The sequence below is a fragment of the Lissotriton vulgaris genome, chromosome 6 (assembly GCF_964263255.1).
Source record: "Lissotriton vulgaris chromosome 6, aLisVul1.2, whole genome shotgun sequence".
Classification (NCBI taxonomy): Eukaryota; Metazoa; Chordata; class Amphibia; order Caudata; family Salamandridae; genus Lissotriton; species Lissotriton vulgaris.
The window spans coordinates 1,904,087,514-1,904,199,462 of record NC_141694.1 but is presented as its reverse complement, the minus strand read 5'-3'; the positions used below and the strand labels follow the sequence as shown (position 1 = coordinate 1,904,199,462).

At 47.5% G+C, this 111,949-nt stretch overlaps 1 protein-coding gene across 2 annotated transcripts; it reads left to right on the top strand.

The window, feature by feature from the left end:
- The first annotated feature begins 1,960 nt into the window (after positions 1-1,960).
- LOC147709862 (uncharacterized) lies at positions 1,961-59,952 on the top strand. 2 transcript variants are annotated; one of them, XM_086928317.1, is made up of 2 exons: positions 1,961-2,070; positions 57,533-59,952. In XM_086928317.1, the coding sequence occupies exon 2, from the start codon at positions 57,959-57,961 to the stop codon at positions 59,270-59,272; it is 1,314 nt and encodes a 437-aa protein (XP_086784443.1). In that variant the 5' UTR covers positions 1,961-2,070; positions 57,533-57,958; the 3' UTR covers positions 59,273-59,952. The 2 variants fall into 2 exon arrangements, with proteins under 2 accessions (XP_086784443.1, XP_086784444.1); XM_086928318.1 differs by lacking the exon at positions 1,961-2,070 and adding an exon at positions 55,507-55,589.
- Positions 59,953-111,949: the final 51,997 nt, after the last annotated feature.

The window sequence follows — 111,949 nt, the reverse complement described above, 5'->3', positions numbered from 1 at the left end:
CACAGCTTTACCTCTGTACCGCCCCACTTGCTCCCCACATCACCCTCTGCCCACCCTGAGGTCACACACAGCTTTACCTCTGCACATTCCCTACTGATCCCCAGATCACCCTCTGCCCCTCTCCACCCTGAGGTCCCACACAGCTTTACCTCTGCACTGCCCCATCTGCTCCCCAGATCACCCTCTGCCCCTCGAGATCCCACACAGCTTTACCTCTGTACTGCCCCACTTTCTCCCCAGATCACCCTCTGCCCACCCTGAGGTCACACACAGCTTTACTTCTGCACCTTCCCTACTGATCCCCAGATCACCCTCTGCCCCTCTCCACCCTGAGGTCCCACACAGCTTTACCTCTACACCGCACCTCCTGCTCCCCGGATCACCCTCTGCCCCTCTCCACCCTGAGGTCCCACACAGCTTTACCTCTACACCGCACCTCCTGCTCCCCAGATCACCCTCTGCCCCTCTCCACCCTGAGGTCACACACAGCTTTACCTCTACACCGCACCTCCTGCTCCCCAGATCACCCTCTGCCCTCTCCACCCTGAGGTCACACACAGCTTTACCTCTGCACCGCCCCCACCTGTCCCCTGATCACCCTCTGCCCACCCTGAGGTCACACACAGCTTTACCTCTGCACCGCCCCCTCCTGCTCCCCAGATCACCCTCTGCCCCTCTCCACCCTGAGGTCCCACACAGCTTTACATCTGCACCGCCCCATCTGCTCCCCAGATCACCCTCTGCCCCTCGAGGTCCCACAAAGCTTTACTTCTGTACCGCCCCACTTGCTCCCCAGATCACCCTCTGCCCACCCTGAGGTCACACACAGCTTTACCTCTGCACCGCCCCCTCCTGCTCCCCAGATCACCCTCTGCCCCTCTCCACCCTGAGGTCACAGAGCTTTACCTCTACACCGCCCCCACCTGCTCCCGAGATCACCCTCTGCACCCTGAGGTCACACACAGCTTTACCTCTGCACCGCATCTCCTGCTCCCCAGATCACCCTCTGCCCCTCTCCACCCTGAGGTCACACACAGCTTTACCTCTACACCGCACCTCCTGCTCCCCAGATCACCCTCTGCCCCTCTCCACCCCGAGGTCGCACACAGCTTTACCTCTGCACCGCCCCTCCTGCTCCCCAGATCACCCTCTGCCCCCATCCACCCTGAGGTCACACACAGCTTTACCTCTGCACCGCCCCTCCTGCTCCCCAGATTACCCTCCGCCCCCCTCCACCCTGGGGTCACGCACAGCTTTACCTCTGCACCGCCCCACCTGCTCCCCAGATCACCCTCTGCACCCTGAGGTCACACACAGCTTTACCTTTGCACCACCCCTCCTGCTCCCCAGATCACCCTCTGCACCCTGAGGTCACACACAGCTTTACCTCTGCACCGCCCCCTCCTGCTCCCCAGATCACCCTCTGCCCCTCTTCACCCTGAGGTCACAGACAGCTTCACCTCTGCCCCCTCCCCCCTCTTACTCCCCCCCCCCCCCCCAGGGGGCCCCATAGAATCCTTCCCTCTGCCCCCTCAGCCCCCCCCTCCCCCCGGGTGTCCAGTGACTCCCCTCAGCCTGGCTCTGGTTCAGCCCTCACTGGTGCTCGTCAAATCCCATAAACACAAACAGTGATGACGCTTCACTCTCTCCTGCACCGGGGATCCTGCTCTGTCCGTAGCAAACCCGGGGTCAGGGGTCAAGATAATACAGGGGTCGCACTGCGCATGCGCAGACCCGGCAGGCCAATGGTAATGTATACACTGGTCCCTCTACGCATGCGCAGATCCCTTAATGTCAGTCTGGATCCAAATAGTAGCTGAAGATTTGCGCATGCGCAGCTGTAAACACTCTTTCTTTTAAAGCTTGTAACCCGAGTTTAGCGCATGCGCAGCTATAGACTCACACCTCCATTGCGCTCACTTCCTCAGAAGTCTGTAGCATTCACAACTTCCGGAAGTGACGTCTCGTGTCCCTGTTGCCGCAGTCAGGAAGTGTTCCTTGCAGACAGTTCAGCTGCAGCCCCGGGGGCGCCTCGAAGCAGAGGCTTCAACTCCAGGCGCTGTGAGGCTGGTGAGTCAGAGGGGAGGGGAGGGGGTGAGAGGCCTGGAGAGACAGAGGGGAGGGGGTGTGGGGTGAGAGGCCTGGAGAGACAGAGGGGAGGGAGGGAGGGGGTGAGAGGCCTGGAGAGACAGAGGGGAGGGAGGGGGGTGAGAGGCCTGGAGAGACAGAGGGGAGGGGGGTGGGGTGAGAGGCCTGGAGAGACAGAGGGGAGGGGGGGTGAGAGGCCTGGAGAGACAGAGGGGAGGGGGGGGTGAGAGGCCTGGTGAGACAGAGGGGGGTGAGAGGCCTGGAGAGACAGAGGGGAGGGAGGGGGGTGAGAGGCCTGGAGAGACAGAGGGGAGGGAGGGGGGTGAGAGGCCTGGAGAGACAGAGGGGAGGGGAGGGGGGTGAGAGGCCTGGAGACACAGAGGGAAGGGGAGGGGGTGAGAGGCCTGGAGAGACAGAGGGGAGGGAGGGGGTGAGAGGCCTGGAGAGACAGAGGGGAGGGGGGGGGTGAGAGGCCTGGAGAGACAGAGGGGAGGGTGGGGGTGAGAGGCCTGGAGAGACAGAGGGGAGGGGGGGGGGTGAGAGGCCTGGAGAGACAGAGGGGAGGGAGGGGGGTGAGAGGCCTGGAGAGACAGAGGGGAGGGAGGGGGGTGAGAGGCCTGGAGAGACAGAGGGGAGGGAGGGGGTGAGAGGCCTGGAGAGACAGAGGGGAGGGGGGGGGGGTGAGAGGCCTGGAGAGACAGAGGGGAGGGGGGGGTGAGAGGCCTGGAGAGACAGAGGGGAGGGGGGGGTGAGAGGCCTGGTGAGACAGAGGGGAGGGGAGGGGGGTGAGAGGCCTGGAGAGACAGAGGGGGGTGAGAGGCCTGGAGAGACAGAGGGGAGGGAGGGGGGTGAGAGGCCTGGTGAGTCAGAATGGAGGGGAGGGGGTGAGAGGCCTGGTGAGTCAGAGGGGAGGGAGGGTAGTGAGAGGCCTGGAGACACAGAGGGAAGGGGAGGGGGTGAGAGGCCTGGAGAGACAGAGGGGAGGGAGGGGGTGAGAGGCCTGGAGAGACAGAGGGGAGGGGGGGGTGAGAGGCCTGGAGAGACAGAGGGGAGGGTGGGGGTGAGAGGCCTGGAGAGACAGAGGGGAGGGGGGGGTGAGAGGCCTGGAGAGACAGAGGGGAGGGAGGGGGGTGAGAGGCCTGGAGAGACAGAGGGGAGGGAGGGGGGTGAGAGGCCTGGAGAGACAGAGGGGAGGGAGGGGGGTGAGAGGCCTGGAGAGACAGAGGGGAGGGAGGGGGTGAGAGGCCTGGAGAGACAGAGGGGAGGGGGGGGGGGTGAGAGGCCTGGAGAGACAGAGGGGAGGGGGGGGTGAGAGGCCTGGTGAGACAGAGGGGAGGGGAGGGGGTGAGAGGCCTGGAGAGACAGAGGGGGGTGAGAGGCCTGGAGAGACAGAGGGGAGGGAGGGGGGTGAGAGGCCTGGAGAGACAGAGGGGAGGGAGGGGGGGTGAGAGGCCTGGAGAGACAGAGGGGAGGGGAGGGGGGTGAGAGGCCTGGAGACACAGAGGGAAGGGGAGGGGGTGAGAGGCCTGGAGAGACAGAGGGGAGGGAGGGGGTGAGAGGCCTGGAGAGACAGAGGGGAGGGGGGGGGGTGAGAGGCCTGGAGAGACAGAGGGGAGGGAGGGGGTGAGAGGCCTGGAGAGACAGAGGGGAGGGGGGGGGGGTGAGAGGCCTGGAGAGACAGAGGGGAGGGAGGGGGGTGAGAGGCCTGGAGAGACAGAGGGGAGGGAGGGGGGTGAGAGGCCTGGAGAGACAGAGGGGAGGGAGGGGGTGAGAGGCCTGGAGAGACAGAGGGGAGGGAGGGGAGTGAGAGGCCTGGAGAGACAGAGGGGTGGGGAGGGGGGTGAGAGGCCTGGAGAGACAGAGGGGAGGGAGGGGGGTGAGAGGCCTGGAGAGACAGAGGGGAGGGAGGGGGGTGAGAGGCCTGGAGAGACAGAGGGGAGGGAGGGGGTGAGAGGCCTGGTGAGTCAGAGGGGAGGGAGGGGGGTGAGAGGCCTGGAGAGACAGAGGGGAGGGAGGGGGTGAGAGGCCTGGAGAGACAGAGGGGAGGGAGGGGGTGAGAGGCCTGGTGAGACAGAGGGGAGGTGTTGGACAGGCCACATGAAGGGCCACTCTCCCCCGGCTTGACCAGGCCCGAGCCCGGTCACACCAGCACCACACACCACCATTGCACGTCCTCCGTCCCCTCAGGGACCCCTGCCCTCGAGCATGTCGACCTCGTGGGCCCGATCCACTGCCGGCCCACGCGCCCAGCCCGGGCCGCCATCTTGGACACTTCACCACGTGGCCGCCTGGCCCCCGGCCAACCTCAACCCTGGGCCTGGCCAGGCCTCAGACATCCCGGCACCACCATCCACCCAGGAGGTGAGCGGGCCACTTGGCAAGTCAATGGGAGAAGGAGGTGTCGATGGCTCTCCCCCACCAAGTGCCGCTCGCCCATCGCCTCCCCGGGCGCTGGCTCCACCCCCCTGCTGGGTGTCTGGACTCCCTCATCCCGGACCCCCCGACCTCCAAGTGCGAGGGTCCGGACATCAAAGCACACCAGCCCTATAACTGGGGCAGCTCCAGAGCAGGAAGGCAGTTGTATCTTGGAGTCGAGAGACGTAAAGAGGAACTCATCCTGGACGGACTACTGGCGCTGCCATAGCTCTGTCCTGTGCACCATCGTCCTGCCTGTTGGCGCTGCCACAGCCGTCGTAACCTTCATCCTTCATCGTCGTCGGGATCTGCTGGCGTGGCCGCGGACCGTTGTAACCGTCATCTTTCACCGGGACCTGCAGGCTCCGCCGCGGACCGTCGTCCTTCCTTCATCCATCTCGGGACCTGCTTGGCTCCTCCACGGCCCGATCATCAAGAACACCGAGCTCGAGGATTGAGAGCTATTCTGAACTCACTGGTAACTAAGACTGTCCCGCTACCCCTTTTCCTCAACCAAAGACTCGAATCGAGGGGACCCCTGAGTCCAGACCTCCTTGTATCATACCAACATAACCTAAGAATTGCATATAAAGTCTCGTTAACCTTCAATCTTGTGTGGTGTTCGTCTGTGGGGGGGAAGTTACTTGTCTGTACAGTCGTTGGAGACGGCTCTCCCTGGAGACCTCTCCCCGTAATCTCGGCCGACCCTCCCGGTCCGTCTAACATTGGTGGCCAGCGGCGCGATCCGAATCACCGCATAACGTACAGAGAGTAGCTCACCCCACGACGAAATCACAATGACAACTAAAGAAAGCGGATCAACGGAGAAGTTCCAAATGGAAAAACTAGAGGAATACAGCCATCGTGAACTAAAGCAGTTCTGCATCGAACTAGGTATCGCTACCACCGGACTAAGCACCAAGGACGATTTTAAGCATGCCCTAGAATCTTGGGCAGAGACCGGGGATACCGAAGCCCCTGAGCAAAGCACCGCGAAAAAAACCAACACGGCCCCTGAAGGGCAAAGAACCGGTCTCTCGCAAGACGAAATCCAAGAAAGAGAAAAAACCCGACTACACGAGCTAGAAATGGCCCGACTCAAGATGGACGTAGAACTCAAGTTGGCCGAACAAAAAATAAACTTAGAGCACCTACGTCTCCGAGAAGAAAGAGAGGAGAAACAGAGACAAAGGGAGCTCGAGGAAAAGAAACTAGCGTACGAGCACGAACGGAACCTAGCCGAGATCAACCTGCGCAAGCAGAATAAAGAGTTAGGGGTGCCCGAGAGACCACACACCCCAGGGACCACGGAGAAAAAAGTACACATCCCCAAGGATGTTGTCCGAGAATATTTTCGAGAGGACGACATCCAGCAATGGTTTAAGGCCTATGAAATCGCTATGACTGCGCACCGGATCGATAGAAACGATTGGGGAGCCGGCCTATGGGGCAGATTCCTCAATGAGGGCCGCGATACCCTGTTACAGCTCCCAGACCACCAGATGACCTCCTACGACCATATGAAAGCGGCCCTCCTCACCCGCTATGGCCTCACGCCCGAGATGTACCGTCAGAGGTTCCGAGACTGCACACGCATCCCGGGTACAACTTGGGTGGACTATGTAACGTACTTTAGCCGAGCTTTCGAAGGCTGGATCAAAGGGAACAACGTCACGACCTACGAGCAGCTGTTCAATCTGATGGTATGGGAGCATCTGTCCAACAATTGCTTCATTGAACTACGCCAACACCTCCTCGACAGCAAGTTAACCGATCCCCGGCAGCTCGCAGCCGAAGCTGACCGGTGGGAGATCACCAGAGTGGGCCGGAATGGGTCCTACGAGCAGAACAGGAACAACAATGGTCACCACCGACCCAGAGGAGGAGGAGGGGGCCAAGGACGAGGAAGAGACAACACTCCGGCCGCCCCCGTTACCAGCACCACCCCCCCGGCCAACCGGGGCAACACCCCGGCGCGACCGGGGTACAGAGCAAATGTCACGTGTCACCGATGCCAACGAGTTGGCCACTATGCAAACGACCCAAGCTGCCCGCAGTATCAGAGTTCAAAACCCCGCCATGTGGCCGCCGCAGCACTAGGGGAAGAACAGATCTCCGAGGAACAAGAAACAGACGAGCAAGAGTATCAAGAGTGGGAGCCAGCCGCCATGACTCTCGCGTGCTTAGGGGGAAGAGACATGGTCCCGCGGGTCCCCCTACCCGCTAACACCCAGAAGTACAGCCAGTGGGTGAGCATCAATGGACAACGGGCCGAAGCCCTTCGGGACACCGGAGCCAGTGTGACAGCCGTCCGCTGTCACCTGGTGGCCCCAGAACAATATCTACCGAACATTCTCTGCCCTGTGCGATCAGCCGACAACTCGGAAAGTCTGTGTCGGATGGCCTGCGTCCCTTTTGAGTGGGGAGGGGTCTCCGGCATGTTGAAGGTGACGGTCCGAGACGACGCCCCCGTGGATTGCCTCCTCGGTAATGACCTGGAGAGCTCCCCGTGGGCAGCTGTGGAGCGAAAAGAACACTTGGGGATGTTGGGCGTCCCGGACTGGGCGTGCGTCACCACCCGGTCCATGGCCGCCCGTGCCAACCATCACCCGGAAGAACCAGAATGGCCGGCGCCACCGCCTCCGGTCGCCCCAGCCGAAATCCCCGACCATGACACCCCCCTCGAACCGGCTCAACCTTCCGACCTCGCTAACCTTGACCAGTGGGCCCAAGAGGGGGGACCCACACAAGAACAGTTTCGCCAGGAACAGAAGACCTGTCCCTCCCTTGAGGGACTCCGCCAACAAGCGCTCGCCCAAAGCGCAGGGGATACCTCCGGAACTCATTGGGTCTACTGGGACAATGATCTGTTGTACAGCGAGCAACGAATCGCCGAGCTGGGGGCCAACCGAGTACTAGTAGTGCCCCTCTGCTTTAGAGACTTCCTGTTAAACCTGGCCCACGATGTCCCCCTGGCAGGGCACCTAGGACAAGATAAAACCTACAGTCGCCTAGTGACCCACTTCTTCTGGCCCAAAATGAGGAACGATGTGCACCAGCATTGCCGATCTTGCCCCACGTGCCAAGCCAGTGGGAAGAGCGGCCGCAAACTAAAGGCCCCCTTGCAACCTTTTCCAGTAGTCACGACCCCATTTGAGAGGGTCGGAATAGACATTGTGGGACCTCTGGACCCGCGTACGAAACAAGGCCACCGCATCGAGCGCAAGGGTCCTGCCACCTATCTGATCGATATGGAGTCCTCCCGGAACCCCCTCCGAGTCCTCCACACCAACAGACTGAAACCCCACTTTGCACGAACAGAACTCAGCCTACTGATGGCCACAGACAATGGGGTTGAAGACGACTCCGAGCCTCTCCCTGACCTCCTACGGACCCAGGAGCAAGACGGCTCCGTGGATGGGGTCCGACTCTCGGAGACCCTCACCAGAGAACAACGCCAAGAGTGCCAAGCCCTCCTGTCACGGTTCGCCAGTCTGTTCTCCCTCACCCCAGGTGTCACTTCCTGGTGTGTGCACGATGTGGACACCGGAGACAGCCCTCCTATCCGCCACCGGGCCTACCGCGTACCTGATCGGGTACGGGCCTGCATCCAGGCGGAAGTGGCTAAGATGCTCACGCTCGGGGTCATCGAGCCCTCAGACAGTCCATGGGCCAGCCCGGTCGTACTGGTCCCCAAAGCAGCCGCCCCCGGAACCACACCAGAACTCCGGTTCTGCGTCGACTACCGGGGCCTGAATGAAGTCACCAGAACGGACGCACATCCCATCCCCCGGGCGGATGAACTGGTCGACCGAATGGGAGCTGCCCGCTACCTTAGCATCTTCGACCTGACAGCAGGTTATTGGCAGATCGGCTTCACACCCCGAGCACAAGAACGTTCTGCCTTCTCCACCCCCGATGGCCATTACCATTTTACGGTCATGCCCTTCGGCATGAAGAATGCCCCAGCGACTTTCCAACGGCTCGTCAATCAGGTCCTGGCGGGGCTCGAAGGGTTCTGCGCCGCCTACCTAGACGACATCGCTGTGTACAGCCACCATTGGACCGAGCACCTCCATCACCTCCGAGCAGTGCTGCAAGCCCTTCAGCGAGCTGGCCTCACGATCAAGGCCAGCAAGTGTCAAATTGGACAAAGGTCTGTGACCTACCTCGGACACCAGGTGGGAAGCGGCCTAGTAGCCCCTCTACAGCTGAAAATTGCTGCCATCCAGGACTGGCAGCCCCCTATCACCCAAACCGAGGTACGAGCTTTCCTGGGCCTCACGGGCTATTACCGAAGGTTCGTGAAAGACTATGGTACCATAGTGGGGCCTCTCACCGAACTCACGTCAAAAAATCAGCCCAAGAAGGTGAACTGGACCCCAGAGTGTCAAGCGGCATTCGAACAGTTGAAGGCCGCCATGTGTTCCGCTCCTGTGCTCCAGGCCCCAGACTACAGCCGGGAGTTCGTCGTCCAGACGGACGCCTCCGACCAGGGCATTGGGGCGGTCCTGTCCCAAGTGAACACCGAGGGCCTTGATCAACCGGTGGCCTTCATCAGCCGGAGACTCCTACCACGGGAGCAACGCTGGAGCACCATAGAGAGGGAAGCCTTCGCTGTGGTATGGGCCCTCAAGAAGCTCCGGCCCTACCTTTTCGGCACCCACTTTCGGGTGCAGACCGACCACCGACCCCTGCAGTGGCTGATGCACATGCGGGGGGAAAACCCCAAGTTGCTACGCTGGTCCATATCCTTGCAGGGTATGGACTTCACAATCGAACACCGGCCTGGGTCCGACCACGCCAACGCGGATGGCCTGTCCCGGTTTTTCCGCCTCGACGAAGAGAGTCCCCAAGAGGATGGGTAACTCTCCCCGCCTTCAGCTGGGGGGGACGCATGTTGGACAGGCCACATGAATGCCACTCTCCCCCGGCTTGACCAGGCCCGAGCCCGGTCACACCAGCACCACACACCACCATTGCACGTCCTCCGTCCCCTCAGGGACCCCTGCCCTCGAGCATGTCGACCTCGTGGGCCCGATCCACTGCCGGCCCACGCGCCCAGCCCGGGCCGCCATCTTGGACACTTCACCACGTGGCCGCCTGGCCCCCGGCCAACCTCAACCCTGGGCCTGGCCAGGCCTCAGACATCCCGGCACCACCATCCACCCAGGAGGTGAGCGGGCCACTTGGCAAGTCAATGGGAGAAGGAGGTGTCGATGGCTCTCCCCCACCAAGTGCCGCTCGCCCATCGCCTCCCCGGGCGCTGGCTCCACCCCCCTGCTGGGTGTCTGGACTCCCTCATCCCGGACCCCCCGACCTCCAAGTGCGAGGGTCCGGACATCAAAGCACACCAGCCCTATAACTGGGGCAGCTCCAGAGCAGGAAGGCAGTTGTATCTTGGAGTCGAGAGACGTAAAGAGGAACTCATCCTGGACGGACTACTGGCGCTGCCATAGCTCTGTCCTGTGCACCATCGTCCTGCCTGTTGGCGCTGCCACAGCCGTCGTAACCTTCATCCTTCATCGTCGTCGGGATCTGCTGGCGTGGCCGCGGACCGTTGTAACCGTCATCTTTCACCGGGACCTGCAGGCTCCGCCGCGGACCGTCGTCCTTCCTTCATCCATCTCGGGACCTGCTTGGCTCCTCCACGGCCCGATCATCAAGAACACCGAGCTCGAGGATTGAGAGCTATTCTGAACTCACTGGTAACTAAGACTGTCCCGCTACCCCTTTTCCTCAACCAAAGACTCGAATCGAGGGGACCCCTGAGTCCAGACCTCCTTGTATCATACCAACGTAACCTAAGAATTGCATATAAAGTCTCGTTAACCTTCAATCTTGTGTGGTGTTCGTCTGTGGGGGGGAAGTTACTTGTCTGTACAGTCGTTGGAGACGGCTCTCCCTGGAGACCTCTCCCCGTAATCTCGGCCGACCCTCCCGGTCCGTCTAACAGGAGGGGAGGGGGTGAGAGGCCTGGAGAGACAGAGGGGAGGGAGGGGGTGAGAGGCCTGGAGAGACAGAGGGGAGGGAGGGGGGTGAGAGGCCTGGAGAGACAGAGGGGAGGGAGGGGGTGAGAGGCCTGGAGAGACAGGGGGAGGGGGGGTGAGAGGCCTGGTGAGTCAGAGGGGAGGCCAGGGGGGTGAGAGGCATGGAGAGACAGAGGGAAGGGGGGGTGAGAGGCCTGGTGAGTCAGAGGGGAGGGGAAGGGGTGAGAGGCCTGGAGAGACAGAGGGGAGGGAGGGGGGTGAGAGGCCTGGAGAGACAGAGGGGAGGGAGGGGGGTGAGAGGCCTGGAGAGACAGAGGGGAGGGGGGTGGGGTGAGAGGCCTGGAGAGACAGAGGGGAGGGGGGGGGTGAGAGGCCTGGAGAGACAGAGGGGAGGGGAGGGGGTGAGAGGCCTGGAGAGACAGAGGGGAGAGGAGGGGTGAGGGGCCTGGAGAGACAGAGGGGAGGAGAGGGGGGTGAGAGGCCTGGAGAGACAGAGGGGAGGGGGGTGAGAGGCCTGGAGAGACAGAGGGGAGGGAGGGGGTGAGAGGCCTGGAGAGACAGAGGGGAGGGAGGGGGGTGAGAGGCCTGGAGAGACAGAGGGGAAGGGGGTGGGGTGAGAGGCCTGGAGAGACAGAGGGGAGGGAGGGGGTGAGAGGCCTGGAGAGACAGAGGGGAGGGAGGGGGGTGAGAGGCCTGGAGAGACAGAGGGGAAGGGGGTGGGGTGAGAGGCCTGGAGAGACAGAGGGGTGGGGAGGGGGGTGAGAGGCCTGGAGAGACAGAGGGGAGGGAGGGGGGTGAGAGGCCTGGAGAGACAGAGGGGAGGGAGGGGGGTGAGAGGCCTGGAGAGACAGAGGGGAGGGAGGGGGTGAGAGGCCTGGTGAGTCAGAGGGGAGGGAGGGGGGTGAGAGGCCTGGAGAGACAGAGGGGAGGGAGGGGGTGAGAGGCCTGGAGAGACAGAGGGAAGGGAGGGGGTGAGAGGCCTGGTGAGACAGAGGGGAGGGGAGGGGGTGAGAGGCCTGGAGAGACAGAGGGGAGGGAGGGGGTGAGAGGCCTGGAGAGACAGGGGGAGGGGGGGTGAGAGGCCTGGTGAGTCAGAGGGGAGGCCAGGGGGGTGAGAGGCATGGAGAGACAGAGGGGAGGGGGGGTGAGAGGCCTGGTGAGTCAGAGGGGAGGGGAAGGGGTGAGAGGCCTGGAGAGACAGAGGGGAGGGAGGGGGGTGAGAGGCCTGGAGAGACAGAGGGGAGGGAGGGGGGTGAGAGGCCTGGAGAGACAGAGGGGAGGGGGGTGGGGTGAGAGGCCTGGAGAGACAGAGGGGAGGGGGGGGGGTGAGAGGCCTGGAGAGACAGAGGGGATGGGAGGGGGTGAGAGGCCTGGAGAGACAGAGGGGAGAGGAGGGGTGAGGGGCCTGGAGAGACAGAGGGGAGGAGAGGGGGGTGAGAGGCCTGGAGAGACAGAGGGGAGGGAGGGGGGTGAGAGGCCTGGAGAGACAGAGGGGAAGGGGGTGGGGTGAGAGGCCTGGAGAGACAGAGGGGAGGGAGGGGGTGAGAGGCCTGGAGAGACAGAATGGAGGGGAGGGGGTGAGAGGCCTGGTGAGTCAGAGGGGAGGGAGGGTAGTGAGAGGCCTGGAGAGACAGAGGGGAGGGGGGTGGGGTGAGAGGCCTGGAGAGACAGAGGGGAGGGGGGGTGAGAGGCCTGGAGAGACAGAGGGGAGGGGGTGGGCGAGAGGCCTGGTGAGTCAGAGGGGAGGCCAGGGGGGATGAGAGGCCTGGTGAGTCAGAGGGGAGGCCAGGGGGGTGAGAGGCCTGGAGAGACAGAGGGGAGGGAGGGGGTGAGAGGCCTGGAGAGACAGAGGGGAGGGAGGGGGGTGAGAGGCCTGGAGAGACAGAGGGGAGGGAGGGGGGTGAGAGGCCTGGAGAGACAGAGGGGAGGGAGGGGGTGAGAGGCCTGGAGAGACAGGGGGGAGGGGGGGTGAGAGGCCTGGTGAGTCAGAGGGGAGGCCAGGGGGGTGAGAGGCATGGAGAGACAGAGGGGAGGGGGGTGGGGTGAGAGGCCTGGAGAGACAGAGGGGAGGGGGGTGGGGTGAGAGGCCTGGAGAGACAGAGGGGAGGGGGGGGGTGAGAGGCCTGGAGAGACAGAGGGGAGGGGAGGGATGAGAGGCCTGGAGAGACAGAGGGGAGAGGAGGGGTGAGGGGCCTGGAGAGACAGAGGGGAGTAGAGGGGGGTGAGAGGCCTGGAGAGACAGAGGGGAGGGAGGGGGGTGAGAGGCCTGGAGAGACAGAGGGGAAGGGGTGGGGTGAGAGGCCTGGAGAGACAGAGGGGAGGGGGGGTGAGAGGCCTGGAGAGACAGGGGGGAGGGGGGGTGAGAGGCCTGGAGAGACAGAGGGGAGGGGGGTGAGAGGCCTGGTGAGTCAGAGGGGAGGGGAGGGGGTGAGAGGCCTGGAGAGACAGAGGGGAGGGGGGGGTGAGAGGCCTGGAGAGACAGAGGGGAGGGGGGGTGAGAGGCCTGGTGAGTCAGAGGGGAGGGGGTGAGAGGCCTGGTGAGTCAGAGGGGGGGGAGGGAGGGGGGTGAGAGGCCTGGAGAGACAGAGGGGAGGATGGTGGGGTGAGAGGCCTGGAGAGACAGGGGGGAGGGGGGGAGAGGCCTGGTGAGTCAGAGGGGAGGCCAGGGGGGTGAGAGGCATGGAGAGACAGAGGGGAGGGGGGGTGAGAGGCCTGGTGAGTCAGAGGGGAGGCCAGGGGGGGTGAGAGGCCTGGTGAGTCAGAGGGGAGGCCAGGGGGTGAGAGGCCTGGAGAGACAGAGGGGAGGGAGGGGGCGAGAGGCCTGGAGAGACAGAGGGGAGGGAGGGGGTGAGAGGCCTAGAGAGCCAGAGGGGAGGGAGGGGGGCGAGAGGCCTGGAGAGACAGAGGGGAGGGAGGGGGTGAGAGGCCTGGAGAGACAGAGCGGAGGGGAGGGGGTGAGAGGCCTGGAGAGTCAGAGGGGAGGGAGGGGGGTGAGAGGCCTGGAGAGACAGAGGGGAGGGAGGGGGTGAGAGGCCTGGTGAGACAGAGGGGACGGAGGGGGGTGAGAGGCCTGGAGAGACAGAGGGGAGGGGAGGGAGGGGGTTAGAAGCCTGGAGAGACAGATGGGAGGGAGGGTGTGAGAGGCCTGGTGAGACAGAGGGGAGGGAGGGGGGTGAGAGGCCTGGAGAGACAGAGGGGAGGGAGGGGGGTGAGAGGCCTGGAGGGTCAGAGGGAAGGTGGGTGAGAGGCCTGGAGAGTCAGGGGGAGAGAGGGGGGAGAGGCCTGGAGAGACAGAGGGGAGGGGGGGGTGAGAGGCCTGGAGAGACAGAGGGGAGGGAGGGGGATGAGAGGCCTGGTGAGTCAGAGGTGAGGCCTGGGGGGTGAGAGGCCTGGTGAGTCGGAAGGGAGGGAGGGGGGTGAGAGGCCTGGTGAGTCAGAGGGGAGGTCAGGGGGTGAGAGGCCTGGAGAGACAGAGGGGAGGGGGGGTGGGGTGAGAGGCCTGGAGAGGCAGAGGGGGGGGGGGGTGGGGTGAGAGGCCTGGTGAGTCAGAGGGAGGTGAGAGGCCTGGTGAGTCAGAGGGGAGGGGAGGTGAGGGAGAGGGCGCCCCCCGCTGTAGAGAGGCGGAGCTCATTCAACCGGCAGTGTTCACTCCTCCTCCAGCCGCGCAGAGGGTCTCAGGGCCTCTCTCCAGCGCCAGAACCCCTGACCGATTTATGGGCCAAGATACACCGAAGGGAACTCATCAGTCTTAATACCGGCGAGGGCCCTCATCCCAAACTGAAGCTGGATAGAACCAACTGTGGACCCACCCGGGGCAATCAATATCTGTGGACTCACGACCCGAAGTCTAAGCACAAAACATTCAAGCAGGGATAGGGGGGGCATTAAACCTCCCAACACAAAGGACAACAAGCCCCCCAGAACACTAAGTGTTCCCTACCTGCTGTCACAATGCAGGATTCCGCTAATAAAACCCCCACATCCTTAAACTGCATCTTAGTCGATACCAGACCGATGGCCAAACACAAACATGACTTGGAGTGTTTGATTCTAGCAGGACATCCAGACCTGGTTCTTCTTACGGAAACGTGGGCCCCTGATGCCGATGAGCCAGACTAGAATGCTGCAGCACCGGCAGGCTATTTGCTGCCAATCGTGATAGGGTAGTAGCAAAGGGGAGCTGGGGGTGGATAGCGTTAATCCATAGATCCTGTTATTCGGTGAGAATCATGTCAGAACCAACTATGGGTGCTGAGGCAATCTAATTCAGTATTAAAAATAAGAACCATGAACTTTTCCCAGGATTACTTATCTATCCCTACGGACTTATTTGGAATCATGCTTAGACACTGTTTACTCCACAGTGTTAGGTTATTCTAACTTTCATTTCGAAGCCAAGAATAATCTTGATACGCTACATCTGCAGATAGCCTAGCTAGTTTTCGGCTGAAGCAGATTGTCACAGAGCCTACAGACCAAGCAGCCCACACGCTAGATGCTATCTTCGCCAACAATGAATATATTGAAGTAAAGACTGTTCGGCCATTACATTGGACAGACCACTCCGCAGTTCACTTTGTGTTGTTAGAATTGCTCCAACTAACAGTGGTCATAGGAACATACCAGTGCTGGTTAAAACACACTCCTGGAAATCTGTACATCAGGGCTTTAAATGGGATGAAAAAACTGGGGGGGTCTCTCCAAGGGGCGTGGCCAGTGTAATTAGGGGCGCAGCTTTAAATCACTTACACAAAAAATCTGTGCTTAGCATAGTATGCTGCCCGACTTGTATTTTGCTGTTTCTGTCATTGCATCCAGATATTTGATACAAGTAACATCATACCTACATTAAGTAAGGGATATTGGCTTTGTCAATGGTTATTACTTGCAGAAGATAAATAAGCTGCAACTATGACTTGTATATAATATTGACAAAGCTTCCAATTAAATCCCTGGTGACCCTACCACAATGTTACTGTTCCTGAGTTTCAGAAAGAGAAGGGAAATCCAGAAACAAAATGACTCTTAAAGGATTTCCCTTCCCCCACAATGCTCACCTGGCATAACGTCATGCTGTAACTTCTCCACTAGTGAGAAGTGAGTAGTGTGAGCAGAGCATATCCATGTGCCTGCTGTTTCGAAACAGGTCTCTATCAGGCTTTGTTTCGCACCCTTGCACTTTTTTCCGGACTGCAGTGACAGCAAACAGCTGTCACTGCAGTCTGGGAAAAAAACGTACTGCGTGTGTCAGGGCTCAAAACAGAGCCCGATAGAGACCCGTTTCGAGGGCCCCTGAAAAAAACTGCCGGTGCTCAGACCCCTTTAGACCCGGCCCACTTAAAGCCCTGCTGTACATCATCATCAAATTTCTTTATTTCGGCAATACATGCCATAAAAGACAGACATACAGTCATAAAAACAGCATATGTAAATAGTTTAAAACATTAAAAAAACAATATTCATTTTAACTATCGAGGATCTAAAAGACAGGGATTGTCAAACAGTCCATTGTGTTACAAACATCAATTATTTAGATCTTCATAAAGTGCATATGCATTAACAGTTCCGAGTGGCATTCAGTGCTTCCCTGCGTTTTAACCAAACCGCCACCAAATATTTAGCAACGGCAAAAACAACTACAGATGACAAATCTGTTTTTAGTATGCGTAAGGCTTGCATACAATGTGTGATTCGCATGTTTTTGCATAAGGGGACCAGCCAATACCTTCTCGCTCTCCTATGTGCCGGACAGAAAAACATGATATGTACTTCACTCTCGGTGTCACATCTGGAATTGGGGCAATTTTTCACATTAGTTGGACGCCAGTTATATGTGAAAGTTCCAATTAGCAGTGTGCCATACCTCCACTGCAAATACAACTTTCTTGTAAAGGGCGGGAAGATAACATCTAAGACGGTTTCAAAATGATAAAAATCCTTCACCTTAAGAAAAGAATCAGTTAAAGTGCCATTATGGGTACTGGATATCGAGAGTGTTAATCTGCTTTCATAAAAAGGTTTAGACAGACTTTTACGTGAGGTTCTCGAGCAAGCAGTTTCAGGTTTGTACCACATATCAGAGAGGCCCAACTTGACAAATTCATCTTTAATATAAACTAACCAGGGAATTTTCCCTATATTAGTTATATTTAAAATCTCTAACAGTTCCTGTCTGTAAGCAGAAAGCTCCGGTGTACTCCATAACCTCCTCCAAAACATTAGAGGCTTCAAGCCCACAACCTCATCAATCGGTCTGAGACCCATGTCCAATCTAATGGGTAACAGAGGGGAACTATTAGGGAGCATCAACAGTTGCCTTAACAATTTATTTTCTGTGACAACAATCGTCGTACAGCAGGCATGCCCCCAGAGCTCACCCCCATAAGTTACAGCCCCACTCACTCTTTTTGTGTAAATCTCCACTACAGGTCGAATAGGTTTTATTGTGGAGGTATTAGAGAGTTTTAGGATGCCCCCTATAAGCTGAGTTTGCCTGAGATGGGACTTTATTTGGTGGGGGGTCCACGTCCTGTTTTCATTGAGGGTTATCCCTAGATATTCAAAAGTGTGCACTCTTTCCAGCCTTATTGTTCTAATACACGGGTTAGATCTAGTCCGTGTGGGGGGATTGAGAATCATGAATTTGGTTTTCGTTGCATTGATTTCAAAGCCCCTATCCTCACTAAATTCCACAAAGCCATCCAAAACCCTCTGCATTCCCATTGGGGATTTTGAAAGCAGCAGGGTGTCGTCGGCGAACATTATCGCCGGCACCCTGCTCCCGAAGAGATTAGGCGTGACGGTGTAGTTTATCCCATTTAGGTGGGAAAGTACCCCGTTGACATAGAGGCTGAACAGGGTGGGTGCAAGCACACAGCCCTGTCTCCCCCCCTTCCCAACGGGGAATTTTGCTGAAAGGTGGCCGTTTCTTCCACACCTGACCCGTGCGTAGTTGTTCTGGTGTAGGCATATTAGGATGTGCAACAAATGATCTGGAACCCCCAATTCAGCAAGAACAACCCAAAGCTTGTGTCTTGGGACCAGGTCGAAAGCTGCTCGTAGGTCTACGAACACAGTATAGAGACTACCTCCCTCAGAATTAACCGACTTCCAAAATAACATATGCAACCGGAGTATCTATTGACGGGAAGCCAGTGGAGATCTTTCAGATGACAGGAAATGTGAGCTTGACGGGGGATGTCCAGTATGAGTCTGGCTGATGCGTTTTGGATGCGTTGGAGTTTTTTCTGTAGTTTGACTGTAGTTCCGGCGTAGAGGGTGTTTCCATAATCCAGTCGGCTAGTGACTAGTGCATGGGTGACCGTCTTTCTTGTTTCGGTGGGGATCCAGCAGTAGATTTTTTTGAGCATGCGTAGGATGTTGAAGCATGATGATGAGACGGCGTTGACTTGTCTGGTCATCGATAGGGAGATGTCTAGGATGAAGCCCAGGTTACGTTCGTGATCTGTAGGTATGGGTGCTGTGCCCAGGGCCGATGGCCACCATGAGTCGTCCCATGCTGAGGGGAATGATCCTCTGATGAGGACTTCCGTTTTGTCCGAGTTTAGTTTTAAACGGCTGTTCTTCATCATTTCAGCTACTTCTTTCATTCCTTCTTGTAGATTGGTTTTGGCGGTGTTTGGGTCTTTGGTGAGGGAGAGGATCAGCTGGGTGTCGTCAGCGTAGGAGATGATGTTGAGGTTGTGTTGTCGCGCGATGGATGCGAGGGGACTCATGTACACGTTGAAGAAGGTGGGACTGAGTGATGATCCTTGTGGTACGCTGCAGATGACTTCGGTTGCCTCTGATTTGAATGGGGGGAGGCGGACTCTCTGGGTTCTTCCGGCGAGGAACGAGATGATCCAGTCCAATGCTTTGACTTGTATTCCGATGTTGTTGAGGCGTTGTATGAGGGTGTTATGACAGACTGTGTCGAAGGCGGTGGAGAGGTCAAGTAGGATGAGGGCAACTGTTTCTCCGTTGTCCAGTAGCTTTCGGATGTCGTCTGTAGCAGCGATGAGGGCGGTTTCTATGCTGTGTTTGGCTCGGACTGTGAGGGGTCAAGTGAATTGTTGGATTCAAGGAAGGAGGCGAGCTGACTATTGACGGCCTTCTTGATGACTTTGGCCGGGAAGGGGAGGAGTGAGATGGGGTGGTAGTTTTTAAGTTCAGAGGGGTCCGCTGAGGGTTTCTTCAGAAGGACGCTGAGTTTGGCATGTTTCCAGCTTTCTGGAAGGTGGCAGAGTTGAAGGAGCAGTTGATGACATCGCAAAGATGGGGTGCGATGATAGAGTCTGCTTTGTTGAAAATGTGGTGGGGACATGGGTCGGTTGGTGATCCTGAGTGGATGGAGTTCATCAGGCGGATGGTGTCTTCATTCGTGATTGGGTTCCAGGCGCAAAGGTTGTGAGAGCGCTGTTTTGGTTCGGAGATGGGTGGAGTGGGTTGTTCTTCGGACAGGTTTCCAAAGCTGTTATGAATGTCGGCGATTTTGTTGTGGAAGAAAGAGGATAGGGAGTCGCATAGGTCTTGGGAGGGAATGATGTCGTTGGGTCGGCGGTGGGGTTGGTAAATTCTCTGACGATGTTGAATAATTCTTTGCTGTTGTGTGTGTGGTTGTCGAGTCGATCCTTGAATGCTGGTAATAATGCTAATAATAAATGCTAATAATGCTAATAATAAAGACAACACCCTAAAGAAAACGAAAATTAAAGCCCCCTGGTACACGCCTGACCTGACAGCCGCACACCTACTCTGCAGGAAAGCGGAACGTAAATGGCGTAGAACCTACGACAATGACGATCGTAACAACTACATTCTACAGAGGAAAAATTATCTCTCAACCATTAAATCAGCAAAAAGAACCTACTATGTAAACGCCATTAAAGAGGCTAGCCAAAAACAAAAAACCCTCTTTTCCATAGTAAAATCTTTCACCAAACCAAAAGCTCTTCAGCCAGAAATCCCCCCTTCCCAAGAGCTGTGTGACAAGATTTCCGACTACTTTGAGGAAAAAATCAGCTCTATCCATAAAAACTTCCCCCCTCCCCCTCCTGTGTACTCAATCTTGGATCTAGACCAATCTCGCCCGATTGCAAACAGTCTCAAACACTTTACCCCGGTGACCCTGACTCAGACCAGAGAAGCGATCCTTTCATGCAAATCTGGCTCCCCTTCTGACCCTTGTCCCCACAAGATCCTCCACACCATCATTGATGAAATCAACCCCATCATTAATGAAATAGTCAACCTCTCCCTCAAAACTGGCTCTGTTCCCCTCTCTTGGAAAAAGGGTGTGGTTAAACCTCTTATGAAAAAGGCAAACAAACCCCCCTCTGATTTGACTAACCTCCGTCCCATCACCCTGCTACCTGTGCTGGGCAAAATAACAGAACAGTTAGTCCACAAGGAGCTCAAGTCCTTTCTTGATACCCACAACCTACTTCACCCCCAGCAATCCGGTTTCCGGTCTAAACATTCTACCGAAACCGCCCTGATCGAACTGACCGATACCATCAAAATCCTCCAAGATCAAAGGAAGAAGGCCATTCTGATCCTTCTTGACCTCACTGCAGCATTCGATACTATTTCCCACTCCATTCTGCTTAACAGACTTATGGACATCGGCGTTACAAACTCGGCCCTAGCCTGGATCAGTTCCTTCCTCAGCGACAGGTTTCAAACTGTCTCACTGGGCCCTTTCCAATCGAAAGAGAAAAAGATCTTCTGTGGAGTTCCCCAGGGCTCCATTCTAAGTCCCCTCCTTTTCAATATATATCTCATCCCTCTGCTTACCCTTATAGAATCGTTCGGCATAACCGTCACGTCTTATGCAGACGATACTCAGCTTGTCATCCCTCTCGACGACAATTCCAACACGGCCGAACTCAATCTTAAGCGCTGCCTCACAGCGGTCTTTCAATGGATGGACGCCAACCACCTCCGCTGCAACTCGAATAAAACCGAGATCTTGCCCATTGGAAAGAATGCATCTTTCTGCCCCGCCCTGTGGTGGCCTGATAATTCTGCTGCCCCACCTCAGAAAGTTTCATCGGCCAGAAACCTCGGAGTTATCTTTGATTCCGATCTCTCTTTCGATACCCACGTCGCGACCGTTGCAGGTAAATGCTTCGGCATTATAAAGTCCTTGAGAAAGTTCTTTGACTTCCTCCCGCTCGACTCCAGAAAGACCATTGCGGTAGCCCTTATACTCTCTCGAGTGGACTACTGTAACGGCCTTCTGGCAGGGACCAAAAAGTCCACCCGATTGAAACTTCAAAGTGTCCTGCACACTGCTGCGCGTCTTGTCCTTAAACTCCCACGCAAATCCTCTATCACCACTGCTCTTAAATCCTTACATTGGCTCCCCTTGCACAAGAGAATACTCTTTAAAATTCTCACTGTAGCCTTCCGAGCCTTCAACAAATCCGGCCCATCCTACTTGTCGAGACGCTTCCCCCACTACACCCCGGGCCGCACTCTCAGATCCTCACAAGAAAACCTCATGACCCCCTCCAAATTCAACCTGAAGTCTAAAGGTGGAAAAACACTCAGTACCCTGGCTATTAGAGCCTGGAACAGCATGCCAAGGCATCTCAGACTTCAGACGCATGAGAAGCCGTTTAGGAAGCACCTCAAAACGTGGATTTTTAATCTCTCTGATGACTGGACTAAAGCAGCCATTTAGCCCCCCACTACCTTCCCTGTGATCTGGTCCCAGGTTTTACAGCGCCAAGATGTTCCCTTCGGAGCGAACGTCTGCGCTCTAGAAATACCTATCCAAATATCCAAATTTCTTGGTGGATCGGATCAGTTGGTGGTGTTTGCGGGTGGCGTTCTTGAAGGTGGTCAGGTTGTTAGTGGTTGGGTTTTTTCTCCAGGTTTTCTCGAGGGTACGACATAATTTCTTGGATTTCTTAAGGTCATCGTTGAACCAAGGGGCCTTTTTGCTACCTTGTTTGATCTGGTGGTTTTTCAAGGGTGCTAATTTGTTAGCGCTGTGGGTGATCCATTGTGTGAGTTTGGTGGCAGCTTGGTTTGGGTCCGATGATATAGCGGGGGGTTTTGGTTAAGCGATGTGAGGAGTTGGTCGGTGGTGATTTTGTTAATGTTAATGTTATATGAGCTTGTATAGCGCAACAGCTGCCCCAGCCAAGGGGCGTCCCGGCGCTTACTGTAAGAGGAGTGGACAGGAGGTGGGATCAGGAGAAGGAAGGGAGACTAGCAGAAGAGGTGAGTTTTTATCGCTTTCCTAAAGGACTGCAGGTCCTGTATCCCTCTGATAGGGTCAGGGAGGTCATTCCAAAGCTGTGCGGCCAGGTACTTGAAGGAGCGGCCGCCCATCCTGGATAATTTGATACGAGGTACTGTTGCTAGATTTTGACCTTCTGAGCGTAAAGTACGTCGAGGGACGTAGTTAGACAGGAGGGAGCTGAGCATGGGTGGGGAAGCCATTTTTAGAATTTTAAATGCTAGGCACAGTGTTTTGAAATGAATTTGTTTCTCCATTGGGAGCCAGTGGAGTTTAGTGAGAGTACTGGTTACAGACGCGTGGCGGGGGGTGCCTACCAGTGCCCTGGCGGCACCGTTCTGTACTCGTTGGAGTCTAGCTTTTTCAGCTACGTTAGTCCCTAGGAGAAGGGAGTTGGCATAATCCAATCTGGAGAGGATGGCTGCCTGTACTATCGTCTGACAGGTTTGGTTGTCGAAGAATCCAAGGATGGGTCTGAGATTTCTTAGAATACCGAAGCAGGTAGCTGCCACTTTTTTTTGTGCTGAGTAAATTTAAGGGCGGAGTCTACACAGACTCCCAGGTTTTTTACACAGTCCTTGGGATCCGGTGGCTGTCCTAGATCTGCTGGCCACCAGTTGTCCCCCCAAGCTATAGTGTTTTTTCCTACCACCAACACCTCGGTTTTACCGGCGTTGAGCTGAAGGTAGTTCGCTGTCATCCATTCTGTGATGTCCACGAGGGTGCGTTGGAATTTTTGGGTACTAGGTCCACTTTCATCGTTTAGTGCCACCACCAGCTGAGTGTCGTCAGCGTAGGATACGAGCGATAATCCGTGTCTTCTGGCCACCTCAGCCAGGGGCTGAACATACACATTGAACAGGGTGGGGCTAAGAGCAGAGCCCTGGGGTACGCCCTGTTCAATGGGGCATTCCCTTGAGAGATGGGGGGGGGTGGAGACTCGGAAGGACCGGCCCGAGAGGAAGTCTCTGAACCATTCAAGGGCTAACCCTGTTACCCTGACCTCTTTTAGCCTGATCAGCAGAACCTCGTGTGACACTGTGTCGAAGGCAGCACTGAGATCTAGAAGAATCAGTGCTGCCGTTCCACCAGAGTCTAAAATGGTGCGGAGGTGTTCAGTCACACTTAGTAGGGCTGTCTCAGTGCTGTGGCCAGGCCGGAAGCCATGTTGAGACCAGTCTAAGATGTTATTGGATGTCAGATGATTGGTCAGGATGTTGTTTACATGGGCTTCTGCTACCTTGGCTGGCCAAGGGAGGAGGGATATTGGTCTAAAGTTTTCGGGTTTATTGGGGTCAAGTGTAGGCTTCTTGATGATAGGTGATATCTGGACCTGTTTCCACTTGGAGGGGATTATGCCAGTGGAGAAGGATTTGTTGATGATCCCTCGCAGAGGGCCTAGAACGATTTCATCTGCTTCTCGAAAGGTTTCAGGTTTGAGAGGGTCTGCTGGAGAGCCGGACTTGCTTTAGTTGCAGATTTTAGAAAAGTCTTCTTGGCTAAGGGCCGGAATACTAGCGAGGTTGGGTTTGTTAAGATCATCAGAAGGGGTAAGTTCTGGGGTAGGGGGAAAGGTGCTGTACATTTTCCGGATTTTTTCTAAGAAATAAGAGGCCAGATTGTCGCATAGCGTAGGTGAGGAGTTTAGGTTATCCGTTGTTTTTTTGGTGCTCAGTTCTTTAAGAATTTTAAAGACGGTTTTTGATGCGTTATGGCTATTTTTGATCTCCGTGGCGTAGTAGGTTGCCCTGGTCTTGCATATACTACGATGGTAGATTTTTTGGGATTTTGTGTATAGAATCTTAAGGGGGGGTCATAGTTTTTCCTCCAGCATCTTTCAGCTTTTTTGCATTCCATTTTTAGTGCTGCAAGTTCTTTGTTATACCAGGGACTGGATTCATGGGTACGTGCTTTGATCCATTTAGTGGGGATCAAGGTATCCAGGGCTTGGCTGATCCAATTGCAGAACTGGTCGTATCCATGATCAGGGTTTTCACTAGGTTGGGGAGGACACGTAGTGAGGAGACCGTGGAAGTCCTCAAGACGGAGCTTCCTCCAGGGTCTTTTCCGGACCTGCTGGGAGGGTACATTGAGCAGGATGTTTTTACAGGGAATTGACATGGATACTAGATAATGATCAGTCCAGGTCATGGGGATGGGCATTTCGACCCGTGCATTGGTGATGTTCGAAAAGATGGGGTCCAGGAGGTGACCACCTGTATGAGTGGGGCCCTTTATGAGTTGGTCTAATTGTAGAGCCTCCAGGTCAGCTAATAGAGTGTTAATTTTAGAGTCTCCCGTCTGATCAAAATGAATGTTCAGATCTCCAATTATAGTTTCTTCGAGGAATAGGTTGTGGTGGGATGTGGGTCGTGGTCTTTTTGTAGCTGAATTGAACGCAGCTGTGGTCCGTCCAATGGAGAGCTGGGGTGTGGTCGAAGGAGATGTGTTTGCTGGAGGTGAAGATAGGGTCGAGCGTGTGTCCGGCAAGGTGGGTGGGGGTGTCAACAAGTTGTTTGAGTCCGAGATTGGCCAGGTTGTCTATAAGGGTGGTGGTGTTGTTGTCGTTATTCTTTTCAAGGTGGAAGTTGAGGTCTCCCAGTAAAATGTAGTTCTCGGAAGTGAGGGCATGTGGGCTGATGAAGTCAGTGATGTCTTCATTAAATTGTGTGCGGGTTCCTGGTGGTCTGTAGATGAGGGTGCCTCTAAGTGTGGTCCTGGGGTCGGTGTGGATCTGGAAGTGAAGGTGTTTGGCGGTCGCGAGGTTATCGTCGGAGCTGGTCGTGATTCGGATGGTGTTCTTACTGGCGATGGCGATGCCTCCTCCTGTTTGGTTGGTGCGGTCTTTTCGGATGATCTTGTAAGCGTCCAGGATGGCTTTGGCAATGACGGGCGCTGATGATGCGTTCATCCAGGTTTCTGTAAGGAAGGCGACGTCTGGTGATGTGGTGTCGAGTAGGTCCCAGAGTTCAGTGGCGTGTTTGTGGACCGAGCGGGTGTTCAGCAGGATGCACTTCAGGTGGGTAGGGTCGGAGCTGTGTTTGGAGGTGGACGATTTGGTGTGGGTCCTGATGCAGGCGAACTTGCATGAGTGGCATGCGAATGGTCCGTGGGTGTGTCCTGGGGAAGCTACGCAGCATTGTGGGGTGCGTCCGGGGTTAAACCTTCACACCTGATCTGCTAAAATCTTTTGCAGAAGGCATGAGGGTAGTCTCAAGATGGATGGCTGAGAACTGGCTACAATGCAATGTGGGAAAAACAGAGGTCTTGCTGTTTGGAGAGGCGGTGACTCTGTGGTCCGATGAATGGTGGCCGGTAGAACTGGGCCCAGTTCCCATTCCAAAGCAGACTGTGAAAAACTTGGGAGTACTATTTGACCAGGCGCTGACATTTAAACATCACGTCAACCAAGTCGCCGGCACATGTTTCAGGGCTATTGGTCTGCTGAAAAGGATGTTCCCCTATCTACCCGACAACCATAGGAAGACACTAGTCCAGGCACTAGTGATCAGTAGATTGGACTACTGCAATGGCCTTCTTTTGTCAACTAATGAAGGCCAAATGAACAAACTGCAAGTAGTCCAAAATACGGCAGCGAGGTTAGTCCTTAATGCTCCATCTAGGACTCCCTCCGACCCTTACTGGTGCAACTCCACTGGCTGCCAGTGCGGCAACGCACTAAGTTTAAAATTCTGTGCACCATTCATAAATGCCTGATAGGCAAGGGCCCCAAATATCTTACAACTGCCTTTTTACCCTATGCTCCAGCCCGCTCTCTACGGTCCAGTAATCTTCACCTACTACAGGTCCCTAAAATAAAACGGTCCCGTCAGGGAGGGCATGCTCTGGCACACACTGGACCCGCTCTCTGGAATTCTCTTCCCCCTACATTAAAAAGTATTACAAACCATTTAGCTTTCCGCAAAACTCTTAAAACTTACCTCTTCACCAGTGGCTAGTCTTCCCCCGGCCTTGGTTACTACTGGAAAGACCTGGTACACCTGTAATTTTCCTTCAAATAGCAAAAGCGCGGAGATACCCCTCCAGGGGTCTATTCAGGCGCTATAGAAGCACATAAAATAAAAATAAATAAAAATAGTGTGCCCGATATGTAATTTCGGCCTGGAGCATGCCAGTGACTCGACGCCCTCCCGGAATAAATGCGGGGGGAGTCAGTCTACCATGTTCAGGGGGCTGAAGCGATTACCGGTCAAGCAGGGGCCCAGGGGATTGATGTGGACCTTCCCTAGCCCAGTCTCAGTTCTCCATCCCCTGGAACCCACCCTCGTTCAACCGTCCTCCAGCTCCTCATTGGCAGTCTGGGGGACAGACCGGTAGAAAAAAGTCAGAGGGAAGGACTGGATAGTAGTATCAAGGGCTGGGTAAGGCCAAGAACATATGTGCCTAACTGTTCTTGGGTCACGGAAGTTAACCAAAACACAATCCCCCTTGATACTTTTGACTGAAGTACCTATCCAGTGTATCCTTCGGACCATCAAAATCTTACTAAAACATTGGGATGGCAGTGGCCTATTCCTATTCAGCCAGCTAGTAACTTTGTTTTTTAGTGATTGATAGGATTCCCGCCCCGGGTCCTCCAACACAGGTACCCCTGTTAATACAACAAAGGGGCTTGATTCTGGAGGTAGATTCATTACCAACTTATTGTGCTTTTGGCCAGTCGGACTTGTCTTACTCTGAACCACTGGTGTACAGATAGTGTCTTTTTCTGTCCCGGTAGCCCCTGCTTCTGAACATCTCAGTGCAGTGGTACTAGTTTTACTAGGTGACATTTGTACTATGTGTCCCACACTTCCTAGGGCATTAGTAGTATCAGCATGAGACCCCCTCTGAGCTTTCTTGGCACCCTGGTCTCCCTCCCTCAACATCAGTTTGACCCTATCCATGCCTTCTCCAACTCGGCTAGTGGCCTTTTCAATACTAGACAGCCTTAACTCTATCTGGGCTAGTCTGGCTACAAGGGGGTCTATCAAGGCTTTACATATCGTACTTAATTTAGTATACATTGGATCTTCCTCTTGGGTAAAAGAATTATCACTATTCAAATCAACCATACTGGGTGTAGGGGTTCTATCTCTAGGGGGATCTAAACTGCCCGCGTTTTTAGCAACCTTGGCCTTTTTGCCACCTAATTAGTGATCAGTAGGTTTCCTTTTAGGTATGGCCCCCTCTCGCTGCCCCTTGGATTGTTATCATTTCAAGCCTCCTGGATTACCTCTGCTGGGACAGTGCTAACAGTAGGTGCAGGGTTGTGTTCCAAGATACTTTGATCGTTGCTATTGCTACACTGCAAAGGAGTCTGCCCCAGTGCAACAAAACAAACTGATCATAGCGCTGAGGGAGGAGCCTCCAATCGACCAATTTTGACAATTGGCTGAGCCAGGAGGCAAACGGATTGGCACCAGAAACTACTAAGCTCTCAAGAAGTAGGCAAGTATCGTCCCCTTGGTATTCAGCTGAGCTTAAACACATTAAAATTAAATGCAGGCATAAGGAACACATCTGGAGATAAAAATACAGTATGGCACATAGGAAAGACTACTGTCTAGCTTTAGAGGAATATAAGACTGATCTAAAACAGCCTATTTTACATCCAAAATTCAGGAGGCCTTAAATACTTTGAAGGAGTTATTTAAAACGGTAACGGCTCTGTCAAGATGCCCGAGAGCTGCTGTATTTGCACCCGACCAATACTTTGTAAACAACCTGGCTGTGTTTTTCAAAACAAGTCCAGAACGTCTATAATGAACTCATAAATACAGAAGAAGTAGATGGGAGGATCCACCAGGTGAGACACACAGACAATGAACCCCAAGGTAGTCTAGCTCAATTCTCCATATTAGAAGAAGGAAAGGTAGAAGATCTACTGCTTCAAACTAAATCTGGGTCTCCGCTTGACCCCTGTCCCCGACACATTTTACATTTGGCATCAGGTGAGATCAGTGTATCCCTGACCCCCACGAGCTCTGGGATTATTCTATCTGACTGGAAAATGGCCTGCATAAGACCTATTTTGAAAAAGCCTACGCTTGATTCCTTAGAGACAAAAAACTATCGCCCGATCTCCTCTCTTCCTTTGCCCTCCAAGGACCCGGAGAAAGCCATGAACTTAGAACTAATGGCTTATTTAGATCAAAACAACAGCCTTGATTCCGCCCAGCATGGCTTCAGATCTCGGCACTCTACAGAGTCAGCCCTGATCTTGGGGACATAAGAGATCCGCAAGTCAATGGACGGGGTGGGATTGCTTGACCTCACTGCAGCCTTCGATACCGTAAACCATGAGGTATTAGTACGAAGGCTGCAGGATGTTGTATCAGCGGCAAAGCCCTCGCCCTATTATTATTCCTGTCATCTAGGGAACAATTAATCTAAAACTGGTGTTGGGTCTATTAGATTCTATTTTAGGTGGCTGCACTCTATCACCTTTTTGGGCTAAAGTAAATGTAGAAAAAATACAATCCACCTTTTGTTGGAAAAAAGAAGCCAATTTTTATCACAATTCAGGACTACTTAAGCTCATAGGGGCTGGTGCGGCAACTTTAGTAATAGTTTTAAAGAGTTCTTTGAAATTGGACTTAGCTTGAGAAATTTGTCTGTAAAGATCTTCTTTTTTAGGTCGAGCAGACCTAACCCTCAATGCGTGAGCATTGAGGTGTCTGCTTCAGACCTATTGTGGCCCGTTAGTGAGAATGCTGGAAAAAGGTACACCAATCTGTTACGAGCTCGCAGTTTTCACCGCAGGAGCGCGCGTCTGATCCGCGCATGCGCAGAGTCCCCGCGCATGCGCAGAGTAACTCACAGCCCTTGCACAGACGCAGGCAGGCAGCCCCCACCCCTCTGCATGTATGCACACACAGGCGAGCGCATGCACACGCAGGCACACAGACACTCGCTCACACACACACACACACACACACCCCCCTCCCCCACAGTCACACGCACGCACACAAAGCCCGCCCGCCCGCACTCGCGCGCGCACATGCTTTCCCCCGCCTCCCCCCTCCCCCGCTCAGCAACCCACTCACCGGCTTCCTTCGTGCGGCGGCTCTCCTCAGTTGCAGGGCCCGGCAGCAGGACTCTTCTTCCCTCCTTCGGCACCGGGGCGCAGGGTAGGCTCCTGCCTGCTCCGGTGCTCCAAACACGGCGGCTCCGTCCAATCGCGGCTCTTCCGTGGGAGGCGGGGTAGGCTCCCGCCCTCCTACTTCCTGTTTCCTGTTGTCACGCCGGCCTGCCTGACTTCCTGGTCGCAGGCCGGCAGAGTGACGGAAGGCGGTGACTTGCGGTATTTATTTACCGTACTGGATGCAGGGTTGTCTGAGAAATGTTGCCTCAAAGCACGTCTTGTTTAATCTATAGGAGTGTATATATAGTAAAATGACGGCCACAGTGGACATGTATGGGTTTGATTTTAAGCGAAGTACGTGAAGGGGAATTTACGTTGACCATGTCAATGCCTTAGTGCTAAAATAAATTGCGGCGGGAATGTTCAAATGTGCTTTATTTTTTCCTGCCTGTAATGTTTTACATCTCAGCTATGCAAACAGATAATCTTTCCATCTTTTCTCTATACTTCTCCCTTCTAGTCTTTTCTCTCCGATGTTTACCTATGCCCTCTTCACCATCCTTTGTCTACCGTGTCTCCTCACTCCTTTTTGCTGCATTTTGTGATGTTACTTGCTGGTTTGCTGCTGTTCTCCTGTTACGTGCATTTCTTGAGGCGCTGTTTTTCCCTTGTTAAATGTGTTTCTCCAGACTAGGGTTTCTCGGTTTGCTTATTTAGTGCTCTGACATCCCCTTGGGTAGAGTAGCACTATAAAAATGTTTAAAAAACGTAGAAATCTAGCCACAATGTGTAGTTGGAGCGAGATGTAGTCTTTACATGGTTGTTTATGGAACCAGCAGGTGTGTTTGTGTGAACAGCATGGCTAGAGTGACAGTGAGTGCAGAGTGAGTGCAGTGACAGTGAGTGCAGTGACAGTGAGTGCAGAGTGACAGTGAGTGCAGAGTGACAGTGAGTGCAGAGTGACAGTGAGTGCAGAGTGACAGTGCGTGCAGAGTGACAGTGCGTGCAGAGTGACAGTGCGTGCAGAGTGACAGTGCGTGCAGAGTGACAGTGCGTGCAGAGTGCGTGCAGAGTGACAGTAAGTGCAGAGTGCGTGCAGAGTGACAGTGAGTGCACAGTGAGTGCAGAGTGAGTGCAGTGACAGTGAGTGCAGAGTGACAGTGAGTGCAGAGTGACAGTGAGTGCAGAGTGACAGTGAGTGCAGAGTGACAGTGCGTGCAGAGTGACAGTGCGTGCAGAGTGACAGTGCGTGCAGAGTGACAGTGCGTGCAGAGTGACAGTGCGTGCAGAGTGACAGTGCGTGCAGAGTGACAGTGCGTGCAGAGTGACAGTGCGTGCAGAGTGACAGTGAGTGCAGAGTGACAGTGCGTGCAGAGTGACAGTGCGTGCAGAGTGACAGTGCGTGCAGAGTGACAGTGCGTGCAGAGTGACAGTGCGTGCAGAGTGACAGTGCGTGCAGAGTGACAGTGCGTGCAGAGTGACAGTGCGTGCAGAGTGACAGTGAGTGCAGAGTGACAGTGAGTGCAGAGTGACAGTGAGTGCAGAGTGACAGTGAGTGCAGAGTGCGTGCAGAAACAGTGAGTGCGGAGTCAGAGTGAGTGCAGAGTGACAGTGAATACAGAGTGAGTGCAGTGACAGTGCGTGCAGAGTGACAGTGCGTGCAGAGTGACAGTGCGTGCAGAGTGACAGTAAGTGCAGAGTGACAGTGCGTGCAGAGTGACAGTGCGTGCAGAGTGACAGTGCGTGCAGAGTGACAGTGCGTGCAGAGTGACAGTGCGTGCAGAGTGACAGTGCGTGCAGAGTGACAGTGCGTGCAGAGTGACAGTGCGTGCAGAGTGACAGTGCGTGCAGAGTGACAGTGAGTGCAGTGACAGTGCGTGCAAAGTGACAGTGAGTGCAGAGTGCGTGCAGAGTGACAGTGAGTGCAGAGTGCGTGCATAGTGACAGTGAGTGCAGAGTGCGTGCATAGTGACAGTGAGTGCAGAGTGCGTGCATAGTGACAGTGAGTGCAGAATGAGTGCAGAGTGACAGTGAGTGCAGAATGACAGTGAGTGCAGAATGACAGTGAGTGCAGAGTGACAGTGAGTGCAGAGTGCGTGCAGAAACAGTTAGTGCAGAGTGCGTGCAGAGTGACAGTGAGTGCAGGGTGAGTGCAGAGTGCAGAGTGAGTGCAGAGTGACAGTGAGTGCAGAGTGCGTGCAGAGTGACAGTGCGTGCAGAGTGACAGTGCGTGCAGAGTGACAGTGCGTGCAGAGTGACAGTGAGTGCAGAGTGCGTGCAGAGTGACAGTGAGTGCAGAGTGCGTGCAGAGTGACAGTGCGTGCAGAGTGACAGTGCGTGCAGAGTGACAGTGCGTGCAGAGTGACAGTGCGTGCAGAGTGCCAGTGCGTGCAGAGTGCCAGTGCGTGCAGAGTGACAGTGCGTGCAGAGTGACAGTGAGTGCAGAGTGACAGTGAGTGCAGAGTGACAGTGAGTACAGTCACTCAGCACCACCACATTATCACTCAGAACCACCACAGCACAAATATGTTCTCTCAATGTTTCAAGCTTTATTACAAATGTCACAAAAAGATGTTCATATTTCACTTCTGTTCTTGGATTTCGTTACAATAAAATACACTGAACATAATCTTCACAAAAGTTATTTACAAAAGTTTAAGCTATTGCCATTATAAATTACAATCACTTTTATTAAGTATTAAAAAAAATTAAAAGCCATTGTTATTTGTAATATCAATACATCTAAGTCACGTAAATACAAATGTTGCATTACAAATGCTATAGGTGTCACATTTGCGAAAGTTATAACTATTGGCATTGTAAATGACAAAGCTATTAATTTAGCTATTTTTAAAACCAACACATAAATGAACATTTGGTGAATTTCCATTAAAATATTTGACTTTTTTACTAAGATATTATTATACTTTTTTTATGCAAAGAAAATTTAGATACTGCATAAATAAGTTTAATAAAAGATATTTTATATGTAGCTTTTTATGTAAAAACATAACTATAGCATAAAGCAAAAAACAATTGCCATTTACAATGCTAATAGCTCAAACTTAAATAATGTGAGACCTATTGCATTGCAAATGCTTGTTGTTTCCAGCAATAGTTCCTTGTAGATTCTGAGACGGTGCATATAAATTTCTCTATCCTTGTTTTTATACCCTTTCCTCCATGCCCGTTCTAATCTTTTACAGGTTGTTTCGGGTTTTTTAAATCATCTGAGTACCAGGGGTCTGAGGGTTGGGCCCTTCAGGGGTCCAATGTTGAACCGGAACTAATTTATTGCGTGCTGCGTCTATCCAATCTGTATAGGCCGACGTAGCCTCGTCCACCCGAGAGGGGAGAGGGCGCAAGGTTCTCTTCAGTGCTCCTTCTAATGCTAAACAATCTGCATTTTTCCAGGCTCTTTTTGCAATCTTCCTTATGGGTTCAGGTCTGGGTTGAAGGCCTTTTGAATCCTTCAGGTCAAATAAAATGGCACTGTGATCGGACCACGACAATGGGAGTACCACAGTTCGGGTCAGATTTGGATTATTAGAAACTGTCAGCATATTGCAGGCCTGTATTTTATATGGATAGTTCAGTGGGTTAATGCGCCTCCTGCACAGAGTCGGCTGCATATTACAGGACTGTATTTTATACGGATAGCTCAGTGTGCTAATGCGCCTCCTGCAGAGAGTCTGTTAGCATATTACAGGACTGTATTTTATACGGATAGCTCGGTGGGTTAATGCGCCTCCTACAGAGAGTCTGCCAACATATTACAGGACTGTATTTTAAACGGATAGCTCAGTGGGTTAATGCGCCTCCTGCCTAGAGTCTGCAGCATATTACAGGACTTTATTTTATATGGATAGCTCAGTGGGTAATGCTCCTCCTGCAGAGAGTCCCAAAGCATATTACAGGACTGTATTTTATATGGATAGCTCAGTGGGTTAATGCGCCTCCTGCAGAGAGTCTGACAGCATATTACAGGACTGTATTTTATATGGATATTTCAGTGGTTTAATGCGCCTTCTGCACAGAGTCGGCTCCATATTACAGGACTGTATTTTATACGGATAGCTCAGTGGGTTAATGCGCCTCCTGCAGAGAGTCTGTTAGCATATTACAGGACTGTATTTTATACGGATAGCTCGGTGGGTTAATGCGCCTCCTGCACAGAGTCGGCTGCATATTACAGGACTGTATTTTCTACGGATAGCTCAGTGGTTTAATGCGCCTCCTGCAGAGAGTCTGTTAGCATATTACAGGACTGTATTTTATACGGATAGCTTGGTCGGTTAATGCGCCTCCTGCAGAGAGTTTGCCAGCATATTACAGGACTGTATTTTAAACGGATAGCTCAGTAGGTAAATGGGCTTCCTGTAAAAAGTCTATCCGCATAGTACAGCTCGGTGGGTTAATGCGCCTCCTGCACAGAGTCGGCTGCATCTTACAGGACTGTATTTTATATGGATATCTCAGTGGGTTAATGCGCCTCCTGTAGAGAGTCTGTCAGCATATTACAGGACTGTATTTTATATAGAAAACTCAGTGGGTTAATGCGCCTCCTGCAGAGAATATGCCAGCATAATACAAGACTATATTTTATATGGATAGCTCAGTGGGTTAATGCGCCTCCTCCAGAGAGTCTGCTGTATATTACAGGACTGTATTTTATATTGATAGCTCAATGGGTTAATGCGTCTCCTGCCTAGAGTCTGCCAGCATATTACAGGACTGTATTTTATATGGATAGCTCGGTGGGTTAATGCGCCTCCTGCAGAGATTCTGTCAGCATATTACAGGACTGTATTTTGTATGGATAGTTCAGTGGGTTAATGCGCCTCCTGCACAGAGTCGTCTGCATATTACAGGACTGTATTATATACGGATAGCTCAGTGGGCTAATGCGCCTTCTGCAGAGAGTCTGTTAGCATATTACAGGACTATATTTTATACGGATAGCTCGGTGGGTAATGCGCTTCCTACAGAGAGTCTGCCAGCATATTACAGGACTGTATTTTAAACGGATAGCTCAGTGGGTTAATGCGCCTCCTGCCTAGAGTCTGCCAGCATATTACAGGACTATATTTCATATGGATAGCTTAGTGGGTAATGCTCATCCTGCAGAGAGTCCCAAAGCATATTACAGGACTGTATTTTATATGGATAGCTCAGTGGGTTAATGCGCCTCCTGCAGAGAGTCTGTCAGCATATTACAGGACTGTATTTTATATGGATATTTCAGTGAGTTAATGCGCCTCCTACACAGAGTTGGCTGCATATTACAGGACTGTATTTTATATGGATAGCTCAGTGGGTTAATGCGCCTCCTGCAGAGAGCCTGTCAGCATATTACAGGACTGTATTTTATATAGATAGCTCAGTGGGTTAATGCGCCTCCTGCAGAGAGTCTGTCAGCATATTACAGGACTGTATTTTATATGGATATTTCAGTGGGTTAATGCGCCTCCTACACAGAGTCGGCTGCATATTACAGGACTGTATTTTATATGGATAGCTCAGTGGGTTAATGCGCCTCCTGCAGAGAGTCTGTCACCATATTACAGGACTGTATTTTATATGGATAGTTCAGTGGGTTAATGCGCCACCTGCACAGAGTCGGCTGCATATTACAGGACTGTATTTTCTACGGATAGCTCAGTGGTTTAATGCGCCTCCTGCAGAGAGTCTGTCAGCATATTACAGGACTGTATTTTATACGGATAGCTTGGTCGGTTAATGCGCCTCCTGCAGAGAGTTTGCCAGCATATTACAGGACTGTATTTTAAACGGATAGCTCAGTAGGTAAATGGGCTTCCTGTAAAAAGTCTATCCGCATAGTACAGGACTGTATTTTATAGAGATAGTTCAGTGGGTTGATGCTCCTCCTGCAGAGAGTCTGACGGCATTTTAAAGGACTGTATTTTATACGGATAGCTTGGTGGGTTAATGCGCCCTCCTACAGAGAGTCAGGACTGTATTTTATAGGGATAGTTCAGTGGGTTGATGCTCCTCCTGCAGAGAGTCTGCCGGCATATTACAGGATTGTATTTTATATGGATAGCTCGGTGGGTTAATGCGCCTCCTACAGAGAGTCTGCCAGCATATTACAGGACTGTATTTTAAACGGATAGCTCAGTGGGTAAATGCGCCTCCTGCACAGATTTGGTTGCATATTACAGGACTGTATTTTATATGGATAGCTCAGTGGGTGAATGCGCCTCCTGCACAGATTCAGCTGCATATTACAGGACTGTATTTTATACGGATAGCTCAGTGGGGTAATGCGCCTCCTGCAGAGAGTCTTCTGCATATTACGGGACTGTATTTTATACGGATAGCTCAGTTGGTTAATGCGCCTCCTGCAGAGAGTCTGTCAGCATATCATAGGACTGTATTTTATATGGATAGCTCAGTGGGTTAATGCGCTTCCTGTAGAGAGTCTGTCAGCATATTACAGGTCTGTATTTCATATGGATAGTTCAGTGGGTTATTACACCTCCTGCACAGAGTCGGCTGCATATTACAGGACTGTATTTTATACGGATAGCTCAGTGGATTAATGCGCCTCCTGCAGAGAATCTGTCAGCATATTACAGGACAGTATTTTATATAGATAGCTCAGTGGGTTAATGTGCCTCCTACAGAGAGTTTGCCAGCATATTACTGGACTGTATTTTAAACAGATAGCTCAGTAGGTAAATGCGCTTCCTGTAAAGAGTCTATCAGCATAGTACAGGACTGTATTTTATAGGCATAGTTCAGCGGGTTGATGCTCCTCCTGCAGAGAGCCTGCTGGCATATTAAAGGACTGTATTTTATACGCATAGCTCGTTGCGTTAATGCGCCTCCTACAGAGAGTCTGCCAGCATATTACAGGACTGTATTTTAAACAGATAGCTCAGTAGGTAAATGCGCTTCCTGTAAAGATTCTATCAGCATAGTGCAGGACTGTATTTTATAGGGATAGTTCAGTGGGGTAATGCGCCTCCTGCAGAGAGTCTGTCAGCATATCACAGGACTGTATTTTATATGGATAGCTGAGTGGGTTAATGCGCCTCATGCACAGATTTGGCTGCATATTACAGGACTGTATTTTATACGGATAGCTCAGTGGGTTAATGCACCTCCTGCAGAGAGTCTTCTGCATATTACAGGACTGTATTTTATACGGATAGCTCAGTTGGTTAATGCGCCTCCTGCAGAGAGTCTGTCAGCATATTACAGGACTGTATTTTATATGGATATTTCAGTGCGTTAATGCGCCTCCTGCACAGAGTCGGCTCCATATTACAGGACTGTATTATATACGGATAGCTCAGTGGGTTAATGCGCCTCCTGCAGAGAGTCTATTAGCATATTACAGGACTGTATTTTATGCAAATAGCTCAGTGGGTTAATGCGCCTCCTGCACAGAGTCGGCTCCATATTACAGGACTGTATTATATATACGGATAGCTCAGTGGGTTAATGCGCCTCCTGCAGAGAGTCTATTAGCATATTACAGGACTGTATTTTATACGGATAGTTCAGTGGGTTAATGCGCCTCCTGCACAGAGTCGGCTGCATATTACAGGACTGTATTTTATATGTATAGCTCAGTGGGTTAATGCGCCTCCTGCAGAGAGTCGGCTGCATATTACAGGATTGTATTTTATATGGATAGCTCAGTGGGTTAATGTGCCTCCTGCAGAGAATCTGTCAGCATATTACAGGACTGTATTTTATATGGATATTTCAGTGGTTTAATGCGCCTTCTGCACAGAGTCGGCTCCATATTACAGGACTGTATTTTATACGGATAGCTCAGTGGGTTAATGCGCCTCCTGCAGAGAGTCTGTTAGCATATTACAGGACTGTATTTTATACGGATAGCTCAGTGGGTTAATGCGCCTCCTGCACAGAGTCGGCTGCATATTACAGGACTGTATTTTCTACGGATAGCTCAGTGGTTTAATGCGCCTCCTGCAGAGAGTCTGTCAGCATATTACAGGACTGTATTTTATACGGATAGCTTGGTCGGTTAATGCGCCTCCTGCAGAGAGTTTGCCAGCATATTACAGGACTGTATTTTAAACGGATAGCTCAGTAGGTAAATGGGCTTCCTGTAAAAAGTCTATCCGCATAGTACAGCTCGGTGGGTTAATGCGCCTCCTGCACAGAGTCGGCTGCATCTTACAGGACTGTATTTTATATGGATATCTCAGTGGGTTAATGCGCCTCCTGTAGAGAGTCTGTCAGCATATTACAGGACTGTATTTTATATAGAAAACTCAGTGGGTTAATGCGCCTCCTGCAGAGAATATGCCAGCATAATACAAGACTATATTTTATATGGATAGCTCAGTGGGTTAATGCGCCTCCTCCAGAGAGTCTGCTGTATATTACAGGACTGTATTTTATATTGATAGCTCAATGGGTTAATGCGTCTCCTGCCTAGAGTCTGCCAGCATATTACAGGACTGTATTTTATATGGATAGCTCAGTGGGTTAATGCGCCTCCTGCAGAGATTCTGTCAGCATATTACAGGACTGTATTTTGTATGGATAGTTCAGTGGGTTAATGCGCCTCCTGCACAGAGTCGTCTGCATATTACAGGACTGTATTATATACGGATAGCTCAGTGGGCTAATGCGCCTTCTGCAGAGAGTCTGTTAGCATATTACAGGACTATATTTTATACGGATAGCTCGGTGGGTAATGCGCTTCCTACAGAGAGTCTGCCAGCATATTACAGGACTGTATTTTAAACGGATAGCTCAGTGGGTTAATGCGCCTCCTGCCTAGAGTCTGCCAGCATATTACAGGACTATATTTCATATGGATAGCTTAGTGGGTAATGCTCATCCTGCAGAGAGTCCCAAAGCATATTACAGGACTGTATTTTATATGGATAGCTCAGTGGGTTAATGCGCCTCCTGCAGAGAGTCTGTCAGCATATTACAGGACTGTATTTTATATGGATATTTCAGTGGGTTAATGCGCCTCCTACACAGAGTTGGCTGCATATTACAGGACTGTATTTTATATGGATAGCTCAGTGGGTTAATGCGCCTCCTGCAGAGAGCCTGTCAGCATATTACAGGACTGTATTTTATATAGATAGCTCAGTGGGTTAATGCGCCTCCTGCAGAGAGTCTGTCAGCATATTACAGGACTGTATTTTATATGGATATTTCAGTGGGTTAATGCGCCTCCTACACAGAGTCGGCTGCATATTACAGGACTGTATTTTATATGGATAGCTCAGTGGGTTAATGCGCCTCCTGCAGAGAGTCTGTCACCATATTACAGGATTGTATTTTATATGGATAGTTCAGTGGGTTAATGCGCCTCCTGCACAGAGTCGGCTGCATATTACAGGACTGTATTTTCTACGGATAGCTCAGTGGTTTAATGCGCCTCCTGCAGAGAGTCTGTCAGCATATTACAGGACTGTATTTTATACGGATAGCTTGGTCGGTTAATGCGCCTCCTGCAGAGAGTTTGCCAGCATATTACAGGACTGTATTTTAAACGGATAGCTCAGTAGGTAAATGGGCTTCCTGTAAAAAGTCTATCCGCATAGTACAGGACTGTATTTTATAGAGATAGTTCAGTGGGTTGATGCTCCTCCTGCAGAGAGTCTGACGGCATTTTAAAGGACTGTATTTTATACGGATAGCTTGGTGGGTTAATGCGCCCTCCTACAGAGAGTCAGGACTGTATTTTATAGGGATAGTTCAGTGGGTTGATGCTCCTCCTGCAGAGAGTCTGCCGGCATATTACAGGATTGTATTTTATATGGATAGCTCGGTGGGTTAATGCGCCTCCTACAGAGAGTCTGCCAGCATATTACAGGACTGTATTTTAAACGGATAGCTCAGTGGGTAAATGCGCCTCCTGCACAGATTTGGTTGCATATTACAGGACTGTATTTTATATGGATAGCTCAGTGGGTGAATGCGCCTCCTGCACAGATTCAGCTGCATATTACAGGACTGTATTTTATACGGATAGCTCAGTGGGGTAATGCGCCTCCTGCAGAGAGTCTTCTGCATATTACGGGACTGTATTTTATACGGATAGCTCAGTTGGTTAATGCGCCTCCTGCAGAGAGTCTGTCAGCATATCATAGGACTGTATTTTATATGGATAGCTCAGTGGGTTAATGCGCTTCCTGTAGAGAGTCTGTCAGCATATTACAGGTCTGTATTTCATATGGATAGTTCAGTGGGTTATTACACCTCCTGCACAGAGTCGGCTGCATATTACAGGACTGTATTTTATACGGATAGCTCAGTGGATTAATGCGCCTCCTGCAGAGAATCTGTCAGCATATTACAGGACAGTATTTTATATAGATAGCTCAGTGGGTTAATGTGCCTCCTACAGAGAGTTTGCCAGCATATTACTGGACTGTATTTTAAACTGATAGCTCAGTAGGTAAATGCACTTCCTGTAAAGAGTCTATCAGCATAGTACAGGACTGTATTTTATAGGCATAGTTCAGCGGGTTGATGCTCCTCCTGCAGAGAGCCTGCTGGCATATTAAAGGACTGTATTTTATACGCATAGCTCGTTGCGTTAATGCGCCTCCTACAGAGAGTCTGCCAGCATATTACAGGACTGTATTTTAAACAGATAGCTCAGTAGGTAAATGCGCTTCCTGTAAAGATTCTATCAGCATAGTGCAGGACTGTATTTTATAGGGATAGTTCAGTGGGGTAATGCGCCTCCTGCAGAGAGTCTGTCAGCATATCACAGGACTGTATTTTATATGGATAGCTGAGTGGGTTAATGCGCCTCATGCACAGATTTGGCTGCATATTACAGGACTGTATTTTATACGGATAGCTCAGTGGGTTAATGCACCTCCTGCAGAGAGTCTTCTGCATATTACAGGACTGTATTTTATACGGATAGCTCAGTTGGTTAATGCGCCTCCTGCAGAGAGTCTGTCAGCATATTACAGGACTGTATTTTATATGGATATTTCAGTGCGTTAATGCGCCTCCTGCACAGAGTCGGCTCCATATTACAGGACTGTATTATATACGGATAGCTCAGTGGGTTAATGCGCCTCCTGCAGAGAGTCTATTAGCATATTACAGGACTGTATTTTATGCAAATAGCTCAGTGGGTTAATGCGCCTCCTCCACAGATTCAGCTGCGTATTACAGGACTGTATTTTATATGGATAGCTCAGTTGGTTAATGCGCCTCCTTCAGAGAGTCTGTCAGCATATTACAGGACTGTATTTTATATGGATATTTCAGTGGGTTAATGCGCCTACTGCACAGAGTCGGCTCCATATTACAGGACTGTATTATATATACGGATAGCTCAGTGGGTTAATGCGCCTCCTGCAGAGAGTCTATTAGCATATTACAGGACTGTATTTTATACGGATAGTTCAGTGGGTTAATGCGCCTCCTGCACAGAGTCGGCTGCATATTACAGGACTGTATTTTATATGTATAGCTCAGTGGGTTAATGCGCCTCCTGCAGAGAGTCGGCTGCATATTACAGGATTGTATTTTATATGGATAGCTCAGTGGGTTAATGTGCCTCCTGCAGAGAATCTGTCAGCATATTACAGGACTTTATTTTATATGGATAGCTCAGTGGGTTAATGTGCCTCCTGCAGAGAATCTGTCAGCATAGTACAGGACTGTATTTTATAGGGATAGTTCAGTGGGTTGATGCTTCTACTGCAGAGAGTCTGCCGGCATATTACAGGACTGTATTTTATATGGATAGTTCAGTGGGTTAATGCGCCTCCTGCACAGCGTCGTCTGCATAATACAAGATTGTATTTTATACGGATAGCTCAGTGGGCTAATGCGCCTCCTGCAGAGAGTCTGTTAGCATATTACAGGACTGTATTTTATACGGATAGCTCGGTGGGTTAATGCGCATCCTACAGAGAGTCTGCCAGCATATTACAGGACTGTATTTTAAACGGATAGCTCAGTGGGTTGATGTGCCTCCTGCAGAGAGTCTGCCGGCATATTACCGGACTGTATTTTATATGGATAGCTCAGTGGATTAATGCGACTCCTGCCGAGAGTCTGTCAGCATATTACAGGACTGTATTTTATATGGATAGCTCAGAGGTTTAATGCGCCTCCTGCACAGATTTGGCTGCATATTACAGGACTGTATTTTATACGGATAGCTCAGTGGGTTAATGTGCCTCCTGCAGAGAGTCTGTCAGCATATTGCAGTACTGTATTTTATATGGATAGCTCAGTGGGTGAATGTGCCTCCTGCAGAGAGTCTGTCAGCATATTGCAGGACTGTATTTTAAACGGATAGCTCATTAGGTTAATGCGCTTCCTGTACAGCATGGTACAGGACTGTATTTTATAGGGATAGTTCAGTGGGTAGATGTGCCTCCTGCAGAGAGTCTGCCGGCTTATTACCGGACTGTATTTTATATGGATAGCTCAGTGGGTTAATGCGACTCCTGCAGAGAGTCTCTCAGCATATTACAGGTCTATATTTTATAGGGATAGCTCAGTGGGTTAATGCGCCTCTTGCAGAGAGTCTGTCAGCATATTACAGGACTGTATTTTATAGGGATAGCTCAGTGGGTTAATGCGCCTCCTGCAGAGAGTCTGTCAGCATATTACTGGACTGTATTTTATATGGATGGCTCAGTGGGTTAATGTGCCTCCTACAGAGGGTCTGCCAGCATATTGCAGGACTGTATTTTAAACGGATAGCTCAGTGGGTTAATGTGCCTCCTGCAGACAGCCTGCCAGCATATTACAGGACTGTATTTTATACGGATAGCTCAGTGGGTTAATGCGCCTCCTGCAGAGAGTCTGCCAGCATATTACAGGACTGTATTTTATATGGAGGGCTCAGTGGGTTAATGCGACTCCTGCCGAGAGTCTGTCAGCATATTACAGGACTTTATTTTATATGGATAGCTCAGTGGGTTAATGCGCCTCCTGCACAGATTTGGCTGCATATTACTGGACTGTTTTTTATACGGATAGCTCAGTGGGTTAATGATCCTCCTGCAGAGAGTCTGTCAACATATTGCAGTACTGTATTTTATATGGATAGCTCAGTGGGTTAATGCGCCTCCTGCCTAGAGTCTGTCAGCATATTACAGGACTGTATTTTATATGGATAGCTCAGTTGGTAAATGCGCTTCCTGCAGAGTCTATCAACATATTACAGGACTGTTTTTTATAAGGATTGTTCAGTGAGTCAATGCGCCTCCTGCACAGAGTCGGCTGCATATTACAGGACTGTATTTTATACGGATAACTCAGTGGGTTAATGCGCCTCCTGCAGAGAGTCTGTCAGCATATTACAGGACTGCATTTTATACGGATAGCTCGGTGGGTTAATGCGCCTCCTGCACAGAGTTGGCTGCATATTACAGGACTGTATTTTATACGGATAGGTCAGTGGGTTAATGTTCCTCCTGCAGAGAGTCTGTCAGCATATTACAGGACTGTGTTTTATATAGATAGCTCAGTGGGTTAATGTGCCTCCTACAGAGAGTTTGCCAGCATATTATAGGACTGTATTTTAAACGGATAGCTCAGTAGGTAAATGCGCTTCCTGTAAAGAGTATCAGCATAGCACAGGACTGTATTTTATAGGGATAGTTCAGTGGGTTGATGATCCTCCTGCAGAGAGTCTGCCAGCATATTACAGGACTGTTTTTTAAACGGCGAGCTCAGTAGGTAAATGCTCTTCCTGTAAAGAGTATCAGCATAGCACAGGACTGTATTTTATAGGGATAGTTCAGTGGGTTGATGATCCTCCTGCAGAGAGTCTGTCAGCATATTACAGGACTGTATTTCATACGGATAGCTCGGTGGGTTAATGCGCCTCCTACAGAGGGTCTGCCAGCATATTGCAGGACTGTATTTTAAACGGATAGCTCAGTGGGTTAATGCGCCTCCTGCAGAGAGTCTGTCAGCATATTACAGGACTGTATTTTATATGGATAGCTCAGTGGGTTAATGCGCCTTCTGCACAGATTCGGATGTATATTACAGGACTGTATTTTATACGGATAGCTCAGTGGGTTAATGCACCTCCTGCAGAGAGTCTTCTGCATATTACAGGACTGTATTTTATACAGATAGCTCAGTTGGTTAATGCGCCTCCTGCAGAGAGTCTGTCAGCATATTACAGGACTGTATTTTATATGGATATTTCAGTGGGGTAATGCGCCTCCTGCAGAGAGTCTGTCAGCATATTACAGGACTGTATTTCATACGGATAGCTTGGTGGGTTAATGAGCCTCCTACAGAGGGTCTGCCAGCATATTGCAGGACTGTATTTTAAACGGATAGCTCAGTGGGTTAATGCGCCTCCTGCAGAGAGTCTGTCAGCATATTACAGGACTGTATTTTATATGGATAGCTCAGTGGGTTAATGCACCTTCTGCACAGATTCAGATGTATATTACAGGACTGTATTTTATACGGATAGCTCAGTGGGTTAATGCACCTCCTGCAGAGAGTCTTCTGCAAATTACAGGACTGTATTTTATACGGATAGCTCAGTTGGTTAATGCGCCTCCTGCAGAGAGTCTGTCAGCATATTACAGACTGTATTTTATATGGATATTTCAGTGGGTTAATGCGCCTCCTGCACAGAGTCGGCTCCATATTACAGGACTGTATTACATACAGATAGCTCAGTGGGTTAATGCGCCTCCTGCAGAGAGTCTATTAGCATATTACAGGACTGTATTTTATACGGATAGCACAGTGGGTTAATGCGCCTCCTGCACAGATTCGGCTGCATATTACAGGACTGTATTTTATACGGATAGCTCAGTGGGTTAATGCGCCTCCTGCAGAGAGTCTGTCAGCATATTACAGGACTGTATTTTATACGGATAGCTCGGTGGGTTAATGCACCTTCTACAGAGAGTCTGACAGCATATTACCAGACTGTATTTTATAGGGATAGTTCAGTGGGTTGATGTGCCTCCTGCAGAGAGTCTGCCGGCATATTACCGGACTGTATTTTATATGGATAGCTCAGTGGATTGATGCGACTCCTGCCGAGAGTCTGTCAGCATATTACAGGACTGTATTTTATATGGATAGCTCAGTGGTTTAATGCGCCTCCTGCACAGATTTGGCTGCATATTACAGGACTGTATTTTATACGGATAGCTCAGTGGGTTAATGCACCTCCTGCAGAGAGTCTTCTGCATATTACAGGACTGTATTTTATACAGATATTTCAGTGGGGTAATGCGCCTCCTGCAGAGAGTCTGTCAGCATATTACAGGACTGTATTTCATACTGATAGCTCGGTGGGTTAATGCGCCTCCTACAGAGGGTCTGCCAGCATATTGCAGGACTGTATTTTAAACGGATAGCTCAGTGGGTTAATGCGCCTCCTGCAGAGAGTCTGTCAGCATATTACAGGACTGTATTTTATATGGATAGCTCAGTGGGTTAATGCACCTTCTGCACAGATTCAGATGTATATTACAGGACTGTATTTTATACGGATAGCTCAGTGGGTTAATGCACCTCCTGCAGAGAGTCTTCTGCAAATTACAGGACTGTATTTTATACGGATAGCTCAGTTGGTTAATGCACCTCCTGCAGAGAGTCTGTCAGCATATTACAGGACTGTATTTTATATGGATATTTCAGTGGGTTAATGCGCCTCCTGCACAGAATCGGCTCCATATTACAGGACTGTATTATATACAGATAGCTCAGTGGGTTAATGCGCCTCCTGCAGAGAGTCTATTAGCATATTACAGGACTGTATTTTATACGGATAGCACAGTGGGTTAATGCGCCTCCTGCACAGATTTGGCTGCATATTACAGGACTGTATTTTATACGGATAGCTCAGTGGGTTAATGCGCCTCCTGCAGAGAGTCTGTCAGCATAATGCAGTACTGTATTTTATATGGATAGCTCAGTGGGTGAATGTGCCTCCTGCAGAGAGTCTGTCAGCATATTGCAGGACTGTATTTTAAACGGATAGCTGAGTAGGTTAATGTGCTTCCTGTAAAGAGTCTATCAGCATAGTACAGGACTGTATTTTATATGGATAGCTCAGTGGGTTAGTGCGACTCCTGCAGAGAGTCTGTCAGCATATTAAAGGACTGTATTTTATAGGGATAGTTCAGTGGGTTGATGTGCCTCCTGCAGAGAGTCTGTCAGCATATTGCAGTACTGTATTTTATATGGATAGCTCAGTGGGTGAATGTGCCTCCTGCAGAGAGTCTATCAGCATAGTACAGGACTGTATTTTATAGGGATAGTTCAGTGGGTTGATGTGCCTCCTGCAGAGAGTCTGCCGGCTTATTACCGGACAGTATTTAATATGGATAACTCAGTGGGTTAATGCGACTCCTGCAGAGTCTGTCAGCATATTACAGGACTGTATTTTATAGGGATAGCTCAGTGGGTTAATGCGCCTCTTGCAGAGAGTCTGTCAGCATATTACAGGACTGTATTTTATAGGGATAGTTCAGTGAGTTGATGTGCCTCCTGCAGGGAGTCTGTCAGCATATTACTGGACTGTATTTTATATGGATGGCTCAGTGGGTTAATATGCCTCCTGCAGACAGCCTGACAGCATATTACAGGACTGTATTTTATACGGATAGCTCAGTGGGTTAATGCGCCTCCTGCAGAGTCTGCCAGCATATTACAGGACTGTATTTTATATGGAGGGCTCAGTGGGTTAATGCGACTCCTGCAGAGTCTGTCAGCATATTACAGGACTTTATTTTATATGGATAGCTCAGTGGGTTGATGCGCCTCCTGCACAGATTTGGCTGCATATTACAGGACTGTATTTTATACGGATAGCTCAGTGGGTTAATGATCCTCCTGCAGAGAGTCTGTCAACATATTGCAGTACTGTATTTTATATGGATAGCTCAGTGGGTTAATGTGCCTCCTGCAGAGAATCTGTCAGCATATTGCAGGACTGTATTTTAAATGGATTGCTCAGTAGGTTAATGCGTTTCCTGTAAAGAGTCTATCAGCATAGTACAGGACTGTATTTTATAGGGATAGATCAGTGGGTTGATGCTCCTCCTGCAGAGAGTCTGCCAGCATATTACAGGACTGTTTTTTAAACGGCGAGCTCAGTAGGTAAATGCTCTTCCTGTAAAGAGTCTTATCAGCATAGTACAGGACTGTATTTTATAGGGATAGTTCAGTGGGGTAATGCGCCTCCTGCAGAGAGTCTGTCAGCATATTACAGGGCTGTATTTCATACGGATAGCTCGGTGGGTTAATGCGCCTCCTACAGAGGGTCTGCCAGCATATTGCAGGACTGTATTTTAAACGGATAGCTCAGTGGGTTAATGCGCCTCCTGCAGAGAGTCTGTCAGCATATTACAGGACTGTATTTTATATGGATTGCTCAGTGGGTTAATGCGCCTTCTGCACAGATTCGGATGTATATTACAGGACTGTATTTTATACGGATAGCTCAGTGGGTTAATGCACTTCCTGCAGGGAGTCTTCTGCATATTACAGGACTGTATTTTATACGGATCGCTCAGTTGGTTAATGCGCCTCCTGCAGAGAGTCTGTCAGCATATTACAGGACTGTATTTTATATGGATATTTCAGTGGGGTAATGCGCCTCCTGCAGAGAGTCTGTCAGCATATTACAGGACTGTATTTCATACGGATAGATCGGTGGGTTAATGCGCCTCCTACAGAGGGTCTGCCAGCATATTGCAGGACTGTATTTTAAACGGATAGCTCAGTGGGTTAATGCGCCTCCTGCAGAGAGTCTGTCAGCATATTACAGGACTGTATTTTATATGGATAGCTCAGTGAGTTAATGCGCCTTCTGCACAGATTCAGATGTATATTACAGGACTGTATTTTATACGGATAGCTCAGTGGGTTAATGCACCTCCTGCAGAGAGTCTTCTGCAAATTACAGGACTGTATTTTATACGGATAGCTCAGTTGGTTAATGCGCCTCCTGCAGAGAGTCTGTCAGCATATTACAGGACTGTATTTTATATGGATATTTCAGTGGGTTAATGCGCCTCCTGCACAGAGTCGGCTCCATATTACAGGACTGTATTATATACAGATAGCTCAGTGGGTTAATGCGCCTCCTGCAGAGAGTCTATTAGCATATTACAGGACTGTATTTTATACGGATAGCACAGTGGGTTAATGCGCCTCCTGCACAGATTCGGCTGCATATTACAGGACTGTATTTTATACGGATAGCTCAGTGGGTTAATGCGCCTCCTGCAGAGAGTCTGTCAGCATATTACAGGACTGTATTTTATACGGATAGCTCGGTGGGTTAATGCACCTTCTACAGAGAGTCTGACAGCATATTACCAGACTGTATTTTATAGGGATAGTTCAGTGGGTTGATGTGCCTCCTGCAGAGAGTCTGCCGGCATATTACCGGACTGTATTTTATATGGATAGCTCAGTGGTTTAATGCGCCTCCTGCCGAGAGTCTGTCAGCATATTACAGGACTGTATTTTATATGGATAGCTCAGTGGTTTAATGCGCCTCCTGCACAGATTTGGCTGCATATTACAGCACTGTATTTTATACGGATAGCTCAGTGCGTTGATGTGCCTCCTGCCGAGAGTCTGTCAGCATATTACAGGACTGTATTTTATATGGATAGCTCAGTGGTTTAATGCGCCTCCTGCACAGATTTGGCTGCATATTACAGGACTGTATTTTATACGGATAGCTCAGTGGGTTAATGCGCCTCCTGCAGAGAGTCTGTCAGCATATTGCAGTACTGTATTTTATATGGATAGCTCAGTGGGTGAATGTGCCTCCTGCAGAGAGTCTGTCAGCATATTGCAGGACTGTATTTTAAACGGATAGCTGAGTAGGTTAATGTGCTTCCTGTAAAGAGTCTATCAGCATAGTACAGGACTGTATTTTATATGGATAGCTCAGTGGGTTAGTGCGACTCCTGCAGAGAGTCTGTCAGCATATTACAGGACTGTATTTTATATGGATATTTCAGTGGGGTAATGCGCCTCCTGCAGAGAGTCTGTCAGCATATTACAGGACTGTATTTCATACGGATAGATCGGTGGGTTAATGCGCCTCCTACAGAGGGTCTGCCAGCATATTGCAGGACTGTATTTTAAACGGATAGCTCAGTGGGTTAATGCGCCTCCTGCAGAGAGTCTGTCAGCATATTACAGGACTGTATTTTATATGGATAGCTCAGTGAGTTAATGCACCTTCTGCACAGATTCAGATGTATATTACAGGACTGTATTTTATACGGATAGCTCAGTGGGTTAATGCACCTCCTGCAGAGAGTCTTCTGCAAATTACAGGACTGTATTTTATACGGATAGCTCAGTTGGTTAATGCGCCTCCTGCAGAGAGTCTGTCAGCATATTACAGGACTGTATTTTATATGGATATTTCAGTGGGTTAATGCGCCTCCTGCACAGAGTCGGCTCCATATTACAGGACTGTATTATATACAGATAGCTCAGTGGGTTAATGCGCCTCCTGCAGAGAGTCTATTAGCATATTACAGGACTGTATTTTATACGGATAGCACAGTGGGTTAATGCGCCTCCTGCACAGATTCGGCTGCATATTACAGGACTGTATTTTATACGGATAGCTCAGTGGGTTAATGCGCCTCCTGCAGAGAGTCTGTCAGCATATTACAGGACTGTATTTTATACGGATAGCTCGGTGGGTTAATGCACCTTCTACAGAGAGTCTGACAGCATATTACCAGACTGTATTTTATAGGGATAGTTCAGTGGGTTGATGTGCCTCCTGCAGAGAGTCTGCCGGCATATTACCGGACTGTATTTTATATGGATAGCTCAGTGGTTTAATGCGCCTCCTGCCGAGAGTCTGTCAGCATATTACAGGACTGTATTTTATATGGATAGCTCAGTGGTTTAATGCGCCTCCTGCACAGATTTGGCTGCATATTACAGCACTGTATTTTATACGGATAGCTCAGTGCGTTGATGTGCCTCCTGCCGAGAGTCTGTCAGCATATTACAGGACTGTATTTTATATGGATAGCTCAGTGGTTTAATGCGCCTCCTGCACAGATTTGGCTGCATATTACAGGACTGTATTTTATACGGATAGCTCAGTGGGTTAATGCGCCTCCTGCAGAGAGTCTGTCAGCATATTGCAGTACTGTATTTTATATGGATAGCTCAGTGGGTGAATGTGCCTCCTGCAGAGAGTCTGTCAGCATATTGCAGGACTGTATTTTAAACGGATAGCTGAGTAGGTTAATGTGCTTCCTGTAAAGAGTCTATCAGCATAGTACAGGACTGTATTTTATATGGATAGCTCAGTGGGTTAGTGCGACTCCTGCAGAGAGTCTGTCAGCATATTAAAGGACTGTTTTTTATAGGGATAGTTCAGTGGGTTGATGTGCCTCCTGCAGAGAGTCTGCCGGCATATTACCGGACTTTATTTTATATGGATGGCCCAGTGGGTTAATGTGCCTCCTGCAGACAGCCTGCCAGCATATTACAGGACTGTATTTTATACGGATAGCTCAGTGGGTTAATGCTCCTCCTGCAGAGAGTCTGCCAGAATATTACAGGACTGTATTTTATATGGAGGGCTCAGTGGGTAATGCGCCTTCTGCAGAGAGTACGTTAGCATATTACAGTACTTTATTTTACATGGGTAGCCCTGTGGGTTAATGTGCCACCTGCAGAGAGCCTGCCAGCATATTACAGGACTGTATTTTACTCGGTGAGCGCTACCCGTGCGGCTTTAAGGAGGAGCGTGAGTACACATTGAATGAGTCTCAGCTAGAGAGCTATGGCAGGGAAGGAACCTCGTGAGTAAACATTGAATGAGTCTCGGCCAGAGAGCTACAGCAGGGAAGGAACCTTGTGAGTAAACATTGAATGAGTCTTGGCCAGAGAGCTACAGCAGGGAAGGAACCTTGTGAGTAAACATTGAAAGAGTCTCAGTCAGAGAGCAGCAGCAGGGAAGGAACCTTTTGAGTAAACATTGAATGAGTCTCGGCCAGAGAGCTACAGCAGGGTATGAAACTTGTGAGTAAACATTGAATGAGTCTCGGCCAGAGAGCTACAGCAGGGCAGGAACCTTGTGAGTAAACATTGAATGAGACTCGGCCACAGAGCTACGGCAGGGATGAACTTTGCTCCAACTCCCCAGTGAGCCGGCGGCAGGTCGAAGAGACGTCTAGTCATCAGTTCCAGGACTGACGCACAGCAGATGAGTATACTTTGCCTTCACTGACTTACCACTTGGCTTGTCTGGCTGCAGTTTGGGGGGCAGGGATCCAGGCACATGTTCCCCTCTCCATTTCCAGCCCATCAAAGGCTGTCATGTGCTCCCCCTCCCCTGAGCTGCGCAGTTATCTGAAGGCCGTGAACGGCTGTTAAAAGCCTGACTGGCTGGGGCAGTCAAGTGTGAAAATACCAAGCGCTGTTCCCAAAAAATGTAATTTCTCTCAGCATAAAATGCACGGGAGAAACGGCGAGATTGAACCGCAAATAAATGCAGGGTGGCATCGAACCACAATCCATGTTTTTTGTGCTTAGTTTTAAAAACCATGGGGACTTTCTGAAAATAGTCCCCTTTTTGATGATGTGGCTGTTTCTGTTGCAGAAAAAAAACCTCAGCAGTGTTGTAATATTACATCCAATAAATACTGCACTCTGCAGTATCACATTTCTTTTGGTACGCAGGAAGCATTTCTCCAATGCTTTTAAGATTTTTAGGAGTTTCCCCATAGGTTTGTTGGAGAGAGGTGTTGGCTGCACTCTTGTGACGCATAGGCTAGCTTCTGATAATTGGACAATGCGCTGTGTATAATCAAATACAAGTTTACCTCAATGTGAGGACAGGCTGTCAATCCAATGGGGTATGTAGGTAGGCCAGAGGGGCTCAATTAATTTTACGCCACAGCCATAGCGTTGTAGAATCCCTTTGTGAATTAACAGTGACAATGCACTGGGAGTTTCTCTGGAAATTCAAATAATAATGATATAGGGGTCAGTATGCTAAAAGAAGGGCTTAGCGGCCTGGATGTGCCATTTCTTACCTCGGTAGAAGATTAGAAAAGCGGGACAGACTTTATTTCATCAGCAGTATGACCTGTTACATTGTAATGAGACACAAGTGGTGCATTTTCAACTGATCTGCGTATACGGCTGCGATGTTGGTCAATGCGAACCTTGACCGGTTGCTGTGTTTGTCCAATATAGGGTAGGCCACATGGACACCATATATGTTGGAATTGGGCCTTTTTGGCAAGTTCACCCCTAGACTTTTTGCCTTTAGCCTCTCGCATGGTGGCAGTGATTTTAGGCCTCTGTGCACTTTTAGCACTGTGGCCCAGAGTAAAGTCTGTGCGCACTCTGAGTGCATGTGATGAGATGGCCTGCCCTCCCATCGGAATGCATGGGGGATATGTGTGTCCATGGTAGATCCTGATATGTGGGGAGTGCAGGGTCAGGTTTGGCATATGTGAACTTGCGAGGATAAATGCTGCGCGATGGTGTGCGCAGATTTATTGTGTCTAGTGGAGAAGGGCCACTTTTAGAAGTTGGCATTTCTGTGTGCTGTGAGATGTGAATTGCCTGTCTGGCTTGTGAGTGACAGGGGCTGGCTGGCGTGGCTGGCTTCAAGAGCCAGGATGAGTCTGCCTGGTAGTGAATAGGGAGATCTGCATGTAGATGGGAGGGAGGAGTTTATCCTGGGACCTGAATAGGGCAGTGCCTTCCCTCCACAATGCTGGCTCCACCCCCTGTGGTGTGTCTGATGTCCCTAGCCTGTCTTGTGAATAGAGAGGGGAGCTGAGCAAAACAAAGTGCTACAGAACCAGTTGTATCTGGTTCTCCCCTTGCCTGGACCTTTGAGAACAAAGGATTTATCTGTATAAAAGGAGGGCTGTGACCCCATGAAAATGTTCTTGTCTTGGACTGGAATCTGCCAGGGGCGTGCTGCTGCTGGGGCTCAGGGCCTCGATGCCCTTCTTATTTTTGAGGACCCGTGGCTCATTTCTCCCCTGAGGCCTGATTCTTTTAGCCACAAGACCCTGTGCCTGCCCCAGCGCCTTGTGAGGACTTTTGCTGTAATTTTGTGAGCACCCTGCTCTCTCCTGCTAAGGGAGATCGTGGGCCACGCAGCTCTGGGCTTCAGTCCCTTCTCAGAAGGAATCCCGATGTAGGGATTCCTCCCCCCCATTTTGTGCTCCTAGCAGGTGCCCACCCTGCATTATGACTGTGTTTTTACGTTTTACTTGAGCGGGTGCCCACCCCGCTTTTATATGTTTAAGCAGAGGGAGCCTACTCCTCGTTAGCTGCGGGTATTTTTCTTCCCGTAGCGGGAGCCCACCCTGCATCTATTGAGTTTTCCTCCGGGCTGCTCCAGCGCGACCCGGAAGACAGGCGCCGTCCATGGAACGTGGGCGAAGCCTGGCTGATTCCCTTTCCGCTTCCCCCAGCCCGGGGGAAGCCGTGCCGCGCATTGCTGGTCTCCCATGCGGAGAGAGAGACCGGAGTTGCTCCCCATCGTGCTGAGGGGCGCTGACCGAAGAAGCGGGCCTCCAGTGAGAGGAGGGAAGCCCCGCAGGCCTGCATCAAGCGCGAGGAGGAGCCCCGCCAGAGGCGAGCAGCCCGGTGAGTTGAGAAGGGCTGGGGGGGCTTCGTGGGGACTAATGTTGGTGCCTGATAACGCCACAGTGACAGCTTTGCATTTAGAGCGGCCCCGGATGGCAGCGGGCCGCTCCAACCTCGTGATGGCATGTTTATTTTAAGAGCCTGCAGGCTTCAACGAGTCCTTGGTTGACTTCAGAGGCTAGATGGCTCCCCCGGGGCACACTAGTTATGTACTGAGCCCCGTGTGGCTCCAACCCATGGGACACATTATTCTACGGGCCCGTGTGGCTCCACATTCTGGGTGAAAGATTCTCCTTCATGGTGTACTACATTCAGATTTATGAGGTTGGCACAGAATAGAGTTCTCGCCTTATGTGATACTGTGCATGTTAGGAGTTATGTTACAGGTTGGCACTGAGTATTGAGTCTGCCAGTGATTACTGGTTGTGTTTTGAGATTATGATATGTTCCTATCTTTACTATTCTTTACCAAGTGCTAATTCTGACAGTGGCCCACGTGACCCTGTCATGTGTAAATAATCCCCTGTAAATATTGCCCATGCCAGTCGGCACAGTGTATATTGTTTGACTACCATCTAATGTGTTTTATGTTATTACAAAAGCTATTTTGATATAGAACCTTGTGTGGAGTTCCTTTTGTTGTGTGCCTTGTATGTTGTACTGCGTGTGTTGTGCAAATGCTTTACACATCGCCACTGAGATAAGCCTGACAGCTCGTGCCAAGCTACCAAGGGAGTGAGCAGGGGTTATCTTTGGTGTGTAACACCCTTTCCCTGTCTAGAATTGTGTTCTCTGCCTGTCTTTGGCGCAAGCCTTAGCCAACCAGAGATCCCCATTTCTAACAATATGCAATAAACAACATTCTTTGTATTGCAGTTAAAGAATGATTGTAAATCGTGTTTTGCACTACCATGTTCAAATGTGTTGGTATTGAACGTGAAATTGCAGAAACACAGTTGCCACATTTGTGGTGTCCTTTCATTTTGGGTAGGCTCCATGCAGTAGTCAGTGTGTTTGTCCTGTTGATGATTAAGCCTGTTGATGACCTGACCAGATGATCTTTTAGATCTTTTCCTCGTTTGTAGGCAAACAGAGGTGTGTCTATTGTAGGATCAAAACTCTGGATAATATTCCAATTTTTGGTGATCAGGTTGGCGATTTGATTGGTGTGTGTACATAAATCCACCATTGCATTCCTTGATTAAACATCAATCACGACAAAGGAAGACTATACCCTTCCTTCCATAAGAAACCCACTGAAAAGAACACCTTCCTTTCATACCAAAGCCAACATTCGCCTGCACCAAGGGATGGACTGCCCTCCGGCCAATTCCTTTGGATACGCCGCAGTTGCACCCTTAAAACAGACTACAAGCGTGAGGTGGAGATACTAAGGACCAAACTAGTCACAAGAGGGTACACCAATAGACTTGTATAAAAGTCTCTCAAACGCGCCTGGCTCTGCCCCAGGGAAGAACTTCTCAAGACAAAAGAGAAACCCAATCTTAACAAGATTGTGTCACCACATTTGGCACACACACCAATCAAGTCGCCAACCTGATCACCAAAAATTGGAATATTATCCAGAGTATTGATCCTACAATAGACACACCTCTGTTTGCCTACAAACGAGGAAAAGATCTAAAAGATCATCTGGTCAGGTCATCATGTGGCAACTGTGTTTCCTGCAATTTAACGTTTTAATACCAACACATTTGAACATGGTAGTGTAAAACAAGATTTACAATCATTTTCTAACAGCAATACAAATAATGTTGTTTATTGCATATGGTGTCCATGTGGCCTCCCCTATATTGGACAAACAGAGCAACCGATCAAGGCTCGCATTGGGCAACATTGCAGCCCTATACGCAGATCAGTTGAAAACACACCACTTGTGTCTCATTACTGATGAAATAAAGTGGCAGGTAATTGAGATCGCCACTCTTCCAGAAAGAGGAGTTGACATCCTTCAAATACTCCAATGGAATGAATGCCGCTGGATAGACAAGGTTAATTCAATAAATGAAGGGCTTAATTCTGCTGAGGAATGGAGAGGATATGTCACTACCCTTTGCTAAACAACTATCTGATATATCATTTGTGGCCTGAAAACACCTGTATGTCATCTGACACCCGACTATGCTTGCTCCAACAGCTTTATTTAATTCATTATCGCAGTGACATTTGAACTGTATAGATTAGATCTACTCTCATGACATACGTGTTCACTAACTAAGAATTACAACTGTGAAATGTCTGCACTCATACAATGTTCACACTCCATGAAGTGCTCAGCATGCGTGATTGCATATTACAAATACCGGCGAAATTCGGATTTATGTAAATATATAAAGTATATATGTGATTTTACCTGTTCTTCCCTATTTAGTACCCATCATCGATATTGTGCCTTAATTTACACCTATTAACAGAGAATTCACCACTGTCATTAGCGCAGAGACACCACCATTGTGCCACACCTTCTAGTTCTCCACCTCCCACTGAGGTCTTTTTGCACTCTTTACCAATCACGGAACCAAAACAATGTATTGCTCGGTGCAACGGTTATCCTTAGCTAGGTCTGCCTGTTTCCTTTGGCAAAAAGAGCGGGAACCCTTGTATATAACAATCCTCTGTGGATGAGGATCTCTGTCATTGTACCCGATCAAGCTGACTGATGCTGCTTTTTCTGAACCTACACGCGGAGCACTGTCCCGCTTTTGTAATCTTCTACCGAGGTAAGTAATGGCACATTCAGGCCGCTTAGCCCTTGCCCTCAGCCCTTCTTTTAGCATACTGACCTCTGTATCATTATTATTTGAATTGCCAGAGAAACTCCCAGTGCATTGTCGCTGTTAATCAACAAAGGGATTCTACAACGCTACAGCTGTGGCGTAAAATGAATTGAGCCCCTCTGGCCTACCTACATACCCTATTGGATTGACAGCCTGTCCTCACATTGAGGTAAGAACCTCAGTGAAACTTGTATTTGATTATAAACAGCACATAGTAATTGCAACATTCTTCTTTGCTTCTTTTCTCACAATCATAGAACCCGGACGAGTCCTCATGTGAGTAAACCCTCTATTCTTCACGTGTGGCACATCATTTTCACAAAGCTGCGCAATCATAAATTCAGGTACCTTTTATCCAACTGCCTTTATTTTCTTTTTTCGCATTTGTGCCGGTATATGGGCCATATGCTCTATTTATTTCATTCTCATTTAGATGTCCCTTCATCAGTAGTCCTGAAGAGACCCCACATTGTTTTGAGGGTCGAACCGTCATCGACAAACAGAAGTGAATGATTTTCCCACCACATATCATTGTATATAGCTGCTGTTCACATGGAATTATTTTGATAATGGTCGACTTGTACAAGCTGTGTAAACCTTGTATATAATATTCACATTGTCACTTAGGTTTAGGTTCCCTTTGTCACTTTGGACACTATGCACAAATGTTTTTTTGATGTATAATGTTTACTCCTAATTTTATTGTTTAAAAAATCCATAAAATATACTACACTGGAATCGGTGTGTTAGTGGTTCCTTCACGCTCTGCCATTATCTAACTCTCTATATTGCGATTGTCCTTATGTATCATAATCTCGTAGTATATCATTGCACAGGAACCACTGTTTTTCCTATATAACTATCACCCTGGTTCCTTAGTTGGTAGGGTTCCCCTGTTTCTCTTGAGCTATTTGTTGTGTGGTCCATTAACTGGAAAAGGCTCTCTTAGATGTGACAGCCTTAGGGCACTCTTTCCCCAACCCTTTTTACCTGCCTCCCTCCATTTTCTGTGCTAGTTTTTTGCTGGCTTTAGGACTCTGCACCTGTTACCACTGCTAATCAGTGCTAACTTGTTTGTGTTCTCTCCCCTAAACATGGTAACATGGGCTCATACTCAGTTGGCATATTTAATTTGCTATGTCCCTTGTAAAGTGCACTACATTTGCCCAGGGCCTGCTAATTATTTGCTTCTAGTGGGCTGCAGCACTGACCGTGCCACTCACATATGCAGCCTGAAATCATGTCTCAGGCTTGCCACTGTAGTGCCTGTGTGTGAAATTTACTGCCACATCGACTTGGCATTTAAAGCAACTTGCCAAGCCTAAAACTCCCCTTTTATTACATATAAGTCGCCCCTTGGCAACCCAAAAGACAGGGTGCTATACTTCTATGTTTTACATGTCCTGGTATTGACAAACAGCTAAATTACTTTTTTACTGCTGTAAGGCCTTCTCCTCTCATTGGCTAGAAATGGGAATTCCTTAGAATACCTTTAAGCTGTAATCCTGATTGGAAAGGAGTAGCCTTTCCATGTTTTATTTCTTTGCAATGGTAATTAGAATGGTAAAGTCTGATTTAACATTATTATTTTAGAAAAGCTACTTTTAGAAAGTGGACTTTTCTCTGCTTGTACTGCTCTTTGTGCCTTACACCCTGTCTCTAGTACAACGTCTGGGCTAGGTGACTGACCCCTTTGTGTATTCCTTCAAGAGAGCCACAGACACTGCAAGGGTTGGGTGTGATTTAGCAGTTATCTGCATCCATCTGCATCCCGATTGGTCTTTCTGGGTAGATGGGAGGAAGGGGCCCACTCTTACCCTTCACAGGGTAGTAGACTAACCACATACAAAGGAATGATAACTCCCTTTGGTAGTCTGGAGTGAGTGCTGGGATTGAAAGAGATACTGGTGCACTTCAAAACCACTCTTTGAAGTTTCCCTCACATCAAAGACCCATTTGGACGTAAGTGCTGAGTCTCTGGCCCCATCAAATCCGACTCTTATGGATCTACACAGAACCGCTGTCAGAAGAACTGTGGTGCTACACAAAAGACTCAACTGGAGTCTTGGTTGTTCCTTGAGTCCACACTCCCTGATAGGAGGGCGTCAAGGAAGGATCGTATGCCCTTGCTCTTCCTATTGCATCTTTACATTGAAAGTGTAATTTAGAATTTCTTCAGCGCACTTGTCTACGTGGTCAATTAAATGTCTCATTAAATGGCAATAGATTTTCGTGATGGACCCACCATTTAAGCTTATCCAGTGTATTTTTTATTTTTTTCCAACAGGTGAAATAAATGCAGTAATGAACAAAAAAGGTGAAGGCATTAAACATCAGTTGTGTGGGAATTGATGTAACAACAGTACACCTCAAAATGTCTTCCCTTGAAGGCTAATGCCTCGCCAAAGTTTTTCTACAGCAGAAAATCCAAATTGCCCAATGTGATCTGTACTTGGCTCTTAGGGATCACCTGATAAACATTGACAAAATAAAACACTGACATGTTGAAGCAAGTCTGATAAGGTTCTCACTACGAAGGAAGAGCTAACCTGGATCAGAAAGAACACACAGAAGAGAAACCGTATGAATATCTAGAAAGTGACAACACATTTATTAGGGAGAGAAAGCAAGTGCAACATCAGAAAATCATACTGGAGAAGAACCATATTGATGGACTGACTGTGGAAAAGTTTTCTTTGCCGCGAAAGACCTAATGCAACATCAGAGTATTCACGTAGAGGAGAAACCATATAAATGTACAGAATGTGACAAAGCATTTATAACAATTGGACAGCTAAAGCGACATCAGAAAATCCACACTGGGGAGAAACCATATAAATGTGCAGAATGTGACAAAGCATTTGTAACGAATGGAGAGCTAAAGCGACATCAGAAAATCCACACTGGGGAGAAACCATATAAATGTAGAGAATGTGACAAAGCATTTATAACAAATGGAGACCTACAACAACATCAGAAAATCCACACTGGGGAGAAACCATATAAATGTACAGAATGTGACAAATCATTTATAACAAATAAAGATCTAAAACGACATCACAAAATCCACACTGGGGAGAAACCATATAAATGTACAGAATGTGATAAGGCATTTATAACACTTGGAGAGCTAAAGCCACATCAGAAAATCCACACTGGGGAGAAACCATATACATGTACAGAATGTGACAAATCATTTAAAACAAATGGAGAGCTAAACCGACATCAGAAAATCCACACTTTGGAGAAACCATATCAATGTACAGAATGTGACAAATCCTTTAAAAGAAATGAAGAGCTAAAGCTACATCTGAAAATCCACACTGGGGAGAAACCATATCAATGTACAGAGTGTGACAAAGCATTTATAATAAATGAAAAGCTAAAGCTCCATCAGAAAATCCACACTGGAGAGAAGCCATATAAATGTACAGAATGTGACAAAGCATTCATTAGAAAGTTACATCTAATGGAACATCAGAAAGTCCACACTGGGGAGAAACCATATCAATGTACAGAGTGTGACAAAGCATTTATAAGAAATGCACAGCTAAAACGACATCAGAAAATCCACACTGGGGAGAAACCATATCAATGTACAGAGTGTGACAAAGCATATAATAGAAAGTCACATCTAATGGAACATCATAAATTCCACACTGGGGAGAAACCATATCAATGTACAGAGTGTGACAAAGCATTTATAAGAAATAGAGGGTTAGCGCAACATCAGAAAATCCACACTGGGGAGAAACCATATAAATGTACAGAATGTGACAAGGCATTTATTACTAGTGGAGACCTAATTAAACATCAGAAAATCCACACTGGGGAGAAAGCATACGATTGTACAGAATGTGACCAGGCATTCGTTAGAAAATCATATCTAATGGAACATCAGAAATTCCACACTGGGGAGAAAACATATCAAAGCACAGAATGTGGCAAAGCATTTATAACAAATCGACAGCTAAAGCGACTTCAAGGTCCAAACTATGGAGAAACCATATCAATGTACAGAATGTGACAAATCATTTTTAAACAATTGAGAGCTTAAGCAACATTAGAAAATCTCCACCGGAGAGAGACCATTCAACTGCATTGAATGTGAGAAGGCATTTATTAGAAAGTAGCATCTTATGGAACACCAGATAGTCTACGTAGGAGAGAACACCTATGAATGTGCATAATGCAACAAGATATTTATTACTAGGCAAAGATAAATACCACATCAGAAATTCCATAGTGGTGAGAAATGATATGGCTGTACTGAATGTGACTTAGCAGTTATTACAAAGCAAAGTTTAAAAATACATCAGAATGTTCACACATGAAAGGAACCATAAAATTGTACAAAATGTGACATAGCATTTATTTTAAATGGAGGGTGACCATTCAACTGCACTGCACATGACAAGGTATTTATTATAAAGAGAGAGTTAAAGGAATATCAGCGTCCACACTTGGGAGAAACCACATGAATTTATAGAATGTAACAAAGGATTTATTACAAAGCAAAATGTAATACAAGATGAGGAAGTTCACAAAGAGGATAAAACATATGTATGTATTGAATACCACAAAGCATTCATAATGAAGGGAAAACTGAAGCAACATCTGAAAATATACAGGGCAGGAAATCCAATGTATGTACAGAGTTTAATAAAGTCTTCCACAGGAAGAATAAGCTAATGCAGCATATACAAATCCACACTAGTGAGAAACCTTATCAATGAATAGAATGTGACAAGGGATTGATTACAAAACAAAATGTAAAATATCAGAATGTTCAAACAGGAGAGAAACTCTATAAATGTGTTGAATGTAACCATGCATTCATAAATGGAGAGCTAGCTCGGCATCAAAAGTCAACCCTGAAGACCTCACTGAATTTAGCAAGGCATTTATTGACAAAGGAGAGTTAAAACCACATCAGAAAATCCCCACTGAGAAAAATCTATATGAATCCACAGACTCAATCAATCAATGGGTTAATTAAGTGTGGCAAATCATTAATGAGGTTCTCAAAGTGCTGGGTGAGGAGTTATTGTCCGGCGGGGCAGATCAGTTGAACAGCCAGGTCTTGAGTCCTTTCCAGATTCAGTGATGAGGCAGATCTCAGGTGCAGGGAGAGTTCATTCCAGGTCTTTGCAGCCAGGTGGGAGTAAGAACGACCTCCGTTCCTTGTGCCTTTAGACTAGGAGTTTAAGCTATGAAGAGGGAGGCGGAATGCAGGAATCTGGCGGCGAGCCATCTAAAGATCTTGCGGCGCATGCGCATTGTGAGGAAACAGATGGCAGAGATCATGTTGATTTGCTTCTTCATGGTGAGTTTGTTGTCCAGGACAATGCTGGAGTCAATGACATGGTTGGTAGGGGAGGGGAAGAAGCCAGGTTCTGTTGACCACCATGCGTTGCTTCAAGGAGATGCATGGTTACTGAAGATGAGGACTTCTGTCTTGTCCATGTTCAGTTTTAGCCAGTTGTGCTTCATCCAGTCGGTGATGTTGGCCGAGCACCTATGAAAGTTGTCTCTGGAGGTAGTGAGGTGGGTCTAGTCGATGTAGATGACTTTCAGCCTGTGCGACCTGACAATATTGGCTAGGGGTGTCATGTAAGTGTAGGAGAAGGGGGCCTAACGGAGGACCTGGTGAGGTGCTGCAGATGATGTCCTTGGGTTCAGGAGTAGGGCGGGAGTCTGAGTGAGTTTTTCTAGGGAGGTAAGAGGTGATCCATTTGAGGGCATTTCCTTGGATTCCGATGTGGTGGAGCTTGTCGATCAGGATTTGGTGGGAGACCATGTTAAAGGCAGCTGAGAGGCCAAGGAAGATGAGGGCTGCAGTCTCACTGAGGTCCAGGAGGGCTCTGATGTCATCTATGCCTGCTATCAGGGCAGTCTCTGTGCTTTGATTCTCGGAAGCCGAACTGGGAAGAGTTCAGTAGGTTGTTGTGCTCCAGGTGTCTGTTCAGTTGCCTCTTGATCGACCTCTCGAAGACTTTGTCCGAGAATGAGAGCAGGAGTATCGGTCAGAAAATCTTCAGCTGCTCTAGGTCTGCTGAAGGTTTTTTCAGGAAGGGTTTCTCTTCTGCGTGTTACCACTCTTCTGGTAAGGAGGCCATGGCGATGTATCTGTTCAGTGGTTTTGTGAGCTCTAAGCTGATCGCCTTGCTCCTGAGGTTAAAAATAAGGTGGGGGCATGGATCAGTGGGTACCCCAGAGTGCATCAACTTCATTATAGAGGTGGTGTCTTGTGTGATGAGGAGGTCCCAGGAAGCGGCCGGAGGTTGGAGTTAGTGTCAGTGTGTCTGAGGAGGTTGAGGCTGTCACTTGCAGAGAGCTGAGATACAAAGTCCCTGTGGATGACGGCAATCTTCTAATGGAAGTAGTCAGCAAGCATGTCGCACAGATCCCAGAAGGGAGTTATGATATTTTCAGTGGACGCAGGGTTGCTGAATTCCCAAACGATGGCGAAGAGCTCTTTGCTATGGTTTGAGGTGATCTTTATGCAGCATGTGACAACATTCTTCTTCGCTTCTTTAAGGAGGAGGAGGTAGTGGTTGATCAATGTATTGAAGGTGGTGTAGTGCACTGGATCCTTACTGGTACTCCATCTTCTTTTTAGCCAACAACAGTCTCATTGAGAGGTCTAATGTTACGGGGTAAACAAGTTGACCCACTTTGCGGATTCTCTGATCTTGTTCGGCACGGTGGGGGTGTCATGGTTGGTGAACCAGTCTGTGAAGTTCTTGAGGGCCTGTTTATGGTCCGAAGCTGTGTCCGGTCAGTTGGGATGGAGTGTGCTGTTCCAGGTCTCCTCTAGAGTTAGTTTTCAAGTTGCACTGAGGTGTGCTGAGTGGTGTGTCTTTGGTTTCTGTAGCGCTGTGCTCTGTGATGGTGAAGTGGACAATGGAGTGGTTGGTCCAGGTGAGTTCTGTGACATAGTGGTACTTGATTGTTTTGCTGAATATGAAGATGGAGTCAAGCGTGTGCCCTACGATGTGTGTTGGGTCGATGATGAGTTGGATGAGGACGATGCTCATGCTTTCTATTGGGCCTGTGGTTCCCAAACTGTGCGCCGCGGCACCCCGGTGCGCCGTTAGAAGTCACCAGGGGAGTTGCATGCTCAATGTGGGAAAGTCAAGATTGTTGCAGCTGTGGTCCAAAATACGTTCCTCCTCCGCAATCTGCTAACATGGTTTTGCCCAAGAGCGCGCCATACGTGCGTACATATACGCGTCGTACTACGTGCAGGGGTGTGGAATTTAATATAATATCTACTTGTCCTATGGGGCAGGTTGCTTCATAAATCTACTTGTCCTGTAACAAAATCCACTTGTCCCTTTGGTGCCATGTGGAGCAGCGACAAATTATGGCACAAATATCATTATATAAGAGCTCTGATATATCCTCTCTGATTTTGCCAGGGCTCATACCATTGAAGTGTTTGGATACTTGCAATCCCCTTATGTTGCCAAGTTTCCCCTGATCTACACACTGGGGCAGAAGGTAGCGGTAAGCATTAGTTCCAGGGTTAGGATGCCCTTTTGAGTCTGTGCAAACCTACTAACTTGCATGTTTTTAGGGTTTTCAACAACTCTTCTCTAATCTTTTCCCATACTGAGCCATGTTTTAAAGTTAATCCGGACAATGGCAGACGTAAACCTTCTTCCAGAGTTGGGAAAAATTGATTGGAGGGAAAGTGAACTTGCAAACACTCAAAATTTCGCAAGAGCAAATCTACACATGCATATTTGCTCATGCTAAAATGCAGTTCACAAATACTTTCTAGGAGTACTATTTCTTGTCCTACTTCTGTAAATTCTTGGGCATTCACGAAAGCTGTACAGCTGCACTTAATTCAAGGACATACACCATGGGTGCAGTTTTGAGACTTTCTTTAATAATTGGGCCCCAAATTTGGTCTGGCGTTGACCATGACCTTTTGCGTTTAATAAAATTCTGTCTCTCTCACTGTATCAGCTGGCTTAACAGTGAGTGATATCATTCTGCTCTTTCACAAGAAGCATATCAGCACAGTAGTTTTGTTCAGTGCCAGTAACTACAGTGGCAGGGTGTACTTTTTGAGACCAAAAACAGTTTTTTCTTTTACCAATGTTTGTTATAATGGTGAGGGCCGGCAGCGTCCACACCAATAAGGTTTTAGAAAAACTTTGCCAAAACAATTCACACATTGACAACACTAAAAAGCTGACCACCAGTTTCAGACACTCTGGCTTTGCCAATGCTTGTTTGTTTTTGTTTCGGATAATCTTACTGAAACTGGTTTCCCCGATTTTCCATTATGAATATTTTGGGAAATACTAGCATGCATCAACACATGTTACTAAATCATGCTGCTAAGAAATGGTACCTGAAATTTTACAGTAGTTTAGCAAAATCTTTTTTTCCTGCTTTCATTTTTTTGATGAACATTTTATTTTGAAAGCAAAGAATCACCAATCTTGCTTTCAAGCTTCTGCCAATATTTGCATCAAATCAGGGAGCATTATGAATAGCCTAATATTGCTAAACTTTTGAAAATGTGTATGCACATTTTTTTATACTGGAACCACTGTCAGTAGAGCAGTGCGAGCTTACAACATTTACTTAGAGCGCTCACCCTAATAATAAAGGCTTTCAAATAGTGAACCATAAATACAAGTTTGAACAGTATTAACACATGGACAAAAATATTACCTTAACTGCAGACATCGAGTGCCCTTCCCAGATCCATAATGTGGTACTGCAAACTGGCAGCCAAAGGGTTTGTGCTGCAGGGGGTTGGGCCTACTTGTCCCAAGGACAAAATACACATGACAACTTGTTGCCCTTGACCCCAAACAATATGTCCTGGGAGTCGGGCTATAGGAATTCCACATCCCTGTACGTGCATTCGTAGGTGTAGTCTCCCGCACTGGTATACGGCCATATGCAGCTCTGGCATTTGAAGCACGTAGCTGCTGCCCGCCGTGTTCTGTGGTGCCTCGTATGACCCTCTTCCAAGTAAGTTGATAGGCTAGGGCCATTGGTGTTGTTGGGACTGGCATGGGAGGGATTCCTGTGCCTTTTTTATGTGGGATTTCTTTACTGGGCTAAGGCGCTTATATGATTTGTTTAACGAGCTCCGTGGAGCCCGCCTTTTTACAGTACAAATAATGCTGGTGCTACGAGTGTAAAATGGAGGTTGGACAGAAGATCGGTAGGGCATTTGATTAATAATCTTCTGTTCAACCTCTGTTTTGCACCCGTATCACCAGCATTATTTGTACTGTAAAATGGCGGGCTCCACGGAGCTCATTAAAGAAATCATAAAAGCTCCTTATCACGATTTCATTGATCACTTGGCATTTATCTGCTGATTTGAATTGCCACCCTGAGGGATTCCCTACCATATGACACATTTTGCATGCTTAATGTGGTTGCATATATTATATTATATAAGACACAGTGGTTTTTTATGTGGACTTGTGAGCCTGTTAAATAGTCTCTCTAAAAGGACTGCTCACTTCACAGAAACTGGGGAAGTTAATCTGACCCGTATAACCCGTCCTAACCCAAAAAGTTTCCAGATCCATAGCTAAGTAAATAAAAAAAATTAAAACTGTGTTTTTGTTGTTTGTGGACTTACTTACTCAAATAGAATGTTTCAAACAGTAGTAAAGTAGTAGTCCGTTGGCTACCGTAATTCTTGTTGTGCTGGTCTTTATAAAACGTTACTGACTTCTTAAGCACGATTATATTCTGTGTCCTACAATCTGGCAGCCTTCTGCAATCAAGAACTATGTTAAAGGAGTTCATTAAGATGGGTTTGAGGACAAATGTGTACTCTTAGAATCTGCAGAAATTATTCGTGCCTTGCTGCATTTGCGGCTACAGCTTGTCTCTGGTCTGCTGTATTTGCAGCATTGGTGCATGGAGGCATGTGTGAGCTCTGTTATATGTGCTGTATTGGCATGTTTGTGCTCCGTTTAAATTTGCTACATTGATTAATATCCTCCACGTTATGGTTCAATATGCCTAATCTCCCGACCAAAGCGACGTAACGATTTTTTATTAAAAAACGTATCTTTTTATTTTGTTACAAAAATGACTATAATACCTTCATTGCATCCCAATTAATTTAAGGAAGACAACAGGAAGTACTTCCGAGATTGTGCTTACACCCCTCCCCCACCCCCCCCCACCCGCCCACCAGTAAAAAAAATAGCGGGGAGCCACAGCCAACTGCCAATTAGGTCAAGGGAGCCACGGGTCAAAAAAGTTTGGGAACCACTGTATTAGGCTGTCAGTGCTGGCATTGCTATGGTCTTCCATGTGGAAGTTGAGATCTGCTATGAATATATAGTGTTCGGAGACAATGGCTTGTTGGGTGATGAATCAAGGGATGGCTTGGCAAAACCCGGGGCGAGTTCCTGGAGAATGTGACAAAGTGTTCTTAATGAAGTAACCGTATGAATGTACAGAAAGTGACTAGGCATTTATTAGAAGGTTACCGCACAGCCAATGTACCATAGGAAAGCACACCCTGGGGAGGAACCATATAAAGGGCCAAGGGGATGCCCAGACGTGGGTCCCGGGCTCACTGTGCACTGGATTCAAGCTGACTGATGAGTGGTGATTCCCTGAAACCGGTCCCCAGATGCTTATTTCCGGTCCAGGGAGGACCTGACTTTGCAGTTCGAGCTGGACTTTTCCCATAAAGAGCAGGGCCAATGGTTTGCATATGGCAGGGTCTAAACTGGCATGGCATGGCGAGCAAAAGAAAAATGGATGTATACAAAATCTATTGACTGGGGGTGAATGTTTGATTTATTCTGAATTCCGTCTATCATTTGTGCTTCCTTTGGTTACGTATATAAGCACCATACAAATTTTAAACCAGCAACAAAGTTCAAGAGACATTGTATCTGTTTTATCAACTCTATGCCCGCATCCTTAGATTGAGGTGGTCTGCGATGTCACTGCTGGTTGTGGTGACGGGATAACACATCCAGTGATGTGTCCTGTTTACAAAGCCGACTCATGGTCACTAAGCAGCTTTATAAAGCCCTTTTCCTGTCACAGAGTCTACTATGATAAATTGTCATGACAAAGGCAATAGTGCTATACCACGCTCCTCTCCGACTGGGCTACCACCAAGTAACAAGGATAAAAAACATAATATTAATAAACTGTATGGGCCCATGTGGTGACCGAAGAGCCACAGTAGGAAGTATAAGAAAATAAATCCTCAGTCCTTAAATGGACAGAAGGGGCAATTGATAGGTCAGTGTTTCACCATCCTGAAGACATCAATACTTGGATAGAGGCTATAAAAAAAAACTGGTCGCTTTGCTTTACTTGTTTATGAAAGGCTAACTGTTAATTCCACTGCGATCAAGACTTCAATTGAGCAGGATTTACAAAGCACGGCTAATCGCCCAATAGGTTAACCAGGTGCTTGCAGGTCCTGTAGGCTTATTCAAACAGCCAGGTCTTGAGGGCTGTTGGACTTGGCCCTTTTTGCAGTGTTATCCCCAAACATTTTGCTTCTTACTCCTATTTTTTCCCAACCTGTTGTTAGTTTTAGGACTCTGAGCACTTTACCACTGTTAATCAGTGCAAAAGTGCATATGCTCGCAACAATTGTTATTATGATTGGTTCCCCCTGATTGGCAAATTTTGATTTACTGGTCAGTCCCTAGTAAAGTGCACTGGGTGTGCCCGGGCTGGTAAATCAAATACTACTAGTGGGCATGCAGCACTGATTGTGCCACCCACATGAGTAGCCCATAAGAGATGTCTCAGGCCTGCCACTGCATTGCCTGTGTGCAGTTTGCTAACTGCCATGTCGACTTGGTAAGTGCACCCACTTGCCAGGTCCTAACCTTCCCTTTTCTTGCATAGAGGACACTCTTGTGGTAGGCCCAAAGTACCCCCCTGGGTAGGGCGCAGGGTATGTGAAAGGTAGGACATGTTCTGATGTGTGCAACATGTCCTGATAGTGAAATACTGCCAATTTAGTTTTTCACTATTGAGAGGCTATCTTGCCCCATTGGACAGAATGGTTGAATGCTCTGTAACATTTTACAAGCATATCTTCCCATAGGATAAGATGGAAAAATAACGTTTAGGCTCTCTGAACTTAGAATTTGATAACACATATTTTACTAAAGATAGTTTTTAAATTGTTTATTGACTGTCTTTTTTTGGAGTGACTGGGGCTGAGGAAGTGCATTCTCTCAGACAGCCACCGGGGGGTTGATGTGTGTCCTGCCTTTCCTGAATAAGTCAGAGCTGGGCTGAATAGACCTGGGCTGCATTCAGAGTAGGGGGAGGAGTTCTGACTAGCAACTGAGTAAGCCCGGTCTGCATTTAGAGTGGTGGGAGAAGATTTCCCTTGCACCTGAATAGGGTCTGTCTACCTTACACAATGCTGTCTCCACCTTCTGCCGGGCAGTTGCACCAGAGAGGACAGAACTGGTTTGGACTATGCTCATAGAGGACAAAGACATTTTGGGGTATAAGTATTAGACCTAAAACCCCTGAACTTTAGACTATTTTTTTTTTACTTTATTTTTCAAATTTTCCAGAGTATCGCAGTAATTCATATACAACAATGTTGCAGTGTGTCATTACCCAGGTACATCCATCTTTCCCAGCAATTGTCCAAATATAGCATGTCAAATTGAAATCATATAATAAGAATGTACAACATAAATCTCATAGTTCTCTCAGCGAAGTTCACAGTAGTCAGTTTGAAGCACTGTAGGGTCCGTATGTTGAGGTACCGGGTTTTTATGGACCCGGCGGTGCCAGGGGAACACCCAAAGACCTCTTGAGTTCTTCCTGTTTCGGGCCACAGAAACACAGAGTCTTCTAGGTGATGTCAAGGATCGAGTTTATTGGCTGCAACCAGTAACAGGTATCCTAGAAGTACAACAGCATGAAGCGCATGTATGTTCTCAGGAGACTGCTCGTTTTTACAGAACCAGCCTTCTCTTTTTTTACAAAATAATACACTTCAGGCAAGAATTCTTCGTTTTACAGTCGGTCATATAAATATTTCTACTACAAAGAAAAAGCAGAGTCATGATGGCAGGCCCATATTTTAGTTTGTCCAGTTCGTGATAGATTACCCAGCAAGGCCCAGAACTCTCATCAGATATCGACGAACCCCCAATAAAATCGGGCACCTCCTCATTGTAAAACTAGTCATAAAGAAGAAACAGGGACAGGTGTGTGTGTGAGATTAAGCGTAGCTTGTATGCGATGAACGGTTTATGACATGTTGTGCTTTGATGCTAATCTCGCTCGGCCATTGGGATGGGGACTGCCCGAACAGGTTTGGCTTGAGGCAGTGGAGTCAGCTCGCCCAGGTCACAGAGGAGTCAGCAAAGGAGTACGTGTCCTTTCAGATCGAATTCGGCCTTGTTCATTTGACTATGTAAGGGCAATCACAAAATGGATGCCGCTCACAAAATGGAACCCGAGGGTTCAAGACAGAAACAACGATTTCAGGGTGATTTTGTCACACAATCATGACTCAAATACACAGGTATAATATCTCAATCATTACCGGTCTGCCGATACCAAAATCGTCATGATATGATGATATTTTTGACACAAGTGTAGAGCTTCGGTACCACACAATAACAGGGTCCAGAATATTCAGTACCACAGACCCTCCTTTTGCCCTTATATAGGCAATAACCTATACTCATGCTAATCTGAGTCCAGGTCTGTGTACATAAAGTCATTGAGATGCTGTTGTAGCATGATCCTATTACTTAGTTCATCTCTTGATACAGGCTTCCTTACACATGACGTAGCACAGAGGCCACATATTGCAGGAGCGCACTGTACACACAGGCAGAACATGAACAGAATGGCTAAGACCATCCCAATGACTATCAGAATTTTCCATCCCCAGGCAGATATCAGTTCCAAGAACCACCCCATAAATGACCAGTCCCCTTTATCCACGTGAATGGATTCAGAGATCTTATGCAGTTTGGAGATGGCCTAGGATACTGTCTGAGCGTTATCGGGGATGAAAATGCAGCAACTGGATTGGATCACTTTACATACCCCACCACGGTCTGCAAGGATGACATCTAGGGCACCCCTGTTCTGAAGAGTCATAAGGCGGTCCGACTGGAGCTCCGCGGTCAAGTTACTAAGGGCACCAGCCGTTTCAATCACGGTGGATTCAACTACCCTCATCAATTGGCAAATGTTCCTGCGGTTCACCATAGGCCCCCAAAACGGCAGAAAAACTTTTGCGAAATCCCCAAACTCTTGTTCCGCAGTGCCGTCTTTACTCACAACACCCCTAACTGTCCTTGTCCTATGGTAATCTGCCTCTGCCGTGTAGGTGGGTGGCAACAGGAACAAGATAAAACATGTGCCTTAAAAGTCAGGGGGCAGCCATGTGTATGCTCCATCATGGCAGACGAGGTAGGTACCCTTGGCTGCTAAAAATGAAGGGGAGGTCTGAGACGAGAAAACATAAGTTTCAGTACAGACACTCTTCCCTAACTGAGCTCTGGGGTTTTTGCCATTTCCCTGCAGACATAGGTGACCCTGATGGGGTACTATCCAGATCGGGGAGGATTTCTCTGCTCGCTGGCTCTCACTCAAGGAAATTCCATATTTTGTGATATTCCATCTACTGTACGCCTTCAATTCATCTCTGGGAATTGTTCTATACGTGTCGATATCTCTGCTCATGTTTCTGATTCCTGCCACTAGTGCCTTGTTGCTCGAGTTGCTTCCTGTGGGACGTGGGGGATATGGTTTGATGGCAAATAGGAACATTGTTTGGAATGCCCACAAAGAACCATAGTAGCTAAATGGCAGGACAAAATATGGGATACCCTTATCTGTCGTGTGTGGCATAAGTCCACATACCCAACAATTTGTCGTGTTCATTACAGACTGGTGCTGGTGTAGGAGCTGAACGAATGAGTTATTTATAAATTCTAATCTTCTGGCAGACTCGTGTTCAGGTAGAGGGTGAAAAGAGTGCGGGGAAACAGTAGGAGGAAGTGTGGGCTGTGTGGTGTGTGCAAACGATACTCGAAAGGTGAACAAAGCATAGCCTGTCAGAAACGTCATTATGCTACACAACATAAAAATACATATTATTAAAAATCGTGTTTTTGCCATCACAGTGCATATTCTCGTTTCAAAGTTCCTTGATCTGGCAGGTCTCTCCATCTTGGGAAACTCCATCCTCTAAATTGCTGCCCGCGGTGGGAGATTGATTCTGTCAGTTTAGGGCAACTCCCTTAGACCAACCAGAACTGTCGACCTAACCGTCTCCAGCTGCACTCCAAAGACTGTGGCAACCGCGACCCTAGCAGCAGAACCGGATGGCGGTTCGAAAATCAAAAATGAGCAAGTTTCCTGGATGAGAGAGCTGCACAATCAGAAAGAAAAACGTTTATTTGTCCATAGTCATAGGTCTTGGCCTCAAATTGTAGTGATTTCGACCAGGTGCTGTGTGGTCTAGAAACAAGAGTTCAGGCTCAGCATTGTTCAATCGAATCGACAGAGGCACAGCTTCTTGTAAAATGTTGTCGCTTTCCTTTTCAGAAGTAGTTCCTTTCAGACGTGCATCACTAAAGGGCAAGAACCGAGGCACAGTCTCAGCCTCAGAGTCAGCAATTCCCTCCTGGACCCACCGGTCATATGGAAGGGGCAGAGGGACCCTCTTACAATTGTTGCCGTGAACCCAATGTTTTTTCCCTTCAACTCGGACGGCAGATCTGGTCAACAGAAGAACTAGATGAGGGCCGGTCCAGCGGGGCTGGTCATTCTTTGTCCGCTGGAAGTTCTTGACGAGGACATAGGTTCCAGGATCGATAGGATGCCCTGGAGCTTCAGAGGCCTGAGGTAGTGTGTCGTGGACCTGTTGGTGTAAAATACGCAATTTAGCCGTCAATTCATACAGATAGTCAAGCAGTACAGGATGCTCTATTTCACTGAACCTGGTGGGCCTTGGCACTCCCCATATTTTGGCCGGACGGCCGAACACAATCTCATGTTGACTAAGTCCCATTCTAGAGTGAACAGTCATTCTTGTGGATAGGAGCGCCAAGGGCAGAGCGTCAGGCCATTTAAGACCTGTGCTTGCTTGAAAACTTGGCCAGTTTCAAGTTTAATGTGCCGTTATAGCACTCTACTAGTCCAGCTGATTGGGGGTGATTTGCAGCGTGGAACTTCTGATGTATGCCTAGCCCCTCACACACTTTCTTCATCACTCGTCCCACAAATTCACTCCCATTATCACTCCAGACCATTCTAGGCATTCCAAACCTAGGGAAGAACTCTTTGACAAGGGCTTTAGCAGTGGACAAGGCAGTATTGTCCTTAAGGGGATACGCCTCTACCCACCTGGAAAAGGCACAAAGAACAACGAGCACGTATTTCAAATTGTTGCACCTTTCCATGTGGATGAAATCTAGCTGCAAAACCTTGAACGGATACGTTGGAGGCGCAAAATGACCAGCTTGAGTTGGAGTTCCCTTACCAGGATTGTACTTCAGACACACCATACAATTCTTGACCACATTCTCTGCACACTTGGGGATTCCACTATTCTGCCATACTGGAGCCAACAACTTACAGATCCCTTTCACACTGATGTGAGCCATTCCATGAGCCATTGTCACCACTGCAAGCACATACGCATCGGGTAACAACCATCTCTGATGCTCTGATAATTCAATCCAACAACCATTCGCATCCAGTTTACCCTTGCTTTCTCTCCGTTCATTCACCTCTTTCTCTGTGGCTTCAGCTTGGATGGACTTCACACTCTCAATCGTATCTTCACACATACCAACATCACCAATCCATCTCGCAGGGCCTGCAACTTACATTCAACTCATTACATTCCTTGCAGTTTCTTTTGCAACTTCATCCACAAACGCATTCCCATGACCAACATCATTCGTCACCTTTTTGTGTGCACTGCATTTCACAATCACAACTTGTAATGGCAAGGTCAGTGACTCGAGAAGCTCATTTACTAGCTGACCATGTTGGATCTTAGTGCCATGCGATGTCAGGAACCCACGTTCTCTCCACAATCGTCCAAAACTGTGAGCTACGCCAAAGGCGTATTGGCTGTCCGTGGACACATTCACTCGTTTTACTTTTGCCAACACACATGCTCTTGTAAGTGCAATCAACTCTGCTGCTTGCGCGGAATTGTGGGGGATATGTTCAGCTTCAACAATCGTATGCAATGTTGTCACAGCATATGCTGCAGTCATATCACCATTCGGCAACTTGAAACATGAACCATCAACCCATAAAGCATCATCACATTCAGGAAGAGGAGTGTCCTGTAAATCTATTCTCCCTTTTGTCTCTTCTTCTGTCCTAAAACAGCAGTCATGTTTTTTTAGCTCATTTGTCTCTACTGGAATGGGCAATAACGTGGCTGGGTTGAGTGTATCACACCTCTTTATGTGTATGTGACTCGCTAACAGTGTCAGCTCATAACTTGATAATCAAGCACTAGTTAAATGCTGTGTCCTTGTTCTGTTTAGCAAAATGTCTACTGCATGTGTGACCATGACGATCAGCGTATTATTCATCACTATCCCAGCAGACTGTCGAATACAGACAGCTGCTGCCGCAGAGGCCCTTAAGCAACTTGGCAATGCCTTAGCTACCGGATCTAAAGTCGCTGAAAAGTACACGCATGGACGCTGTTTGCCCCCAAAAGGCTGTGTCAGGACTGATAATGCACAACCTTCTTTCTCATGGACATATAATGTAAAAGGCTTACTGTAGTCGGGGGTACCCAACCCAGGAGCCGAACACAATGCATCACGCAATTCGTAAAAGCTTTTCTGACACTCTTCAGACCACGGAATGGGTTTCGGTGTATCTTTGCAAGTTAATGCCACCAAAGGTTTGGCCAACAAGGAGAAATTCGGTATCCATTGTCTGCAATATGATGTAATGCCCAACAAAGCACGCACTTCTCTTTGTGTCCTAGGGACACTCAATTTTGCAATTGCCTGAATTCTCTCTGGGGTCAATTTCCTTCCCTCCTTTGATAAGAGGTGACCTAAGTAGGTCACTTCTTGTCGACAATATTGCAACTTTGAAAGAGAGACTTTGTGGCGCAGATCACATAAATGACGCAACAATGACAAAGTGGCTTGTTTGCAAATCTCCTCAGTATCTGCAGCGACAGTAAATCATCGACGTACTGAATAAGAGTCGCACCATCAGGTAGAACAATCGTGTCAAGCTGTGATTTCAGAGCCTTACTGAATATTGATGGACTTTCACAGTAGCCCTGAGGAGCCGGTTTGAAGCGGAAACTTCGGCCTCCTAAATTGAAGCCAAAAATATCTCTGCTCTCCTCGGCAATCGGGATGCTGAAGAAAGCATTCTTCAAGTCAATCGCCGAGAACCAAGTGGCTGATGCTGGAATCATAGTCAATAGGGCAGTTATATCAGGAACAACTGGAAACTGTGGCACAACAATCTTATTCACTTCTCTAAGATTAATCACAAACCTATAGACAGGTGGTTGAGAAGGATCAGTACGCTTTAAAACCGGCAGAACAGGACTGTTACAAATGTTACCTGTTGTCTCTCCAATGACATCTTTCTCGATCAGATCGTAAATGATCGCTAACAACGCTTTTTCACCTTCGCTAGAGATCTTGTATTGGGGAATACGTGGCATTCTAACATTGGCTCTCAATGTTATAACATATAGCGCTATTTCCAAAAGACCCACATCATTAGAGCCAGTGGCCCAAAGTATATCTGGAAGAGAAGACAATTCTGTTGGAAGTTTTTCTCTTGACAAATACATTGGAGAAACCACTTTCTTACCTAGTGTGAGTTGTACTCCCGAAGGAGAACAGTACCAAGTTGCATATAGTCTCTTTAACAGATCCAGTCCCAACAAGTTTTCACCACAACCTGTTGTAAGAATGAGGGGTGCTTCTAATTCACACGGCCCAACTGAAAGGGACATAGGACTAGAGATCGGGTTCCTAACCGGGGCACCAGAAAAACCTACTGAAACGTTCATTTCGCCAGACAATGAGTGCATAATAGAACTCTTTGTAGCACCAGTATCCAACAGAAAAGGTTCTGACATACCTGATGTAATCACTTCAACATAAGGTCCATTCTGATCTACTGGAACTGAAACAACTCCCTCTCTTTGTCCATGGCTGTCCTAGCAATCATTACCCTCATTCTCATTCTCTGCATAGTAGTCATCAGCATAGTACTGAGCTGTCCTAGAAAACGCATTATTCTGTTGGTCCAAACTATTCATAGAATTCTGAGGCGGGAAAGAAGGAGCATTCTGGGGGAAATTTCCACGGCCCCTACCTCTAGGAGTGTGTTGAACACCTCGACCTCTTGAACCAGAAACACCATTCATACGCCGTAACAACACCGGACAACTATTCTTGAAATGACCCTGTTCCTTGCAGTACGCACACTGATTCGGACCATACTGTAAACGCTGTTGAGAAGACTTGTTTCTTTGCAAGTTCCTTGAATACTGCTGGTGTTGCTGATAATTGTGCTGACTATTATTACGAGGTGGATAAGCTTGCTGCAGAAGAACTTTAGTTTTCAATTCTTTAGTCTTTCTGTCTGCCTTCTCTAACTCGTCTTTACGTCTATTCTCGTAGTACTGGGCTGTGGCTAGAATCTGTGCTGACGTGGAAACAGCCCAAGCACTCTCTGAATCTTTCAACTTACTACATAGTTCAGGAAGCAGATTATGTACAAATTTGTCAACAAACAATCTTTGGCCACCCTCAGTAGCCATATCCTGACCACTATGATCAACGAAAGTCTCTTCAAACCGCGTGAAAAAGTCAGAATCATTCTCATCTTTCTTCTGTTTGCACGCAGACAACTTGTCCCAATTCACACGCAATTCGGGCATTAAAGTCTTAATATACGTGATATTTCTACCAGGAAGTTCTGCTACTAAAGGCTCGGGCTTAGAGCCACCAACTTGTCTAGCATCAGCAGCAGCAATATTAACCCATGTATTGCCTAACTCTTGATCATGATCTGCATGACAAATCTTTCCCCATAAAGGCTGTGGAACAACATTTCCAAACAACATGTCTACATCGGCTAAATTAATGATACAGGAGCTTGCAGTCTGTGATAACTCCTTGTAATACCCTGCAGGATTTTTACGGGGATCAGGCAATGTCTGTTTAAGCGCTAAAACCTCTGATCTTTTCCACGGAACATGTACCCATACACGCTGAAAATGCTGTGGAATGGCTGGATTGGCATTTGCGTCGCCTTCCCTCCAAACTGGGGGAACCTCTCTCATGGGATACTGTCGCGCCTTTTTCCTACCTGGCATGTCATGCTCAGATAGTGATCGAGAATTGCTTCCCTTACTCCTATAAGACAACAACGTCTCAATCGCTTGTTCAACATCGGCACCCACAATCATGCCTTCTGCGAACTTGAACCGCACACGGAATAATTCAGGCATGTCGTACTCTGGATCATTTCCCTTCAAATCTTCACGGAGATATACACACATTTGTTCAAAAACATATCTCTGCGTAGATGCTTCCCACTGATGGAAGACTTCCATGACGGACTGAACGTCATACTTTACAGTATTGGTAACCCATTTACGCACTAACTCATTCAGTACTTCTCTCTCTTGATAGTCAGGCAGTCGACTCCGCAACTGTCTTCGTTCTGTGTTTGGGGTCGTATTAGGCGACCCAAAGAAAGGTGACAAAAGACCGGTGACAGTGTTTGCTACTCTCTGCCGAACAGAAGGAGAAACTGACGGAACAGCAGAAACGCCAGAAAAGACAGGCTGATGTAAAGCAGAAGTGGAGGCAGTAGCAGAGGCAGTATTAGGATAAGCAGCTGGAGCAGTAGGCGAAGTTGTAGTGAAAGCAGATAGAGTATTTAGCAAAGGCGGCGGCCCTTGAGAGGGCTGCGCTGGAGGAGTAGAAACCAGCTGAAGAGGAGCTGGTGATTGTATTAGAACCTGTTGTCCAACAATAGGGGGTTGTACAACCAAAGGTTGCTGTGGTGCTGTAGCACTTTGCGCATATGGAGGTGGAGAACTCAGTAGATGAGACATTAAAGGATCCTTATCAAGTGTCTCATTTGATCCTCGTCCTTTATGCGGCAGAACTGGGTAGCATTTGTCTACCGCTAACTTCCTACATCTAAGCATTTGTTCACTCTCTTGCTCTTCCTCATTATCCCTGAATGCAACGGCAGCTTGTACCATTGACATACCTCGTTTATTTTTCTTCGCTAATTTCATCTCTTTCTGTTTGGCTTCTTTGCGCCATAGGCGAAAGGAGTCAAACATCGCCGGCCGGGCTTTCTTCTTGAAAAGTTTCACCTCTAGATTATCTAAAATCTCTGTGTCAAAGCTACCATATTTGGGCCATTTTAGAACACCATTGTTTCTGTGTATCGGATCCACACTTCATTATACGTGATAGGGCCTACGCCATGCTTCACATAGAGCTCATATGTTGGAGTTCCAATCGGAGGAACCGGACACGAGTCCTCTAATCGGGAGTCCCTACTACAACCAAGACAAAACAAATTTCCAAGTCTGCTAAGACCAGGCATCTTCGCTCTCTAGTCTAGCTTCAAACTTCAAAGGATTATCGAATACGATAGTCTTGTGAATACACAAGTCCCTCTGCTTTGGCGCTTGCAAGTTCCAAATCAAAGCTATCCTAAAGGATAACAAACTAAGAACCAAACTAAGGACTGGGAGACGCTCCACTTATACTTAACTGAAGTATCGATGATCAATGACGTCACTAGAAGACTCGTCTATTGTTTCGCTCTACCAAGCATCAATGGTCCAAAACAGGGCGATAGTCAGGGCAGCAGTCCTTCGTAGCCGTCGGGACGCGGGGAACCTCGCAGCAAAGACCTTCGGAACCACGTCGACATACAGGGGTCGCTGAAGTGGCTGGCCGTCTTCTGGAATTTTCACACGAAGCTCTTCACGAACATCTGGCTTGGACCGAAACCACTTGATACCGCCCCACGTTGGGCGCCAACTGAGGTACCGAGTTTTTTATGGACCCGGCGGTGCCAGGGGAACACCCAAAGACCTCTTGAGTTCTTCCTGTTTCGGACCACAGAAACACAGAGTCTTCTAGGTGATGTCGAGTTTATTGGCTGCAACCAGTAACAGGTATCCTAGAAGTACAACAGCATGAAGCGCATGTATGTTCTCAGGAGACTGCTCATTTTTACAGAACCAGCCTTCTCTTTTTATACAAAATAATACACTTCAGGCAAGAATTCTTCGTTTTACAGTCGGTCATATAAATATTTCTACTACAAAGAAAAAACAGAGTCATGATGGCAGGCCCATATTTTATTTTGTCCAGTTCGTGATAGATTACCCAGCAAGGCCCAGAACTCTCATCAGATATCGACGAACCCCCAATAAAATCGGGCATCTCCTCATTTTAAAACTAGTCATAAAGAAGAAACAGGGACAGGTGTGTGTGAGATTAAGCGTAGCTTGTATGCGATGAACGGTTTATGACATGTTGTGCTTTGATGCTAATCTCGCTCGGCCATTGGGATAGGGACTGCCCGAACAGGTTTGGCTTGAGACAGTGGAGTCAGCTCGCCCAGGTCACAGAGGAGTCAGCAAAGGAGTACATGTCCTTTCAGATCGAATTCGGCCTTGTTCATTTGACTATGTAAGGGCAATCACAAAATGGATGCCGCTCACAAAATGGAACCCGAGGGTTCAAGACAGAAACTACGATTTCAGGGTGATTTTGTCACTCAATCATGATGCAAATGCACAGGTATAATATCTCAATCATTACCGGTCTGCCGATACCAAAATCGTCATGATATGATGATATTTTTGACACGAGTGTAGAGCTTCGTTACCACACAATAACAGGGTCCAGAATTTTCAGTACCACAATGTATGCAAAGTCCAAATCATGCAGCCTATGCACATATAACCACAGGAATTCATGTGTTAATGCATTAGTCAGTACCTGATTCTACAGCACAATGCAACATGAGATACTCCTATAGGGGCTCCCAAATATCCCTGGGCCTGGAAGCTATTGGCAGCAGTTCAACATACGTGGTACTTTGCTCCAAGCAATATATTTAATCTGCCATCCATTCCTTAAATTTGGGGCATGACCCTTACCCCACCTCCGTACGGGGAGGGTCCACTTTGAGGAAGTCATTGGGGGGGATAATCCTCGCCTCCGAGTCCTTAATAGAATTGGAACTTACCAGCGCTAAAGCTAAGCAAATTCTCATTCTATGGCAGGACCGGAGGCTTCGGATTATGCCAGTTCAAAGCTTATTGACAACCAGCCGAGCCACTTCCGTTACTGGCTTAAAATAGAACCTCTTGAAGGTGGAGTCCGCGGACCAATCTGCGGCCCTCCAACCGAGGCCCTAGGGCAAAAGCCTTCGAGGCCATAGCTCCTCTTGCTAAGTGAGCACCAAATTTCTTTGTATCAATTCCCCGCCTACTGCATCACCCAACGCACCCATCTGGCAATTGTTGGCAAGGAAACAGCCTTGTATGGTCTTCGTAGGGCAATAAGAAGTTGTCTCTCACCCAGAGGGCGAGTATCATCAGTCATCTCTTCATATGCACGGAGGCACTGCACTACACACAGCTTGGGGGACTCCGGGAAAGCCGGATATGAAATAACCCTCGTGAGAGTCTTAGTTCTCCTGCTCACTGTAAAGGACACCCCATCCGGGGAAAACACCCTGGCCGTAACATCAAGCGCTCGTACATTCGAGACCCACCTGCAGGAAATCAAACACAGTAGCATAGCTAACTTAGCAGTAAGCTCTTTGCGAGACAAAAACCTGTTCGGTTGCCAGGAAAGAAACTAATTCAGAACCCAGTTTACGTCCCACAGGACGGAATACCGCGGCTCGGGCGGCAGCAAGAGGCGAATCCCCCTCAAAAGTCTGCAAACCAAAGGGTGCTCTCCAATCGGGGAACCCTGCACCAGGTCATGCCCCGCCGAGATGGCCGAGCGGAAGGTATTGATTGACCTATAGGTTAAGCCTTCTTCTGCCAAGGCGGCCAGGAAGTTTAGGACATGGACTACATCTGCCCCCACTGGATTGAAAGTCCTTCGCATACACCAGCGATGCCACCTATGCCACGCTGAACGGTATCTCCTGGTGGTGCTATCCGCCCAGGCCTTGGAGAGTAGGTCCTCTGCCTTTCCCGAAAGGCCTGGGAGAGACCAGCGACGCCGGAGATCCTCCATGCCATCAGTCTCAACGAGCCCTCCTGAACCAACCGGTGGGGATTCCCGTCTGGATTGAGAAGAATTTGAGGAGAGTGGGGGAGTAGGATTGGAAAATCCCAGGAAAGTTCCAGAAGAACTGGAAACCAAACTTGAGACCTCCACCATGGCATGATCATCACCACCTGCGCCGATTGGCGGCGCAGCAACGCTGATACCCGCGTTATCATTAAAAATGGAGGAAACGCATAACCCTGCTCACCCGACCAGTCCTGTTGGAACGCATCCGTCGCCTCCGCCGACGGGTCTGGGCGCCAACTGAAATACCTCAGTAACTGGTGGTCCAGCCGCGATGCGAACAGGTCCACTGAAAACGGACCCCAACGGTACATCAGCTGGGAGAACACCAGCGGATCCAGCTTCCATACGCTGGCATCCAGAAGGTGCCGGGAGTGCCAGTCGGCCACCTTGTTTTGACGGCCCGGCAAATACTCTGCCGTGACTGAAACTTGACGGTCCAGGCAGAAGTGCCAAAAGTCCCTCATGAGATCCGCCAGCATCTTGGATCTGGTGCCACCCAGATGGTTGATGTAACAGACTGCGGACACGTTGTCCATCCTCAGGGGGACACACGATTGGATATGATCCTCGGTCCAACACTGGACCGCAAAGGAACACGCCAGCAACTCCAAGCAGTTGATATGTAATGACTGCTCGAGGGCAGACCAGGCGCCCCCCGTGGAGAACTCTCCGCACCTGGCTCCCCAACCCGAACGACTGGTGACCAACTCTATCACGATGTCTGGGGAGGAGCCAAATATCGCACGACCATTCCAGGCCTCCATGTGCGTCAGCCACCATCGCATCTCGTCCCTCACGTCATCCGACAGCGGAATCAGCTGAGAGTATGTCAGACCCTTCCTGAGATGATATGCCTTTAAGCGTTGCATGGCCCGGTAGTGCAACGGGCCCGGGAAGATGGCCTGAATCGAGGATGACAACAGGCCTACTATCCTCGCCAGATGACGCAGCGATATCAGTGGTTTCACTAGAGTCTGGCGCAACTCATTCCAAATTCTCAAGATCTTCCTGGTGGGAAGACTTAACAAGGCTGAAACCGAGTCGATGCTGAACCCGAGAAAGGTTGCGCACTGGGTCGCGAGTAGGAGATACTTTTTCTCGTTGATAACAAATCCTAGACCCTGCAACAGGTCCACCGCGTACTGCAGCTGGGACGCTAGCCGTTTCGGACACTGGTCCATGAAGAGTATATCATCCAAGTACACTATCATTCGGACACCACGCGCCCGCAAAGCCTCCACCACCGGGCGCAGCACCTTTGTGAAACACCATGACGCTGAAGAGAGCCCGAAAGGCAGCGTGGTCGACTCGTAGACCTGTCCGTCCCACCTGAACTGGAGGAAACGACGGTGTGGAGGGAAGATCGGGATCGCCAGATAGGCGTCTTTTAAGTCGAGCCTGGCCATCCAGTCGGACGGCCGCAGCACATCCCTCAGGAGGTGAATACCCTCCATTTTGAAATGGAGGTAAACCAGCCACTCGTTGAACTCCTTCAGATTGATAACCGGACGGCGGCCTCCGTCGACCTTGTTGACTAAAAAGATGTTGCTGAGGAAGCTGCCCGGATGCTCGCATGCGCAACAAATCGCCACTTTGTGAAGGAGGGCGGAAACCTCTTCGCGCACCAACTCTGCATCGCGCTGAGAGAACGAAATGGGGCAAGGACGCTGGGGCTGCTGCGGACGGCCATGGAACTCCAGCTGGAAGCCCTGAACCGTCTGTACTACCCAGGCGACGTTGGTAAGGGAAAGCCATGCGGGGAAAAACTGCACCAGGCGCCCCTCTACCCGCAAACTCGCAGAGGGAAGCACACTCACCTCGTCCACCCTGCTGTTGACCTCGGTGTCCCCCACGGCCTCGAAACTTCTGACCTTTCGTGGGGTACAAATGATTGAAACTGGAGTTATCCTGTCCTTGCCCACGTCCGGAGCCTTGACCTCTGTCTGAGGGACTGCCTCGACCGAACGAGCGGCCTCTGCCTCGTCCGGCCCTCTCAAAAACCCGAGGGGCAAAAAATTTCTTAATATTGGACTGGGCCCGGTCCAGAGACGTGACGGTAGCTACAAATTTACCGAGCTCCTTAATAAAGGGATCCCCGAATAAACCTCCCTGCGCCACCGCGCCATCCTTTGAAGAGGCGAGGTCACCCAATTTAGTGACCTCCTTCTCTCTGTGGAGAGGGCACAGTTGGCATTGCCTAGGAATATAATGGCGCTGTGCCCAGTTAGACAAGACCTCTGGAGAAATTAGGTCCCCCGATACCTTGGCATCCTCTGCCATGTCAAGTATTTTGGTCATGGGGCCCACTGCGTCTAGAAGCTTGTCCTGGCAAGTACGCCAGGACCTATCTATACCCTTCCGGGGATCTTTAACAAACTTAGCTAGGAAAGTGGTCATTTTTGGGTCAATGTCGGAGGTCATCGCTACCTTCCCTTCCAGGGAGGGGCGGGGGCACTCCGCCCTAAGGCGGCTACTCGCGTCCTTGTCCACCGGTCTCCGCAGACGGTTAGCCACATAGAGGGCCACCTTATCCCCTGGGACCCATTCTGAGGACCGGGGATGGACAATGTCATCCGGGTCCAACATGTCCGAAGGACCCGCAGAGGCAGACGGTTGGGATGGAAGCCACGACCTAGAAGAGCAGGCCTCTTCCTCCAAGTCCGGGGAGTCATCATCCTGCTGTGGCTAGTGCGAGGAGTAGGAGGTGGGACTTCCCCAGGAGGGCGGGAGAGGGTAGGGGTTCGTCAGTCGCCCTAAAGACGTGCCTAACCTGATCAAAGGCCACCAGGTCAATCTCCTCAGTACATGGTTTCTTAGGTGGGGGGGTACCACTGAGGTGGAAGGATCTGGTGCCGGCGCTGGAATGAGGGCCGCGATCTTTGCGTACGCCTCCTCCAAACGCGCCGAAAGGCGTTGCTCCAGGGGTGCTATCGCCTGATCCACCGCCTTGTAGATGGAATCATCAACCGCCTGGTAGAAGTCGTCATCCCAGGAGGCATAATTTAGAGGATCCTCCTCCGTATACTGGCCTGACTCCTCCTGCATACTGAGGTAAGTTGGGCTCTACAGGTAAGGGAGGTACGGCACAGCCGCTTGCAAAAACCCCCTGGGGGTACACTGTGGGACTGGGGCAACCCAGAAGATATGGTGGCACAAAGGCACTAATGTCGGGACTAGCCATGGGGATGCAGCAGCCATGTACCAGGGCACCACTCGGTCAAGCGTCCCCTCGTGCCGCACACCAGCACTTGTTTCGACCCTCTCAGGGTGTTCGTCCACACAATGCAACCCACACTGGGCGTCACAGAAAATATGGGGAAAACCTAAATTACGACCCCGTAGGGTGTCAACACCGGGTGGCCAGGGTCAGTGTCTTAACCTGCGCAAACGCGGTAAAAAACGCGTTTAAAACGCAAATTCCAGCGCGCTTAAAAGCAGCGAGAACACTGCCCCCTTGCGGCACCAGAGGCGCACCGCACTCTACGTGGCCAAAAATCGCGTTAGGATCGTAAAAGCGTCCCGCGATTACCAGGGGAACCTGTAGGGGTGCAAAACCATCAGCGCTAAGCAAAAAAGGACAAACGCTACCCACAGACACCCCCAAAACACAGGAGAGATTGGAAAAAGCACTTAACTTGCTGCTGAGCAGCGAAGAAAGAGGAAGAGGAGGCAGCTGCAAAGCATGATGGGTGCTGCAGGAGTATAGAGACTAACGAAAGACTTATGGTTCAGTTTCCTGTTTTTTCCCAAGTGTTCATCGGAAAAGTAGTTTTTATATGTTTTTCTTGCTGCTGTGGAAATAAAGTGAAGAAAGCAAGGCATAATCCGAAGCCTCCGGTCCTGCCATAGAATTCGCAGCCTACAGCTGGCCGATATTTGTGCTGTTTGCACACAACAGTATTGCCATTGTCCATCAGTAATTTCTCGCCCTAAATCTCCATCCCAATGTGTACAGGCCCTACTAACTATCCCTGCTCTATGTGCGCGGATGCGGCTGTATAACCCTGACACAAGGTGTTTTCCTTCTGTGGACCCCAACATTTGGTGTAGCGGGAGTAGGCACACAGGTTCTTGAGGGAAATCAGGATGGATAGACCGCATCCCCTGTCTAAGTCGTATATAAAGGAATATATCCAAGGGCGTAGTTTGTCCTCTCATGAAAGAGATCTCCCCAGGTGGCTATATTTGTGCCTTTACACAGTCTCTAAAATCCTTTTTCCTGTAACAATGATAAAGCAGGATGATATGACAGCAGGAGTCGTGGGGAGTAAAGGATAGGTAACTCTAGTAGTTTAGTTATCCGGTGCCAAGCATCCACCGTACCGGTGATAGTAGTGGGCGGCGTCACCCACGTGGTGACAGGTCTTTGTATAACTTTAGACTACTTCTAGAATCAAGAGGAACCTTTGCCAAGGAGAAGAGCTGGAGAAACTGAGGGGGTAGTACACAAAATGGCGGCCAAATACGGGACGAAGTCAGGAACCGAAGAACCTCAGACCCTCCTTTTGCTATCACTCAGGCAAAACACAAAGGACTCAAGTTAATCTGAGTGGATTTCAATGGCCATGAGGTCGTCCAGCTGTTGCTGCAACATTATTTTAATGTTCTCTCTTTTCTGAGACACAGGCCTTGGGACACACATGGTGGCACAAAAACCGCAGATGGCAGGGCCACACTGTAAACAAAGACAACAAGAGAAAATGATAGCCAAAACCATTCCAAGGAAGGTTAGTACCTTCCATCCCCAAGTGGACAGTAGTCCCCAAAACCTTCCTATCACAGTCCAATCTCCTGTGTCCTGGTGTATAGACTCAGAAATTATATGCAATTTAGCTTGGTATACCGTAGGAGCATTATCAGGAATATAAATGCAGCAACTAGACCCGATCAATTTACAGACTCCTCCACGATCTACAAGAACAATGTCTAGAACCATCCGGTTCTGCAAAGTCATAAGGCGGTCCGCCTGAAGTTCGGCTGTTAGATTACTCAAGGCTCCCGAAGTCACATTTATGGTAGCCTCAACAACGAGAACTAACTGTCTGATGTCTCTGCGGTTGGCCATTGGGCCCCAGAAAGGAAGTAACCCTTTTATAAAGTCACCTCCTTCTTGTCCTACTGTGTCCTCAGAATCAATAACCCCTCTGCCATGTCTTTTTCTATGATGACCTGAAGGAGCAGTATGTGTCGGAGGGAGAAGAAAAGCCACATAACAAGTTCCTGAAAAGTAGGTAGGAAGCCACGTATAGGCTCTGTCATGACAGACAAAATATGTGCCTTGTGATGGCACTAACGGTGAAGAAATCTGGGGTGAATAGATGTACGTATGAGAACAAACACTCTTTTCCTGTTGGTTTTTAATATTTTGGCCATTTATCTGCAGACAGAAATTACCTCGATGGGGTTTGGTCCAAATTGGTAGGGATCTTCTTCGTCTAGCCTTATCTGTAAGGCTAGTAACATAACGAGTCACGTTCCAGCCATCATATACTTGTTTCTCATCCACGGGAATCTTACTAATTTCAGCAGTTCTAGCCATGGCCACTATTCCCTTTATCAAAGAACTGTGACTAAAATCTACTCCACCACTATAAGGACTACCAGGAGGATAGCAAAGTTGATTCTGATATACATTAGAAAACATGGCCAAATAGGCCCAAGCGGAGCCTTCGTAGGAAAATGGAAGGACTAAATATGGCATCCCTCTCTCTGTGTTATGGGGCATGAGCCCACAAACCCAACAGTCAGTGGTATTGACTACTAGTTGATGCTGATGTAACAACTGGATAAATGAATTGTTGAAGTATTCTGTTCTTCTAATTTGCTCATGTTCCAGGAGTGTATGAAACTGACTTGTGGAGGCAGTAGTAGGAAAAGACAAGGAAACAGAAGTTGGGACAGATGCTTGCTGAATAGTGTGAACAACCCAACTCACACAAGCCAATAAAATACATGAACATATTAAAATACACAAGGTTATGCCACATGGACTAACCAACAATTTACTTTTCATTTCTTGCTTCCTATCATTCTTTTCCATTTTAATATCCATTCTCTAAAGCGTTGCTCACAGCAATCTTCCTAGATCACTTAGTTGTGGTTATTAGCCGTCCTATGACACTGCAAGTCCTGCAGACCTACTGTCACTACTCAGGTCACAGCCTAAGACTCCTACCGTGACCCTGCAACTTGATGGATAGTGGAAAAGAAATGTCTCTCAAAAGTGTGACCAGAAAAAAAGAAAAAGGAAAAAGTTCAATTGTCTTTAGTCAATCTGGGTCTTAAGTTGTGCCGAGTCTTATTAGGTACCATTTGCTCTTGAGACAAAGTCTCTGAATTTACTGTGTTCAATCGTAAATGAGATGGTACAGCTTCTTGCAACACGTCGTCATCCTCTTTTTCAGAGTTTGTTCGATCCAGGCGTGCACTACTGAAAGGTACAAATCGAGGGACCCTTTTGCCTTCACTGTCACTTATACCCTTAAGAACCCACTGATCAAAAGGCAAAGGCAAAGGTACCCTTTTACAGTGCACGCCATGGACCCAATTCTTCTTCCCGACGACCTTTACTGCTATACGTGTCGCTAGCAGAACTTGCCGAGGCGGGCCCCAACGAGGTTCCAAATTCTTTTTCCTCTGGAAATTTTTCAGACAGACCCAGTCTCCAGGTTGAATGGGATGACCTGGATCTGCAGAGGCCTCCGGCAAAGCGTTTTGAACCTGTTGGTGAAGAACACACAATTTAGTGGTAAGGTCATGTAAATAGTCAATCAACATAGGATACGGGATGTCAGCGTACTTTTTAGGTCGAGGGACTCCAGAGACATTGACTGGGCGCCCAAAAACGACCTCGTATGGGCTGAGTCCTAAACGAAAATGTACTCGTGGATAGGAGTGCCAAAGGTAATGCGTCAGGCCAAGCAAGACCCGTGCTGGCCTGAATCTTCACCAGTTTAAGCTTGAGAGTGCCATTATAGCACTCTACCAAACCTTCTGATTGAGGGTGGTTTGCTGCATGGAATTTCTGCCTAATACCAAGACCCGCACACACCTTCTGCATAATTTGTCCTACAAATTCACTTCCATTGTCACTCCAGACAATTCGCGACAAACCAAACCTCGAGAAGAATTCCTTCAAAAGGACTTTGGCAGTAGACAAAGCAGTATTATCCTTTAGGGGGTAGGCCTCTATCCATCTGGAAAAGGCACACACCACCACCAGAACATACTTGAGGTTATTACAACGTTCCATATGAATGTAATCAATTTGTAATACCTCAAAAGGGTACGTAGGGGGAGCAACATGACCTGCTGGAGTTGGGGTTCCCTTTCCTGCTTTATACATCAAACAAACGATACAATGTTTCACCACATTCTCCGCACATTTAGGAATTCCTTTATTCTGCGATACTGGAGCCAGAAGTTTGCATATCCCTTTCGCACTGATGTGGGCTGGACCATGCGCCATATTAACTACAGGCAATTCATAGGCGTCTGTTAACAGCCAACAATGATGTTCCGACAATTCCGTCCAACACCCTGTCGCATTCAACATTCCCGTACTTTCTCTCCACTTACTCAATTCCTTTTCAGTAGCCTCTTCTTGAATCATTCTCATACTTTCTATTGTGTCTTCACACATTCTTCCCTCTATGACCCATCTTGCAGGGCCTGCAGCACACATGCGACTTGTAGCATCTCTCGCTGTTTCTTTCGCTACCTCATCTGCAAAAGCATTCCCGCGACCCACATCATTAGTGATCTTCTTATGAGCACTACACTTCACTATCGCTATTTGGGTAGGCAAAGCAAGTTATTCAAGAAGGTCAGTTACCAACTAACCATGCTGTATCTTAGTCCCATGGGAAGTAAAGAATCCTCTTTCCTTCCACAAACGTCCGAAACTATGAGCCCCGCCAAAGGCGTATTGGCTATCCGTGTAAATATTCACTCTCTTTCCATTAGCCAACACACATGCCCTCGTCAGGGCAATCAGCACGCATTACACAGAATTGAGCCCAAGCAGCTGAACTGTCTCCACTACTGTATGCAAGGTGGTAACAGCATAGGCCGCAGTCGTCTCGCCATTAGGAAGCTTAAAACAAGACCCATCCACCCATAGGATCCCATCCGGGTCCACAAGTGGTGTGTCTTTTAAGTCTATTCTGCATTTCGTTTCCTCCTCTGTTCGGAGAAAACAATCATGCTGTTCTTGGGTGTCTTTCTCTTCTGGAATGGGTAACAGTGTTGCTGGATTCAAAGTATTACATCGCTTGATGTGTATATGACTAGCCAAGAGCGTCAGCTCATACCCTGACAAGCGGGCTCTCGTAAGATGTTGTGTTTTCGTTGTTCAAAAGAGTATCTACTGCATGTGGTACCATAACAGCAAGAGTGTTATCTAGTACCAATCCAGCAGATTGACGAATGGAGATCGCTGCTGCTGCTGTAGCTCTGAGACAACTAGGTAATGCCTTGGCTACTGGATCCAATGTAGCCGAAAAATAGGCACATGGCCGCTGTTTGTCTCCAAATTGTTGCGTTAAAAATGACAACGCGCAACCTTCTCTTTCATGCACATAGAGTGTGAAAGGCTTACTGGAATCTGGAGTACTTAACACAGGGCCAGAACACAAGGGAGTACGTAAGTCAGAAAAACTCTTCTGACATTCGTCAGTCCAAGGAAGAGGTTGGGGTGTATCTTTCTGAGTAAGTGCCAACAGAGGTTTAGCCAATAAAGAGAAATTTGGAATCCACTGTCTACAATAAGAGGTAATGCCCATAAAGGCACGCACCTCCCTTTGTGTGGATGGTACGGACATTTGTGCAATTGCTTGAATTCGTTCTGGGGTCAATCGTCTTCCCTCCTTCGACAAGAGATGACCTAAGTAGGTAACCTCTTGGCGACAATATTGCAATGTTGAGGGTGACAACTTGTGATGCAGGTCAGACAAATGGCGCAACAAAAAAACATGTTTATCAAAAATGGACTAGGACACTTGTAACTACGTTACAAAAGGTTCTCTAGATAACCCTCATAAACGCTATGTATCGTGCTGTGTGGTTTATAATTGTTCTCCGCCCCACATAGACGTTGTGGCATTTATCATTGGGTGATCTAGTGTGCTACATGCCAACCTCAAGCCTGAGGTAACCTCTGGAGTAGCGTAGCAGTGTCCAGAGATATGTGTAGGTACCACCACGGAAGAAGGTTATTCTTAAAAAACAAACCCACAATCCAGGCAACTACTTTAATTATAAATGGATGTGGTTTGTTATTAAAAGATACAAATGGGTATACTCTTGGACCAAGCAACTGGATCCTCGCATATCACTTTAAACATACAGTCAACATGTTTCTGCTCCTTGTCGCCCAGCCGGGTCTATGGAGCATTTGTCAGGACAAACAGGTTAAAATTTATACTCACACCTTTTGTGTAGTATGTCAGGGGTTGAAATTTTACCCACCATAGTTTTATAGCAAGGTTCAATTTACCTGAAATAGAAATTCAACAATTTTTCAAATATTCTCGGTGTACCTCTACATGTATGCATTTTCTAAACTGACATTGTTTGATGATCAATTACTCATGGGTTAATTATACACACATAATTTGTCCGTAATACTTATTGTTCACAATTTCAGCATTACGGTTGGACTACTCGGTGAATCACAGTAGAGAATCTTTAGATACAAACAGTGGGGCACATTTATCTAATATACAGTGAACGGTGATGGTAACTATTCACGTATTGAAGGCACTGTTCATATTTTTTAAGCTTAAAGGATATACCACTAGTGGTCACAATATTTTAGGTGTTCATGAAAACACAGCGCAAACTCGATGGTGGTTGGTTTGTGCTCAGTCTCACTCTGTAACTGTAACGGTATTCGCAATACTCAGAGATAAAGTTAAAAAACACACTGACTCTGCCGATGTTGAGACCAGCGATTATACTGATGGGCAGCATGCATTTTGTTAATAACGTCTTTACCTTATCAGTAGGGAATTTCTGTGTCCTCGGGGGATTTTGGACAATGGGGTCCCAAGCTGCAAATAGGGGGTACAAAACGTTACCGTTACTCGGGTACAGATAACCTCTGGCGAGATGTGGGTTCATTCGGCGTTGTTCTCCTCACCCGCAGTTAATGGCGAATTCCGCGTCTGGTGCTGGCTCTGCCCCCGGACGCGGAAACGCTGTCAATGTCATACTTTTCTAATAACTCGATTATGGTAGTAGAGAGAGGACGAATGACGTTCAGTTTACGGCAATGCGCTGTGTATCGGGTTTGGCAATCGAAAGAAGACGGACCAATGTTTTTGGTAAAGCCGAATGAACCCACATCTTGCCAGAGGTTATCTGTACACGAGTAATGGTAACGTTTTGTACCTCCTATTTGCAGCCTGGAACCCCATTGTCCAAAATCCCCCGAGAACACAGAAATTCCCCACTGATAAGGTAAAGACGGTATTAACAAAATGCATGCTGCACATCAGTATAATCGCTGGTCTCAACAGTTTTACATCGGCAGAGCCAGTGTGATTTTTAACTTTATCTCTGAGTATTGCGAAAACCGTTACAGTTACAGAGTGACACTGAGCACAAACCAACCACCATCGAGTTTGCGCTGTGTTTTCATGAACACCTAAAATATTGTGACTACTAGTGGTATACCCTTTAAGCTTAAAAAATAAGAACAGTGCCTTCAATACGTGAATAGTTACCATCACCGTTCACTGTATATTAGATAAATGTGCCCCACTGTTTGTATCTAAAGATTCTCTACTGTGATTCGCCGATTAGTCCAACCTTAATGCTGAAATTGTGAACAATAAGTATTACGGACAAATTATGTCTGTATAATTAACCCATGAGTAAGTGATCATCAAACGATGTCAGTTTAGAAAATGCATACATGTAGAGGTACACCGAGAATATTTGAAAAATTGTCGAATTTCTATTTCAGGTAAATTGAACCTTGCTATAAAACTAAGGTGGGTAAAATTTCAACCCCTGACATACTACACAAAAGGTGTGAGTATAAATTTTAACCTGTTTGTCCTGACGAATGCTCCATAGACCCGGCTGGGCGACAAGGAGCAGAAACATGTTGAATGTATGTTTAAAGTGATATGCGAGGATCCAGTTGCTTGGTCCAAGAGTATACCCATTTGTATCTTTTAATAACAAACCACATCCATTTATAATTAAAGCAGTTGCCTGGATTGTGGGTTTGTTTTTTAAGAATAACCTTCTTCCGTGGTGGTACCTACACATATCTCTGGACACTGCTACGCTACTCCAGAGGTTACCTCAGGCTTGAGGTTGGCATGTAGCACACTAGATCACCCAATGATAAATGCCACAACGTCTATGTGGGGAGGAGAACAAATATAAACCGCACAGCACGATACATAGCGTTTATAGGGTTATCTAGAGAACCTTTTGTAACGTAGTTACAGGTGTCCTAGTCCATTTTTTATAAACATATCTAACCTGGGGAACTGACTGGACACCAATTCCTCCTCCCTATCTTTGATCAAGAATGTATTAAGCAGCGCACAGCTGCGGGAGAAAATATTGGCTACTAAACAGGTAGCTCCCAAGAATTCACAATAGAAGCACGATGGAGGAAAATCTCGGCTTGAGTTACACAGAGAATGACATTAGTGAGATATTGGCGGCACAACCCCTACTACAAAATACAGATCTGACCGAGGCTCTAGCACAGACGGATGATTGGGAAGCCCTGTCTGAAAAAAAAAACTGGACCAAATCAGAACAGCCATCCATGGCATTATAATGACCGAATACTTAAGATCAAAATCAGCACCCAGGGTCCTGTGGGTTAACAATGCTCCGAGGATTTTCCTGCACGACCTGGCATTTAGACTTGACTGGTCGTCTATATCGTGGAAATGTACTTTAGACTATCTAGTCCTCATAGTGAAAACTGCAAAGAGATTGTCAGACGCACTACTTGCCCAAATTCAAACTTGTGAAAGTGAACTGAAAAAAGGAATATCCCCTTCAATATACAAAAAGAGGCTTGACGAAATCAATAAGGAGATGAATGACACACAAGAATATCTCATGCAAAGCAAGTTACAAAAACTAGGAAAGGATCTGAAGAGATTTAGCCAGGAGTAGATGCATCCGTACACAAAAGAAGATTACACACCATCCGACCAAAACTCTGACAATGAATCAGGGGGGTGGAATTCTACGGATGGGTCTGAAGCCGGCTCGGAAGTTTCGACCCCAAGAAGAGGGAGGAATAACTATCGTCAGTACCGTCAAAAGAGAGGAAACAGGTGGCCGAGACAAAACTTTGCTGGAAGAGGTTATGCTGGAAATCAAGTCCCTTATTTCCAACCGTACATGCCACCATATGCCGGCTGGATGAATCCCTATAACCAAGGGATGCCACAAATGCCTCATATGATGGGTCTACAAATGCCGGGAACCGAAAACTCCAATCAACAGCCTTTTTTAGCAAGAGGCCAACAACAAAGAGGACGGCGAAAAACATTAACCTCGCAAGATCAACAGAGGAACATGTTGACACGCAGCATGACAACCGAAAAACCAGGGACAAGCAAGAACAGTCAATAATAGTAAATTTAACTGACTTAGTCCTCTCCGAAGACCAATCAAGAGTCCTTAATAAAGGATTAGGATTTGTGCCTACCCCTACCTTAGACACTTTCAAACTTAAATGTGAGTTGGCAGATTTTTGTCGAACCCTTAAACTAAAAGCGTACTTCACAGGAACTGATCAAAGGACAGATGATGGAGACACAAACTTAAGAAGAAAATCTACATTCAATCCTCCCAACACTCTAGTACCTGTAGAAATCCAAACCTTCGAACAGGCCATCATGAAAGGCATAGATGAAATGAGAATTGATAGGAACCATACCTTCCAAAATTTAACTAAGAACGAACGCACAGCTCTGGAAAAATAAGTGTAAATGAGAATATTATAATCAAGCCCGCAGATAAGGGTGGTGGGATTGTGATTCTGGGAAAAGAAGGCTACCAACAACAATGCCTAGCCCTCCTTGCGGATGAGAAATTTTACAAAAGAATCACTTTAGATCCCACACCAAGACTACAGAATTCAATCGCGATGATGGTCTATGAGGCAGAAACAAATGCATGGCTATCAAAGAAAAAGGCAGATTATTTAATCACAAATGAACCTAAGATCCCTTTCTTTTACTCCTTACCCAAGACGCATAAAAATAGGTCCCCTCCACCGGGACGCCCAATAGTATCGGGCATAGGCTCAATATTAGAGCCCCTATCACAGTTCGCAGACAAGTTCTTGAAACCTTTGGTCCAGAAAACACCAACCTATTTAAAGGATACCCGAGATCTTCTCAACCAAGTGCTAGATATGTCTTTTGACCAAACAACTATATTACTGGTAGGACTCGATGTAGAGTCATTATATACAAGCCTACCACAGAAAGAGACACTACAAATGCTTGAGGATACATTATTTATGGAAGAATGGAACTATCAAACACCACGCCACTTTGTCCTAGAATGCTGCCGGCTGGCACTGACAGAGTATTATTTTTAATTTGATGGAAGCTTGTTTTTACAGAGCCATGGTACTTCTATGGGGAGTGCGTTTGCTCCTTCCGTAGCAGGCCTGTATGTCAGCAATTTCGAAATTGTCAATGTGTTTGCTGACACCAATCCCTTCGCTACCAGTATTGTATACTAGAAGTGCTACATAGATGATATCTTGATGATTTGGAAGAATGAGAAAGATCTGAATCTATTCATAGACTGGTTGAACACAAGAGACAAGTGTTTAAAATTTACGTTTACATCAGACAACACCAGTATAGATTTCTTAGATCTGACGATTTTTATCAAAGATGGACAGATCGAAACTAAAACCTTCACCAAACCAACAGCTAAGAACAGCTTGTTATCATATAAAAGCTTCCACCCAAAACCTTTGAGGGACAATTTGCCCTATAGTCAATTTTTAAGGCTGAAAAGAAACTGCAGCCAAGAGAATGACTATAGAAAACAAGCACAAGAGCTGAGCTTGAAACTTCAGAGTCGGGATTACAAACAGACCACTATCTCGAAATGCAGAAAGAGAGCAAAAAACCAACCAAGAACATGCCTACTTGAAACCATCATAAAGGAACCTGTTCGAGATTTGGTCACATGTGTTACAACTTACTGTCCGACAACTTACACGGTCCAGAAGCTAGTGAACAAGAACTGGCGGATATTGACATCAGGGAATCTAAAATGGCCTAAACCCAGATTTGCTAATCGACGAACGCGAAACCTAAAAGACATACTTGTCCACACCCGTCCGAGGAAACAAATCACAAGCGGACACATAAGGAATACTGAGATGGCTATCGTGACAGGACACCATCCCAGTGGAACGTGTCATGTTTGCAATTTAACAACCACAACAAAAACTTTACAACTGACAGAGACATTACTTTGGACTCAAAGGCAGCATACGAACTGCAACTCGACACATGTAATTTATATGATTGCATGTCCCTGTGGTAAACAATACATAGGTATGACTTGCAGAAAGGTAAAGCTAAGAATTGGGGAACATAAAAGTAATATAAAGCTGAAGAAAAACAACACTAAACTCTGTACCCATTTTGTTGAAACTGGCCATAGAGCAGAGGATTTAAAATGGAAGGTAATTGAAACATTAAGAGATAAGACCGGAAACGCTGAGATGGGTAGACAGACTTAAAACCCACCAGTGTGAACTTAATGACAATGTTCCTTGGCATCACTTTGCGTAATTATCTCTGTACTGATATGACTATTGATGTATTGAAATGTAAGGGTCCAGACTCAGGACAATTGAACTGAGTCTGTTATAGTATCACCTCTATTACACCGATATGACCATAACATTTCTGTGTAAAAGTCATGTGTTCATCAAAAGAAAAATTCTGAGTATGCCTTATCACGAGAACAAGACACACAATATTTATATACTAAACCTCTCAGGATCACAATGAACGAATCAAGACATAATATACTCAGAGAAAGCCACAGGACAAGTTGAAGACTACAGTCCTTAGGTTAAACTCAGCACTTTTGTGAATTAATTATTACAGCACACAAAAGATAAAATAAAATACTGCTGGCATAACATATTGGAGTTTCTACAAACCTCGTTTTTAATTCCAATAATTGTGCCCTTATATTGTACAAATAACCATTGACATTAGGCACAGCATCACGCTAATGATAACTATAACGTAACAATAATTCTATAAGCAACACAAAGATTCCTCTTTTACCAAAAACATTTGTCCGTCTTCTTTCGATTGCCAAACCCGATACACAGCGCATTGCCGTAAACTGAACATCATTCGTCCTCTCTCTACTACCATGATCGAGTTATTAGAAAAGTATGACATTGACGGCGTTTCCACGTCTGGGGGCAGAGCCAGCACCAGACGCCGAATTCGCCATTAACTGCGGGTGAGGAGAACAACGCCGAATGAACCCACATCTCGCCAGAGGTTATCTGTACCCGAGCAACAGTAACGTTTTGTACCCCCTATTTGCAGCCTGGGACACCATTGTCCAAAATCCCCCGAGGACACAGAAATTCCCTACTGATAAGGTAAAGACATTATTAACAAAATGCATGCTGCCCATCAGTACAATCGCTGGTCTCAACAGTTTTACATCGGCAGAGCCAGTGTGTTTTTTAACTTTATCTCTGAGTATTGCGAATACCGTTACAGTTACAGAGTGAGACTGAGCACAAACCATCCACCATCGAGTTTGCGCTGTCTTTTCATGAACACCTAAAATATTGTGACCCCTAGTGGTATATCCTTTAAGCTTAAAAAATATGAACAGTGCCTTCAATACCTGAATAGTTACCATCACCGTTCACTGTATATTAGATAAATGTGCCCCACTGTTTGTATCTAAAGATTCTCTACTGTGATTCGCCGATTAGTCCAACCTTAATGCTGAAATTGTGAACAATAAGTATTACGGACAAATTATGTCTGTATAATTAACCCATGAGTAATTGATCATCAAACAATGTCAGTTTAGAAAATGCATACATGTAGAGGTACACCGAGAATATTTGAAAAATTGTCGAATTTCTATTTCAGGTAAATTGAACCTTGCTATAAAACTACGGTGGGTAAAATCACAACCCCTGACATACTACATAAAAGGTGTGAGTATAAATTTTAACCTGTTTGTCCTGACGAATGCTCCATAGACCCGGCTGGGCGACAAGGAGCAGAAACATGTTGACTGTATGTTTAAAGTGATATGCGAGGATCCAGCTGCTTGGTCCAAGAGTATACCCATTTTTATCTTTTAATAACAAACCACATCCATTTATAATTAAAGTAGTTGCCTGGATTGTGGGTTTGTTTTTTAAGAATAACCTTCTTCCGTGGTGGTACCTACACATATCTCTGGACACTGATACGCTACTCCAGAGGTTACCTCAGGCTTGAGGTTGGCATGTAGCACACTAGATCGCCCAATGATAAATGCCACAACGTCTATGTGGGGCGGAGAACAATTATAAACCGCACAGCACGATACATAGCGTTTATGAGGGTTATCTAGAGAACCTTTTGTAACGTAGTTACAAGTGTCCTAGTCCATTTTTGATAAACATATCTAACCTGGGGAACTGACTGGACACCAATTCCTCCACCCTATCTTTGATTAAGAATGCAACAATGAAACAGTCACATCCTTGCACACATCCTTTAAATCAGCAGCAACTAACAAATCGTCCACATACTGAATAAGAGTGGCACCTGGAGGCAAAGTAAAAGTATCGAGCTGAGGTTTCAAAGCCTGACTATAAATGGAAGGACTCTCACAATAGCCTTGAGGTGCATGTTTGAATCGGAAACTTCGGCCTCCGAGAGAGAAGCCAAAAATATCCCTACTTTCCTCAGCAATAGGAATGCTGAAAAAAGCATTCTTGAGATCAATAACCGAGAACCATGCCGCTGAAGCTGGTATCATAGTGAGCAAGGCAGTGATATCTGGGACAACAGGAAACTGGGGGACAACAATTTTGTTGACCTCCCGAAGATCGATTACAAAGCGATATACTGGAGGCTGAGAAGGATCAGTATGTTTAAGGACAGGTAGAATAGGACTATTGCAAACATTTCCTCTTGTTTCTTCGACCGCACCCTTCTGAACCAGATCATAGATAATAGCCAACAAAGCTCTTTCACCATCATTGGAAATCTTATACTGAGGAATACGTGGTAATTTAACATTAGGCTTAACAGTAACCACGTAAGGCGGAATCTGGAGCAGACCAACATCATTCAGACCCGTAGCCCAGAGCGTAGCAGGAGGAGAATGCAATTCGGGTGGGAATTGGTCCTTAGATAAATACATAGGAGAAACCAGCTTCTCACCTAAAGTAAGATGTACACCAGAGGGGGAACAGTACAATGTTGCATGCAAACGTTTCAACAAGTCCAAACACAACAAATTCTCACCGCAACCAGTTGTTAAAATGAGCAGGGCCTCCAAATCATAAGGACCAATCGAAAGAGGCAAAGGACAAGAAACCGGGTTACTAACTGGGGCGCCAGAAAATCCTACAGGAACGTTAGTTAAGCCAGACAAAGGTGCCCCAGGGAGTTTGGAGTGAATGATAGAACTTCTCATTGCACCAGTATCCAAAAGAAATGGCTCTGAAACACCCAATGCAACAACCTCAACATAAGGCCCATTCTGATCCACTGGAACCGATACGACTCCCTTACTTTGCCCATGGCTGTCCTAACTAGTGTGAAAATCATGATTCTCACTTTCAACACAATAATCGTCATTGTAGTATTGTGCGGACTGAGTATTCTGCTGATCAAAACAATTCAGAGAATTCTGAGGGGGAAAGGAACGCTTTCCCTGAGACAACGCACCTCGCCCTCTACCTCTGGGTGCTGATTGAAAACCACCACGGCCTCGCGGCCCTGGGAATCCACCATTACGCTGCAATAAAACCGGACAGCTATTCCTAAAATGACCTTCCTCTTTACAATAGGCACATTGATTAGGACCCAGCAAAGGTCGCAGAACAAAAGGTTCAGGTTTTTGTAACAACCGCTGAAGCTGGGGAGGCTGTTGAAACTGGCGCTGAGCAGAACGAGGGGGATAAGCCTGCTGCAAAAGAACCTTCATTTTTAATTCTTTAGTCTTTTTCTCGATCTTATCTTTCTCCTCCTTATCCCTATTCTCTAATACTGAGCAGTGGCTAATATCTGTGCAGATGAAGAAACGGCCCACAAACTTTCTGAGTCTTTCAACTTATATGATAATTCTGGAAGTAAATTAAATAAAAATGTATCCACGAATAACCGCTGTCCACCTTCAGTACTCATATCTTGACCACTGTGGTCAATAAATGTCTCCTCGAAATGAGTACAGAAATCGGAGACACTCTTATCTTTCTTCTGCTTACACGCAGCTTACTTATCCCAGTTAACACGTAAGGCAGGCATCATCGTTTTCATTAAAGTGATGATTCTACCAGGCAATTGTGCAATCAAATCATCTGGCTTAGCACCACCTACCTGTGCAGAATCTGCAGCAGTTATAGAAGCCCAATTACCACCTAAAGCTTGAACGTGGTTCTCCCTACGAATCAGAGCCAACAACGCATGTGGAACTATATTTTTCATCAACATATCAATATCGGCCAAATTCATAATACACGCATCAACAGTCTGGGACAGCTCTTTGTAATATCCAGCAGGATTTTTACGAGGGTCCGGTAAAGACTGTTTGAGTGCTAAAACTTCGGATCGTTTCCAGGGAACATGTACCCATATACGCTGGAAATGAGCAGGGATACGTGGAACGACGCCTGCCTGTGGAACCTCTTCTCTCCATACTGGAGGAATTTCCCTCATAGGATAATGTTTCATTTTCTGTCTAACTGAAGGATCAAGTTCAAGAATAGTCTTAGAAGAAAATAAAGACCTAAAAGTGACAAGTGTCTTTACGGCGTCCTCAACTTCGGAACCCACAATAAGTCCTTTATCAAATTTAGCCTGTACGTCTAACAGACCCTGCAGAGCTAAATCCAACTCCATATCCTCCCATCCTTTGACAAGAGTATCACACATAACATTAAAAACATATCTCTGCGTGGGCGCATTCCACTGGAGAAAGGTACTCAGGTTATCGGGCACACTATACAGTGGACTACTCATGATCGGTTTGTGAGCAAAAGAGTCCAACGCAACTCGCTCGTCAGAATCCGGGAGTTGACTACGGGATTGCCTCTGAGAAAGAGCAGGAGTCATGTGAAAAGACCCAAAGAGGGGGGAGAAAAGACCAGAAACAGTATTGACCAATCGTCTACGAACTGTGGGAGAATCTGACAGGAGACAAAGTATTAAGCACAGCAGGAGAGGGACTGATCGTTACAAGAGGAACAGAGGGTGAAGGAGACTGAGGTACAGAAGTTGGTGGCAAAGGAGGCGGAGGTGGTAATACTAGAAGAGGTAATTGTGGAAGAGCTGGATCAACTGGCTGAACAACAGGTTGCTGGACAGGTGGCAACAATGGGGGTGAGGCAATCTCAACAAATGGAACATTAAGGGATCTTCGTCAAGATCCTTACTCTGTGGAGAAGTAAGCAACACAGGATAACATCTATCTATTGCCAATCAATGCTGTCTATCTGAGACTTCAATCCCTCGATCAATCTCATTGTCTTTAAACCACTGGGCAGCCTGTATGATCGTCATATATTTCGCCTTTTTATCTCTTTTTGCTTGCTTAATTTCTCTCTGCTTGGCTTCCTTACGCCAGAGGCGGAAAGAGTCAAACATTGCCGGCCGGGCTTTTCTTTTAAGCAAAATTGCTTCTAGATTATTTAAAATGTCAGGCTCAAAACTACCATTTTGTGGCCACTGCAAAACACCATCTTTCTTTGTGTATCGAAACCATGCTTAGTTAAAGGTAATGGGGCCAACACCATGTTTAGAGTAAAGCTCATAAGTGGGAGTTCCAACCGGAGGAATCGGACAAGAGTCCTCGAGCCGGGAATCTCTATTACAACCAAAACAACAAAACTTCCTAAATTTGCTAAAACCAGGCATCTTTAATTCACTGGTCCGTTTACCAACTTCAAGGGGTAAAAGCAAATAACACAGCACAAACGTACTCACCCCTTGGCTTCGGCTATTGCAATGGTTGAATAACAAACCCCAAAAACAAAACAAAGAAGTGGGCGCTACTCACGAATACTTAACTAAGTGTTCTCTCACGCCACCAGAGGTCCGTCTAACATCTCGCGATACCAGTCATCACCAAAGGGACCAAGGCAGAGCAGCAGCCAGGGCAGCATTCGCCAGCAGCTGTCGGAAAGGAGTAGCCGCGCTGCAAAAGACCTTCGGTCCACTTCAACAAACAGGGGTCGCTTGACGTGGTTCGCGAATCCTCCGGAATTTTCTTGTGAGGCACTTCACGACGCTCGGGCTGAACCACTACTACTGAAGCCGCCCGACGTTGGGCGCCTGTTGGAGAACCGGGCCTTATGGGCCTGGCGGCGCAGGGCACGCCTTAAATCCCCGAGTTCACATATTTACAACGTATACTCTCAATACATACAAAGCAAGCCAATAGGAAAAGTTGGAAAACAAGTTATCGAGTGTCTCAAATACGCCCTTCTTTCAAACCCTGTGTTCACCCCTTCCCACAAATTCATCAGTGCTAGTGCCTACAATCCAATTTGCAGGTGGCAGGACGTACTTGTGTGCCTCAAAGGATAGTTGTGTAACAAGAGAATACAAGGAGAGAATAGCGAAGGCCAGTCGGATAAGATAATGTAAGGAAAGAATAGGGGAAGCCAAATAGTCAGTCAAGACAGGGATCAATCAACCCAGACATGGATTAGTGAACTCGGCCAGACCCTGACATCGGTTTCGTAAACAAGGGCAGGGGTTACTTTTTAACAGAAGAGACACGTAGCAGCTGGGAAAAGCAAAAACACTCTGTTCGCCGTGCTGCCTGAGTGAGGGCAACACAAAATGGCGACAAGACGCAAAATGGCGGCCAAATACGGGATGAAGTCGGGAACCGAAGAACCTCAAACGCAGCACTTTTCACCACTGCAAGAATCGACGTATCGTGGGATCACAGCTAAAAAGGTCAATGCAGCGCCTCGCTGCCGCTGCATCGTTCACCGACGCAATCCGGATTTCCACTCATTGCCCCTGTGTGGGATGTTTTCCACCACACATCACCCGCAGATGGGAGTCATCTCAGAATCAATGCATTGGTTCCCCCATCCACAAAGGTCTCAGGAACAACGCCTTTCTTTTCTTTACAACGCTTCTCATCGCTGCAGCTGTTTGGCTTGGTGAATTTAGTCGCAACAACAGGTACTTTGCTAGTAATCACACATCCATAGTTTTCTATTTACTCAATTGCTAAAACCTTTTGAAAGTCATTTTTCTTAATACTTGTATGTTGGATGTTTGGCATTTTGGTCTTGTAAAGTTTAAATAAAGATGCTTTATTGTTCTAAAACGGTGTGGTGTCCATTTGTGGTGTTATCACTGTGTTACTGTGAGTGTTGGTACAAATACTTTACACATTGCATTTGGGATAAGCCTGTCTGCTCGTGCCAAGCGACAAAGTGGATGAGCAAGGTTTATCTGAAGTGTATATCCCCTTACCCTGACTAGAAGTAAGGGTCCCTATTTGGACAAATGTACCTACCTCTGCCAACTAGAGACCCCCATTTCTAACAAGGGCCATTCGGAATAATAATAAATGTAGTTTGTAGAGCGCACGGCTACTTCAACAGAGGTGCCCTGGTGCTATATTGCAGATTTTGCAGTGAGGGTAACAAGTGGGTCAATCTAGGGCAGGTTAAAGAGCCAGGTTTTTAGTGCCTTCCTAAAGGCCTGTCCTGACTCCATCTTGCGTAGGTGAAGGCGCATATATTTCCAGAGATTCGTAGTTTTCACTCTGAATGCTCTGCCACCTATCCGGACCTTAAGGAAGTGAGGAACCCTGAGCAGTCGCAGGTGGTTTGATCTCAGGGCCTGGTCTTGCTGATATATTTGCAATCTCTAAGTCAGATAACCACGGCCCTGATATCTGGTGATATCTGGTGACTCTGTAGGCCAAAGTGAGCGCCTTTAACTCGATCTTCCTAATAGCAGGAAGACAAAGGAGGTACTGTTAATGTGGGGAAATGTGATGGCAAAGAGGCACGTTCGTTCTTCCTAATTAGTCTGGCTATTGTGTTTTGAATTATCTGCAGCCTGAGGACCAGATAAGCTGGCAGCCCTAGATAAAGACTGTTCGATAATCCAGCTTTGAGGTCACCAGTGCATGGACTGTAGTCTTCCTGCAGTTATCCGGCAGGAAGTGTAAGAACTTTCTCAAAGCTCCTAACTTCCAGAAGCATATAGAGCAGACACGGTACACCTGGGTCTTGAAAGAGAGGTCATTGTCAAATTTAAACCCCAGATTTCTGGCCAAATCCACTGGGTTAGGTGGTGGGTTCAGCTCCAAGGGCCACTACAAATTAGAAGGTGGTGGTGATGCCTGACTGAAAAAAAAAAAACTCTGTTTTCTCAGCATTAAGCTTTAAGTAATTCTAAATCATCCAGTCCAAGATGTTTTTCCAGCATTGCCTAAAGCTGAGAAAGGCAGCCTCCAAGTGTTCTTTGAAAGAGAACACCAGCTGAGTGTAATCAGCGTAGGAGACTACTCTCACACCCCATGTCTGAACCAGGGTCGCTAAGGGGCCACATATACATTGAAAAGTAGCGGGCTCAGCGCTGAATACCGGGGTATCTTGCAAACAAGGGGTTTCTGGGAGGAGACATAAGGTCGTAGGAACACTTGTGAGTGATTTTCCGTGAACGACTGGAGCCAGGACAGAGCAGTACCCCTCACTCCCACCTGTCTCAGTCTCTCCTGTAGAATAGGCTGGGCCACAGTGTCGAAAGCTGTGGACAGGTCCAGCAATACCAGCATAGCTGAGGTGCCCTGGTCCACAGATTCACGCACAGTTTCAGAGACTTCAAGAAGTGCGGACTCCGGTTTGTACCCCGTTCTAAAACCCCGATTGCAAATAATGAAAGGAAAGCAGTTGTCCAATTCAAGGAATTCAGCCAGTTGCTTCTGGACTTCCTTCTCCGGAATTTTCACTGGCGCTGGCAGTAGGGAGATGGGCCTAAAATTCTTGTGTTCTGCTGGATCCACATCTGGTTTCTTAAATAGAGGGAGCAAGAATACTTTTTTCCAGGCAGCTGGGTAAATGCCGGTTGTCAGGGAGGAGTTCCAGATCTGGTTCCGAAGCAGATTGAGCCAAGGGGCCAGTAGTTTGAAGAACCAGACTTGCACTTGTGTAGCTCCCTGAGTGACACCTCGGGCGGCAACTGGCGGAATTCAGACCACGTGCCGCGAGGGTCTGGGGTTAGACTTGGCACATGGGAGGACGTTGACAGAAGAAAGGTGAAGTAGATCATTTGAATCTTTTCCTCAAAGTAGTCTGACAGGTCACCACAGAGAGTAGAAGATGGTGTTTCTGTACTGTCCAGAGCAGTAGTAGTAGTAAAGCTTTGGACTATTTTAAACAATTCTTTGACTGAGTTGTCAGATTGTTTGATTTGGTTAGAGAAATATTCTCTCATAGTAATGCGCTTAAGCCTACGGAATTTTTTCAATGCCTCTTTGTAGAGTCATTTTGCCACTGGATCATAGGATTTTCTCCAGGAACGTTCACATTTTTTTCATAAACTTTTCTTTGTTCATGATTCTGTGGAAAACCAGGTGGCTGAGGGTTTCCTTCTTGAAGACGTCAAGTCAAGTCAAGTCAGAATTTATATAGCGCACTACATACCCAGAGGGTCTGAAGGCGCTTGAGGAAGGGGGGAGGTTTACCTATCGAATATCCAGGTTTTAAGCTGTTTTCTGAAGGCTAGGTGGTTTTGGGTAATGCGGAGGTGGATGGGAAGGGAATTCCAGGTTTTGGCCGCTAAGTAGGAGAAGGATCTTCCCCCCATGGTGGCTTTGTGGATGCGCGGCACAGCGGCGAGGGCTTGGTTGGACGAACGCAGTTGGCGGGTGGGAGTGTAGAAGGAAAGGCGTGTGTTGAGGCAATCAGGTCCAAGTTCGTAGAGGGCTTTGTGTGCGTGGGTGAGGAGGTGGAACATTATCCTTTTGTTGACGGGGAGCCAGTGAAGGTCTTTCAGGTGACCGGAGATGTGGTCTGTGTGGGGGATGTCTAGTATGAGTCTGGCTGAGGCGTTTTGGATGCGTTGGAGTTTTTTCAGCAGTATTGTGGTGGTGCCGGCGTAAAGGGTGTTTCCGTAGTCCAGACGGCTTGTAACCAGTGCGTGGGTGACCGTTTTTCTTGTTTCGGTTGGGATCCAGCGAAATGATTTTTTGAGCATGCGTAGGATGTTGAAGCATGAAGATGAGACGGCGTTGACTTGTCTGGTCATCGAGAGGGAGGAGTCTAGGATGAAGCCCAGATTACGTGCGTGGTCCGTCGGGATCCCAGACCACTCACCTTCAGTATATGATGCAATTTCTAAAATTGCTGCAGAAATCCATCCAGAGACTGGTACATGGACATTTTTGAGCTGGATATGGACACTCTTTATCGCTTGGGGCTGGAAGCTACTGACCATCCTGTGTAATATTGACAATACTATTTACATGCTGTATATGTGGAGAAGTGTGGCTCAATGGTTAGAGCGGCAGACCCTGATACAGAGGTCTGACCCGGGACCAGGGTTCAATTTCCGCCTCGGTGGGTCTTGGGCTCAATTTCCTCGGACCTGATAATTCTCGCCTCAGTGCCTATTCTAATCATGGGTCCCACTCTGCATTTCTGGGCAATAGCTTGCTTAATCTTCATAACGGCCCCAACAGCACTGGGCTGCCTGGCTTCACCTTGGGGATGCCCAGGAGAGGACATTTCACAGGGAAAAGCCAGGAAGGGTTCCACAGCGGTATGAGTACAGCTGCCAGGACGCCCTGTTGCTGGGGCAGCAGTGCGCTTTACAAGTACAAATTCATTTCATTTCATTGCGATCCTATGCTTTTCTCCATTTGCATCACTGCTTGTACACCTGCCAAAAATAATTTTGATGAAATAAAAGCCCAACTAATTTTGAATAAAGAAGTCACCGAAATAATGCTAATAGATGTACAAGATGCATATCTAGATTACCCCAGATGAACGACTGTCTTCAGCTAATGCTAAAAGGGTCATCTGTTGTAAATTGACAGTGATTAGGTTAGCATTAGCCAAAGCCATTTTACTTTCCGATACTATCTTGTCCGTTTTGTGGAAGCCATTTTGTATTTTTGTCAGCCATTTTGTATGCCATGTGCTACCTCGTGTTCATCATGTGCTCTGTCCTCCCTCAGTGTTAACTGCTCTTGAAATTGGCCTAGAGATGAGATATATTTAGCTTCTGCCACTTCGCACTTGCTCAGTTGAGCTTGCAGCTGTCTCTGCAGCTGCTACTAGAATATAACTGTCAGGATGTGTCCTCTAGATTTAGCAACTGTTAGCGCCTCCCACTTGTTGACTGTGCATTTTCTGTATGACCTTATATGTACCTAAAACCTGCATTTGTACTTGTACTGCCTTCTTTTGAGCCCCTGTGTGGGTATAAAAAGACCATGCGCATTCCCTTCAGTGTGCTACTTCGTGCATTACCGAAGGGTGCTGTGTGAATGTAGTTCCACCTCATGAGGTTTAATAAATCTTGTTTTTTCTATTCCAGTTTCTGTGCCAACTTCTATTCTATGGTCTGAGGACTCTGTGCAGAGAAGGGCGAACCCCTAGCACTGGTAGGCCTTACTAAGGCCCACTACTACTACATGAAAACCTTGGTTAAGAAAGATTGGATGGATCCCACAATGAGAAATAGAGAGGAGGTGGAACTTAGCAAATGATCAGTTCAAACATATGGCTTGTTAGTAACAACTGGGCTCAAGGAACCATATCTGTTCGCTATCCCTAGTTCCTATTGGTATTATTTAGTCATATTCCGCTTTGGCGTGTCATATCTACTGGTTGCTTATCCTTCAAAAGCTAGATGTGAACAGGACCTTAGAGTGTGTCCTTGCGACTCAGCCTCTGATCAATCACAGCTGGGTGTTTTCTTTTTTGTGGGTTATAAGAAAGGAACAGGAAGGCTTTGCTTGTCTCCTTGTTGAGGACATCGAATATCAAGCAATGTAGACCGGCACTGTTATATTTTTATTTATTTTATTTATTTATTTTTTTATTTATAAAGCGCTAACAATCATCCAAACTAGGATATCACGGCGCTGTAATAACTATTTGTGTGTGATGGGTTGGCATGATCATGTTAGATTAGTCTGGCTTAGGGAAGAGGACGGTTTTCAGATGCTTCCTGAATGCCAAATGGCATTCCGTAAGTCTGAGGGCCACGGGCAGCTCGTTCCATTTGGTTGCGGCTATGTGAGAGTAGGCTCGCTCTCCCATCCTGGCTCTCTTCACCAGAGTGGTTCTTGCTCTTGTCATGAATTGAGAGCGAAGATTTCTAGTTGGAGCATAAAACTGAATCCTGTTTCGAAGAATACATGGGCCAGTGTTGTGCAGTGCTCTGTGTGTTATACACATTAATTTGAAAGTTGCTCTTTGCTTCATTGGCAGCCAGTGGAGCTGACGTAGGCAGCTTTTGGCTGAGTCAAACTTCCTTTTCATGCAAACGGCCTTGGCTGCTGCGTTCTGCACCATTTGAAGTTTAGTGAAGAGATATTCTACCATGCCTATGAACAGAGAATTTCCATAGTCCAGCCTGCTCATCAGCAGAGACTGGACCAGGATCTTTCTGCACTCTAAGGGGATCCAGGGGAAGACTCTTCTAAGCATCTTTAGTACAGCGAAACCTTTACCACATATAGTAGATACGTGGGATTTCATAGATAGAGAGGTATAAGCATTACTCCTAGGCTTCTTGCTGTTAGTGTCAGAGTTGGTGGAGTACCCAGGGATTCTGGCCACCAGCTGTCGTTCCACAGTTGAGTATGTCCACCAAACAGCAATATCTCTGATTTGTCTGCATTTAGTTTAAGACAATGGTTGTGCATCCACTCAGACAATTCTGAGAGGAAATTTAGTAGCCTATCCCTGGGGTCGTTCCCCTCATCCAGGATAACAGTTAGTTGGGTGTTGTCTGCGTACGAACAGATTTCGACACCCCACTTTCTGCCTATTGCTGCCAGTGAAGACACAAAAACGTTAAACAACGTTGGGCTTAGTGAGGCCCCCTGCAGGACCCCATATTTGATGTTCCGGCGCGGGGATGAAAAATTGTCCATGTGCACTGATTGTGCTCTGTCCCGGATACCTTTAGCTGCCAAAGTTCTTAACAACAGGTTGTGTGGTACGGTATCAAATCTCGCCAAGAGGACCAGTAATATCAAGGCAACTGTTTTCCCCTGATCCACATGCATTCTGATATTATCCAGCACGGACAGGAGCGTGGTTTCCGTGCTGTTGTTGACCCTGAAACCCGTTTGTGAAATATCTAATAGGTTGTTTGTTTCAAGAAAGCTGGTCAGTTGCCTATTAACCAATTTTTTCTAATACTTTAGATAAATAGGGTAGCTGAGATATAGGTCTATAATTGGCTGGGTTATTGATGTCTAGACCTGTTTTTTTTAGCAGAGGGGTAACTGTGGCGTTTTTCCAGCTGATTGGGAATCCCGCAGTTTTCAGCGAGTGGTTCAGTAATTGGGTCACTGCTGGGCAAATTATTGGGATGAGTTGCGAGAAGACATGGTGGGGACAGGGGTCCAGGGGGGAGCCTGATGTGATTTGTAGCATAACTTTGCCCACTTCCTCTTCCGAGAATGGGCCGAAGCTAGAACAACCGTCTAGGTCCTCCGGGCCTTCCACAGTTATTACAAACGGACATGGTCCATAAGTTCATCGCATCGCCTCTCAGATTAAGGAAGGTGGTGGGAAAATAACTAGTCTCCACCTTTATATATATATCCAGGGGACCGAAGACCAAGCCTTTATCCATTCGGTCATTATCCACTAAAGATGCTGGGCGCAGGGTGGTCTGGTGTTCAGCAAACATGAATAGTATTATGTTGCAGATAATTTCCTTTAGTTCTGCCCTAGTGTCTAGCTGTAATTGTATACCACGTGAGCCAGCTCGCATCTTACATGGTTTTGCAATTCTGTTAGACAAAGTCAAACATCTACTTTCTAAACCTATGTCCCAGTCCTGTAATCAAGCGCATTCCTGGTTCGACAAGGCTTTCAGAGAGGCTAATAATACCGCACGTAGGGCTTTAAAACAAAACCCTAGAGGCCCACTAGTGATAAGAGAAAGAAGGAAGCTGTATGAGCTTGTTATTAAGAAAAGAAAGGCAACATTGAAGGAAGAAAAGTGGGATCTAGTGGTGAGTGCTTACATGTCAAGAGACCCTCAGGCCCTCTGGAAGGCCGTACGGTCCATCTTACCTCCCACCCTACCGGGGAACAGCGTTTACAACGCAACTTTTACCACGCAGTACCTTTACCATGCAACTTTTACAACGCAAGTCGTTACAGCGACTTGCGCTGGGGGGGCGCTGTAGGATAAGGAATAGTTTAATTTACTATCCAAAACCTTCCCTACTATCCACGGGGACTGGAGTTGAAATAGTAAATTAAACTATTCACTATCCAGCGCGCCCCAATGCGAGTCGTTGTAAAGACTTGTGTTGTAAAACCTGCGTGGTAAAGGCATGCGTTGTAAAGGCATGCGTTGTAACGACATACATCCCACCCTACCAACAGACAAAGTTACTGTCCATATCCCCTCTGAGACTTGGGCGACTCACTATGCTGGCCTATATTCGGCTGACCTTGCTGCAGAGAATTCCCCATTACAGCTGAATTCAACTTGTCAAATCCTTGTTTTTAATGTATGGGAAGGACATAAAGCATTAGATAACAGAAAAGGGAGGAAGGCACCAGGCCCAGAAGGAATTCTTCTCGATTTATTTAAGGAAGATCCCGCATTTTGGTCCCCGGTACGTACCGCTGTTTTTAACTCAGTTTGCGGTGAGGGTGTCCCAAATTCCTGGAGTACCTCTGTGATAGTGCCTGTTTTTAAAAAGGGTGATGTGAATGATCCCAAAAGCCATCGTCCAATATCTCTTTTGTACTCTTCTGTTAAAGTTATCGGGCGAGTCGTACTAAACTGCCTCCTGGTCTGGATTATTGAAAACCATATTCTGGCTACAACCCAGTTTGGGTTTAGGAAAGGTCTAGGCACGATCGAACAATGTCTTAATCTCCACTTATTCTGCCAAATATAAATATGTGAAGGGCACCTCTACTCACCTAGCATTCATGGATTTAACCAGCGCGTTCGACTATGTCTCAAGCTCTAGGTTGTGGGACATTATAGTAAATATGGGTGTCAACGCGATCTGGTTTCCTTTCTGAGGCACCTCCACCACGATCTCTCTCCCTCAGTGAGTTATGGTAATGCTGGTGAATATCCAGAACAGTTCGGTATTAAGCAAGGGGTATGCCAAGGATGCGTTCTCGTCCCAATCTTATTTCTCCTTTATACAAATGATTTGGAGAAAACTTTAGTTACGGTTGGAGCAGATGTGCCGCAGGCGGGGAATAAGACTGTGCCATCGATCCTTTATGCGAAGGATGCAGTCATTATGGCAAGGACTGCGATCGATCTAAATATACTCATTTCCAGCTATGTTAACTTTATGAAGGATTTGGGTTTGGAGCCAAACTATAAGAAGACTTTTGTCCTGATTTGTGCTCCAAAAACACTAAGTCCTGTAGCTTGAATATAGAGGGTCAAAAGCTGGGAAGGGTTAGCTCCTTCCCGTATTTAGGTCTGGACTTCAATAAAGATTGTATGTGGCGTACCTGCATAAAAATAGAATAACAAGATTTACACGCGCAGTTGGTACCACTTATTCACTTGCGATGTCAATAGGTAAAAAGCCCATAGCCCCTATTTTAGATATTTATAAGCAAAAATGTATTCCGATTTTAACATATGGTATGGGGATCTAGGGATGTACATGCTATGCAGCTGGAGGCGAACAGATTTTGCCTTTCAGTCGTAGGAGTACCCCCTTTCTTCGCCGCATTGCCCCCTCCATTAGGAGCTGGGTCTCAAGTATATCCAAGATACTGTAAATTGGGCACCTTTGGCTCCTGGTGTTCCATCTGGACAAATGAAGAAGATGATTTTAATTGGGCAATTATTAGAGACTGTCTAAACCGTACCCGAGGCCTTTGTATCCCCTCGCTCCCATACATTACAACATGTTTTATGGAACTTGGTCATCCCTCTGTGTTTGAGCACCCAGACCAGATTGTTAAAGGGGATCAACAGCGGGTTTTGTTGAGCTTTTGAAAACCCAAAGATCTGTCCAGGGAATTGTCTGAAGTAGCCAAACCCACGGTCAGGGATTATTGCCTCATGCAAGTTCCTCCCTACATTGCCCTGTATCTAACATATGTAAATAATGTTCATGAAAGGAGTCTGTTATCTAGATTCAGGCTCGGATCTCTTCGTTGGTTGATATGTTCCCCCTGGGACAGTATTCTTTAGAATCTATTATAGTCTGCCCCTGTGATGAACATTCGAGCCAAACCATTTTACATTTTGTATTTTTTTGTCAATGTTATCTTCCATTTACCAGGACATTTTTAATACCTCTCTTGCGCAGACACAAATTCTCTAAGTACAAAGCGGCTTTATACTTTTTTCAGCAACTGAATGATCTCGATATCTGTTTTGCTCTTTGCAGCTTTTTTATGTGCATTTTAGCAAAGAGAAGGAGTATGCTGTTCTAATTTTAATGTATTTTATAATTTTCTGCATGGAATGCTTTGGTATTGCTGCTAAAATGTTTACCTGATTTACTGACTTGCTTTAGGCCCTATTTTATTATTCATGAACTTTCTGATAATATTTGTTGCTATTGATGGCTGCAGTTGTTCCTCTCTGTTCCACTATTAGATAATATTAGAACCCACTCGTAATGTACTGTCACTTTAGTCCACATCTGCGAAATCTGCTACTACTTACGAACCTAAGTGCTTGGCACTGCCACTTTAGTTTCAAGAAAAAGCACTGCATTTGGGAGCTGTTGTATTCTTTTTAAATGGAAAATGAGTTTGCATTTGCTGTGATTGATTTTATATGATGTTTATGTCTATGTGTATCTTTTATGTCCTGTCTTTGGAAGGACGAATAAAGAAAGAATTGATTGATCGATTGAACTAGTCGCCACCATTATATACTTGTTTGCAATTCTTTCATTATTTAGCATGTTTTGTACATAGCTCTTGGAACACACTAGAGGCCTAGGCTCAGCGACAGCATCATAGCAGAGGAAAACGTGGATATATAGCGCTCAGGATTCAGGCAGCAGGCACCAAGTACAACACATGCTCCTATTTGTAGCAGATGCACTTTAGTTGCACTTTATCAAAGTATGTACTGTATGTATCCATTTTGTAATGCTAGTATATGGTTTTTCTCTTATGTTACTCAATTAATTTGTTGCATTTAGAGAATAGTATGGTCCCTATGAGTTTAGGTCTAAGTCTGGGAGATTTAAGTATAATCTTTTATGAACAATACATACACTTTACTGTGCACATCACCAAAATACCCTCTGCACGCCCCATTTCGAAATGCTAGAACAAGGCCTTCTATGCTACTGGCTGTATCCAACCGTGTTTTATAGTTTTAGTGCTTTTAACATAGGTTTTATGGTATATAGTCAATTGATTGTAATATTGTATACACCCCTGATATGTGCAGGTCTGAGGGAATTGAACGTATAATTGATCGACGTGGGATAAGCATAATCTGTATGAATTTGCATCTTTTATGGAATATTTTTAACCGAATTATGATTATTACTACTATCACTTGCGCCAGTGGTTTATCGTGCTCAGCACCAGTCAACAGTGGGAGCATGTATCCACCGGGCGCCCAGCGCCTCGAAGCGCTACAAAGCCCGACCTTAGCACTGCTGTGAGCCAGTATCCACCGGGCGCCCAGCGCCGCAGCGTGCAGCCTCGAAGCGCTACAAAGCCCGACCTTAGCACTGCTGTGAGCCTGCATCCACCGGGCGCCCACCGCCGCAGCGTGCAGCCTCGGAGCGCTACAAAGCCCGTCCTTAGCACTGCTGTGAGCCAGTACCCACCGGGCGCCCAGCGCCGCAGCCTGCAGCCTCGGAGTGCTACAAAGCCCGTCTTTAGCACTGCTGTGAGCCTGTATCCACCGGGCGCCCAGCGCCGCAGC

Coding starts and splice junctions, on each gene's coding strand:
- LOC147709862 (XM_086928317.1), top strand. CDS start 57,959: ATGCAACATCAGAGTATTCACGTAGAGGAGAAACCATATAAATGTACA.